General features: G+C 44.8%; 1 protein-coding gene across 1 annotated transcript; it reads right to left on the reverse strand.

Moving 5' to 3' along the window:
- Positions 1–7,703: 7,703 nt before the first annotated feature.
- SFMBT2 (Scm like with four mbt domains 2) lies at positions 7,704–108,307 on the reverse strand (the record flags this gene model as incomplete). The annotated part of the gene is made up of 20 exons (XM_082013455.1): positions 7,704–7,844; positions 9,920–10,048; positions 10,203–10,451; positions 12,247–12,419; positions 13,688–13,863; positions 21,546–21,655; positions 29,066–29,205; positions 30,400–30,470; positions 31,044–31,086; positions 32,380–32,493; positions 39,129–39,255; positions 42,292–42,374; positions 48,773–48,920; positions 49,585–49,686; positions 60,908–61,005; positions 67,042–67,288; positions 70,420–70,508; positions 97,638–97,878; positions 101,236–101,330; positions 108,202–108,307. 20 exons carry the CDS (start codon positions 108,305–108,307, stop codon positions 7,704–7,706), a joined length of 2,682 nt encoding a protein of 893 aa, XP_081869581.1.
- Between the last annotated feature and the right edge of the window lie 35,872 nt (positions 108,308–144,179).

The raw sequence follows: 144,179 nt of genomic DNA on the forward strand, positions 1-144,179 counted from the left end.
CCTCTAGAGACAAAAAGGGAGTCTCCAGAGATGCCTCTGTAAGTGTCTAACACCACAAGGGACAAATCCAGACTGGCCTGTCCCAAAGATGCATGAGATCACCCAAGATGGATATAAACTGGTATTAGCAGTGAAGCCAAGCAGATGGCTTTCTCTCTCATCTCCTCGGGGATAAACCAAATACATCAAAACACAACCCTCACTACCCAGCCAAACAAAAAACTACCATGGAGAGAGATATGATTTACTGTTACTTTATTAACAATGTGGCTTACAACTGTTTCAAGTAAAAAGGGAATTTATTTCATTTTGAATAAAAATTAAAATATAACTCTGAATATAGATTTTCACTTATTTACATGAAAACATATATACAGAATAGAATCTTACAGCAAACTAACATCATGCCCTTTGCCCTGTGAACTTTAAAAAGTAAAAACACCAGCATTGATTGATTTATATGTATATATATACACATACATATACACACACACATATATACATATATATACATACATATATATTTGTAATACATCAAAGGGTTTATATACACAAAGTTGGAAACAAATCTTCAGTATAAACTGGAATGCAAAACAATTCAAAGGTTTACAACGTGCATCACCACAAATGGACCATAACTGCTGGCTGTGGAGCTGATTTCTGTTGTTCCATAAGAGACGGGAGGGTTTAAATGCTTGCCTTGTCCTACCATGGCACATGAGAAGACTCTTCATGAAGAGTCTGTAATGAAGACCCTCCAAAGCCTGCTCTTGAGACTTTCACCTCTGTTGGACCATACCGTGGCAAACGCGTGGCTGGACTTGACATCCCTGCCTGTGTACATGGAAGTGCCATGATACCGTTCCCCAGGTGAGTGTTTTCTAGCAAGCAGGTCCCTGAAGGTGAAGGCTGATGGAATAACTGCACGTGTCAGCACATCCTGACCAGGTTTGCCAGCACAAGGATTGCAAAATTTAATGAGTACATTTATAAGTGGATAAAATGTCCATAATTGTTTCGCGGCCCTGGGGCAGCGACAAGCAGGTGGGGTGACTTTGGAATGATCATTTTCACCCTGTCACATTGTAACACAGAGCAGAGCGTTCTGTAGACCCACAACCTGAACTCAGGGCAATGGCACCTATTTCTATGGGACAGAGCTCAAGTTTTAGCCCCTAAGACACTTCCTGAGGAGGTCTGAAAGGTGCAAGAGGAGGTTCTTCACTCCCCAAGCCCAGAAGACACACAGGAATTGGGTGCAAGGAAGAAAAACTGTTTTTTCCCCACTGTCCAGCCAAGGAGCCTAGAGCCACCTGAGGCAAAGCCCTCCATCTCCACCAGGGAAACAAAATATGGACCTGCCAGCATTGCAGCTCCGAGTGCATTGCCACCTTCTTTCCTTCCTCTCACCTGGCCCTGCTAGGACTCAAAGCATCTTTGCTATGAACAAGACTCAAACAAGCCTTCAGGAATGATGCTCACGGACCACAGCTGGCACTTAGGGACACAGTTTAGTGGTGGACTTGGCAGTGTTTGGTTTATAGTTGGACTCAAGGGTCCTAAAGTTCTTTTCCAACCTAAATGATTCTGATAGATTCTATGATTCCCTGTTGTGAGACGTCCCTCTTCACAAAGATATCTAAAGCCCAGAACTCCAACCTCTCTCCTTCCCTGAAACCCTCTTTTCCCTCTCCCACATCCTTGACAGACAGGAAGGCCTGGAATACCTGTGAGTAGGTAGCCACACGGCAACTGATCTGCAGCATTAGCCTACTTGGGCTACATGACCTATCCAGCAACAGCATCACTGGAAACATCTGTCTCTCCACAGGGAGCTGTTGGGAGCATCTGCCCTCCAGGCTGCACTGATGACTCCTTCAACAAGGTGTTGAAGCAAGATCTCCTTGTCTCACCTGACCTAATTGCTTGTCAAGAAAATGCCCCCATGCTCATCTATAGTGTGACAATGGATAAAGATGTATTTTGTTGGTAGCCTGTGCCATGGGCCATCAGAGAGGCTAGAGTTTTAAAATCATGAGAACATGAGACCTTTTTCAAGGTAAGAATTCACATGAAAGACTAAAACAAAAGAAAGGCCACGAGTATTTAAAAGTATGACCCATGTTGTTTTTGTACAGCTCACGTGTCTGCTTCTGCAAGAGAATTCCAGTGCATGGCACCAAACCATTGCAAAACCACTCTTCTGCAGGATGCCTGACATTTAAAGAACTACTGGGCTGTAAAACTCTCATCGTTGATGACTGGCTCATATTCTAAATGCAGCCATTAAGATAATTTTCACATTTTGCTGGATATTGTACAAAGAATGAATGAGAATATTAAATGCTTCTGCTCCTTTTTTTAGAGTTCATGAGCACCTAAGGACATGAGCCCTCTCGCTAAGTCTGGCAGATTTCAGCTGGATTTCTGCTTGCTAGAAGAAGGAGGGATTTCAATTTTTTATTAATTAACTGCACACTTTTTGACTTCTAAGTGAAAGAATTTGGTGAAGACCTGGTCCCACAGCCCACAGATCTGTGAGGGCCCTTCCACTAACCTCAGTTACTTCTGGATCAAATCCTGAGTAACAGATTCCCTTAGTTGTGGGTCAGCTGATGTGAGAAAGAGTATTATCGAGGAAAAAGTATACATGCACCCACTTTTTGAGAGAATTTTTACATAAATATACTGTATAAAACTTCAAAACTCACAATGATTTGGGGAGGGAGGGGTGGTTTATTTGTTGAGTGTCTCCAAGTTAAAAAATCTACAGCCACATGAAAAAAAAAATTGTAATGCTTAAGACATTGCTGATTACAGAAAATATTTCTTGGAGTATGGAATCGGATTTGTAATCTCAAGCAGTGGAAAATACAGCATGACATATTTTAGCACCAAAATGGAGCCCTTGAGACTATATTTATCCACATGTAATAAAGCTGGTTTTAATGGTGTCCAGTTGCAGCATGTTCTTCTCTTTTGGCACTTGAATTTGGAAATGGGAGGAACAGTATGAGTTCTTCATTTTCCACACATGCTGCACCAGAAAAGCAAAAAGTATTTGAAGTGTCCTGATGGTATCGAGCCTCTAAAACACTGAGATGGCACTGCAGCTCTGCCAAATTCAATTTTGTGCCCTGAAAAGACCAAGGCAGGCTTCTCAGGTGACCCAATATTGATTATGGCAGACCAAGAGTGTCTGGTTGACCTTCAAAGAGCTGAGGTGGTGTTTGCTCCACACCACACAACTGAGGATGGCAAAATGTTGAAGGATAAAGCCAAGGAATGGTGATTTTCCAGTTTAAGGCATTAGCTGTTTACCCAGAGTGAAATATTAATGGAGTTTAGGTGTCTACCTTACTGAGAAACTGTAGTTCCTAGTAGACATTCAAATACTTCTGTCAGTGTGGGTCTGGCCATCTCAGCTGGGGCATGCATCTGCTAGTGGCTTCGCTAAGGACAGGGTATGTAACCATTTGCCCCAATTTCAGCAGTTACTGGGGGCACACAGCATTTCTAGGAGGTTTTCTGCACCCTGCAAGACCAAACCACCAAGGGCTATTGCGTATGTTTAACACAGTGGAGCTGGAGACCCTGAAATCCTTCTCAGAGCTGAGAGGCCATCATGCCTCTGAGAAGTAGAAAAAGCCAGGTTTTGGTCATCCTGGCATCAATTAAAAAAAAACATGGGAGCTGTGGTTTCAAGCTGGAAAGGGACTAGGAGCTTTGAAACCAAAGAGAGCATTTTTCTTCAAGGTGGGAGAGGAGCATCCGTGACAGCAGGAGGAAGGCAGGACAACCAGCAGGGAATCATGGACATTTCCCCCAAGTTAATGCTTTAATCCAATTTCAGAGACTGGTGTTTTGGGCCTGCAGACTGGGAATTGACTGATTCTGTCAAGGTAAGTGCTGAGGGGCCTGGGAAGGGAGCAGGGACTTGCCCATGGATCTGTTCAACCTGACTGAGTGCAAGCTCAAAAGCAGCCAGTGCAGATGAAGATGGGCAGGTACCACGCACTCTTCAGACCCCTACTTTTGATCCAGAAATGCCCATCCTTGGTTCTATGCTTGAAGAGAGGCCAACAACAGCTGCCTGCACACCATTCTTGGAGCAAAGTGGTCTGTGTGAATGTGCTGAAGTTCAGCATCCAACAGCCCAAAAGCAACAGCAGGGTTGCTCCTCAGCCCTTGGAAATGGCCTTGGATAATCATGAGTTCAGCACTCCATAGTGGTTGTGTTTTGTAGCTCATAACACAATAAACTTCAGACCTGGGTGCCAAATTCAGAACATAGTGGGGAGAAGATGTGGCTTCACCAGTCATCTTTTTATTTGTGAAGTTGCACCACCTCTAAATTTGACTCAGAATGAGACCAAAAAGAAACTCCAGTGGCTTATACTTCCACTTAGCAACGTAAAGTGATGTTTTACTCTAATAAGATCTGGTTTCCAACATAGCCTTTGAAGTACATTACTCCAAAGCCTTGCTAATGTTCCAGAATTGAAACGAAGTCCAGGCAAGAGTAAGTAGCTCCTTCTGATATCTGCTTAAGCTGTAGGTGACAACCCAAGCATACTGTCCAATTAAACTACGCACATTACATTTTCCACTTGCTTAAGAAATTGTCTAAGAGGTTCAGCTCCAGCTTTTCTGGAAGGCAATCAGTGCAGCAGACAACAGTAGCCCAACCCCCTATTTCTTCCCAACCTGCAGACTAAAAGAAAGCATTTACCACCCAAGGTAATTTTAGAATAAAGATTTCAGGTTATCATCTTCTCTCAAAGGACAGAGAGTGATAAATTAGACAACACTAAAAAACAATAAATTGAAAGACAAATGGTGACGAGACAGAAACCTGAGGAAATAAAAGAGCCAGTGCAAGCTAAAATTAAACTTTGTTTTGTTTTGTTTTGTTTAATAGGTGAATTTCAAATATGACTTAACTTCCCTGAACAATCAGTAAAGACTGCCATGTGCTGGGCTTAATGCTTCACCCATCCCCTGCTTGGCCAACATGAGAGCTCGTTGCTCTTAGAGTCTGTGGCTGTCTGCTCCCTGACTGTGCCTCCATGAGTAGTTAGCTGCCATAGGAATATCTACAGTTACAAGGATAATGGAGAAAGCAATGACATTTTTGCAACATGTTCCAGGAAACGTTAAATGTCTCTGACAAATCCCAGTGGTCAGAAACTCCAAGAACATCAGAGCAGCAAAGGATGCTCAGAAGAAGGTGGACGTGGTATGTAAAGGATGAGTGCCGGGATGCTGTTTAGCAAACAGCTGTTCTGCTTTGTTTCCTTGAAATGTCCTCCTACACCAGTTCTCCTGACAGCAGTCTTTTGGAAGCTATCTCCAGCTGACAGATGTTACACCAGCCATCAGAGGGACTGGGCTAAGTGAGGAGCTGGGAGAAGCACCCTCCTTGTTTTTCTCAGCTGTGCTCTCATTTGGCTGGGCACAATCCTTTTGTCTTCAGAGACTAAACAAGGAGCAACATTTTTAGGTGACTCTAAGAGGGATCCAAAGCAGTTAGCAAACCAGTTCCACGAATACAGTCCACATCCAGTCTAACACACAGTTTTTTGATGTCTGCATCACTACAGAACCCTATTCTAGGATTTTTGAGAAACAAAAGAAAACCATTTGATGGAGAGGTGTCTACTTCTCTTCCCTTCAGTTGATTAAAACTTGAACAACAAGAACTTCAGTACAAGACAACAGCTGAAAACAGATCCAGTCCTGCTGATCTCCCGTGTAACAAATTTTTTTGATGAAGTCTCAGGAGTTGGCAGGATCTGACCCAGCCTGCAGCAGTTGCACCCATCACATTCCTCAGTGGCAAATCAGGAAACTCACTGAAAGACAGACTAGAAAGTCCCCAGTGATGCATGGCAAACAGAGTCAATACTTCTTGCGTAACAATTGCTCTAGGGCAGATTCGGATGTAGTCCAGAATATTTATTTCTGAGGCTTTCCTTCTTTAATCCAAAGAATTTAAGGAGGAAACTGATGAAGGAGAAAGCAGCAGCTATAGTCTGGTGATGGTCAGCAGGTTTTTCTGAGCACATGGTGGTCAGCAGGATTATCTGATCCAAGTTTGCTGTCACCATATGGTAAGTGCTTGAGGTGGGTGTCATCTGGCCAGAAGTACTGCCTTCAGATTTAGGGCTAGAAATGGCATTTCTTTTTGAAGAGGTCTTCACTGAGCGGGCTTTGGCATCACAGCACTGTAACAGAGCTGTGTACAATTTCCAGGCTGAGCTCCCTGAGGCCAGGGAACAGGGGCCTGTTTATGGTTTGAGAACAAAAGTCTGCCGAAGTCAGTGGTTTCCAATGAAATGAGGCTAAATCACAGCATGGACCACCTAATTCACTGTTTGCAGGAGGGATTCACTTGCACCTTAAAGTCAGAGCAAAACTCAGACTTGGTCCCAGTTTGATTCTTGGTTTTGGGAGAATTTTACACCAGTGTGATGCCACCAACCTCTCTAAGTTACAGCAAATTCGGGCTCAACACATGGGACCAATGGGGATCATATACCCCTGCAAAGTGAATGGGAAATAATTCTCCTATAAATGCAACTGAGGCAAACCCAGGGTGTCCCATTTCTTCACCCACTCTGGTGCTTACCCTGCTTGGCTTAAAGCAAGACCCCAGATTCACTAGCCAGGGTGGCACCGGGACAATCTTTACATAGACTGTGTTGGGCCAGATCCTCAGCTGGTCTAAAACACCGTGGCATATGCACCATGAAAATATTTTTATTCCCACCTAGCAACCAGATTCATGAAGGTGCAAATGAAACCAGCATTCAACTCAACAGTCTCATCATTAAATCTGAATAACTTTTTTTTTCACCCCATGGGGCTCAAAGTCAGGCCTTTAAAGTTACTTGGATTTAAGAGGATGGGCTTGACTATGAAAGCTTTCATGCACGTTCCTTTACAAGAATGCAGTATCATACAGATCCCATCACAGAGACATTCAGCTTATTGTGCACAGCCAGCACGGCTCAGGACGCATCACTGTGCACTCGGTCTTGTTGCACCTCTGTCAGTTTGCTGCAGCTTTGTCCAATACCATACAGACTCCGTGGGTTGAGTCCTCTTTTATCAATCACTCAGGAATAACAAGTAGTGTATGACTGGTGTAACACTTTTTCCTTTTGTAAGATTGGAGAGGTGGGAGAAAAAAAGCCCACTGATCACTAAGATCAAATTTGCAGTAAACCCCAGGTAATGCTACAAATTATCACTTACATTTCAATATGAAAGAAGTGTGTCAGAGTTGGCTAAAAGAAATGTTCATGTCCAGACATTGACCTTGACAAACCATCATCATCCAGAAATGTCCAACCCTTCTCCTTGGGAATGCATCTGCCATCGGAAGCTTTGTTTTAACGAACAACAAACCAGCTGATCCATGCTGGCCTTGCACCGCAGCGTAACCGGTTGGCGAGGCTCAGGAGGAGAGATGCCAGCAGTCTTTTGATGTGCTTTACAAGTACAGAAAAATTAGTTCAATTTGTTGCTAGTTTTCTGGTTTTGTTCTTTTTTCTTCCCTACAGATTAATTCCCAGTGCTTCCAATTCCACGTATTCTCGGAAAAGAAATCAGGCAGGGGGAAAAAACCCTTGAACAAGTTGAAATGTTAAAAAAGAGAGGGAACAAGAAGAAGAACAGAAGGAAATGGAGAAGTGCAGTCAGTTGGCATATTGTGCATAGAAAGCAACTTTTACTCGCTCAATCTGGTGACACAGTTTGATGGCTGGACCAAGCTTCAGCTCCATGCATTCTTGCACCGTAGGCAGTGTCAGCAACAGAAGGGCTTGGCCATCAATGTCCTGGAGAAGAAAAAGACAGGGAAAATGGTTTTGTTTGTGGACTCTGGAGGGCAGAAAGCATAACCAAATCTGAGGAAGCAAGAAGGGAAGTTTATCCCAAAAATTAAAGGCGGTTTTGTCCTCTGACCTTTTCTCTCACTTTGATGCTGCCCATCTCCTTTCTCTGGGATACCTCATGCTTTTTCAGAAGTTGTCTAGTGTGTCTTCATAGGCTCTCACCTTGCCCCATTTGGGAAAAGCCTTCCAGCTGCTGAAATGCTGGATCACCTTCTACAGAAACTCTGCAGGGTCCATGGACATCTGATTAGTCCCATTTTATAACTGAGGAACTGAGGCAAGGGAGGGGCTGCAGAGAGCTCACCAGGAGACACAGGAGGGAGCTGAATGGAGAAACTGATACTGGTCCAACTGCTAAATCAGACCCTCCTCCCACCTGTATTGGCCCATGATTCGCTCAGCAAAGGTTTATGTCTGCCTTGCTCCATGCTGTGTCCCCTGGTCCACTCAGGACCTGCCTTGTTTCACTTCAGCTGCTGAACAACCAAGACAGAGGGGTCTGGACTACATGGAGCCCTTGCAATTTCTAATGTCCCAGAGTCACAGAATGGTGTAGGCTGGACGGGACCTCAGGAAGTCACATTCTTCCCTCAGGCATATTTATGCACCAAACTCCATGAACTAGCACCCCAGACAAAAGCCATTTTATTAGGCATTTCCGTTGGCTTTATGATCATCCTCTTAATTAAAAAGTCCTCTTCATTCTTTAATGCACTGAGAAGCAGACGAGCAGGCTACAAAACTGCTTTTTACCCCTCAGGGAGGATCAGAGTCTTAGTACAGAAAAAGCACCGTAACTCACAGGCAACATAAACTCCCCAGGACAGCCCTGATTAGGTAGCATTAAACACAAGTTGGATTTGGACACCTTAAGCACTGCTTTGATCAGGACTGTCCATGGCTCAGGTTCTTCATCCACTGAAGCTTGATGGCATGGCCCACTGCACCAAAGCTTCCTTGCAAATCACAAGGAAAAGTTCCAGTCATCTGTGTTTCATTAAAGTCCTATAAAACTCTTTGGCAAAGGAGAGACGGAGTTGGCTTTCAAGCCCTGGCATTATTCCAGGCTGATTAACAAATGGTCGGAGCATGCTGTGACACAGCGACTACAGCATCTTGGAGTGTTTCAGCCTTGCTCTAGACTTGCACTTCAACTTCTCCCAGTGAAAGCAGCTGTACGCGAGTACAGAATTATTCATGGTGAAGAATCAGAGATAGTTCAATGTGCACTTGGCCATACCACTGACTGCCATCGGCTATGGCCTAATTAACCACACTTGTTTCTTTCTAACTATGACTTCTTAGCACTGCCCTTTACTTTCAGCAGTGGCTGTTCCTCATTAGCCAAGGAATGGCTGTTTCTATATAAATTTTACACATTCACACTGACTTGAGATGAAGAGCACTGGCTTCTGTTCCTGCAAATCTACGTGCTTAATGGGGAGATGCTTGGCATCTCCTAAAATTAGGTCATCCAAGGGCCTGACTGACAGATCTCCAGAGGGGTGAAGATAGGATGTAGGTGTCTACATACCTGGAGCATCTAGGTGTTGGTGCCAAAATTCAGGCAGCCAGTTTTGGGTTCAAGCAGCAGTTTTCTACTTCCCAGGCCAATATTTCTAAAGTGTGTAACCCATGTAACCAGGAGAGGCAGCTTGCTAGGTACCAAAAAAACACGATCTGGTGGTACACTGAGGTGCCTGTGTGACACCAGAGTGGTGCTGTGGACCTCGTCATGAACAAGAAAGGTCTAAACCTCCTGCTTTTCAAAAGCACTCCAGCTGGGGTGTTTCTGGTCTCTCTGAGCACCTGGCAAGGCTATGACTCAAGTTTCCAAGGGTTTTCATGCCTTGCCAAAATTTGTGCTATAGCTTGGTCTGAGAGGATCTAAAGTCTGATCATAATCTCTTTGTCAAAGCTCAGGACACAGCTAGCAAGGTGGTACATGCTGCTCCTTTTTTCTGTGATGTGAATAAGCACCACAGACACAAAGAGAAGAGTTACATGAAGATCTCTACCTGCTCCTGAAATATTTTGGCAAGCGGTGCACAGTCGGTCAGTTTAATAAACCTCACGACATCAGTCACGGTCCACTCCAACGGATTACTGTCCAAAATGAGCTTCTCTTCCTCTTCTTGTTTAATTTCCTAGAAAAAACCCAAAAGCTCTCATAAAGAAAACTACCTTGTGTGGAGAATCAGGGCAGAGATGCCCTCCTCAAATGACCAAAGATTGTCACTGAAGGTTAATTTAGGAGAATATTGCTGTTAATTGGGAGTGAAAGCCTATGGGCATACTCACTTCCTTGACTTGTGTGCACTTCTCCACCTCACCGTAGGAGAGGGGCTGCGGTCTGCGGCTCCGTCGGGCTCTCTCTGTGGGAGGAGGTCTGTCTGACTCGGCGCTGCTCCGCAAGGTGACCGCTCGCCGGGGCCTGGCGGAGGGGACCTCAGCAGAGGAGGTATCTGTCTGGTCATCCCGGAGCTCTGAGCTGGTTTCTTCGCTTCCCGTCTCGTCCTCCATCGCATCCGGCTCGTCATCTTCGCTCTCCTGCACGGGGACCATCAGAGAAACAGAATCCAGGCTTAGAGATTAATATATCAGTAAATCGAAATGCACTGGGTCAAACTGCATCCCTGTGCCCATGCCGGTCCACGGTAACATTTATTTTAACTGAATTATCTCATTTTCATTACAGTGCTAAGTAGATTAGCCCTCAATTTAGATTTGTTACAAAATGTAGAAGAAAAAAATACACAGTGGACAAATCCTTTTTCTGTTTCTTACAAAAGGTCACTGGCAATAACTCATCTGGCATGAAATGTTCCTCTGTTGGGCTTGCATCTCAAACCGTGTGGCTCTGCAGATGTGCATGAGAAGGGGAAATGGAAAACACTAAAAGGTTAAAATGAAACTCAGGTTGCCTGAGATGAAATAAAATCAGAAAGAGGCTTGAATTTAAACCTTCACCTCGCTTCAAATTGTCATGGGTGTGACTGGTATTGAAAGGAAGGAAATTTCCTGCCTTTTAAAAATATCTAGTTGTACAAGTGCAGACTTGTACTTCATTTCTTAGCTGGCATTTCCGTAAAAGTCAGGACAGAGGATTTCACCCGGATTGCCCTGCTTTCAGCCCAACACCTAACTGCTGAAAGTGAAGTATAAATTTCCATTTAAAGGATATTATACCAGATTCTTGTTATTTTTGTCACAGAGAGCTTACAAGCACACACCAGCTGATACAAACTGTGTATTTTGAACTTTATATATACGTAAGTGGCCCAAATGGCTTCGACAGCCTAGCTCTGATCAAAGTGTAAGCATGCATCCAAGCCATATGCTTAGGTCTTAAGTGAAAGAACAATTTTAGACAAAGTTAGTTATATTGGCTGAAAGGCTGAAAAACTTGGCTAATGGCTGATTTAGGCTTAACATAAGTTTAAATTCCTTTGAAGCACACATAATCTAAGGAAATGAAGCAGAACTACACCTAAATGAGGATCAAGTCATGAAGATGCAAGCAGTCAACTGAAAGCTGACAAAAATATCCCCTTCCAGCTGAAGTAGAGGCTATGTAAGTAAATCAGTTTTATTTCACATTGCACAAAGCAGCAGTCACTGGCACTCAGCTGAGGAAAGGAAACCACACGTGAACTTTGTCATTACTATCATGGGAAAAACACCTGGGAACGGCCCACTCAGAACTAAGTCTGCTCCAGATTATATCTGGGCACAAATCATTGCTGAAGCTGGGTTCCTGTAGCATCACACAGCACGCTAGCAAAAACTGAGGCCTCAAATGCCATGTATTTGGGACACAAACCATTTACTTGTATTCCAAACTTTCTAGAACTTCTGTTGCTTGATGTTGTGAACTGAAAATATTACAAATGGTTAATGAAAAAATAAAAGCCCTTGAAATCACAATGGCCCATGAGTTATTATTTTTTATTATAGTACTTGGAGATCTTAGACATGGATCACAGACCTCCTTCACACTGCTGGATGCTGTGCAAAGCATCTAACAGGCTCATTTGCCGGCCTACAGGCTTGTAAGAAAGCAAAAGAAAACAAAGATACAATATTAGATAGCATGTTAGCTAGTGAGCATTATGAAAGTGGGAGCAAAAACTCTATTTGTTAACTCTAGAATGGACCAGGGTAAAAGTCCCCAAAGTATCCCCAAACCAGTCTGACCCTAGAAGAACAGAACAGCAAGGACGGATTCAAAATGGAAAATGGAAGTGTTGAGGTTTGCTGAGAAATCCCTCAAAAGGAAGATGCAGATGGGGGGACAAAAAGGCACCAAGGAGCTTTTGCTGATTTATCCCAGTGCAACACATACCTCTGCAGAGCCTGCGGCATTCAAATCGACAGCTGACGACCTCCTTTTCTTCTGCACAAAGATTGATTTCCGTCTTTTTCTGCGTCTGGCTGGCTTGACATGTCCACTTTTCATGTTGTTATTTTCCCCAATTGGTGGCTTAATGATTTTTTTCCTCTTCCCATAATAATAAGCTGGAGAAATGAAGCAAAATACCCATTAAAAACTTCAACCACCAAGAAAAGGAAACTTTGGCTTGCTTCTTGCTACTGATTCAGTGCTGCACTCTAAATGCACTTTTACAAGAAACTTTAAAATCCATTGATTTGGAAAAAATGTCCAGTGTAATTATAAGATGTCATCTTGGACTAGCACAGAGTGTTACAGCTCTTATGTATACACGTTTATCGGTGATGAGTGAGGGGTTCAGAATTTAACCCTACAATATGTACCTAGGCAAAGCTTCCACTAAGCCAAGCAGTGATTTGGAGGGAGAGGGAGATCCTATGTCCTTCTGCACGAGTTAACAGTCTTGGATACACTTTCAGTTGCTAATGTTTTCAGCAGAGAGTGGAGAGGGACAGCTATCCTGAATTATGTATGTTTGTTCAATGCATGAAGGAATGAGTTTTTATTACCTTCGACTATTTCGTGGCCCAAGTTGAAATTAAGGATGTGAGAGTCCTTTGATGTCACATTAGGTGCTTGTGTTCGACTTCTACAGAACCCCATATTCAGTGATCTGAATACCTCCCTAAGCCCGCTTCTCCTTCTACTCTGGTGCCAAACAGAAGTTAATTGGTTTAAATCAATCATATTCGTTTTTTGGAACCTTTGTGGAAGAAGGACAGCACTCACTTCCACCCTCCTGACCTGTCTAAGAGCCGATAATACCAGTAACATTGACAACAAAAAGTGTTGAACACATGCCTAACTTCAGCCTTCCTGAATAGGTAGGAACATGTTTAAATATTAAACACCCTGAGCAGAGAGAGTCAATGCTCACAAACTCCTTCCAGCACATCGTGATACTGGCCTGTACTGGTGCATATGCCGGAAACTCTTCACTGAGTAGGACAGGATTCATCTCACCTAACAAAGCTGTCTCAGATGTAGCAGTTTAAATCTCAGCTGGCCACTGCAGCTTCCTTTTATATGCTCCTTATATTCACTTTACATATTAAGAAAAGTCAAGACTTCAAAAAGTAATGACTTTCAAACAGATATATTAGGATGGAGTGAGATGGACAGTTTTCTGGAGATGCCTATTTCTCTGTACAGAATACTAAGCGAGCCAGTGGTGGCCTGATCAGGATTAAACAACTGCTCTTAGTTAGATGAGATGAATCTTACTCAATATTAATGTATTAGACAACTCCTGTTCTTCATCACTACCTCATGCACAGTCTCCCACTGCGCTGATTCCCAGCTAGCAACAAGAAGCATTTTGGCCAATACTCACTGTACTTGGTTTTAGTATGAATGGAGCAGTTCTCTGGGCAGACTTCAGCCACCAGCACAGGACTGAGCAAGTTGGGGCAGCACTCCAACTTTGCACAGACTCTTCTGCAGAAATCCGCTACCTGATCCGACGTTCGCACAATCTTAACAGTCGCCCTGTATGTCTTCCCTCGGTATCTAGAAAAGAGCACAACAAGACCCCACGTCATCAGTCAAGCGATGTCCTTTGATGCTACAGACCAGACTGTCCTCTGTTAGAGAGATACCTTTCCTAATGACCTTTGTGAGAGTGTCTCCCTTGGGAAGGCAGGCAGAATAGGTCTACTTGTTTTAGTGGCTCCATTTCATATGGACTTGAGGAAGGGAAGGCAGGGTGAAATGAATCAGAGGTGTGGACACAATTCAGGAAGGAATGCATGTGCGGACTGGATATATCTGTATATATGGCAAGAGATGGAAAAAAACCACAGTAGTCTTGGTAAGGATACTACACAGGACAGCAAGCCCATACTACGAACTGATGCGAAGTTTTGGAGAGAGGGCTGTAGCTCCTCTTCATATATTGACCTGCGATGAGAAACTTATACGCCTTACAGAGCTTTCTGGTCACCACCCTGTGTTTGGGCTGCACTGGAGACTGTCTCTGTAAGCCCTCAATACATCTCTGGTCTTCTCCACTGCCATCTCTCTCCAGGCAGCGCTCATATCATGTTCCAGCTCACAACAAGGCCACAGTTTCATTGTGCCAACTGTGGTTACTGGGATACACATGCTGTGTGGAAGTATCTGAGTAAAAGTGTACTGTCTGCCATACAGGGATCAGATGATTTCACCGCTACAAGATGTGGGCAATACAAAACCCAAGGAACTAATCAGAAGTCTCTCAAATTGTTTAACGGGGCTGCAGCAACAGGCCCTAAAACCTGATTCCTACAGGGAATGCTTAGAGCAGAAATCTGCAATGAAAGGTTTGTCTTAAATTTGTTATCCATATGCTACTAAAACATTTATTTCAGTGTTTTAGATTAAGTGTTCCTGAGCGATAAATGGCTAAGAAAGATACAGTTACATCCCTGCTGTAATACATTGTAGATGTGAACTCTGAAAAACCAATTATCCCCATAATTTATTAAACAGCAGTACCAAGCTATTGTAAACAGTGAGATAAGACTTTTAAAACATCTCTCACGCGTCCTGAGGAATGCAACACAAGAGACAATCCTGCGAGCGCCTGGTGCTAAGGCATTATAAATGTGCTTAGGGGAGAGAAAAGTAACGCACACAAAAGAAAAAGAGGGAGGAGACGGTGAAAGAAAGATTACTGGATGAGAGGCAATGAAAGACAAAGATACAGTCATCAGGAAAAATGAGACAAGGCATTTGCGAGTGTATTAAGACCCACAGTTCCCTAGCAGGGAATCAGCTGCTGGTAGTCAAACATGGACGAGGAAGAGGAGGAGAAGGTGAAAAAAGGGAGATGTGGCCAGGGAGTTAAAATATGAAGCATGCGCCCAGACCCTATTCCCTCTCTGAAGGCTTTACTGAGGTGCACAACTGTGAAACCATCTTTTTCTGCTCTCCCTCTCAAAAGCTCTTTCTGGAAACACCGGGGTATGGGAAAAGTGTTTGAAACTGTGGTACATAAAGCATTATAGTGAGGTATCCAAATGAAACTTGGGTCTGAGAATAGCTCAGTCCAAGCATCTTCATGTCGCAAAAGACTTGATCTAAACTGTTACCAACACAAAACTCTTCCATAACTTAAATGAGCATTTCTGCAAGGCACCAAGCTCTGATACACAATTTGATGCCCGACCAAGCACCCCAAGTCATGGAGACAATCCTGGATTCATTCATCTGAATGAATGATAATGAATGGATGAATGAATGAATGAATGGACTTAATCAGCCAACTCTTTATGCCCCCCGACAGACCTGGACAGATGATGTAAAATGGAAAAAAGGTTCCTTCCAGGTACAGAGCACTGCTATCCCAGCTTCCCCATGAAATAGCTGCACCAACAGGCTGGCTAAAGAGGGTTTGGCAATACCAAATATCAAAAGAACAAATTCCACAGGCATTTAAATATATCTACTTACAAATGTTTTAGATTTCTTTTCAATGTGTTTGAAAAGACTCCTGCCCTTATTACTTCTCCAGGAGCCACTAAGTTTAACAACGGGGTAGATCATGAGGTCACTAGGTGTGACTCCTGTGACAGGTTGCAGAATTTCATTGTGTTACCTTCACTTGAACCCCAACAACTTCGGTTGGACTAAAGCATCACTAAAGCACCAGCCTCCCCTCGAGGGTCTCCACAGTGGAAGAATCCTGGCAGCAGGAGCACCTGTACCTATAACCTATACCTCACGAGCCTATGCCTCATTTTACGTCTGGATGTGTCTGGATTTAACTTACATTTATTTGTCCTTGTTCTGACTTTCACGGCTAGGATGAAAAGACTGCATCTGGTTTTGTTTCCTTGCAAAAGCACCGTAATCAAATTGCCTCTTGATCTTCTTTCTTATAAACTAAGAAAGCTGCCTGATGGGTATTATTCAAGGATGGCTGACTCTTTCTAACTGTGTGCTTCCTATTGTGCTTGGCTGCCCAGAAAGGACCCATTGTACTAAAGTGCCCGGTGAAAGAAAAAGAAACCAGGAAAATGAACAACTGACTGATTTCACAGTCTGGTTTGAATGCAATACACATAGCAATTAACAGAACGGATGGCAAAATGGAGATCAACATGACTGCAGCAATCAGTCTCAATAACCCACGGTGCTAGTACTGGCCGTAGTAATATTTTTTACATTATTTTGACTTTGGCAGCACCTCTTTCAACTATAAACCAGGTTCTACTAATATTTTCCATATTCTTTCACACACTAAAGATTTTTGACACAAACACCACCATATGTAATCTGAGCTGTTCTAGGACAGCCATGTGGAAAGAGGTCCTTTGGATATAATCAGAAAACCCTTTTCCATTAGCATCGCTCAAAAAAATTACCAACTACTGATATTCATATTGATGTTGTCATAGTAGGACTTGTATCTTCCCAACCACTTTTAAGCAGTAACCTGCATGCACAGCATGGCAGCACCAGAGACTTGGAAAACAGTCACGTCAAGCATAACATTTTCAGTTTCTTAGAAATCAGTGTTCTTTTAAAAAAGGTTTTTCAGCTACAGCCAAAGAAATCTTCCTTTTGTCTCCCCTTTTCTCTGCTCTCAGATCCCCATGGCTGAAGCTATTTCCACGAAAAATATACTGAGGATCTTTGCTGATCCATGAGCAACAATATTGAGCTAATAGCACTTTTCTGGCAACAGCATTCTTCTGTTGAAGCTTCCTTTGGTGATAAAATAGATCAGAGGTTCATGAGAACAAAATGTCCTCTAGGAGCTACAGCTAGGGACCATTGTGTGATGATGTGAAAGGCCTCATGCTGAAGCCACTTCAAACAGCAAAAGCATTGAGACTACCCTCATTTTCAAAGGTCTCATCCACAATTCTGACAATCCCTGAGGCTATTTTGAACATTCAGTGGCTAAAAGCCTAAATTTCCTTTTGGGATACGAAAAACTTCTATCTGTTCTTTTGCAAGAAATTTGTCTTACTAGCTTAAAGACTGCTAAACGTGAGAAATCTCCAGGAAACACTAGCTACCCTCAGCGCACAACCAAAGTACCACAAGCAACTTACCAGTACAGCAGCAGAAATTGTCTAACAACATCCACTTCATTATGTTTGAATCAGACCCTGCCTGTATGGGCCATTGCAGCTGCCAATGACAGAAAAGCCTGAAGTTTTCATCAAAACCCTGATACCCTTGAAGCTACTCAGTGTATCTTGAATACCAAGGATTTTGCAAATAACCTAAGTCTAGGTAAAATAAATAAAAATGTTGCAGTTATCCTCCTCCAAAGCTATTTAATTATCCAGTCATATTTTGTACTCTTGAAGACAGGATCCAGAAAGGGCCCTGGAATTGTCTCATTAGGTCTGCTCCTGATTAGGGAAAGAAAGGGTTCAAGTCATTCCACTGGTGCTAATGACTTCTACCTCGAATATTTGGCACAGAAAGCCACCTGATCATATTAATTCATCCTTGCAGCGCCTCAAGAAGTATTGCACCAGAGCTGATGTGAACGATGAATCAGATTATATGCGCTGTAGCTTTGTACTGACCTGTGAGGAGCACCATTAATAACTGGCTGCCACTTGGACTTCAACCACAACCCTTTGGGTTTAGTTGTCCAGCCAACTTTCCACTCCTCACACACACATCCAATATACATCTCCACAGCTTGGCTATAAGGACACTATGGGAGACTGTGTTGAAAGCCTTGCTAAAATCAATGTCAATAATGTCCACTGCTTTTCCCTTAACCACTAAACCAGTTACCTCAGCACATCAGGCACAACTCGTCCTTCATAAATCGATGCTGGTTCTTCCCAGTCACCTATTGGTCCCGCATGTTCTTGGAAATGGCTTCCAGGAGGACTTGCCTAATAACCTTCCCAGGAATGTTAGGCTGACAGTCTGTAGCTACTTGGATTCTCCTTCCTGCCCTTCTTGAGGAAGGGTGTAAAGTTTGCCTTTTTCCAGACGTCAGGAAACTTTCCTGATTGTCATCAACTTTCAAACATGACAGTGAGTGGCCCTGCAATGACATTGGCCAGTTCTCTCAAGCAGAGCTGGCTGCATCCCACCTGGTTCCATGCACTTGTGCATGTCCAGTTTGCTTATAGAGTGTCTAGCTTCTTTTCCATCTATTGTGGATAACACTTCACTCTCTCAAACAGTAACAGGGACCTGGGAAGCCTGAGAGCAACCCTTACTAACAAATGCTGAGGCAAAGATGACTTTGAACACACCTCGGCATCATCTATCAATCACAAGTGAAAGGCAGCCTTCTAAAGCATCCACAGTGACAAGAATTTCTTTGAAATGCAGCCTCATAAATAAGCAATGGTGTCTGTGATGGGGAGGGTTAATATTCCTAGAGTTCAGCTACGGGATTTGGGCAGCTCTCAAAATTTAATTTAATGAAGGAGTCCAGGAACACTCATTTTTCTTATTTTGATTAACTGGGCTTCATACAGGACCCAGGAGATAACTCTGCACACACTGGTACTCTTTATGTCCCAAGTCCTGCAAAAATGGGTAAGTCCAAACACTCCTACTTAACAGCCCTTAGGAACTTAAAAAGCATAAAGTCCCTCAAAGCATTTTATGTAAAATTGGGAAGCCAAATCTATATGTAGGCACTGAACTTAAAGCATCAAAACTGTGAGGGTTGAATGCCGACAGCTTCGGTTGGCCCTCATGGGAATTCAGAGGATCAGGCCTGACATTTCTAACTCATCATCACCAATAAATCAGGTTTGACTATTTCACAGAGAGCCAGCAGCGCTGATGGGAAGCGACTGCCATCACGCATTTCAGACACATCTCTTTGGACAATCTAAATTGTTTATCTCTCTGCAAGGCTTGTGTAATTGATTCTGCGCTGGTCACTCATGACAGCAGAGTAAACTAAATGCAGGTTGCCCTAGGACTGAGATAACGCATTCCAGGCAGTGCATGATTTGGCATTTGGGCCAGTGGGAAAAACAGCCTTCTCTTCACCGTCTTCCTCCCTCCCCTTTGCTCTACCCTACTGCAGCCATTGCCGCAAACAAACAACAACATTGTCAAGATCCAAGGAGTTGTCAGTTTACATCAGAAGGAAGGCGGTGACACAACATGTCACATTACAGCACAGACGCTCCAGCTGGCTGTAGAGCTGTCATCATTAGCAGCGACACACCACTGGGAGACGGTGTAGCTAGAAGTCAGTGTAGACAGGCTCTTACTCATTACAGGTCTCTCTTTAAGATTCTGGAGCACAACTGACTGTCATACCCGACGTAACGTGTCATGTGCCGTTTGTGCATTCCAGGGCATGTGATTTCATAAGCATGTTTTCTTTTCTGCTTCTGCACAACCAAATGCAATTAAAACCCTGGTATGCTTCTTGATGAAGCAACTCAAGGAAACTCAGGAAGGAAAAAAGAAAGAAGTCCTAGGGTAGCATGTGAACCCTGCCACTCACTCTTAAAAGTACTCAAACTACCCACAGGCAAGCTGGTTTGACCACTGAGCTGTGAACAGAGCTCCAGCCCCAGAAGCCAGATAGCTACAGCAACAAGGTGTTGTCCAGCTCCATGAGCTCTGCCTCCTCAGGAGCCAGAAGACAATGCCACACTGAATGAGAATCCACTGCTATGCTCAGAAATCACTCCAAAACTTGCTGTCCCAGCTCTGAGCCTGTAATGGTCCATTTGGTGGCTTGATAAAGTTGAAAGATGCTGCTTGACTCACTGAAGAGCTGAGAGAGCTGACTCCTGGGGTAGCCATCACATAGGAACACGTACACGGCCTGTGACCGGCTGGCCAACATAAAATAAAAAACCTCCTTGCTGGAAAGCAGTGGTATACTTTTATCTGGCAGGCTATGTAAGCTCAATTCTTTTCAGGACAGGATATTAAGATGGGGCATTACAACTTGATTACGCAGCCTATAGGAGTGCATTATCTGATGTTTGCTAGTACAAGGTGTGGGAGCCTGGAATCAATGAAAACCAGGTCATGGACGATGACTTGTTTTTAATGAAAATCTGCATGCACAAGGATGACTTTTAGATTTCCATCCACAAAATTTCAATTGACAAACACAAAAACATGACTTTCCACATGGGTGAAAGAAGCAAATTAAAAATAGGATTTTTTAGTAGCTTTTCATTTCTATTTGTAAATCCTCCTTTAGAAAAGCAGTTTCCGAGTACACAGAATAAAAGGTTCTCAATTCTCTGCCTCAACCAGAGCATACATGAACTTTCTGCAATATCTGCATGGCCAAAGATCAAATACAATAGCAATCAATAGTGCCATATTTGACAGCCAATCACTTCAAATAGCCAAGAGAAAATTGCTTTTATTTGAAAAGGAGTAACAGAGTTCAGTACGAAGTGTGAGATTCACTGCCTTCACTTCAGTACTCAAAAAGCCAAGGTGACCAAGTTAGTCAATGGAGGGAGCTGTCTTCAGGGAACTATTTGTTGACATCCATCTTGAAGTGGGAAGAATTGCTCTTTGGAGGGACTCTGGAGAGTGCTTAGGCGAGACTTCCCTCTTTCAGAGAAACAATGGTTGTTGAAATACATGCTAAGTGTTCTACCCATTACATAAAGAGGACATAAATGGGTAAATTTTAAAGTTGGAAGAAGAAATTGCATATTTTCTAGACACACAGTTTTCGTAAGTGTTGTTTAGATGAGAATTGAAGCATATATTCTAAAAAGGCCTCAAATCTTGATCTGAATCCCAGATCTGTTAGTACTTTGTCCTAATCACTTTCATGCTTAAAAATGTGTCCCTGCTCTTTTGTTTGCACTTTTTTTTGTGCCATTCATTCTCACCAGGTTTTTCTGCACTAGAGTGACAGGCTCTATATTAAAAGCACTAATACTCCTACATTGAGAAAGCCAGGGATTGAGTTAATTCAATAATAGCCAAGCTTATAGGAACAGCTTATCATAGAACTCAGGTCTTCACTGAATAAACATGGCATTTTTCATCAAAATCTGCTGGCTGCTTGGAGAAAGACAATATAAATGAACCGTTCAGGTGAATATTTCATTTCTTAAGTTGCTATAATATGAGTCAAACAATTCAATGAAGCAAAATTAAAATTAGAAAAGTAAAACTCTCACAATAGAAAAAATATTTTGTTCTCTTCTTTATTTTCTTCAGTCAGTTCCATTTTTGAAGCCTCCCAAATAAAAGAGCACATGCTGAAGACTTACTTTGCTTTAAGTGTTTCCTCTTGGAAATTCCACTGAGGGTCTTCCACTAGCTGCAGTTCTCGTAAAACACTCCCTGGCTTGTAAGCTGCATTGATCACCATGCTGAGAACCTATTGAGAGACAAAGCCAACAACACTGATGGGTTTAAAAGCAGCCCTGACCACACTGAATATGATCCCAGGTGCTGCATAGGCAGGAGCAGCTTACAGGTGCCAGCTTAGGTCCAAGACTGCACAGGGGAAGTGCTAGATGCAATCAGAAGAGGTCCCAGATTGGATCAATGTGCCAAGCATATTGTAGATGACACATCAGTCTGATATGGTGGCTGCATTAAGTGCTGCTAGCTAACCCCAAAGTTTTTCTGTTAACCAGGGTCTTCCTCTGAGACAGACCCTCTCACCCAAAACAGATCCCATACCCTGCACCCATACTGGCTCAATTTAATAAAAAATTAAAATAGTTCTAATGGCTCAACTAGGTACAAAGTCATGTGGATCGTTACACACTGAACACTAAAGGGGAAATTCACATACTTGAGGTCAGCAATGTACTTAAGCATCCGAGTGCTGCCTGCCTTGACTGTATTAACAGAATATTAATGAAGTCTACACAAAAAGACTTTGCAGGAGGTGTGCCTGAAACCCAGTGTGTGTCCACTCTGTACAACAAAACACATGTGCCAATCCATTTAATCCAAAGACTCTGAGAATAAAAATTATTCCTACTATTGGCTCAGGGAACCCAAGCTTTAATAGTCTACACTTGGCCTAAGGAGATAAATAAAAGAAAAACAAATCTCTTAACAGCACCAGACCATGTGTTTGAACACTCTGCATTGTATGTACATGAATAACCCCATAGTGAGTCTGGATTGGTTTTGATATAATTTAGCTCTTTACCTAATGCCTGTTCTTAATTCTTTGGTGGCCTCCAAATGATTTCAGTATGATGAGCAGTAAGTTTCCCCAGCACCCGTGAACATGGTTCATCAGAAATTAAAAACTGACCAGGTCATTATCGCAAAGAGCAATATGTTTATGTTTTGGGTTTTTTTCCATATTTTTTTTTAATCCATCAACCTGAGGATTTCTAGAATTTTGAAAACCTCATAGGATTAATCATTTACAGGCAAGGGCTTCACTTAATGCTGTGTAGTACCATGTAAAATGGTAGTGGTTTGAGTTGCCCGGCTAGGTTATTTACTAAAAGCAAAATTTCATTTATCGTTGGGCCCTTGGAAACATTACTTAAACCACTCTTCAAAACAGTGCAATTAGAGATACCTAAAGCAATGCCTAATAATAGCACCAACGTCTTATGCAGCTCTGATTATCTGTACATCTCAAAGCACTCTATGAGGAAGGGCAGGAGCACACTCCCTATCTTACACAGGGGGAAACTACAACACAGATTTGTACACAGCTGTCTAGCTCATTCCTATCTCGTCACACAACCCGCTGTACTAGCTACAGAGCCATACTGGCTCCCATGAGAACAAAGAAAACCATCTGAGTATGCCCACCCAGTTGCTCGTCCACATCTTTTCTTGCTTGCTTCCCACCTCACGAACTGATGGGGCACTGGCCTCCAACACAGAGACACAACGTAGGGAAACCAAAGGCGGCTTTTCAAAAACCATCAAGTGTCTGGGTAGCTCCCATGCTCACTCACAACTCATCAGATGTGTTCCCCTCCTGATCAGCACATCCAGGGAGGTATTTGTGGTTTGGGGAACATGGTGGTGCTGGATTAATGGTTGGACTTGATGATCTTGAAGGTCCTTTCCAACCTTAGTGATTCTGTGATTCTGTGATTTAATGCCTACGCAGGAGCCTGTTGGGAAAGCTCTCCTTCAGCACACTTCTACACCCGCCCTGCTTGCTGGCACGAAAGCCAGGAGCAGAAAGCAAGCGCCTCTTGCTGACCGATTCCCACAAGCAGTGCTGCCCTGCTCCTTTATCAGGGTGATGGTGTTTGTATGAGTTGTCAGAACTGTTATGAAATGAGCAAGAAAAGAAAACCCAATGGTGAAAATAACAGTTTGGCCATGCTGGGGCATTATCCCAGACACTTAATCAACTCCAGGCCTGCAAAGACACCCACAACACTAAGACTTTCCTCAAAGCTGGCTTGTCATCAGCGGGACTCCGTAAACTTTTAAATTCAGTGTAAAAAAGAGTGTTTTGTAGAAACAGTAATTTCTCTTTAAGGGAATCATTTCTTTTTTAAAAAGCTTTGGCTTTTACTCTTCTTGCATCTCAAATAAGTCACTGAGTTTGGCATTATGCCCTACAGCAGGAGTCCATCACTATGTTAACAGTGTTGTCTTCTAACAACATTATCGCTTCATATTACACACTATTAAACACTAGGGGAAAAAAAGAATGCTTTGTTTCTTGTTGAAAAATTAACTGTGATTAAAGCAAAAACAGTGAAGAAACCTAGACCGGTTTCCAAACTGCCAGTTTCCAGCTTTTTCTGGAGATGAAAAGTTACTGCACCTGTATCAGCCTGGTCAAATTTTGATCTGATTCACTAAATTCCCTTTGGCTGGAGTGTGACCAGTGTGAGATTTTGGTAGTTTATTTTCAGCCCTCTCCATTAGGAATGGTTTGGGTGCAAGTGGTGCAAGCAGTACCTTGGAGCAGGGAGGGTGGATTAGACAACACCAGACTTTGCTGCTATCCATCTATGAGGTTTTACTTTGATACTGCTGAACTTTGGATTTTCAGAGTCACGCAGGCTGGAGTCACATCAGTGAGCATGAGCATAGAGCATCACCACGAGACTCCATCCAACCTTAGAAGCACCTGAGAGCTATAAAGTTTTCCATGTCATAGATTTTCAAGTGCACAAGGGCCCTTTTGTGAGCATGTCTAGATGTGCCTGATGACACTGGGCACTTTAGTACCTTTCTTCCCATCATAGCTATTTGGTATTCACATATTTCCCACCTCTCCACTTCTCTTCATTAATGGTGCCAACCCTGGATGAAGCTTTCTCAGGAGGTATAGCTGACAAGGTGCAGTTCAAAATACCATTACACCTCTTCTGCTGTTCAAGATGAACATCCTTGTGAGGAGAAACTAAATTTCTCTCCTCTGAGATGTGAGCCCACATCTCCTACCTAACAGGACAGTCCCTAACTCCCAGGCTAGCCTCAGGCAGGACAATAAAAAGTTATTTTATTTTCCTTGGAATAATGATGGGTCTGTGGGACAGAGAAAGAAAGGAAAAAAAAGAGTTCTTTGGGATTCTTTCATTAGAAAATCAAGCATCTGAAAGCGCGCTTTTGTCACTGTTAAGGTTGTAGCACTTAAGTGTTGACATGCTTATACGACAGTCCATGACATTTCAAAAATACACACGTCCAGAACCTAAGTTGGAGGAACTATTATAGATGAGCTGAAGTCCACAGAGCAGTCTTGAAGAGGATGTTAGTGAACCATTTTGCAGAAATGCAGTTTACACCTTTCCAGACTACAGAAGGTTTCTGCCATTCCCGCACCATATCTGATCACTAATGATAACGCTATCAGCCTGGCTCAATCATTCATCTAAGGCTCAGTACAAGCTACTTAATTTTCTGAGCATCATGATTTAATTATGCAAATTTCTCCTAAGAAGTCATGCTGTGCTCAAAAAATTCACGTAGAGTGCAATAGCCTCCCTTTACAAATGCTGGCTGATTTCTCCTGTTTGCATCAGTTGGACAGCCACATTACTTTTAAGCCCGATTTCTTTGATACGGTCTTAAAAAGATACCTCATTTTGTTTTACAGTGTTGCCATGGTAAGTTGTTGGCATAGATGGAACAACTGTTCAGAAGTATTTTTTGGATATTCTGACCCAAGAACTAATTCTAAAAGTGACAATGTATTTATTTCAATTTAACTTAAAGTTAGGATTTATTACATATCTTAGCTACTATACAGTCACCATTTTTCAGCCCAGATGCAGTTGTTGGGTGGCAATAGTTGATGTCTTCACTGTATTTGGCTCCAATTTTCAACTACTTTTCCAAACAAGTATCTCAGGAATGAGATAAGCTTTGCAGCTGATGTTAAACAACAGGCATTAGCACCTCACTTGCCTCTTGGGGTGAAAGAAACCACAATAAACCACTGGTGTCAGCAGAGACTTGTTCTGGTACCAGGAATAAAAAACAGCTAGGCTTTAAAAGTAAGTTTGGCACTAGATAGTACAAGAGTTTCTTGTCACTCACCTAAGGCTTTGCATGGATGCAAGGATACACGCACACAAACACACACAGAATTAAAATTGCTATTTTTGATCATGCTACCAAATAAGTTGCAATTGCTCTCAAGATCTTGCTGCAAAATCTTGCTCAAGGGCTGCCATTCTGGAAGGCAGCTTAGCAGTTTCCTCCCTGCGGAGCTCACAAGCTCTGAATCCAACATTAGGACAAAGCGATTGAGCAGAAATCAGGGGAGTGCAGTAACAACGCAGAAATTGGTAGAAATGCCTGTTCTGTTGGAAAAGAGGTGCCATCTGTGCTGCCTCTCTCCCGACAGCCCCGGGGAGAACAACCCACACTACTCGAATGGAAGGAGATGCTCCTGCTCCACACTGCAAGGGTATCTCCTAACCTTGTTTAACCCAGAAACAAGCACTACTATCTCACGATTAGCGTGCAGGCAAGTAGCACCAGTTTGGAGCTGGATCCAGGATGATGCTTCGCACCTTCAGTGATGGAGGTAAGGAAGGACAAGACCTTGGGGGAAAAGAGGGTTGAGGAGCATCATGAACTCCAGTTGGGCTGCATTTTTTCATACAACCCTCATGGTTGAGTGTGGAGGAAGGCAGAAAATGGGGAGCTACTCCCTCAGCACCCAGCCAGGAGCAAAATCTCCCATCACCTGGTGCTAGTGGGGAGAAGACACGTGCTCTTTTCTTGCTTTAGGTAATCCAGGCCTGGGAATGGGGCAGGAGTTTGTTGTTCCGCTGTTTTTAGTCCGGGGTTTCCATCAGTGCCAAACACAGCAGCATCTCCGTCACAGAAACTGCTGCCCACTGTGAACTGGCTGGCGACCAGCACAGATTTTTAACGAGAGTGTCTCTAAAGGCAGTGAGTTATGGCTGGAGACCAGGGTGATTTAAAAAGCTCTCACCAGAGTGCTACTGACTCCGCTCTTCCTTCGTAACTGTTGTTTTGAGTTGTCTTTCCCACCCTCCCCTGTGTGTTGCCAAAGTAAAGCCCATGTATAATTTATCTATTCCAGACAAGTTATGCTGATGCATTATTTACAGTGGCCTGCAATTTCCCTATATAGTGACAGAGAGAGAATTATAATGCATTTGCATTCTCAGGGCCACATCATCAGCGGGTGTAAAGAGAGACGAAGGCAACAAGCTCAGCACCGAGACGGGTTCGGAGGGATGCGGACCCTCGTGAGCTCTGCAGCTGTGGAAAGCCTTATTGCTGTGGGCTTGGGGTGGAGGAGATACCTCCTGTCCTGTTCTCACCACTCAGCTCTGCAGCCCTTTTGGGTGCTCCAGCAGCTGCTACAGATCTTCATCCCGATGCAGGGATGTCCTCCTTGCCACTCCTCACCTCCTCCAGGTGCTGGATATCCCCATCCTCAGCCCTGCCCATGGTTCTCTGAGCTGCTGAGAACCTGAGACCTCTCTTGTCTCAGCAGCAGCTGACAGGAATGAGGTGTCTCTTCCCTGCAGCAACACCCTGAATGTCTTCTCTTCACTCTTTACAGAAGTTGGACCTAGTCCCTGTGGCCAGAATGAGCTTGAATTTATCTGCAAAATAACACTGAGCAATGCTGGGCCATTGCTATTGTCCTGCTCCTTGGGAAGTTGTTCATGCCTCCAAAAGCGAGATGCCCACGTCTCACTGACACTGTTGTTTGTTCCTTCAGCAAGTAATCCTGTAAAGAGGCACAGCAAGAGAAAACAGGCTTTCTGTAGGAAACTCAGGCTGCTTTCCACGGTTGGTAATTGGTCCCATTCTTGAGGAATGTGGAGAAGCTGGTGTTGGTCTATGCAGCAAAGCCCTCCCTGCCTACCTGGCAGAAGCTTTGCACTACTTAGATTTTCAAAAAACAAATTCCAGGAGGAAAGGAGGAAGAACCGTTAGCCTAAACTGTGAATGCCCCATGTTTCCCCCGTGTTGCTTTTTCATTGCCTGTTTTGCAAATAGCAGCAGATTACTAACAATTCCCATCAGCAGGCCATTATGGACTTGCTTTCAAATTTGGCAGCTGTCAACTTTTGCTCTGCAACCACTTTATCCCGCTTTCTGCTGAGGGCTATTTTTGACTTGCTTCTTTGAGACCCAGGTGTCCCACCTGCACAGGCAGCTGGATTACTGGGCTCTCTTCACGGCCCAGCTTTCAACCATGTGAGACAACCAGCAATGCCGCTGTGTATAAAGCCGTGCGTGTAGGTGACAAGGAAGTGAACAGGGACACAGGAGTCACTCTACAGTAGAGGACAGAGGTGTTTTCAGAAGTGGTGGGTGATTTGGAAGGAATCTCACCTTTCAGGTGTTGCTGTTAAGGGCTGGGATTCATCTATTTCAGACAACTGCAAACATCCTGAGCTGGGCACTGAGGGTCTTGCAAATATATCAGACAAACGGAGATCTAGAAGTTCCCATGCCTTTGCACCAAGGGCAGAGGGAGCTCAGACATACCCCTGCAACCACATCAAGTGGGGTTGCCATAGGTACAGACCAGAAAGCTGGAAGATCTGAATTTCTAGAAGACCCAAGTCAAACTGAAATGATACCCAAGGCACCACCAGCACTCTGCTTATCCAAGAGTACCATCCTGCTGTCCTTTCCCACCTGTAGTCATCTTGCTTCTCATCTGTATATGGACTGTGCGTTGTTTTATTTATGCATTGTTTTCAGACAAGCTGGCTTTTCTCTGAGGTCAACAGCAAGGGCTCAACGCTCTGGATTTGGCCCAAAGCAAGCACTGATTCGGTCAGGATGAAGTGAACAGATGGTAGTGCTCTGCCATCCCTGCTGCACTGATTAACCCATCCACATTCAGCAAGAGCTGGACACACCACAGCTTCCACTCAGCACATCACACACACCCCTGCTTGGCCTTCTGTCCTGTTCACTTTGGATCCTGATGCTTTGGGCCCCATCAGACCATCAGGTACAAAGGTGTCACCCACACTGAACCTGCTGGTCCAACGGCATTGTGGATGCTGAGAAACAGGTTGATAGCAACAACCACAGAGATCCTCTTTGGGGCTGGCTCTGGTTAGAACATTAATTTGCTTGCACAGTAGACAGTTAGATGAAACTTGCTCCCAACTAAGAGAACTCACCATGTTCCAAAAATGTCACCTCTCCCATCAAACCCCACAGTGCACATACCTACCCTCCCTTCCCAGCTTGCAGTTTTGACTTATGGAAACTACTGCAGAGCTCCAGGACAATTTTAGGTGCCACCTTTTCAAATTCTGGGCCTGGCAACCCATGACCCATGTTTTCCCCTAAGTCCCCCCAAAAGATAGCTGAGCCGTACCTCTTTGAGGACCAGCACGCACTTGCCAGGCCCGACAGACTGAGGTAGCTCTGCTATTCTGCCTTTGTTTAAATATGGACCTGAGAAGCAGCGGTGGTTGATGTAGAGCTGGGGGCAGCAGTATCTCCCATTGATGGTGCCTGCAAGGAGAAAGTAGCATTGATGTGCGTGTAGCACTTTTGTACAATAAATCAAGGGCCCTTCTTCTTCCTCCTAGATGTGGGACGGAGGGGACAAGAGTAAAGGAGGCACAAAGTCGTCTTCCCTGGGATAAGAGGTACAGAAGCCTCTGCTAGTTGAATCCATCCAACACAAGAAAAGCAAGTGGTTTTAATAGCAACTGATTTGGCTGCACACCGTGCCGAACGGAGAATCGGGAAAGGATTTCATTCATAACGTGACCTGAGGCTCTTTCATAGCTTGCGTCGCAGATGGACATGAGCGACTCAGGTGCAGCTTGCCAGAAAGGGAACATATTAGCTGCCCCTCACAGATATGAAATTGGCTCAGGGAGAAAATTCAGGTGGAGAGCTCTACAAACCCTGACAAACCAGCTACTGTCCAACCCAGTAAGCACTGTGGTGCCGTTCCCCTGACCCAACACGGGTCTACAAAGCAGTTTTCTTTGTCTGGGCTAATTACTCTGGGCTCCTTTATAGCCCATGGAGAGAAGTGCGTGCTTTCAGATGTGGTTCATGTGCCATCCAAATGGTTATCCACTTTTTGGTTATCATACCCAAAAAGACCCTGTTTCTCCCCATTTGACTGCGACAGGGCCCTGGGATGCTGGCTCAGATGCCAATGTGTGTCCTGCAGTCGGCTGAAATAAAGTGAGTTAAATTCTTCCTCTCCTGCAGAGTCCATGCAATTAACTGGATGAATATTGCACTCTCATAGCCTCCTGCCATTGCTAAAGAGGACAAAAATTTGCCTTTAGCAGAAGTAGCAGCCATGCCACACAGTCTTGATGCTAACACAGGGACCCGTTAAGACCTGGTATAAGAAATTTCATTGATGCCAATTAAAAAGTCGCATCCATCTCCACCAAGGCTTCATTAGCCTGGCCCTAACATCGTTAACTGAAACAGGCAAGCTGCAGGGGAACTCCACTAACCCCAGCAAGACATGATGTTCACACATGGAGGACCAGACCCTCACAAGCTGTACACCAGAAACTCCTTGCACTGCTGGTGGGTCCACACCACCTCATACCCCCTGAGGATGTGGTTCCATCTCACCCTTATGACACGCTCACTGCCTTTTCGGGGTCATCCCCCTCCATACAGTCAATGGGTCCCTGAAATAAGGATCCTACTGGTCCTGAGTAGCCTTACCTGTTGTGTCTGGCTGAGGAACGGGGCAGAGGTCATGAGGTATTTTTTCAACAGGCACTGTGGATGGTAACCTGTTAAACAGCAATTCAGTGTATTTAATAGTGTTAGACAGGGCAAAGGGGCAGAACCAGCCTTCAGGCTGGACCAAGAGATACACCAGGACCTGCCAGGACCAAGGAGTGGAGACACCTCAAATGCAACCCTGCTGCCACATAATTTACCATAGCCCAGCGCCTGCATATTGCAGAAGGAGCCAGATCCACCACTCCTCCAAAAATATGCTCTGGTCTGTGACCTTTAGCCCTTCAGGCTGCAAATATTCCTACTTAGGTCCCTTAAGTTCTAGTTTCTAGAAACTGCAAGGACTCCATAGGCAAGTGTCCTCCTGGTACATGTTCATCTTCCATAAGCACCCCTTACCAGCCATCAGACACTGGCTACACAGTCCCAGCTAGTAAAATATTTCTATTGCAAAGACTTCCTTATATGTTCACAAACATTTTAGACTTAAAGAAACGCCCTTGCCGACTCTGCTGCAGTATCTGGGCAGTAGTTAGCAAAGTCACTCAGCTGCTGTGTATTATCCCCTCTGTAAGACCTGATGGACCCTTGTAAAAATATCACCTTAAATAACAAAAACTTACTGCTTTTCTGGTTGCACAATTGCAATTCTCCTCTTCCTTCGCACTGCAAAAATGAAGCAAGGTAGAAAAAAAATATGGTTTTACCCTTCTGTCCTATAAAGTATACCCACAATGCAAAAAAAAGCTGTATAAATGCACTGACTATAAAAAGACTTCTAACACAATGAAATGGTACTTAATTACTATCGCCATCTTTTCTTGGTATTTTTTAAGCAAGTCACTACATCATTAAAACCTACTTTAAAGATGTAATAATACATTTAATCTTTCCTCTGGAATGCTAGTATCGTGTTTTATGGGATCAGTATAAAAAAAAAAATAAAATAAAAACACAAATATTTTTCCATACAGAAACACATATGGGTAAGATTGCATTTTACAAGCATGATTACCTCCAGCATAATTTATCCCTAGCTATAAATTGCGATAAGGCTGCATAATGTTGCCATAGCAGTATTCTCCCAAATTAGGCCCCGGCTGCCTGATTTTTAACTTAAGCATATTTAACTCTTCAAAAGGGTTGACGCTTTTTAAAATTTGCCTTTCAGATGTTAATTAATATAAACAGCAAGGTTAATTCTTCGTCTGGTGGCTTGTGATCTCTGCAAGGCACAGGAGAACACCACCAAGCCACTGAGCACTCATGAACTGTCTTCAGATACAAATGGAAGGGAGAGAAATTGGTCTTAATGCGCCCTGGAGGCAGGACAAAACACTACGGGCTTAATTGTGCCAGGGGAGATTTAAATTAAACACTAGAGAAATCTCTGAGCTGGTAAGGGCAGTGAAATAACGGGACAGATACCGTGGGAAGGGGTAAAAACTCCATCACAGGAGGCCAGTAAACATTTCTCAATTTAGATGGAGCAGATCCTGTTTTGGAGATGGAGCACCTGGATAGCGTCTTTGTGTCCATTCCACCCTATATTTCATGGTGGCTTTTTTCCTGATTTGAGATCCCACGTCCCCAGTTCACTCAGCTGCCCAAGTGAACTTGGCTTAGCACAACAAAACCTGGATTCACTCCGACAACCCCATCGCAAACCCACAAGCTACAGTGTGGAATCCCAAAAAATGTAACAGCCTTTCCCACTGCAAACAATCCCATTTTTAGAGGGACTGATCACACAGACAACTACAAATTGCAAAATACCAGTGCTGTGGAGTCTGGTCACTAACTAGATTTATTACTATTTATTACAGTACACTTACAGCCTGGTTACTACTCTGCTAGTTAGGTTGGTAGTTTCAAGAATTGGATTATAGACATAAAACAAACTCCTTGATAATTCTGTTGATGTAATATCTATCCTGCTTGAGGTTTCCATGTACTTACAAACAGCTTTGTGTGGTGGAGTTAGGTTATAAGCATTCGCTTCACACCAGCCAACGGGGAAAATATCCATAGACTCTACATCAACTATGTACTCTGGAGAGGGCATCTGTAAACCTATAAACACAAATTTATAATGTAATTTAGACATGGGAATACCAGGCTCAGAGCCATTTGAGCATTCATCATGAAGCAAGGGAAGTAAATGATGGAACATGTAAAAATAAATCTGCTTCCCTGCATCAAAATCAGGTATCATTTCATCTTCAGTTTTGCACAGACAGCAATGATAAGGCTGTTGCATTTACAGTGCAATGTGATTCCAGAGAAAACACCCATTAAGAGCATTCTAAGGGTGCACAGCGAGCCAGCCAAAAGCTAGTAAAGATAAACATGCATGACTTTCCCAAACAAGATGCCCTCTTGTTTTTTTTGTAGAATTGCAAAAATAAGTTAGCAGAACCTCTTGGGTGCTTGCCCTTACTGGTAAGAGAGTGCAGATGGGCTGTAAGAGGACGGTAGCTAATGTGGTGGGCCTTTATGCCCTAATGCCCCCCTGAAGTCTTTTTGTGTAGTTCTGCCCTTGAGTCACTATTTTTAAAGGGAGGGAGAAGACCTTCTGACTAGAGATGTCATGAATTCTCCTAGGACTCCTCACTGCACATGAAACACGAATTGATCACCCAACAAGGGAGACACAGTATAAAAACCCCAAATGGGACAGATGCTCTAAGATCTCTGACATAGTACTGACTCAGAAACCCCACTGAAAATCATAGAATCATAGGATAGTTTGGGATGGAAAGACCTTCAAAGGTCATCTAGTCCAACCCCTCTGCAATGACCAGGGACATCTTCAACTACAGCAGGTTGCTCAGAGCCCCATCCAACCCAGCTTTGAATGTTTCTAGGGATGGGGCATCTACCACCTCTCTGGGCAACCTATGCCAGTGTTTCACCACCCTCATTGTCAAAAATTTCTTCCTTAGATCTAGTCTGAATCTGCCCTCTCCTAGTTTTAAACGATCACTCCTTGTCCTATCGCTACAGGCCCTGCTAAAAAGTCTGTCCCCATCTTTCTCATAAGCCCCTTCCAGTCCTGGCCAGCTGCAATAAGGTCTCCCCAGAGCCTTCTCTTCTCCAGGCTGAACACCCCCAACTCTCTCAGCCTTTCTTCACACTCAAAGCCCATTGCAGCAGATGGAAATATTCCCACTGGCTTTGAGTTCTTTTGAAAACAGCTCTGGGTCCTGAGTCAAGACACCATTTAATTATTCCAATTCAAGCCCATCTGCACAGCCTAGCCAGCAACTTCACCCCCCTCTGCCATTTCCACCCTAGGACCTAAAGCTCCAGCAACAGCATGAGATGTTCTCCTAATAAAAGAGACCAAAAGGATCAGCAGCTTCCCCTGCAGCACCCTCGCCTTTGCATCTGTTACAGCATCTTTGCCTCCTGCTTAATGCAGCAGTGTTTGACTGTGCACCGCTAGATGACTACGGGGAACTTCCCACTAACGAATGTTCATCAAGGGTTTGCAGTGTAATTGAAACAGTAATTGAATTTTGTGATGGGAATGGCATCGAGGCTGAGATGCAGCATTTGGATCAATCTCGTCTCTTGTAATAAACTTGCTGCACTTTGAGAGTGTGTGTTTTTATGAAAACCCAAAGGAAGCAGGAAAATAGGTGCTCGTGTTCACACTGTTGGAAGAAATAATTTAAAAAATTAAATCATGATGTCTGCATAGATTCATGGATCTTCGTGGTATTCCTCTGAGTCCTGCATTGTGTTCATGCATTATACATTGAAGATACAGTCTCTATTTCACCAGGGAAGGGAAGAGGATGGGAGGAAGGCACATGACACAGGACACAACCTGCTCATGTGAGCAGCTGAGTCTCAGTGCAAGGCCTCAGCAGCTGGCATTCCCTGCAAAGCCATTTCCCTCCACGAGAAAGTACCAAGAGGTCACTGCTCAATTTGAACCTGATGAAAGCTGCACTCTTCAATGGGCAAAAAATTTTTGCCTAACACCACAAATCCAGCCAAGAAACTGATGTGAAAACTGCTGAAGTCAGTGGAAAGACATGCACAAAGTGAGCAAGCCATGGATCAAGCTCTAAACAGAGCAAGAGATCAACACGGTCCCCACTGAACTTTCACCAGATCTGGGAAAATCCATTATTTTCGTTACTGTAACTGTTCTATGGTGTTATTCTGACCCAATAAACAGATCAAATGTAGTTTCCTGCTTGCAAATGATAGGTGTGACAGCAAAATTTTGGTTTTGAAGTTTACAGTTGCAAGTGCCCTGATGAGAGCAAGGAAGCACCATAATTTCTGTTCTCCTGCAACACCACTATTCCTCTTGTAAGACATATTCACAGCTACTCTGTCCTCCCTGGCATTGCTTCTTCCCTCTGGCAATTGATAACCCTGCCTTCCACACCCGACATCTTACTGCTTCATTTGGCCTCACTCATATAAGTGGAAAACAGTTTGTTTGAGACTCATCGGTTTCATTTCCTGCATTTTATGCTGCCATCTTCTCAGAGTAGGAAATGTCCATGAGCCTCGAGAGGTTAAACGGAAAAGAACAGGGAGATTGGAAATAGAGTGAGGAAAAATCCCATCTCCTACTACAAATCTTGGGCAGAACAGAGCAGCAACTCTGGAAAACTCTCAAAGGGAAAATTATGTAAAATCTCCCCGGAGATGTGATTAACAAAAGGGTTTTCCTCAAATTCCTAGGCTGTGAAGAGAGTGTACATTATTACTTGTATAAATTCACACCAGAAAGCTTCAGCCTTAAAATCTAAAATGAACCAGTAAAAATTAACAATGCAGTTGATGAGCAATAAAGTAGCAGAAAGTGATGGGACGCACACAGCCTCGGATCAGCCCTACGCTGCCTCTTCACCACGGGGGAACTATACTGCTGCTCATTAAACGCTCGCCCTGAAGTTTACAGAGTTTTGCTACTGTACAAAGCGTGATTTCTTAAGCAATGTTCCCTCACGTCTAACTCCAAGCTGCTTAACTGCTGCGTCCTGTTTTATGGCTGCAGTTTGGGCTGTCAAACAGTGAAACTGGGAGGGCGACAATGAAAGCTTCAGATGCACCCACGATAAATGGTGGGACCTGAGGTCTTCAGTGATGGGCTCCCATAGTTGGGGAGTCTTGCTGCTACCAGAATATAAATAATCAGTCAGAAACCATAGCGTATTAATGGAGTCAAAAAAACATGCCACACTTCAAGCCACATTTATTTTACAACTCTGCAAGCAGGGTTTTTGGGGGGTGGGGTTTAATGCCTATTTTTGGCCTAAGACTATGTACACTGTAGTCATGTATTTCAATAGCAGCAAAACTTGTTTTTATTTTTGCAGTCTTTTACGTCTTTTCCTTTCACTACAGGTCATTCTATTTCTGGTGTTGAGATATAAACCAAGCATAAAGCATCTGTATATCAGAACTCAAAAGACAAGGAGATGCATACAGGTTTTTTTATGACAAGTTGTAAAAAAAATCCTTTAAGAAATTAAAAGAGGAAAAGGCAGGGAGAAAGAGATGAAGAGAGGAGCAAGCTGGGAGAGTGTGGCCCTCTCCCTGCCTTTATGCAGGGTCTTGGAGGACTAGTTGGTTTTAAAGACCCAAGAAACAGCACTTCCTATTCACTACAATGGTCTAGTGAACAGAGTCCCTTTGAAAGTACTACAGCTTAGACAGGAAAAAAAAAAAAAAGAATTCCCAAACCCCATAAAATCTACATATAAAAGTGAAGGCACCTGGCCATTTAAGATGGGGAGTTGGCAAAATGGGTCAGATTCCTTGACCAGATGGGTGTAAATCTGCCTTAGTGAGAACTGAATTACAAACAAGCATTAATTCCAGCTCTTTAACAAAAATATTTGCCCTGCGTCCAGACCCGGAGGCAGATGAGCTTTTGCGACCTCGAGTCAGCAGGCAACCAGTTGTCTCAGATGAAAAAAAACAAAACCCACCATTGCACACATCTCTCCCAAAAGCGAAGATGCAAGTTCGTACCTGCACTGGAGATAATCACAGGTGAGACAAACTGCCTGGGGTGACAGCTCTATGTCAGGGATGGAGAAGGATGACAACCCAGCTCTCCTACGTCCCCCACCTCTGCTGAATTCGGGCACAAACCTGCAGCTCTGCTCTCCCCAGATCTTAGCAGCAAAGACACGAGAAGCACGAATGACTTGGCCTGCCAAGCTGCAGGTCAGGAGGAACCTCTCTTCAGGCAGCAATTGAGTTATAAATATCTGAGAATGGGATTTATCACGGAGATGTCAGGAAAGCCTTGTCTACCATAGAATGCTACTTCTGTAGAGCTAAACACCACAGAGCATCTGCCTTTGTTCTATTTTAGAGCAAGCTGCTAGCATAGATGAGGTACTTTGGGTTACCTGACAATGTTTTTACTAAATTTAAGGGCTTTGATTAGAGATGTTTCCTCTTGTACAAATGGCACTGCACATTTATCAGATGCTGAAATACTTCTTGGGTTATTATAATCAATGCAGCACGATGCTGCTGTGCACACGGGTGATGTGCCAGGTGATGATGAAAGAATAAAGTTAGTATCAAACCGGGTTCCACTGTCTACCAGCCCCAAAACACTGAGAGCTGAGCATCTTGCAGAGGAGGGAAGGTGACTTTTTGTGTAGATCAGGCTTGAGACTTCATCTCACACGGCATTTCTGCAAGAACCCCTTGGCATGACCCCTGTTCCTCTGTCCCTTCTGGAAATCATGTACTTGACTATGATTTTTTTCTCCCATTAACCCTTTACTAGCTGTTTGGCCCTGGAAGGCCCACATAAACTTGCATTAATCTCTGAGAATGAGCTTTTGCAGAAACAATCTTGATAGCAGCTTGGATTTAATGCGCTTCAGCAGCATTACTCATGAGCCACTCATGAGGAGATGTGGGTGACTCCTTTCCTCCCTCCCACCTCCTGCTACAGAGCTCCCATGGGCCAGGCAGGTGTCACTGACTTTAGCACAGGAAAGAGTTGCTCCGTCTCCTTTTGATTCTGCTCTCTGCAGGACAACTCTGCAACCTGGAACCCAGCACAAGCTCTGTTTTTCCCCACCCCTTCTTCCTGTTAGGAGACTGGGATACCAACAACATGCACTACTCCCTGAGCTGCAGAGTATGGCTGTGCCTTGCTTTCCTCCCAGCTCAGCAGGCCATTGTATTTCCTGGGGTTGCACATAGCAAGTGTTTAAGAGATGCTGCTCTTTAATTTGCCCAATCTCTCAGGGATGCCTTCAAACAGCTAGTGGCAGCTACCAGAAATGCTTAAGCAGAGCTGCACAGTACCTACCTGTCAGCATGGGACTGCAGGCAAAGAGTGGAGATATTTTAACATCATGTCTCCCTGAACCATCACGGTAGCTTAACCAAATGCATTTTATTTTGCAAATGGGAGGGTTTCAGCAAGATGTTGCTTTTTGACTGTGTCAGGGCTGACAGCACAAAGAACAGCACGTCTGCCTTATGTATTCAACGCAAGGCAGAAGCACAGATCTTAGAGAAGTTGGTGATGAGCAAGACTATGGGCCACCAGAAGTGTCTTTGATATTTTCATGGTTCTCCAGAAGAAAGCAAAGAAGCATATTACATGTGTAGTTGATGCTGACCCAATTACTACTGATTTCAGAGGGAAACTGAAGCTCTATATATGCATTATAGATCAAGCCGGTAGCTTCAAACAACAATGTGTTACCTTGATGGGTAAAAATTAAACTATGATGTGACAATGATGCAAGCTACAACTTTATGCCCATCAAAAAACTTAAATGAGCATGGCTTTCTGCTCTCAGTGACTTTACAAATAACACTGTTTTTAGAGCAATAGTAAGAAAAATCCCTGTGTTGTGCTAAATTACATTTACTTAAGAAGTCCTTGCCCAGATGAATTGAGAAAGAAAGTCCCAAGAGCAAAACCACATTAAAAATGAGCTCATCTGTACCTCATTTCAAGAAAGGTAGAAATGGAAGTTTTGATACGATATTATGCTCTGCTAGTTTTTCAGCACTCCCCTAACACAGCTGGTACAGTGGTGGTGTTCTCCGTAGGATGACATCTTTCCAAAATCTGTATGACAGAGTTACTGCCTGCAGGAACTCTCTTAGATCGCTGAAGGAAACTATACAATCACAGAGAGAAGGGATGTGAGCATGTGATGGCCAGAGTGAGGAGCAGCATATATTGCAGAAGCTTTATGGATCTAGGTCAAAAAAAGAGGAGAGGGGAGGAGTGAAGGGAGGGAAGGGAGGGAAAGGAGGGAAAGGAGGGAAAGAAGGGAAGGGAGGGAGGGAGGAAGGAAGGAGGGAAGGAAGGAGGGAAGGAAGTCAGTTAGTTAGTTAGTTGCAGGGGGACAGGAGAACACATGAGAGTTGGAAATCAGGGTGGAAGTCTCAGCTGCACAAGTGAGGCAAAATCCACTCCCAGGATGGAGGTCTAGCATGATGGCAGTGAGGAGGTTTCTATCGTCAGTGGAGACCCTTCTGATAGAATCCACACGGATGGAAGGGTGGAAGGGGTTGTGGCTCCCTTGTGGAGAGAGCAGAGGAAGGTAATTCTTAGTAACATATTCTTGGTCAATGTGTATAAAAAGGAAAGGCTCGTAAAAGCAGTACTGGGCACAGGATGGAAGGACAAAATTAAGAGAGCGTTTGAGTGAACCACACAGAAGAAGCTTTACAGCACATACCTTCAAGGTGAAGCCACATTAACCGTCCTTTAACTGAGGTGATAGAAGCAACACATATCTCTGCAGGGTTCCTGGGGTTCACTGCCTCCAGCTTCATGTTCTTAGTAAAGCCACGGCTGAAGGATGTCTGAAAGAGTCAAGGACCAACACTGAGGCATGGCACTGCAGCCTTGCATGACTTTAATTAGGCTGTCCACTGGGAAGCGTAAATTTAGCACGGTTTGCTTTTCACTGGAAGTGCAGCGTACACTGAAGAACACAAAGGTATCAAAATTCAAAATGGAGCTGCCCTGGACACCCACATGAAAAAACAATGATGGCAACAAATCATGAAGCAATGTATTTCACGGTTTACTCCAATCCCTAATTCTCAGAGACTGGGAGGAGGTCACTCCACACCAGATCCAAGTATATTTGAATGCTTGCTAGTAATGGGTTTGCTGGACGCTGTTGGTGACGAGATACTACACAGAGGGTTCCCATATCTGCTGTGCTTGAGCATCTCTCATCTTGCTAGGAGAAACCTTGTAAAGCAAATAACCCATCTTGCCTGAGACCAGAGAAACTTCTTCACACGTTTAGTTGCCCAGGCTGACTGAGACTGGAGAAATTTGAGTAAGCTACTCAAGTATGTTTTTCTTCATGTAGTATTTTAAGCTCAATGTACAAGATCCTTCTCTGTAGACTTCAGGTACATAAGTTCACCCATTGCAGGCAGGTGCAGATGGAGCCAGTTGTGTTTACTGCTACAGCTGTACCTCTCTACACTTAAACACAGCACCAAAGAAACAGGTCCTTCACAGCTTATCTGAGGGGCCCACTGCCCCCCCACTCTTCTCCAGTGAAGGCAAAGCCAGTCCAGATATTACAGCAACGATCCCCAAATGAGTGGTCATCACCGCAAATAAGAAACACAGCACCAAAATGTGAGGTCATGAGTTTGTGAGAATGGAGCATCCCCCACTGTATGAAATGTTTGGGATCCTGAGAGAATCACAGAATCACTAGGTTGGAAAGGACCTTCAAGATCATCAAGTCCAACCATTAATCCAGCGCCACCATGTCCCCTAAACCATGTCCTGAAGCGCCACATCCACACGTTTTTTGAACACTTTGAGCTGCAGCTCAAATCATTCAGGCCAAGGCTAATGTATGCCTTGGCAAACTGCTTCAGTCTGAGGCTGGCCTGGCCATGTGATAGCAGCAGGTTGCTGACCAGTCCCTCCTGCTCCTGCCAGAGCCAGGATAGCTCAGCCCTAACATAACAAACCACAGCTCCTGTTTGCAGCCGCTGCTGTGGCTGTGCACTGTTTGCAGATCACTGCAGGTGATCCCAAGTGCAGAGGGATCCCAAGACCTTACAACCCTCTCCAAAACCTTCCCCACAAGCCAAGCCCCAAGCTACTCTTCACCTTCTTTCATCCTTACACTCTGCCTCTTCCAGTGTCCTCTCTCCCTTCACTTAAGGTCAGTCCCTTCCCAATATCCCCACCACCACGCCTGAAAACACACTAATGCAATGCGTGTGGCCATGCCGTGGCTTCCTTTCCTTGCGTTTTCCTCCCCACCATCACACCTGTTCTGCAACTCGTCCGTTCGGAGTGCTTGCATCTCTCTGCACACAACAGCACAAAAAGGTTCCCCCTCTTGGCTGAGATTTTCGCTGATAATAATTAGGATGGGTAGTAACTATCACTGACTCAAAATGACACCGGTTGAGCAACTGGAAGCCAGATTCAAATTCAACCCTTCTACTATCCGTACAGCACCTAGTACCATGGGCACTTCACCATGAACAACCACCGGGAGCTCTTTGCGAGACTAAAAACTTCTGGATTTGGTCTTGTTTTTTCATCAAGAAGCCTTCCAAGAATGTTCTGCTAGTCTCAAATATTGCTTGGGCCGTCACAAGCCTTGCTCAGCACACAGATCAGCCTCACCCTGTAAAAGCTGCCAATGGCCAGGACTGCAGAAAAGCAGGGTGAGTTTGTTTAAATGCCTTTTATGTCGCCTAACAAGGAAACATCATTTATCATCACACCGGTTCCTTTCGTTGCAATTCGGTGCTGGAGGCTAATTTATACAGAATCAATGGCAAAACTGTTAGCTGGGAGTTTATTTTCCTAAGCATTTGGTCATGTCAATCCATTTCGTAACTGCCTCTCCTCGTTAAATATCCCTCCCGGAGAAACGGTTACGGCATATCTACTTCCAGCATCACGTCTGGCTGCACTAGGTGGAAGATGTGCTTGCAATAGAGCTTCTATCAAAGAGCTGCTCACAGCCACGAAACAAACGGACCGACCCTCCGGGGCGGTTGCACAAGTGACAACAGTGAGATTACACCTCTCTGCAGAGAACTGTGTTATTGGGAGGGAAATGATAACAGACACATGTTCATCTGATGAATGTTTCCTTAAAAGAAGACAAAACACCTGCTTAGACCTGATTTAATCTTCGGAGGATATTATGAAGAGACTATTCTCAAGACTGCCAGTGAGCATAGATCCATTACTTGACAAAACGAAGGCGGATATAAAGAAAGGGGAGGGGTGCTTGCAAAGAGAAGAAATGCAGCAGTTGCCCCATGCTACTGGTGTGATGCAGCACTGTCCCTCAGCGCTTTCAGAAATCTTAGCTGTTTCATCACCGTTGCTGTATCAAGGAAGCACACAAACTGCCCCAAAGACCAGAGCATCCATGTGGGTTAATCACTCTTCTGATACTCTCAGCTCAACCGTTTCAACCTTAGTTTTTAAACGTATTTGGTTTGATCAAACCAGGAACCAGAGAAAACACCCAAAATATGAAAAGGGCCAGATGATATCATGCAATTTTTCTACCTAATTTTTTTTAAAATTTTTTTTAAAGCACTTGTATTACTTGTAATGGTCAGTTGAGATCCTTCTTTTACTAGGTGCTGTACAAAATCAGAGAGGAGATGAAGAGCAGGAAATCTAAATGAATCAGATAAAGCCAAGAATAAGGTAACACTTTTTCTCTCTAGGAACGGAGACCTGAAACACTTCTTCACCCTCCTTCCTAAGACAGACTCATGGTGGACTGGGGGAACCTCCCAAAGCCTTGCTGCAGCTTTTCTGTGCAGGCTGTTTTGTTTCACAGGGATTGACAGGAGCGACGCAAAGGCAAAAAGAGAACTTACATTTCTAAAGCACGGGTGAGGCGCTGCCTCCGCTCCACACTGCTTCTGGTAGTCTGCCCAGTCAAAGTCCTGGCCAGAGTAACCTGCAGGACGACAAAACAGGAAGCACCATCAGCCACCACTTCACACCAGAGAGACAGAGAGCACGAAACGGGCCCCAAGCAGATGACCATTGGTGTTTCAGCATCCCATCCCACCTCAGTGAACTGTGTGGTATCAGCAGGCAAATTCTCTGGATGCCTGGTTATACACTGTGAGAGCCAATGCCAGCACTTTTCCATCTCTCTCTCACACATCTTCTGTATTTTGCTTTGAAACCTCCAGGTCTTCATTAAAACGTAGTAAAGTATATTTATTTTCATTATTTTCCCTTTCATGTAAGCATCTCCCAGGCTTTAATAAACCCATAACTACCAAGAAGTGTTACTGTCCCCAATTTCCAGGTGGGGCTAGTCATGGACTTCTTTCTTCTCCCTTTAGCTATCTAAGGGACAGGACTATGGTGCTGGACGTCAAGGGTCCCACAGCAGTGGACAGGGAGAGGACCAGCACAATCAGAAGCTGATTCATCCTCTCTTTCGAAGCATGAGATAAATTCTCCTCTCTCTCCATTGATATGGATGTACCCTCCATGACTGACTTTCCAGCAGCTCAGCGTATGTGAGCTGAATCCCATCACAGCAAGCACCTTATCTAGGGTTGTATAGAAATCTGAAGCAGAGCAGGAAAATGAACGCAGATTTCCCAGCTCACAGACTAAAGTCTCAGCAACTAGATGACCCCTTCAGCCTCTGCTTCTAGAAAAAAAAATAAATGAAGCAACATTGATTTATATGAGCATCTCTCAATCAGTCCCATCACAGAGAGACAAAACAGACCTCTGCTCACCCATTATTCTTACCTGGCTATTTAGGCAATAAACTCTTGGGACAGAGAGGGTTTTTTTAATTTGATTTTTCTTTGGTTTTTTGTCTGCCTCTTAGTCTATTATTTTTTTTCCGTTCTCTCTAAACTGGAGAGAGATGGATTGAATGGGTGGACTGCTGGGTGGATGAGGGATTGATTGGATTGTCACATCCAAAAGGTAGTAGTCAACAGCTCAATGTCCACTTGGAGATCAGTGATGAGTGGTGTCCCTCAGGGGTCTGTACTAGGACCAGCACTCTTCAGTATCTTCATCAATGACACAGACAGTGGGATCAAGTGCACCCCCAGCAAGTTTGCAGATGAGTGGAGCGGCTGACACGCCTGAGGGATGGGATGCCATCCAGAGGAACCTGGACAAGCTCGAGGAATGGGCCCATGTGAACCTCCTGAGGTTCCACAAGGCCAAGGGCAGGGTCCTGCACCTGGGTCAGGGCAACCCCCGGTATCAGCACAGGCTGGGAGATGAAGGGATGGAGAGCAGCCCATGGAGAAGGACTTAGGGGTACTGGGGGATGAAAAGCTGGACATGAGCCGGCAATGTGCGCTCACAGGCCAGAAGCCAACCGAGTCCTGGGTTCCACCCAAAGCCGCGTGGCCAGCAGGGCGAGGGAGGGGATTCTGCCCCTCTCTCCACTCTGGGGAGACCCCCCTGCAGGGCTGCGTCCAGCTCTGGAGCCCTCGGCACAGCAGAGACATGGACCTGCTGGAGCGGGGCCAGAGGAGGCCCCAGCAATGCTCCGAGGGCTGGAACAGCTCTGCTGGGAGGACAGGCTGGGAGAGCTGGGGGGGCTCAGCCTGGAGCAGAGAAGGCTCCAGAGAGACCTTAGTGCAGCTGCCAGGGCTGAGAGGGGTCTTGGAAGAAAGATGGGGATGGACTTTTTAGCAGGGTCTGTAGCAATAGGACAAATGGTTTTAAGCTAAAAGAGGGTAGATTTAGACTAGATCTACGGAAGAAATTTTTGACAATGAGGGTGGTGAAACACTGGCAGAGGTTGCCCAGAGAGGTGGTCGATGCCCCATCCCTGGCACCATCCCAGGTCAGGCTGGACGGGGCTCTGAACAACCTGATCTAGTTGCAGATGTCCCTACTCACTGCGGGGCGGTTGGACTAGATGACCTTTGAAGGTCCCTTCCAACCCAAACTATTCTATGATTCTATGATTTTTACAGTGCTTTAAACCAGTAAGTGCTAATCCCGTCCAGGGCGCTGTGACGATACTGTCAATACTCTAATAACGTTATTGCAGAACTACTCTCACTGGAAAGTTTCAGGAGTCACCTAAAGGCCAAATTATCCCCTCAATCTCCCTGCCTGGCTCTCAGCCTGGCCTTATTTCACAGAACATTCCTTAATGCCTTTTTCATTGACAGTCAAAAAGGGACACTCGAGATCAGATTGTAAATGAATCATTTATGACAATGAAAATTGTGAAATTTTTTGTAGGCAAGAAAGGACTGGAATACTGAGTGGAGTCACCTATCAGTCACCCAGACCCAAAAAAGGAGGAAAAAATTTTGAAAGTAAAGTCCCAAGTATTCCTGCCAAGACCAAGTATCTGGGATAAAATGACTTCTAATCCTAATGATTGCATACATGGCAAACAAATTAATGAGATAAAGCCTTGAGCTAAGACGCCTGTCTCTATGGGGCATGAAAGTGCATCATAATTGGAAAACATGCACAGGGAAGTAAAAAAGGGCCATTACTTATAGAAAATGTTCATTTTTCATACAAAAAAAAACCCCACCTTGCACTGTTTTTTAACAACCAATTCATGCAACAGTGTTTTCCTCTTGCTTCTTCTCCATCTTTTTTCTTTCCAGTTAATTGCTTGCCAGATACTTTTTAGCTTCATAAAATGAAATGGAAAACAGTAGGAGAAGTGCACACCACTTTGCATCAGAAGAGGATTCATCTGATCGCATACAGATGTTTGCAGTCAGTGTTCTCCATTGACTCCAGAAGAATGGATGGGCAAAGGTGATGGGCTCAGGTGGGGACAGTGTAGTTGTCTACTTTAAATCACCTGGGGTCCACCCCAGCTGCCACAGCACGTTGCCCTCAGGGACCCAAAAACCTGCACGCTCTCTCATGGCCAATTTAAACCCCTCACAGACAGGTTTTGCATCTTAATTGCAAGCTACACAAAATCTTGGCAGAGCGGATGGAAAAGGCTCATTGACAAGGTTTCGGTGAGGTATAAAAACTTCATTGTGTTGTCACCGCACAACCACCTGTTGGCTTGGCCCTGCACCATTGAAATCACTTAGATTTCAGCAGGAATGAAATCTGGGAGGGCAGTTAAAGAGTTTGCCATAACTCACTTCAACAGCCCAACGAGAGTGACTCCAAGAGAAGCATACTCAGGAATTGGCTTCAAAAAAGCCTGGACCTGTATACAGCCTTTTCATGGAGCCTCATGATATCAGCTATCTCCCTTAGCACATGAGGAGGTACCACGTACCCAGTACCACCATTAGCACATGGCAGTCACATATTGTCATCCTCTAAGGTTCAGCCCAAGTACTAACGTTCAAAGTTTTGCTTGTGTGATCCACCTGCTACTCTCCAAACATGTAAGAACTCATTGTGTTTTCTACCTTGACTCTCAGCATGGAAGAGCCCAGCAGCTCAACCAGAAGCACATATAACACCACAAACGTACGGGAGGTTTTGGAAGTGGCACTTCCTTAGTAAGCCTTACAACTAGGAGTGCTACTGAAATGTTCTTCCCCTTCGTAACAGCTCATAAAAAGGAACAACGGTTGTTACTCTAAAGGGAAGTGGTCTATAAATCCAGCTCTAATAAATATAAACAGCGCTTGTTCAATGGTTATACATCAGCAGTAAATGGGTATTCATTTTTGGCACTGTACAGGAAAATACTGCTCTCTATTTCTAGTAGCAAATGTTTGCACCTCCTGTTCATGACTCATCTACTCTGTTTGGCTTCAACAAAGGCCTGATAGGCAAAAAGGCAAGGGAATGGATATCAGAGAAATAAAGGACTCTGAACCCAAATACCTTAACTTGGCACGTTGTTCCGATTAAATAAAATCAGTTCATTTTAAAATCAGAGAGCGTCCTTGTCAATACAAATTAACCAAAAAAAAACAAGCAAAGAAATACAACACAGCAAAAAAACTTTTCAAAAAAGACTTCTTCCATTGTTCTTTTGCTCCATGGAAACTTCTTGCCTTTCAAGAGGGAGAGACATTTGAAACACTGAATATTGTCAACATATCCTCTGTTAAGGGTGATGGTGGTCAGGAACGTGTGAGCACTGAGGAAGCAGGAGGCTGGTCAAATCTGGTGCGAGAATCCAAAGATGATATTATGCTGCTCAGAGAAGACTGGCTCCCTCAGTGGGGGTTTAGATGTTTTTCGCTTTCCCTCTGCTTTCTGGTTTTGGCGGTTTGTGCATTTTTGTTGTTTGTTTGTTGGGGCTTTTTTTTAAGAAATCGTTCCAATGTCTGAGTACATTTTAGCTACTCAAAGTAGCATGTCTGCCGATGGAGGAGGTTTTTGACACCAAAGGAGCTAAGATGCAGTTTAGGCATGCAGCCCTCATACACAGTATAAGAAATACGGAAATATATAGCATGATCTGTCACCTGCTTTATACCTTTTTAATAGCTTCCCTCCAGGATTTTTCATCTGACATCAGAAAGCAAACTTTATTTTCATCAGGGGAATGAGGGGAGACTTCCTACACTTTCTCAGGAGCCCAGGTGGACCCCAATCACCAGACCACACCAGAAACCTACTTGCCCCTTAGACTCTACTGGCCAAGTTGAGAAATACCCATGTGATAGATGTTACAGCCACTTCTAAAAATGCTGGCATCTAAAAGAGAGTTTGCATGCACTTGACCCGTAAAACATCATCTCAGACAGGCTTTGTACCAGCACAGATTGGAAATTATTAGGCCATGACCCTGTAAAGAGAAATGCCTAGCCTATGGTCTACCTCAGTTAATTAGCTGGCCTGGGGAAGCTGCATGTGAATTTGGGGTGGAAAAAACAGAACATTCCATTTACTTTCATTTTTAGCACCTTTTCTGGCCAGTATCAGTGAACAATTACACAGGCGTTATCATCATACCTGGTCTTAAGCAGAAGGGAGCTAAAGTATCCTGACAACACATTTATTTCAATGAAAGAACAGAGTAATCACGGATGCGCCATATGCAGCTGCACGCACGGGACTCCAGAACTTTGGTGGGAATTTCAAATTACATGTGCTCAAGCAACCGTCTGAATCTGGTAGGGAATAACCCCTCGCTTCCCTGGGTTTGGCAGCAGCATACTTTTTCCAAAATTAGGACAAATCTGCATGCACAAAACTTAGTGGGATTTTTTTTTTTTTTAGGTATTTCTTTTTGTCCCAAGCAGCACCAATTTTTGGCAAAGGGTCAACATCCCGGCCAGCTTCAAAAACCTGAAATTCCAAACAACCAATACATTTTGCAAGCAAAGAAATATTGCTAGGGCACCACAGGTGGTTGTCTGAAATTGCAAGTAATTAACTGCACTGCTACAAAGTTGGGAAATAACATGATTGGAGGCTGTTTCTCCTGGCTCAGACCTGAACACTGCCCGCAGTTTGTCCTCGCCTGGGATTGTGTGAGACAGCTAAGGAAATGCCTACATCCTCCCAGTCAGGCAGCTGCGAGTTTAGCTGGCAGGGCACAAGGTGATTTCAACAAAGACGACATTTAGATTTAGGAGCTTTCCTTGGGCTCAGCATTGTACCACATACTGTGGATGCTGTAGCGGAGCTGCATGGTTTGCCTCTAGTATGATACGCCTTTTAATGCTCCTTTTGCTCTCTACACACACAAAGCATCGCTAAGATGCATTTTACAGGAATTCACTAGGCTTTGGTGCAGCCTGCTTCCAGACTACAAAGCACATGGACATCAACAGGCCACTGAGATGTGTTTGCAGAGGTGTTCACGGGGTGGTACGAGCCAGAACAGCCTCAGGTGAGTCACAGAATTACAGAATCATTAAGGTTGGAAAAGACCTCTAAGATCATCAAGTCCAACCACCAACCGAACACCACCAAGCCCATTAAACCATGTCCCGAAGTACCGCATCTACACGTTTTTTGAACACCTTCAGTGATGGTGACTCCACCACTGCCCTGGGCAGCCTGTGCCAATGCTTGACCACTCTCTCCATAAAGAAATTTTTCCTAATATCCAATCTAAACCTCCCCTGGTGCAACTTGAGGCCGTTTCCTCTTGTTCTGTCACTAGTTACTTGGGAGAAGAGACCAAAACCCACCGCACCACAACCCCCTTTCAGGTAGTTGTAGAGAGTGATAAGGTCTCCCCCTCAGCCTCCTCTTCTCCAGACTGAACAACCCCAGTTCCCTCAGCTGCTCCTCGTAAGACTTGTGCTCCAGACCCCTCACCAAGAGAGCTACTCTAGCTCGAGATACTGAGGGTGGTGCTCGGCAGCAAACAGCATCACAGTTTCAAAGACAATAATAACAAGCAAACTTCCTTCAGAGGAAACATGCAAATCACCATGAAGGAATACGAACCCTTGGGAGGTGTGAGATTGACTCCGTTTTTAAGGCACCACTGTATTGGCAAGATCCCTAAGGAATCCGCATGGCAAAGCATTGAGATTTTGCTGGGTTCAGGTCTCAAGTCATCGATGGTCACTTGTAAATAATGATTGTTAAAAACCTAATGGGTGAAAAAGAAGAAAACAAAATCAGAAGTTAAACTTGCTGTAACATTAGGTAACGTGAAAACGTGAAACAGCCCAGCCCTGGAATCAAACTACTCCTGAAAATAACCCGCTCTCACCTAACACTTTTCATCAAAGTCTTTCTACCATAGAGATCAAAGCCTGAGTTTTAGAGATGGGTAAATTGAGGCAAGGGAAAGTGCTGGGGTTCAGGGTCACTCAGTGTGCCCAGAGCTGAGGAGGGACTGGAGGAAATCCTGGAGACCCCACAGCTTTCCTCTCTCTTGCCTTTGAGAGTGTGGATTAAATATCCAGCTACTGCCTCATTCCAGCTGTTTTACTTCAAAAGGTTTCCCAGACGTGCAGGGAAAATACATACGCATGGAGGGGAGACAGAGATAAAAGAGGGATCCCTTTTTTTGCATGGAAGTGGTAGATGGCCATGCTCATCCCCATTAGATTTAAGTGCATACAGTCAGCTGGTGATGCTTGTGGGAAAGCAGCAATCCATTAATTAGGAATGCCCATGGATTTTTAAATGTATTTCTTAATGTGTTCTCCAGCCAATGAAGCACCACTCTTGAATTTTCCTAAACGTGGTGGAAATCAGCAAGAGGTTCCTAATCAGGCTCTTTTCATCCCTCCTTTCTGGGAGCTCACCTTGGTCACTGATGCAGGACAGATATGAAACGGCTCCCTCACATCCACCGCCTCCAGCTTCATCCCCACAGTAAAGAAGTGGTTTCGCAAATCAGCATGGTCCTGCGGGAAGCGATGGGGAAGAGGAACAGACAGTGTGTCAGCACCATCCATCAAGGAGGGGTTGATACATTTGAAAATCTATTTGAAATGTGTTCATGTGGGTTTTGTCACTTAGCTGATTACCAGACTGACTTCTAGCTCCAACTGGGTGCTGCTGGTCCTATGTTCTTTTCATGTCAAGCCAATCACAGAAAGACAGGGGACATTCTTACTCCTAGAGGACAGATCTGCAGGACCAAGCCCATCGTATCTAAAGCACAATATGCATCCACCTCATCAGCAGCATCTAATTTAGTCAAGAAGGAGATCGTGCTCACCAAAATGAGGACCTGTCTGAGAAATGGCTACTTGAAAATCTCCCCTGGGCAGAGGAAGGTCTTTTCCCCTCCCAGGAAGGTCTCTTCTCCAGCCAGGAGACTAAAGGTGGACAGACAATGAACTTGGACCCAAAATGTGGGCAACAAGAGAGCACGCTGGTGGGAAAACATGCAACTATGTTCACGTACATGCCTACCACAACACTTTCACCCAGGATCAAACCTGGCTGTGCCCAGAGTGTTGCACACAGCAGCTTTGTGGATGGCAGCAGGATGCAGTCCCAAAACTCAGAAGTAACCCAGTTTCAGCTCCCTGACTGGCCACCAGTTTAGCGTTTAACATCTATCAAATTACTCCATCCCTCATGAGCCCTGTCTAGTAGGTGTACAAGCTGGCATCCTAATTCCAGAGAAGTGATCATATTTTGTGTTTGTTCAACAAAAATGTCCTACAGTATTTATAAACCATCTGTGCATTAGCCAATACAAGCCTAAAAAAGAGATAATGTTATATTTAACACACACATACAGATGACTCAAAAATACATGCAGAAAGCTTGCTATCTAATAAGTGGTTAGCAATGTCATTCCCATCTACATTCATTGCTACATGTTCTATTCTTGTTCTAAAATGATCTTCTATTGATCCGAAGTTGTATGTCATTGTGCTTTCTTTTCCCAAGAACTGTCTTCACTTGTAGATTTAACAACTTCTATTTTGGGATCTTACATTCCTGCTGCCATTAGAGATAAGGATTTTTACAAGCTCCAACCACAGCTAAATGAATTGTTTTCATCTTACCAACCTGCAATGTTATGGAGACTTTTATGTGAGAACCAGAAAGCAGTCAAAAAAAAAAAAATCATAACGGATTTAGTCTCACAGCAGGAGAAATATATGCAGATGGGGAAAATGAGGAAGATTTAGCAATAATGTCCCAAAGATCAATGAACTAAAGGCTGAGGAAGGAGCAGACATTCAGGAGTTTGGGCGTCCTGCAGTGTAGCATAACCATCAGCCATACTTGCGCTTGCTGGCAGTCACTTCCGTATCACTAAAGCCCCAGAAGGACAGGAGACACATTTCTAGCAGCTTTACACACAGAATGTTTTACTGAATAAAGTCTGAACCGGGGAAGAGAATCTGGCTCCTTGTACATAAAGGTTGCATAGTAGCAGGGATGCATCGGACAGACGGGTTATCAAAATTTCCGTCTTTAACACTGAAAAAGGCTTCAGCTGAGAAAAGGTGATGACTGCAAAAATCAGACCTCACCAGCACTGAACTTCAAATCTCCAAACGCAAAAAGCATCTGGACTGGTGGGCTGCCTCCTCCTGCACGAGGATCCACACGCGGTGTCTCTTAATCCTTAGGGTGAGGTTGTAAAGAAAAGGCAACTTTGCAAAATGTACATCTGGAAGCAAGCTTACGCTGCACCATCTTCCCATCGAAAGTTCCATGATTCAATTCACGCACGTACCCAGCTTCAATACATAATAAGCCAAGATCCACCAAAGTACTTAATCATGTTTATCTTTAAACATGCAAGTAGTTTCATCAACATTTTAAGCAATTTGTTGATTCAGACCAAAATATATCAAGACCAAACCATATTGCTTCTCATTTTTATTTGAACAGTTTTCTTTGGTTCTTCTCCTTCTATTTGCTTCAGCCTTTTTCAAAAGGAAAAAATAATCAGGTAGGGAAAAAGCAACCTAGTAACATTTAAAGCTGTTTTACTTCAAAAGCACATCCCCTTTTCTCCACACACTATGTACGTTAGGATCAACTCTCCCTTCTCATTCAGCGTAGCATGTAAATATCTTCCCCATTAAATTAATGGCAAGAGTGAACTCGCAAGGGGAGTTCACGGGATCTCAGGTACATCTCCCTGTTGAGGGTCACCTCCTCTTTGAAGCAGGAATGTACATTTGTTTGGAGTTAGGGCTGCAGAAGTAAAAAGCTTGTCTGTGTTAAACGTCATTTTTGAGATGGAAAAGTTTTCATGGAGAAAAAGCCTTTGTATTGTACCTCTCCGACAAATGGTCAGGGTCTGGGTATTTGATCTCTCTCATCTATTTGCTAAAGAGAGGCATCAAAATTTACCAAAGCAGCCTTAGATTTTTGCAGCCACAAAAGGGAAAAAAGATCCTGGTGCCGTTCTCCGGTTCCAGTGCTAGAGTTGCCAGCAGGGAATTACTTAGGATTTGGCATATGCTCCTCTTCAAAACTCCAATTAATTTACATAATTTCTAAGAATAGGTTCCACAGAAGTGAAGGCAAAGCTTTTAATTAGTATTAGACTCAAAGTGATACACTGGATAATGAACTGCTCTCTCCTCCCTTTATTCACATAGACAGGAAAGACGCCTGTTTAGTAAAAGCAGCTACAAGAAGAGGACTGAAGGGGTGAGACTTTCCCCTGGTCCCCACCAGGCTCTGCAGCCGGGCAAAAGAAATGCCTGCAATTATTATGGGTGGCAGAATTTGACTCCTTACCACTATTTCACAGCATTCAAAGCCACCTACGAGGATGTCACCAGCCACTACTTTCTAGCAACTACTCCCAGTGAGTTTTGTTTGAAGTGGAGATGAATAGGCAGAATATTTTTGACCAGTTGGAGCATTTTATAGCCTCGTGCATGGTGAGTCTCTACCCCTACTGGCAGCCAATGCTTCCCAGGAGAAGCCCCACTGACCACACAGATTTACACCAGAAGATTGCCTGTCCTGGGGTTCACAAGCCCTGAGTGGGCGATGGAAATACCTTCTGACTACTGGAGAGCAGTTAAGTAAGCTAGAGCGACAATCCACAAGGATGCAGAAGAGTCCCTTATAGCAAAGTAAAAAATCACGCCACGGAAAGTAGAATGAATTAACATGGTACGAGCACCACAGTCACTCATTCAAAGGGTCACAATCTCTAACATGATGGATTACAGCCTGTGACGGCGCTCACGGGTAATGAATGGAAAATTGCATAACCCTCCACCGAACGCCTGTCACTTCCAGCCCAAGCCCACTGGCAAAAGCCAGGGCTGTCACAGCTCTCCCTACAAACCCCAAGAAGCAATTAAACTCAGCCCCACGCTCAGTTTTAGAGCAGTATGCAAATTTGCCAGAGAGCACAAGCTGTGACCCTCCGGGCCACCTGAAAGACAGCCCCCACTTCGATATGCATCTGCATCATTATCTCTGGCTTCGTATGGCATGTGTTTCTGCAACCCTTCTGCAAAAATACCGACGGACTTTGCAACAGCTCACCGCAACCAGCATCACCAGCAGGGCTGAAAGCTGAAACGTCTGAAGGTCAAATAATAAGTGAGCGACAGTGCTGGGAGGAGAACAAGGCTCCTAATTCCCAACCCTCTTCTTTAGTTACAGAGATAGTCGCATAATTTTCTCCTTCATAGCTAATGAGCCACCAGCAGTGCAGCTTTCAAAAATGTCAGGTGACTTGGGAGCCTAAATGTCACTCCAAAAGAGATCCGCAAACAGATTTACAGAAGTATTCAGACTCTTAAGGATGCAGACAGGCTTTAGGCAAGCACCTGTATGGGTGACATGGTTAAGTCCTAATAAAAAAAAGCACTAAGCATTGGCTTTAGGTCTTGAACTCAAAAAGATACCCTTCAGCATCATCGCAGTCATTTGCCCTTCCTGGTGCCTAAATACCTTGCTAAATCTGGCTTCTGAGTATTTCTACTCAAAAAATGTCATTTAAGTGTAAATAAACTCAAATTTGTTCATGTCACAGCAGCATTCTGATCACCAAAGGGTGGAGCTCGGGTAATTTTACAGTGCACTGGGTAATGCAGATAGAGCAGGGGGACCTGGCTAAGCTGCTTTTGCCCATGACATTCAGGGATGCCATACTATGGGCTGGTTGCTCTAGCTGTGTCCGCAAACCCAAGGAAGCGCATCACCTTCAGACTGTGAAATGCTCATTTTTCGTCCATTCCTCTCAAGATAGAACACTGGAGTCATCTCATTTTATACCCAGCAGCTTACGCAGTGTATAGATAAGAGGAAAAGGCTCTACCTTGAACTCGAATTTTCAAACACCCTAAAAGTCACGGCTCTTTAGTCCAGGATAGTCAGATTCACAGCAATTATAAGACTGCAACTTTGTGCAAAATTCAGAATTAAGTCTAAATGCTGAAAACTTGCACAGTTGAGAGGCTGATTAAAAACAGAGCACTTAATAAATGGTTGACCTGAGTCTCCTTTAATCCTCACCAACTGTAACAGTGTGAAATGCCATTGCCTTCAGTCACATCTCTCCTGGTTTACCCTACTAAAAGACACAGAAGAAGTGGGCCCCATCTGGTATGATTGAAAACATATTATTTGATTCAGTTTTTGTTTTCAAAGAAATTGTTTCCCCCAGTGTTTTCTCTAATTCTCCAAGAAACTGGCTGCTTCTAATAGCCTAATTTTAATTACAAAGCTCATGTATAGTAACCAGTCACAAGCACAGTAATAGCAGTGGTTAAACGGCCTCTACAGGAATCTGGAATTTGTTTTTTAATTGAGAAAAAAGAAAAAAAAGAAACCCTCCCAAATGCAATCCTCTGCATTATTTGCAGATGAATCAGTCTTGTTTGCGATTCATCAACTTCCTTTGCTAAACACAGAGCAATTTTCCCTAAAGACACACTCCCCGCAGGGAGACACAAATCCCCTGATAAGACACAACACAAGCAAATTGTCCCTTGGTTTGACAAGTGCAGACACGGGAAGACCAAAATGTAGAGATGAAGGGTGGGATGAAGAGGAAACGGTGGTGGGAGGGAGGCTTTAGAGATACAATGACCCCGAAGTAATGAGCACGAGGACCAGCTACGAACTGCACCTACTGAAGAGTCCCTTAAAAACTGCAGATGCTTCTGCCTAGGATCGAATTTAGCCCTACAGATTTTAAACTCTTCTTGTTGAATAAAGAATAGTTACCATAGAAACAGCAACATTGCAGAGTAGCCAGCCTAAATCCAAATACATCTTCTCCGTATGGCTCGGCCCACCGCAGATGGCATTAGGGCAAAGATCTCCTCCTACGCAGCGCCTGCTTTGATTTGCCTGGGTGGTGGAAGCACGGGCAGCAGAGGTAAGAGAGACAGATATGCATCCCCTCGGGGGTTTTTTGGGTTTGTGGGTTGGGTTTTTTTAACATCTTACAGCATTCAGGACTACCACATCACTCCACAAGGGTTCGCTAACGAATCCTTGTTGTGTCACACACATGGGGTCCCATTTCACAGGTGAGAAAGTCAAGTGAAAAGGGAAACACAGGTGGGAACACCAACTTGAGTGCTCAAAATGAAACCATCAGTGTCTCATTCCACACTCCTAAATAAGAACCTTGACCATGAAGAGGGACTGAGTCCTCACAGGCATTTGTTTGGATCAAGCCTGCCCTCAGTAATGTCATGGCAGTAATCGCTATTGAGAAATCAATGGGAATTTGTTAGAGGACCAGAACAAATTCAGTGTACACCATGGGCTGCAACCACCCTGCAAAACAGCTATGAACCAGAGCTGGCTTGTGCTTTCTTTGAGAAAAATCATCCATCTTTAGATGGATGACTTTGAGGTATCTCCCACCCCCTACACAGGAGCAGACTCTGGCTGTAGGTGCACATCAGCCCCTCTCAGTGGAAAACACTGGCATGCCCAAGGATGCAGGAGGCAAGAGCTCAGGTCGCCATGCAGAAACTCCCCTACACCGAGCCTGGATGCAGTAAGTAAACTGGATCAGGCCCTTCTGCTAACCTCTGTCTGAGAGACACCTGGCACGTCACAGCTGAAGAAAACCACACGTGCTAAACGTACACCCAGAGGGACGAAAAAGGGTAAGGGACCCTGTTCCCACTCAAACCGTCTGCTTTGCTTGAACTGTCCCTGGCATTTCCCTTCCAACTCTGTCTTTCATACAGTGCTGCCAGACAGACATCTCAGATGGGGCTTGGCTTCATTCACCTCCGTGGATTGCTCTCCCCACCTTCTTCCTTGCAAAGCCCATGGTCAGGAGGGAGCTGTAGCAAGGTTAAAACTTCTCTCTGGTCCACAGAGGTACCACCAGACTCCATCTCGCCTGAGTGGCACCTTTGATATCGGAGATATCCTTGCTCCCAAGAGCCACAAAGGCAGCTACATTTGAAAGGACCTTTGCAGTACATTCCTAATGATGGTTATTAGGTCTTACAAAGATAAATGGCTTTAACGAGCTGAGACAGGAGAGGGTCAAAAGGCAGCCGAACGACAGAGGGATCGGGACGCCGTGCACGTCTCCCATCCAGGCAAACAGCAGTCAGGGAGAAGGGCTGGTGAGTGCTACGGATGGGGAAGAACAGATGGAGTATAAATAATCTGGCAGCCTGCAAACAACATGGCGGCTCACGGGTTATTAAAGCACAGCATGCGTAACAAGGGCCAGCCAAGCCATCAGTGCGTGAAGGGGCTAGGAACTGCTTATGTTGGGAGTTGGCTTCCAAGTGAAACCAAAAGCACGTCCAGTTTATGCTACTGCATCAGCACGTGCCCATCCATTACGGGGGCTGAATACAGAAAAACCCTGCTGGAATTCAAGTCTATTCATCCAGCCAGGTCAGGAGCAGAAAGTAGCCCTTTGGTTTCTGTCTTACGCCTAAACTCCTTCAGAACATCAAATGATGGAAGAAAACACCCTAAAACACCCAAAGGGTTTATTAACTTTTGGGAGATGTTGTCCTCCTTTAAAAAAAAAAAAAAAATCAGTCTTGAAGAAATACTCCATCTTACTCATAATTAAAATGCACAATTCAGCAGATGGAAAAATTATATCTGGGAAGGGAAAAAGGAGTCCTGTTTAATATTTCTCCTCATACTTCTGAGTATGGAACTAGAATCACCAAGTCCTGAATTTCACGGCACAGCTCTCACCTGGGTGATACTCTCCTTAGGAGAGACTTTTCCCAACTGATTCCTTCCATGTCATTAATCTTAGCATTATTAATACCATTACTCATCACAGGAAACATCCAAAAGCTCCAGTTAGAAACGGGCACACTGGGCTGGGCATAGTGTAGAGTCTTTTTTGCCAGAGAGAGAACAATTTCGAGCTGGAAAAAACAAACAATTTTAGGAAAGAAGGACCAGAGGGTGGAGACAAGAGGAATGGGACCAAAGGCTATAAATTAGGAATTGCCACCTGTACTAGATAAAACCTCTCCCTCTAAGTGTCTGTGCTCTTCAAGCAGTTTAACAGATTTTGGTTAGGGATGTGGTTGGCAATACCTCTATCCAAGCCAGTCATCAGGACCCATTTTATAGCAATCGGAGGGAATTGGGAATAGGATGCCCATATGCAACATCTACGGAGAGATGATGAGCACCCCAAATCCTGGGTAAGATGCCCAAAGAGAAGTGTCTAGAGTGCGGTGAATGATACCCAGGGGTGCATGGCATCTGCATGGGAGCCACAGATAACAGCACAGGAGACCGGGGGGGTGTAGAGGGATCTCAGAGAAGATCCCCAGGATGCTACCTGCCTGTTTCCAGGAAATTAAATCCCATGATCTGTATCCAGCATTCATCTTACCCAAGCTGCAGGGCTTTAACTCTAAAAAAATGCATTGATTCATAAATATTAGGGCTAGAGGATGCTGTGCTTAAGAGTCTGGCTTCCTGATGCAAGGCTCTCTCTTAGAGAGCACCAGCAATATCATCACTGAAGCAAACCACTGATACTGTCAAACTTATGCCCAAAGCCCTGCCCATTTTCTCAGGTGTCCTCTGAAGCGTAAGCCATCGTTTGTGACTGGTACCTAGGCGAGCATGGGGGGCCCCTACAACACCCTGCGATCAGATCAGAAGCAGCAAAGGACACATCTCCTCGGGTTGTGGCCTTTCAGAAGGATTTGTGATCCTAAACTATTCAAACACCCTTGAAAATCCTGTCTGTATTTAGTTTTAAGGATCAACATGTTTTCTGAAAAGAACGGAACAACAAAATAACGGGTGTGTTGCAGAAAGCTTTTGTGAAGAAAAAACTTATTCCAGGAGGTGCAGTTTGCAAAACACTATGTTTAGTAGCTATATAATAGCAGCAATTTCTGGCTCTTCCTTCTCAAAGGATCCTAAAGCATTTTACAAATGCTTTCAACATATGGTCAAGTGTAAAGCAGCACCAGAGAAAAAGAAGAACCTATTTTCAGCCTTCCCCCTGATTTTTGCAACCAGCTCATGTGGTCTGGTGGCTGGTGCCCTCTCCTTGGATGCCAAGAGGGGATCAGGGCTGTGCTTTAGCAAAGGATTTTTTGGATTTGCTGCCAAAGACCGCCACACACAAGTTCAGCTCTGCCACGCTGCTGAGCGTTGATAATTCAAGCTCAAACCCATGGTTTATGAGGTCTCAGGCAGAACCCAACCCTATTACACCAAAACCAAAGAGCTTCACCACCAAAGCAACGGTGGGCTGACAGACCCATCAGAGGAGCCGCTTCTCCCACTGCAAATGCAGATCTGCTTTCCCAGCACCACCACCTGGGACCAGTTTGATGGCGCATTGGTGACACTGCCCACAGTCGTGCGCAGCCCAAAGGACAGCAGTAATTTAAGTCGTAATCCAGCCCAACATGGAGGTGCTCACCCTAGGGACCACTCGTGCCTGTGGAGCAAGCACACACTTAGGCTCTCCTCACTGATGGATTTCTGTAGGGAAATGTGGAAAACACAATATAATTGCTCGGTGTGCAGTTTACCATGTCCGCCAAAGTAAACATTTCCAGCTTTCCAGAAGATCTTTAACAGTTGCCAGCTGTCAAATCCTGTGTTTTATATCTCATCTAACACATGACAGTTACAGTAGCATGGAGCCCCAGGCACCATGTAAAGACATTACTTCTGTGCTGGGCTTGCAAAAGAACCTTAAAAATATAGAAAAAAATAAAATTTAAAAGGCACCTTTGGATTCAACAACTTTTGCTAGGATTTGGGATTCTCCTTGAAGGTCCCACACATAAATATTGGCTTGTCTTGTAAGATCAGACAAGTGTACTCTCATATAGTCTCCTAAAGCCTTTCCTTAACTCATGCTTAAGTCATTACTAGAGGAAGACATGCTCAGAGGCACGGACAAGCTCTCATATTTTTCTCCTTAATTAAGAGGCACAAGATGGGCTTGATTCACCCTAAATGGGCAGAATAAAGTGATGCCCACACACAAGTAATTTATTCAGCCTCCTACTTTCCCAGCACCAGAACCAGTGGCTTAGGTAACACCAGACACTGAATTCAGCTCACCTTGTGCTCAGCTTTCACATTACAAATCAAGAAGCCCTATTGAGCTAATCCTGCCTTATTGTCACATTGGCCCCACAGTAAGTCTCCTCTTGTGCCATTCAAGCATTCCAATGTTTTGCATTGTCTTCTAAGAGGAACATCTTTGCAAGCTCCAACCGCATGGCATGGCAACTGGGATTTGCTGAATTTAAATTTATGACCTTCGTGCAATAATTAAAATAAGTGGGTATGTCTGGCATGCTGAGAAGAGGCAGCAAAACAGCTGTTAGTTATAAACTTTTTAAAAAAGGATGTTTTATGAGCCTCATCAGAAACATTCTTCACTCTTTCATATAGACAGGAATAAAATTTACACATTAGGCATTCCCTGTTGTGATTTAATCCCTGCCCCACACAATGCATTTTTGATCTTGAAACTGCAAATGCAAACTTTCATAGGCTTGGCGGCTTGAAGCGTTGTATGAAATAAATGGCAGAGAATCAAAACCCTCCACACGCCACTCCCTAACAACACGGGGCTTCTCAAACCCACGTCCACGAAAGCCAACGCACAACTCTTTCCACTTCTCCCAGCCTAGCACAGCTTTCGCATTGCGAGGAAATGAGCAGCTGCCTGAGCCCCTAGCGACGCGTTCCCAAATTAATGCTGCTAATTCAAGTGCATCTCAGCTGGGCAAGGAGCCTGGATTCCTCACAGAAAGTTGCCGGCACGTCCCTGCAGAACGGGTGAAGGTGGCACCGGGGTTTCGCGGCATGCCAGCCAGGATGGGGCGCGGTGAGTGCCTTCTTCCAATTGCATGGGTGTTTTAGGGTACCCCAGTGCCATGTTGCTTATGGGCTGGGAAGGAACCCAGAGGGTCCCCAGGCTGGATGAGCCAGGAACGGTGGTGGGGAGGAGGGCACCATCATCCACCAGGTCCTCAAGGTGACACCAGAGACAGGGCACACGCTTCCCTGAGCATCCTCTCACACCCACGGCCACGCTGCCCATCACACCAGAGTGAGGATGTAACTGTTAGAAACCAGACGGGCACAGCTAGAAATGAGGATTATCTGGAGCCGTCACGATTAACTGCAGCTCAGATTTGGATGGGAAATTAAAACTGGTGCCTCAGGGCTGAAGAACATCTCTAACTATTAAAAACCAGAGTGAGAGGGAAAAAAAAGATGTGGGAGCAAAATTATTTCCCACTTCCACTATAGGTCCCTGAAGGAGGTTCTTCTGCCTTGTGGCTCATGATCTGAAGAAAATTTTGGTGCAAGGCTCAGAGAAAGCTGGCTAGTTGACGGCAACTTTCATATTCATAGCCCTACATTTTCATGGTTATATACGACGTCTTTGCACAGGTCTAACAGAATCAGACATGCTAAAAATAATGTTGGATTAATCAGTGCTGATCACCCCCAGCCCCTATAAAACCGACTGCAAGAAATCGGTTCTCAGAATGGAAAGTCCGCACATAAAACTACGTTTTATAGAAACATCTCACTTGTGACCTTTCATGGTGATGTATTAGAGCAACAGCCTTTCCTGAAAAAGTTTAACATAAGCCACTAAACACTGCATGATATTCATTCATCGTGGGCTCTGTAAGTGAAAGAAAAATGTGCATCTTTTACCTTGAACACTTCCATTGGAAGAGGAAAATTTGCTGCATCATTAAGGGATTTTTCCAGAGCGCATTTCCACTCAGATATAGTCTTCAGAGAATAGATATCTAAAGTGAAGACAACAGAAAAAACAACAAAACCAAGAGGTGACTGTTTGGGGATCAAACATTTTTGAAAGACTTACGTTCCTATGTCATAAAAATGGATAGTACAAGTGAAATGAACAGTGGGTATATTCCAAGCTGTACAGCGTGGATAAATTCAACACAAAAGCAACTAGCAGGGGCACATTTGAGGAAGATTGTGTTTTGTATCCTGGAGTAAAACCCAGAAAAACACACGGCTTTCATTTTCTGCTAAAGAAAAAAGAATCGTACTAACAAAAACTCTCCCTCGATTTTCAATTCTTAAAATAACTTGATGCTTTCCAGTTTGAGGAGCCTCAGGTCTTCAGCCATTTGAACAAAGGCAGAAATATCTTTACCAAGGCTTCCGTTCACTCGAAAGTCTTTTTTTTATTATTTTTTATTGCAGGGTTGGGGGGTTTTTTGTGGTGGTTGAGGGTAGGTGTGGGAAGGAACATTTCAGCTGGATCTCCACACAGACTCATCTGCTGGTACCACACTCAAATCAGACTATCACACCAATTCTAAGTCTTACACTTACGCATTTCCATCATTATACATTTAGGCAACATCTTTGTGCAGATTCACATTGCTTTCATAGAGTTTCTTTGAATGGGTTTAATATTATTAATCCATTATATTAACAAGCCCTTTATGGTTCAGCGCAGTGAAATGCCTATGAATCGTCGAAGGAAACAATGTAGGAAACAATATTAAGACGTAGAACATGGTATTGGATTTACTTCTGCCTTAGAAAACATATTGTTATCCTGCACATAACAAGTTGTTGCAGAACATTCATATCAAGGTCTTCAAGAGACAAGATAGGTAGATAGACTGCAACAACTATTAAAATGGAAATGAACATTTACTCAATAATAAACTCGAACCTTGATACGGAGTGAACAGTGTGAAGCTCTTCTTCTGTCAGTTTGGCTTCATACACTTATATCACAGTTCAATTTGGCCCAATTTGCATTTAAATTCTGCACATCTAATAACCACATATATTTACTAGCTAGCAAAGATCTACTGCTGTATCTTGCCATTCTAAAGGAGAAAATAACAAATATGTATAAAAAAAAGAAGTGGCAAGCACTGATTTCACCTAGCACTGACAGTACAAGAAAATTTTATGCTCTGATCTCAACAGATTTAAGACCTTATCAAAACAGGATTTACAGAATCACTCACTGGAAGTGAATGTATTTATACTTCCACTGCATCAAACCTCACTACTTCAGAACAGACATCAAGGATATGCATATGAATTTAAACACACTTAAAGGGAAATGTTAACCTTTCAGAGCTGTGTTTTGAATTCTTCAGCTGTCTGGTTATTAATGAGAATATACATTTCAAATCTTTGTTTACAGCATGTGCAGCAGTCATAAGTGTTAAGAAGAGCACTCTTTATCTAATTGTTCATTATTTTATAGCCCTGTTGCTGTAGTTCTCCCTCACTTATCAGAGAATCACAGAATCATTAAGGTTGGAAAAGACCTCTAAGATCATCAAGTCCAACCATCAACCCAACACCACCATGCCCGCTAAATCATGTCCCAAAGTGCCACGTCTACACGTTTTTTGAACACTTCCAGTGATGGTGACTCCACCACCGCCCCTGGGCAGCCTGTGCCAATGTTTGACCACTTCTCAGTAAAGAAATTTTTCCTAATATCCAATCTAAACCTCCTCTGGCACAACTTGAGGCCATTTCCTCTCATCCTATCGCTGGTTACTTGGGAGAAGAGACCAACACCCACCTCACCACAACCCCCTTTCAGGTAGTTGTGGAGAGCGATAAGGTCTCCCCTCAGCCTCCTCTTCTCCAGACTGAACACCCTCAGTTCCCTCAGCCGCTCCCCATAAGGCTTGTGCTCCAGACCCCTCACCAGCTTCGTTGCCCTTCTCTGGACACACTCCTTGCAGAAGCTCTGATCAGCTTGAAGTGCAGGGAGGGAAATGACTCAAATTGTTTCCTTCTTTTTGGCTTAAATGATGCCAAACTGGGAAATACTGAATATAATGTGATTTTGTCCCAAACTGCAGCCAGCCTGTTGTTTCAACTGACAAAAACTCTGAATTTTGGAAAACCCTGCTGAATGCTCCCCAGACAGAGCAAGCTGAAAACAGACCCTCGTTTTCCACCGTGATGGCAGTGAAGCATGGGAAAGAAGAAGAAAGTGTCATCTTGTGCGACTTTGCCCCAAATCAGTGAAAAAAAGCAGCAACCTTTTCGGGCAGTGTCAACAAACTTCAAGAGATAAAGACAGCTCCCATGGTTTCAATAACCAGCAAGCAATATCATATGCTCATTTAATTAGAGGCAGCTAGCTTATGCTGGCAAGTGTATGGACACTAAATCACATGGTTAAAAGAGCATAAAGTATTTTGTTTAAGTGATAGGGTTGCAGGTAATTGAACAAAGTGTACTGTATCAATTTGTATTTAGGTTAACAAGGAGTGAGCAATTAAAATGACTGCAAATTTGTCTTTAAATAGACAGCAACCTAAAAGGAGACAATCTCTTCCTGCATAAGCAGTCAAGGCAAGACAATCAGTGGCTCTGTGTCAAGCAGCCCGTGCCAATTTGCACTAGCAAGGAGGCTTATTTTGGATTCAAACATACAACTGAGGGGTAAAACACGCTATGACCCCTTTGACTCCGCTAAAAGGGCTCATGAGACATACAAAGCCCCTGAAAGTTGCCATTTGGAGAAGACAGCGAGGATGCTATTTCCTAAGGACCCTCCAGCACATTCTTGTACATTAAGTAGGTGCTAGGATGTGGATGGCTTTGGAAAAGAGATCCAAAATACTGTAGACATTTGGATCCATGGGATCTCCTTTATATGAGATGCTCTGCATCTTGAAAGCCTGACCTTAAACTGCTGTACAAAGTGAAACCCAATTTGGCAGGTCCCAGAGGTGCATCAACACAAAAAAATCACAGCCCAGACACGAAGGGAAATAAAGCTGAAGGTGCATATGCAGCATCCAAGTCAAGGGTAGACAAAGCACTGTCACAACCTGCAGAACTAATGGGCAACTGAACATCCTCATTTGACAGCAACTGAACAGCCAGCCTGATTTGGGAAGAGCTGCATGTCCTCAGCATCTCTTTGGAGGAGATTCAGAAGAGCTTTGATATAGTGTCTAAGGCTGTTCCTGTTATCAATCAAGGAGTAAACTCAACTGGCTTCAGATGTTCAAAAGTTAGACAACCAGGTCTGTGTTTGTTGCTTTCAATCTGCTAAGTGGAAAAAATAAGCTTATGAAGATGTCATTTCATCTAACCCATGTTAGACATGTCTTAGGCATTCCCTTTTCTCCACTGTTGTAAAGAGAAAGCAGTATCTCATGACGAACTGTTTGATGCCTACATCACATCAGGTGAATCTAATCTCTGATGTGTAAAAAGCCAACATACTGCCCACAGACTGTCTCTCTTTCCTAAAAGGGTCCATACTAGGTCTTTCACACAACAGAGGCCTTTCTAGCCCAAATGCTGTTCTCTATAGAAGTCACTAAGAAGGAGATAAGCAGGTATCACATGAAGACAGATGAGAACAAGAGAAAGAAATTTTAAAAGTAGTTAAATCAAGGAGAGGGGAGAAGAAACATAAACAACTTTAGCAAATAGAGAGTCCAACAAGTTTAGAGACAAGACAACTGAAAAAATTAAAAGAAAAAAAAAGGTAGGGGGAGAATCCATAGAGAAAGAAGCACAACTGGATAAAAGGAAGGAAGAGTAGAAAAAGAATGGAATGAACAAGGAAGAAGTACAAATCTTGTTTGGGCCATTTCTGTATTGATTCACCAAACCTTTATAGGCCAAGAGGGCTCAAAGACAGTCAATAAAAAAGTGTTTCTCTGTAACACAAATACTGTGTAAAGTAACAGAGTGAGTGATATTCATGCTCTTCAGCATTCGCATCTAATTTAGAAGTGATGGGGAACATTGATTCCTACCTATCAGTGAAGAAAAAATACACACTTCCAAAAAGCATTCAACCCCAAGTTAGTCCCAATACCCAGACAGACTTGTGAACATGACAATTGCTCTGTGTCAGGTGTGATAGAGAGAAGTCACATCAGAAATACCTACCCAAAGGAGGGCTACCTTTCTCCTATCATTTGACACCCATGGGAAAACTTCACCCATGGCACAGGCAAAACGAGGCACACACCTAGACAAGTTCTTCACATACACAGGAAAAGGTGGAATAGGTCTGTTGGGCCAAAACCTGTGCATTAACCAAGAAAGCACCTCATCCCTCAAGGGAGACAGTAGTCCCGGGGTCTCCAGCTTGGAGGTGCAAACAGCTAGCAAATGGGGCCATGCTCCACAGGACTTGACAAACAGCTTTGTGGCCCCAAGTACAAACCAGAGCTTTATGAAAAATACAGACGCTGCACACTTTCTGCCTGAAAGATCATGCATGCAACAGTCTAAGTTGTCATGTTTAACCAGATCCTTAACTCCGAGAGAAGCCAAGTCAACCAGCTTGACTCAACCAACTCAAGTCAGACCAACACAGAGCCAGATGCCCTGACTAGTGAGAAAATTAATTGCTCAGAAACTTTCACAAAATTTTGATCAATATTATCGGTGCGGTGGAGATAATTCACCCTCTCGGTCCTTCCCTGCTGTAATGGGGTATAGCCTGGATGGAAGCACATCTCCAAAGCCAGCCCCAGACCCTCCTGCCAGTGAATGCCTCTGCAAGTGCTTCTCCAGGAGGCTTCAAGCAGCCCTGAGCCCCCACTGTGTGCTGTGGTCCCTAGGCCTTATCCTGCTTTCTAAACCTTAGTTCTCCCCTACAGGCAGCCTTGTACTCCTTCTTGTCCTGCTGGTTTGATCCTTGTTCCTTTTGCCAAACCCAGTCCCACTGTTCGGAGTCTGATCCCAGCTGACCCCTAAACTCTACTCTTGTCCAGCCTCCTGGCCCAGCCTGCTTGTGCCTTACTCTTCTGCATAGCTCCTGTCCCTTGAACTTCTCCTACTCCTAGATTTGTGACTCCCAGTTTCTGACCTCAGACTGGCTTAACTGCATCCCTACCTCCTTCTTTCCAAGCTGATCTGAACACTAAACTCAACTCTAGAGAGCCTCTTCTCTAAGCTGCAGTCTCCTGACGTGGTCTAACATACTTGCAAAGACTTCAGTCCCCTGGAGAAAATGCAGGACAATATTTGTGGTCTTTTAAATCTGAAAGACCCCATCTGCCCTTATTCCAAAGAGAATTTCTTAGCTTCTAGCAATAGACACCCCATAACCACTCAATGAGCAGGCTGACATGGACAGGCAGACAAACCCAGCACGTTTACTGCACTTTCTGAGTGGTTACACACAAGGCAGGTCTCACTGGGCAGCGATGTTACAGCAGAATATGAAACACCTGTGTTAGAGGGACCATGAAGATCCCAAAACACTGGGAAGCGAAATACTGGATCCCAAAGCCCCAAGAAATCTCACAGAGGTTTACTGGTACCCAAGAGAAATGCGAGTGGCAATGGAAAGACAGACTATCAAGTGGTCTTTGGGTAAGGGAAAAGCAAATGGAGCCTACTATATCCTGAGAGGTGTCACCTAGGACTTTATTTGGACAGCAGAAGACTGACTCCTAATGAGGCCTCCACCAGGATGCCTACAGTATGGCCAGGAACACCTGGCCACTAAAACATCACTGAAAAGGGCTGGGCAAGCAGGCACATCCTACGACCAGCCCCATCAGCTCTGCCTCTTGGTGGAACAATGCACGAAGCTGCTTTTATTGGACACTGCTTCCTTCCAGCAGTGAGCTAAGCTAACTGAATCGATTAAATAAATTTAATACAGTTTACCTGACCCACTTTGAATGCAAATTAGATGGTTCTCACATCCATCTGTTTTTTAGCTAGAAACTACTGTCAAAGCAATGTGAATGCTGGAGAAGAAGAATTGGGTTGCACGAGTATCTCAAAACATCACTAAATGCCACAAAGGGAGATAGTATTTTTAGGAGGCTCTTTACCTGCAGGTGGATCCATTCTGTATTTATTCTCTTGACACCAACCGACTGGTCGAAGTCTGCAATCCAAGTAAAACAACCACTGGTCATAGGATTCAGTCTCCTCCAATCCCACATAGCGAAGGCGTAATCTTCCTCCAACATTTTCAACCACACTAACTATCCAGTACTGAAAGGGATTCTGGGAATCCTGCAGCTCTATTAAGGAATCAACTGTAATGAGGTCTACAGGGTTTTTTCCTCGCAGAGGCTGTTTGAATAGAAGCAAAACTCCTTATTTTAAACTTTATTTGAAGACTTCTCAAGGAAACAGATGACAGCAGAAGATTATTTTTGTTTTTCACACCATCATCCAAGCGATCAGCAAACAGTCTGTTCTTCTTCTATTTTACCCAATGTCTTCCAAGTGCAAATTCAGAAGTAAAACAGAAAACAACAGTTGTGCTAATTTCTCAACCGGCATCATCAAGAACAACAAAAAAGAATAATAAAAGGTGGAACAGCTTATAAGGCACATCCACTTAGGATGCTCCTGAACAACTCAAAGCCCAGATATTTTGGAGGATTTCAAACCAAATTCTCATTGATTGCAGCTTATAGGAACCAATCACAGGACTGCACATGGGCATTTACCTAAAAGGTGACTACTTTGGGCAGGGGCACCGAAATTCACCTCTGTGTGCTGATCTTTCCCACCAAAGGCTTTATCTCATTCCTACTGGCATGCAGAGCAAATTATTCCCCACTGCCACGGATGCAAGAGTCTATAGTGGTTCATCCAAAGCCCAAAGCCAATGGCAGGTTCCCACCAGCTTAAGTGGCCTTGGGATCAACGCCCAAGGCACACAGCATTTGCTGGATCAAGCCACCATGCCTGAGAAACCCCAGTTAATGAGGTTATTTGCTTACACAGTATTTTCCGTGATCCCAGTTTTGCAACCATTTACACATGTGCTTAACTTTACACCTGCAAAGCTGCCAACCACAGGCATTAAAAAACCATGAGGTGCTTTTCAGAATGATCCCGTTGGGGCTCAGCGTTTTTGTTTTGTGATTGTGAGCATCTCTGTTGTTAAGCTTTTCTCCACTAATGGTTAGATTCCTGCTTTTTTATTAAATGCAAGTACCAATTCTTATGCAATTTCTTGATTCCAGGGTTTTAAGAGCAGCGCTAAAAATCACCCCAAGAGTTGGGAGCATTGATCCCCAAAGGAGGTGCTAAACACAGGCAAAATATATTAAAAACAAGGACATTCTTTTTTCCTGTGTGTTTGTCCCACTTCTACTTAATTAAACAATATAAACCTGTCACAGTATGTTTTAAAATATTAATTCTGTAAATCAAAGTCAGCCGAGGATGGTTCTTTCTAGGGGTGGCTAGAAAAAAAGAGAGGAGAAAGCTTCATTTTTCAAAAAAGTTCTCTTTCTTATTGAATTTTGAAAATACTCAAAATTTTGAAATGCAACCAATTTTTGCTATAGCTCTCAATGTAAAAATGCAGGCAACAGAATGAGAATTTGGTAAAAAATGTAACTAAAATTAACTGAAACTTTACCACATGTACAGTTTTAACCAGCTGTATGATTAATAGATGCTTCTCAGAACAATATATTTGCCATTATAAGCCACTCCTCTATAGTGTAAGCTACAAGCACCTGTATAATCTCTTCAAATATTATTTCATGGCACAATGCAGTGTCAGAATTTAATAATATAACAGAAGACTACTTTAATGATTTTTTCCCTCCCATACAACTGCTTCACTGCAACAAAACATTCTTTAACATGAAACGATGGTGTAATGATTTAACTTATTATGATGAATCACTGGCTGTAAAAAAGCGAGTATTGCCTCCCGGATTTGTGTGCTAGATTTTAAGCCAATGGGTTGTCACTTATCCTGAGAACTAAATGGCTAAGATTAATAATTGGCTTCCATGAAATATTAACATTCACCATAATGCAAGAACTCTTTCATATGCATAACTAGCGTGTTAAAAAGAAAAAGTATCACTACATATTGATTTAACAGTACAACAACAATCTGCAGCACTCACAAACAGCAAATTTGTCGACAGGGGGTTACATACATCGCACGACACAGACAGCACTAAGCACATATATTGCATAAAACACCAGAAAAGGGTCAGAAACTATTCAAGCCAATGCACTGTTTTTTCTCTCTGCGCTTCTGCCCGGGGCTGCCTCTTTTCTCTGTCTGCGGAAAGGGGATGGAGAGGTTCGCGGCGGCATTGGCATACACCAGAGACCACCAGCTTTTGGCACATGCCACCTGGGAGTGGTCCAGGAACGGGGGTGCAGCAGACTTGAGGACATGCATTCCTTTGGGCGTGCGAGGGCTGTCTGACTAACAGATTGGGAGGTAAAAAAAGTCCCTTATGGTACACTATTAATTCTCCCGGCCAGGCAGCTTGTACTGCACAGGCAGGTGGAAAAAGGATGCAACTGCGGCAGGTGGGAGTGACCAGGGACAAAATGATCAAAAACGGTGCCTGGACACATACTTGCTTCCAAAAGGCCAACATGAGCGTTTACACAAAGGTAAACCGCCTGTACGCCTTCACTCCCAGCCTAAACACAGAGGGGCAGAGAGACTTATCTCCTGCAGGGCGGGCTGTCTCCTCTCCAAAGGCCCGCACAGCATCCACGTGAGAGCAGGGCAGGTCCCGATGGAGAAGGTGACCTGCTCCCATGGTCTCAAAGTGAATATGCAGGGCTTTTGTCCAAGATCTCAAGGCAAGCTGAGGCTGCCCCAGGTGCAAATCACCTTGTCAATATGCTGCCCAGACTGGTCTCTTGGCCATATGGGTGCATCTAGAAAAACAGACCCTTCTTCTCTCCCGACTACCGACAACTGAGGCCACCTCACCCAACTTCCCTGCTAAACCTGACTGCTGTGTTTAGGTGGAGGGAATGTCTTTGCGGAGCTATTTCCATATATACATAAATCTGACAGTGCTCCCCATCAGCCTGCTAAACCCCCTCTGCAACCTGTGTCCTGACTTGAAAGCTCAGGTCACCAGTTTGGTGGATCTAATGGGGCACTGAAGGGCTGTGTCCTCCTTCCTACAGACCCCCTCCATTCTCTCCTTCGCCGCCCAGCCTTTTTTGAACACCCAACTTTCTACGCACCACCCTCCAGCTTAAAAGGCAAAACAAACTACCCATCACCGGGTCAGAAGCAGAGCCAGCAAAATCAAGGCAACGTTGCCACCGACTTCTGGCCAGCGCGGGATCAGACCCGGCTGCCGGCACACGGCCGCCGCGAGCGCACAGCCCGGCACGGCAGGAGCACGAAGACTGCTGCAGCATGCAGACCGCGACACCGTATCGGATAGAAACTGCAATCTAATACATACGCCTTCCAGTAAATTTGCAGGTGCAGTCCGGGCACCGGTCAAATCGTGTATGAGAAACTCCGTCCAGTCCATGTATTTCTCTTTGATTGCTGGGAAGGGGGAGGAAAGAAAAGAAATGCTTAGCACAGCAGACTGCAATGGACTTGCCACATGTGTTTTAGAAACATCTCCTTGGGGTTTACCAGCTCTGAAGTTTCGGATACAATTGCAATCCAGACCAGGAGAAAAGCTGGTTTGTTGTCCGGTTCCTTGGGCAGCCCTGCACACGGTCACATCCCAAAACACGGGAAGGTGTTGCTCCACTGTAGTCCCTGACGGTGATTTACAACAGCGAGGCTTATCGTCTCCACCGCTCCCATTCACAACCGGCCACCGCTTGTGTAACCGCTCGTTTCCTGCTTATCACATAGGCTCAGATATGATTTATAAAGTCTCTTTGTATGTTCACTAAAAAAAAAGAAAACCCCGTGGTGCAAAGTTTCAGTTCCTCCACAGGACAACAGAAACTCCAGGTGCTTTCTCCCCACAAAGCTGAAAAATCAACCCTGAAAACATCATATGTCAGCTGCTGAGTCAATACCCTTGCAAGAAGAAAGACTTAAAGACTTTAGCAGGAACTTCTATTTAATTTCAAAAAAAACCCTGAAGAATTTCTGAGGTAAACACTGTACGCCTATGTTACTTTAGGATCTGTATCCACACAGTTTCATAAGTTTTAAACTGAAATACATAAATGTTGCCTCTGGGATTCAAATTCTAGTTCAATTCTTGTTGAAATCAGTAAAAGCTGGGCACCAAAAGGCAATTCAGCAAATCTCAGCTCCAGAGGTTCAGATGCCTCTTCAAGCTCACTGTGCATTTGCAATCAGAAACCGAGAAACTAGACTTTAATTCCACCTGCCTGTAAATGGAAATTAAACTACATCAGAAGTATTTTTCTCTTCCAAAAATCTTATTTATATATTAGACAACCAACAGAAATATAGTGATGTTGCTAACTCAGCAACACCTACGGGAGGGAAAAATCACAGGCATTTGAAAATTAAAACATCTCCTCTGAACAAACAACTGGATACGTGGTTTAAAGACCATTACCCCACAGGGAAGCCCAGGAAGGGCTGTAACTAACCAGCATAAGTCCAGAATAATTAAAGGATAGCAGTCCTCCTGGTTTACTCAATGGAGTCCTTCGTTCCAGACTTCAGGGAAATACCACATTAGTTAACCCAGAGCGATTCAGCTGGGAGTATTTTGCACTTTCACACGTATCAGGGTGGGATTTCTAAGTGTTTTAAAAGCTCGGTGACTGTGACTTCTTAGTCCTTCCAGAGATGGGTGTCAGCTACTGCAATGCCCCAACAACGCTGGACCCGAGGTTTTGGACCTTTGAGAAGGTGCAATCTCAGTGGTTATAGCAGGAGGACTTCAGACTGCAAATGCAAGCAGCATTGTGGGCACAAATATTGCCACCATCACCTCCAGACGAGGAGACCAAACCTGAGCCTTCTCGAAATGCATCCTCAAGCCATCTGCTGCCGAACATTAAAGAACGCAAAGAGGTAGCACTGGGTTTGCCCAAGGACAGTTATACGGCATTGCCACAAAACCTGGCACAACACACTCATGGTTGGACTTCCATCCAGCATGGGTGCTTGGCACACTTGGACTCTGGCCCATACTCAATTTATATCCTAAACCTTATGCAATGCATACAGTTGGCCCCAGACAAAGACAGAAGCCATGCCCAGCAGACCTTACATCAGACCTCATTTCTGACTTGTGCTCCCTCCCCAGAAGCCAGTTCTCCCAACGTCACTTGAACTACATATTCAGTTTACAGATCTAAACGACTTTACAAGTGCATTTAAATGTATTTAAAATTAGCAAACCTTAAAGTGCTGGACTTGAGCCTCTATAAAATAACACTTGAACTTGCCTGGAACCATTCTGAGTCTTTTGCAGCACTGATTTTGCATGATTTCCAGGAGATTAATGACCTCTACATAACTTAAGATGAAGGAATAGCCTGGAAGAAATGGTTTATACATGGCACTTTCTCTTTCAACATTCCTGTTGTGTACACCTCACCAGTTTCTGTCCACCTACGTTAGGATAAAGAAAACAAGCTTAATTTTGGCATCAGTGAGAAGACAGTAATTGCCGTAATGAATGAGACTGGAGTCCCTCTAGTTCAGACTTCTGCCTCTCGCTGCGAACAGCACTGGGTGCATCAGAGAAAGGTGCAAGTTGAACTTCATTTTGGCTCATACCCACAAAGTTGTCAGCCAAATTTTGAATGCCAGAGCTTCATTACTAAGGAATGACAAATGTGATAAAAAGAACACGGTTCGAACTTTCAAAGCTGGCGAGGGACGGTGGGGGAAAACTGGATTTTCAAAGTTGGTAACAGATTTCAGGGGCCTCCATTTCCAGATGCCCAATTTGAGATGTCTTGACGGTGCCCGATTCACAGATTTTGCAGTCTGTCAGTCAGTCCCCCTCCTAATACCTCTCAAAAAAAAAAAAAAAAAAAAAATCCCTTGCCCTTTTTAGAAGACTTGCATCTCACAGTTTTTTGACACATAAATAAGATGGTGCCCCTCTCCACATTCAAATCCGGGTTACAGGCTTCCAAAGTCCAGAAGTGCCAAGGTGACCTTTGTTTTCAGACTGAACAGGTTCAGCTGAAAAAAACAGCTACTCTCGGTTTCCGAGTGGTTTCAGAGTCATCCTGCCCAAACAAATCTGGTTTTTTGCTTTATCTGTTCTTCTTTTGCGGTGTAGATAAGGGACTCTGAAAACCTCTGAGAGAGAGTAGATTGCACTGGAAGTTTTAGGAACAGGGATTTGCACCTTCTTCTCTGCCTACAGAGTGCAATCAGCCTTCTCAGTACTACAGTTCAAATCATTACAATGCAAATACTAATTTTTAGTAGTAATGAAATGAATCTGAATCATCACGGTATCTGCAAAAGCCTTTGAGGACCAAGCAAAATGTTAAACAAGACTATTCAAACAAAGGGAAATCAGATGGGTAAATGAAAATAGCTGGCAGTGTAATGCATGGGCACCCAACCTGAGCATCCATCTCAAAAAATGCTGGTGCTTCTCTGGTGTTTCAGACTCAGCACCTGTGAACTGAAGCACTGATTTTCAATTGTTAATTCACATTTTCCCTTGTTAGCTACAGGAAAAGACCCAGCTGAACTTCTCCTACCGCAGACAGGCTGAAAGAACTCTGCTTTTAGAGCCCATCCGCAGCTGGCTGGCCAACCGGTGGGGTGGGAAGGTGGACAGGACAAAGGAACCTTTTCCATGGTGACCCAAGCTCCACTAGTATTGCCACTTTCGAAACATTTTTTCTTTCCTTAAATAACTTCAGTGCATCAGGGGTGGTCCATGGGGCTCAGATATCCATGTTTTCTCTACCTTTCAGTGGATCCATCTTCCCAGAAGGCCTCTGTGAATTTCCCCCACCCAGAACCTGTCAAGCTGAGTGCACCTCCAGGCTCTCAGCTAACATCTGTGGTGCTGTGGGAGTCAGGGGAAACGCACAAGAGATAAAGCAAAAGAAACCTCCTCATCAAAGCCTTCCAAAGCAAACCATTTTATGTAGTGAGGTAGGTCCTCCTCCAAAAGCCAAAAGCCAAGGAGGACAAAAGGCGTCCTTCAAACAGAAATACTCTGATGAACCCCCTACAACCACAAAGTGTGATGGGCACAAGCAGTAATTTACAAGCGCATGATTAATGTCACCCTAATTCGTGCGACCGTAGCTCTCACTGAGTTGCATAGACTCAAAAAGATGATAAGAAATCTTCATAGTAAGAAAGTCTTCTTACTATGGTACTTCTTACCAGGTACTTCTCCATTGTTGGCATAGGAGGAAATATCCCTCGTTCTTCTCAATCCAGCGAGCTGACAAAACTGGGAGGGGGACTTTTACCGATGCATAAAATCCCCTCCACGCAGGGACAAGTACTTCAAGCTACCTGTCCCTTCAGACACCCACCCTTCCCTCACCAGGCACAGCTCATCTATGAAGATGGCACCTTGAAAAGGGACTGTCACCCACACCACAGTGGGGCTCCAAATAGGCCCAACGACAAGAAAGCATTTGAGATATTCTAGTCACATTGAAGCTACTTCGGAAATTATATACTAAGCAGTGATGGCTTGCTTGACCAAGACAACAGTAACATAATCGTACTGATTGGTCCTCTAGAGCATGAAGCTTTGATGCTCTGCGAGGACAGAGCTTGACCAAGAGTCCCAAAGTTGCTACGATCAACACATCCATCTTAGTGCCAGTCCCATAGTCCTGCACAGGGTCTGCTGTGCACAGAAGTGACCGATACGAGATTGCACAATAGTCTGGGGGGCCAGTAGTCCCCTGGGGACCAACTGCCATCAAATTTATCATAGTGAAACGAAATGATTCAAGAGAAGCAGAGACACGGTAGCAGAAAAAAAAGACTCAGTTCAGCGATTCCACTGATGCAAAGGCCACGGTGTGAGCTGAACTGAACGATTAAACACTAGATAATCCAGACAGGAGACAGGCATTAGCAATGCTGTCACCATGGAAGACGCATTGGTCAGAGCTTGCGCCAGATTAGACGCAGTACAGCCCAAACACAAGGCATGCATCGCACGAAGCGGTGCTCCCAAAACGCCAGTGCTCTCCTAACTGCTTTCCCTTCCAAGTTTAGCAGGCAAACACCACAGCCCTGTTCGGAGCTGCAGGTTGTGTACGCAGATGTGCCTGTTTCCTTTGGATTGGGTTCAGTTCATCTTGGAGACGGTGTGGGTGGTTGTTTTGACACCTCTGCAGCTCCAAGGCCAAAGGCTTTAAAGCATCTTCCTGCCATAAAAATGCCACAGAACCACCTGCCTTGGAGCAAAGCAGCCCAAAACACAGGCCAGCTCTGCACATTGCTGGGCCAGTGCTCATCCACAGCGGAACCAATAGCTCTGACCCAGACTGCATTCATGCAGGACTAAATGCACAGAGAGTAAAATCCATCTGATCTAGATCATCACGAGAAGACCTGAGAAAGATCCCACCTTCCTCTCCCCAGTTCTTGAGGAGCTGTACTGGTGCACCAATTCCCAGACCCAGCAAAGTTCTCAGCACTATGCTGGGCTGGTTGAGGCTGAGACCAGGCTTTGCCTCCTCCTAAGAGACCTCGGTGAAATTATCCACACCTGCAAAAGTAAAAACCAAGTATCCCTGCTCCGCTGCAGTCTCTGCAGCACATTGCCTTTGTGTCTCTGCAGGAAAATGCAAAGCTCTCCTGCCTCTTTCAATGAAAAATACTCGTTTCAGAGAGCAGCTTCTAGTTTGGCAGATATTACCGCACATTCTTAAATTAGAAAGAAAGAGGACCCTTCCACATTAAGACTCTATTTATTTCCACAGAAGTCACAGTACAGGTTATAAAACTGAGCTCCCCTTCCACAGGGCTGAACTCCATCAAAAGACGGATCACACCCAATATCCCTCAAATAACAATAATTCTTTCCACTTCCTCTACTTGATTCACCCTGCCCCCAACCTCTTTGACTCCCATTCCTCTCTCCCCTTTTGACTCCCGGCCATTTTCTCGCTTTTACTTACTCGTCTCGCTTCCCCGAGCGAAGGACTCTGGCTTGCGGCTGGACCTGGCCGCTCCAAACCCGGGCACAGCGGCAGCAGCCAAGGACCAAGGGCCGCCGCAACCTGCTCAGCGGTTGACGTGCAACGTACCGTCCGCATCGCTCGCCCCGCACCAGGCTTTTCACCGCCGGCTGCTCAAAACCAGCCCTCTCCCCTCACGCCGCGCGCGCTGACCGCGAAAGCCGCGCGCGCGGCGGTCGGCGAAGGCCAGAGCACGGCACAGCCTGCACCACCGCATCCCCTGCATCCCGCCGGCCGCGCGCCCCGGAGCCGGCACGAGCGGCCTCATTCCCGGCGCACAACCAGCCGCCCCGGCGACCCTGCAGATCGCCGCGCCCTGCCTCCGCCGCGGCGTACGAGGGGTGCAGGTTTACCTGCCTCTCGAGAGACGGAAGGGATGAAAAGCACATTTACAGCCCCATGGAAGCACTGAGTATGAGATACTATTATCACATCACCAACTCTTGGGATTTTATCTTGTCTCCCAGTAGTTGCTCTTTTTCTTAAAGCCAATTCTCCCAGGGTCACGGGTTTATATAAAAATCTTCATTTTCTACTTTTTTTTTTTTTTTGCAAGAACAGTACTCTGCAAACCGCAGGGGAAACCTTGAAATCTGAAATACTGAGAAGATAATGGAAAGAACATGCACTTTTTTTTTTTCCTTTTTATGATTGTTTTGTTTTCCCCAAACCACTCCCTTGATTGACAGAGCAAGACTCAGGAATTTGAACTGCCGCATTCGGTAAAAGAAATGAATAGTGACACAAATACCTTGTTGGCTTCCAGCACCTAAATCAGCTGCTCCTCGGAAACACCTTTACATACCCCATGGATACTCTCGCCTTTCCCAGCCAAAAGGGAAGGCATGAGAAGGACAAACAGAGGTAGAATGAGCCAAGACCATGCTTCCAGCCACCAGGGACCATCGAGCAAGTAGTGTGCCATTACTTCAAAATAATGCATGATAATACAAAATAACACACAACACCTGATGGAATACCTACGCCCGTCTATCTACCCACCATTTCAGCTTGTTGAGCACAAACTTGCAGGCATGAGGACAACCTAACACTAGCCCATCTGAGAGGACCTGAGCTGCTGCCACTAGTAATAGGGCCCAGGACACATAATAATATCAAATTATGTTCATTTTTGTTCTTACTTTAAAAAATAATTAAAAAAAAGTTCTTCATGTTGCTGTTTTGTTTAAAAATCCAGGATCACCAGCAACCTGTCGACATCTCTACTGGAGAATCCCCACTGGACCCCATCAACCTCTAAACAACAGTTTCAATTTTCTCGTATGTGAAGATCAGCATCTTAAACAGCTTATTAAAATGGTTTAAAATCTTTGGGATAAATCTGCTAAGTGATAACACTCTCATTGTGGCAAATATTCTTATTATTAAAAATTAAACTCCTTCCTAGGACTGGAATGAGCAAAAACAATTAACGACATGAATTATAGCTGCATAAGACCTGGGCAATTCTTGTCCCTCCATTATGAAATAAACTACAACATCAGGATCTCATAAAAAAATAAATTTTCTAAACAAGTAATTCTGGATGTTCAGATGTTTATATGCAGCTATTATATATATATTTAAGATATGCAGGTTTTTAAAAGGTAAAGAGCATACTATGAAAATACAGAAACCTTACAATATTTATATTTTCTTCTAATTTTAAAGTTGTCACACATTTGATGCAATACTTACATGTTATAAAAGTCTTAACATATAAATGTTATAACTATGTTATAAAGGTCTAAATGATAGAGTCAAAATGAGATGTCTTTATATCAAAATAACATAGAATGCTAAAACAATTTGTTTAGACTTCACCCATCAAAACAATTTGTCAAAACTGACATGTTCTCACAAAATATTTCCATTTTGATAAAACAGCATTTTGACAGAAAACGGCTGAATCCAAACATTTTCATTCAGCTTGCTGAATGTCCCTGTGAACCAGACTAGATGTGAAAATAGGATGCGGGTCCCTGCTCCCGCGTCCCTAAGCAAAGCACTCAGGTGGTGTCTACGCTGCTTTTGAACCTTCCCCAAGTCCTTCAGAGCAGGGAGCATCCTCTGTTGCATACCCTACAAAGCCAGATCCCCCATTAGGCAATTCCAAAATAAAAAAAATAATAAATAAAAAAAACTTTAAAACCTGCTTAGTGATTTAATGGCATTTTCTGTAAAAACGACTGTTCATTTTAGATTCTTTTGTGGGCTCCCTGGAAAAAGCCAGATGGGGCTGGAGACATCTTCAAACAACTTTCTTACTTAAAACTTCAAACAAATCTTCTGTTCTCACACCAGCAGAGTTCTGCTGTTTGAATTAGATCACAAAATAATGAAAATGCAGTACAGAAAAGGAAAAAAAAAAGTGCATCAAAAGCTGTTGATGTGGTTTCCTAATGATGCAGCCATAAGTATCAAGAGATACCAACTTCAGAGCTCAGGCACCACCTTCTATACACCTGTCTTAAATATGGAAAGCCTTCAAATAAAATATTCTATATAGGGGATTTTCATGGAAACCAGATGTTATAAGCAACTGTCCATCAAAGAATACATGTGCTCAAAATACATTCCTGGAGTCAGCAGGACATTGTGGTCCCACTCATATGAATTTACAACAGACATTAGAAGGAAGTGTGGTATCTGTAGGCGAAGGAGTAGCTCTTGTACACTGTTGATGCTGCTTTAAGCTACTGACTGATCTACTAGCTCTTAGAACTGTTAATGATTGGATAATTTTTAATAAATAAAAATGAAAATGTGTAAACTTCAAATTAATGTTATTTGTTTAGCCCACATGAGCTACTTCATATAATAAGAATATTCTGCACAATGTTTTAATTGCCTTCAAAATACTTGTTGCGCTCTGGTTTTTCAGGCTATCCAAAACACCCTGATCCCATTTCTAAGAGAAGACTACCCATGCTGCACTTTTTATGGTCTTGACCCAAGAAAGGGCCAATGCACAGACTTTAATCCTCGCACGCCCAATTCTGCAAGCAAGAGCATCCCTTGGTTAGAAAAAGTAGAGAGAAGTAAAAATGAAGAAAGGCATGAACACAATACGTGCTTTAGGTTCTCATCTGAAGAACTCCCTTACCGTTTTTTTATATGCAATTACACTGAATTTAAGTATAATGAGACTGTCATCCTTCCCGCGGCCATTCAAGGTTTCCAGAAATAATCCACTTATATTCTTTCAGTCAAAACAAGCAAGTTCACATGCAAAAAAACTGTCTCACTGTCCACAAGAGACTTTACTTCCTAACATCCTTTGAGTCCTTCACAGACATACACACTATTCCCCTCGGGTTTTTCTACATATTAATTAACTGTTATCTTTTTAACAACAAAAAAGCAGCGGGTGGTTTGGGAGTTGCTTTTAATTTCTTGAAGGTTGCTCTGGCATGTGCTACGTCTCCAACCCAGCTAGAGAACTACGGATGGAAGAAGAAAAGGACATGGACGTGGGATACTGTGAGAGAAAAGCCTGTGCGTGCAGCCAGATTGAGTGGATGCTATTAAAATGAAGTGGTTTTTTGGAATGATGCGAGATCCTGCAACAATCCTCTCCATTAACTCACTGCAGCTCAGGAAACCCAGCAAGACACTTTGCTAAGCAAGAAATATCTGGCAGGAGGATCACCACCAGCAACTGCTGAAGCATCTCCATGCAGTAGGTCCAGCTGTCTTCACCCCAAACACAACATTATGGAAACAAGCACGCTCTTCTTGAGAGCCTGCTGCTATGGCTTTTTGCTTACAAGTTAAACTACCCGAGATCAGAAGAGAAATTTGCCTAATAAACCCCAACAGCACGGTGACCTGTGTGCCATTAACCCATATCAGCTTGCCTTGATTGAGTACAACAGCCTCAGGTACCCATCCTGCATGCAAGCTGCAGTAAATGATCTACTCGTAAGTACTGTGATTAATTACTTCCCTTCAGTTAAAGTCAATACTCCACTTGCACTGGATTATTTAAAAGAAAAAAAAGGGATAAAAAGGAGAGGTGTGTTGACAAGGGGAAGCGGCTCTGCTCTATCTTGGTGGCATTATCTATCAATTGCAACCAGATTATGTAGACAAAGAAGAGCAGAAAATTAATCAGCTCTATTTGGACTTGTCATGTCCCTTCGCTGTAAGAAGACTTCATGCAAGCACAGCCAGGGACCACCGAGATGCAGCACTGCTCCCCCTTGGGAGTACAGGGACTGGGGAGGAGGCAGAGCAAGACACAGGTGGGAGACGGCAAGAGGTGAGGAAAACTCATCTCTTCCCACCCTCGGCCTTGCAGGGATGCAACCAATTCATCCACCTGGTCTCTCAACATAACTGCAAGCCATCTGGGGCTATCCAGCCTCAACAGGGTGGTATTCAAGGAGGAAGCTTTCAACTTTTCAGAGCATTTATCATGCGTAATCCTATTTATTTATTTTTTAAAGTGTTTTTACATTAACTTCACCTGGAACACAATTCTGAAACCTTGTCATCCAGATTAGATACCAAACAACAGAAACACCCCCATTACAGCCACCTGGCAACCTGCTTGGGAACACGAAAGATCCTCCAGGCACAAATATTTTTACTCGGGTCACTTATCTGTTCTCTTGTATCTGCAGGCATGAACGAAGGCCCATTTTGCCATAGCATCCAACGTGGTAAAAAAGCGATGACTTTATTCCTGGCTACCTATGTAACAGATTAGGAGGAAGCCTGATGCATAACTACAAAGGTCACGGTGTTTCATTCAGAGCAGTTTCCGCTTCTCCAAAATTTCTTACCTTCGCTCTTACCTAAACAGACATAGTACACTCTTTGCATGCCCGATTCAATTCTAGGTCCTAAATTTCGTTATCAACGGTCTTAGAAATTAATCAGGAATGGCTGGCTCCAATGGTCTCAGATGTGCACATACACAGGTAGAGTTCCTGAAAGGTATTTCTGAAAGCCAGGCAAAGCCCAGGGTTTGAAAGCTTTGAACAAACCATATAACCATAGGGGTTCCTCCATCATTAGTATCAATGTCCATTAGGGTGATGGCTCACTGTGAAAATGAGCATCCAAACTCCACGGCTCTCGCCACTTAACCCCAAGCCTCCACATACGTTCCTTGATTATTTTTTCCTCCGCTTGCATTAAGCGCCACGCTCAGTGCGCAGAAAAGATGTATCATGTGCGATGAGAGCTCAAACTCCCAATCTTCAGACCCAGGAGCCTTAATGAACGCCTTGTCAAATCAGCTGTTCGGGAGCATTCAGGGAGCGGGGAAAACCTGGTATTTGACTGTAATTTCTAAACCCATTTTTATCTCGTAAAGATAAAAAAAAAAAAAATTAAAAATGTAGGCGTTCTGTTCTCCAGGCAAAATCAGCACCTTAACCAAAGTGCTCAGAAGCAGCCCAGGTCACAGACCTCAGAGTGTGACTGCAGGAGATGGGTTATGTACGCGCCTACACGAGACACAGGTATATACACCAAATTCCCTGCACAAAACTGCACTTAGCAGGCAGCTGCTCAGCTATTTGCTTCCAAGCTGTAGCCCCTCTGGGTGAAAACCAAGGCGGCATTTAGTCATCTTTGTAGGCACAGAGATTCGCTGTTGCAGGTAGACAGAGATGCACAGATGCTTTGTAAAATCCTCATTTAAAAGTTTCTAAAGCCGTCGGGAGGATGTATGCGTGCTGCTTGCCCATCACCACCCTGGTAAAGCCTACATATAGCACTTCGTTTGCTCCCCGTGTACTAGTTCCAGAAAAGAAATGTAGGAAGAGGAAAAAGGTATGCCGACAAAGAAAAATGCAGTAATTCCTGGATAAATCCCCATGCAAGTTATCATTCATAACCATAGCCAGAACTATTGCAATATAGCCATCAGCTTGGTTCATACCCTGAACTAGTATCTCTGACCACCTTTGGGCACACACCGGATCATGCCAATAGTTGTTATGAATTAGTATGAGGATCTTTCACATAATACTGCATTGCACCAGATCTCTCTGATGCTAGAAAGTGGAAACAGTGAAGGAAAGGAGGTCTGGAGGTCACCTAACCCTGACCCAAATGCCAAACACCCTCCCCTTGGCTCGCCTTTGCAAACGGACACGAGAGGCACTTTTATGCCCTATCTCTTCGGGATCTCATCGGCCAGCCCCAAATGGATTCTGTGGCGTAACAACATCTAAAAGTTACAGGCCATTCTGTGAGGGGATGTCACTGCAGTATAAATAGTGTGCCCAAGGCTCTGACCCCAGGCCTCTGAAGTCTATCCAATTATCTCACATACTAAGTGCCTTCTCTCACTTCTAAATCCCGTGGTCGCCTGCTGAAGGCTATTCTTTGGAGACAGCTCTGTAAAATGCAGCAAATTTACAGCGCACAATGTTCTTACATAAACATAAACCAGTTCACTGCACAATTAACGTTTTTCCCCAGCAATGACAACAGTCTACAGCAAATATCCACTATGAAAAGCACCAAAACATAGAAGACATACAGAAGGATCTGCTGTCCAAGAATCCATTACGGGTTTGCATTTTTTTTTCATTTTCCATCTTCTACAGAAAGATGAGAATTAGTGGGGATGACGCTTGTAGTTTATTATATGCATTGTATTGTTTAATACACTACAGAAGAAAAATTACGACAACTCTTTCTTACCTCTGGTGGGAAACACCAATTAAAAATAAAAAAGGATGGAAGTTTTGGTTAATGCCAACACAAGGGCAAAAATGCACCTCAGAGATGAGAGGCAGAGGGATACCTTGTGGGAAAACCCTGGCAGGACTCAGGTGGGAGGCTGGTGCCACAGTGCTCGAGTTGGTGAGGAACAGCGCTGCGAGGTACAAACAGCAAAGCAGGATGCCCTTGGTCCAATTTAAGGATTTGCCCGTGGTTCTCCCCAAATCTCACTACTCAGGCCCAGAGCATGGGACAATACTGGAAATCTAACCACCCTCATGACCCAAGAATGTGCCAGCACACTCCCAAATTATCATGGAAATAGCCAACAAGCCTCATTCACCATGACTTCACCTTCTGACACTCCACGAAGCAGAAACACATGCTTAAAAACAAAAAAAACCCAAACTCAATTCGCATTTTGCAGTGCATTCTGTAATTAATCAGAATTGTATTGCCAGCTTCTAATGATCAAATCCCATTTAATCACTTTGGAGCCTCTCGGCCGTGTGATGTAAGCACCACAAATCAGAACCTGGAAGACCTTATGAACATTCATCACACATCCTTCCCGAAATTAATGGTACAGTCTAAGCACAGCCAGGCCCCATGAGGTGCTTAACATCCTATGCACAAGACGTAAATTCATAATCATCATCACAACATCATCAAAGAAATACTCCATTAAGGCACATTTGGCACTTGCTAAACACGTGTTTTCTTCACTTGAATGTAGAGAAGGGCTTGAGCTATAAAGCCCAGGATCAAAAACATCCCCCAAACTTTGAAGAGTTTAGATCCAAATCAGAGATCAACGTGGAACACTATGCAAGGCATCATCTGAAATGAGAATAACAACATGTTACAGGACTTGAAATGCCAGCAGCTCTTCCACAGTGCTCCAAACCTCCTCTGAATTCTAAAACTTTAGTTTCTCCATCACTCTGGGACATGTTGACCGGAGATGATGATGCTGTGGCCAGCAGGGCAAGGGAGGGGATTCTGCCCCTCTGCCCCGCTCTGGGGAGACCCCCCTGCAGGGCTGCGTCCAGCTCTGGAGCCCTCAGCACAGCAGAGACATGGACCTGCTGGAGCGGGGCCAGAGGAGGCCCCAGCAACGCTCCGAGGGCTGGAACAGCTCTGCTGGGAGGACAGGCTGGGAGAGCTGGGGGGGTTCAGCCTGGAGCAGAGAAGGCTCCGGGGAGACCTTAGTGCAGCTGCCAGGGCTGAGAGGGGGCTTGGAAAAAAGATGGGGACAGGCTTTTTAGCAGGGCCTGTTGCAATAGGACAAGGGGTGATGGTTTAAAACTAAAAGAGGGCAGATTCAGACTAGATGTAAGGAAGAAATTTTTGACAATGAGGGTGGTGAAACACTGGCCCAGGTTGCCCAGAGAGGTGGTCGATGCCCCATCCCTGGCACCATCCCAGGTCAGGTTGGACTTTGGGGCTCTGAGCAACCTGCTCTAGTTGCAGATGTCCCTGCTCATGGCAGGGGGGTTGGACTAGATGACCTTTAAAGGTCCCTTCCAAATGATTCTATGATTCTACACTCTGATGAACCCAAATGCCTTCACTACTAAATCAAAGGCTCCCAACATTTAGTGAAGAGCCATGGTTCATGCAGCTGGTTTGTGAGCTCTTAATCTCATCTTCATCACACAATGTTTCCTCCAAGCTTTCTTGGCTTTGTTTCTAAATAAATTTTGTAGATGTTCTACAGTAAAGAGGCCTTCCAAATGGAGCCACCTGCTAATGTCCAGGATGACAAGTTAAAGGACAGCAGCAGAATGGCTCAAAGTTAAGCAAGACCCTATGGAGGAGGTCAGTAGTCAAATGCTCAGAGTGTAGATGACTCACATGGCCAGGGACTCCTCAGGGACCTTCAGGATTTTTCCCTCTATAGACTCTATACTCATCATAGCAGAGCCTCTTCAGTAAAATTTGAATAATACATAGCAGGATGGTTTCCTGACTTTGGCAGTTTTCCCAAAACTATAGTTTTTTGGCTATACCTTGTAGATTAACTCCAGCACTTTTGGAAATAGCTGCATTTTTACATCACAACCTGAAAATGGTGGCTTCCCCTCATTTCTTCATCCATTCCCAACATTGACAGTGTGTGAAAAAGCTTTTTTGCTACAAATGCAGGAGGTGGATGCTCTGCCTCACAACACAAAATAAACCATCAATCAGGAAGGGTTTCAGCATGTCCTTAAGCTTACTTGCTTGTTCATTTTTTTTTCTTTTGTGACCAAAATCAAATAAAAATGAGAGCAAACACACAGACATAGAACAAATCATTTGGGAATTCAGCACAAAAGCCTTCCAATGTCATGCAAAATGGCCAGAACTGACACAGAATTTGGAATCTGGGTTAGAGGAACTGATTTTTAATTGTCATCCGGAAAATGCTTTATAGGAGCATCACATAAATCTCTGCACTGTGTAACAGCTACCTGCACGGACTCCAGGAGCATATGGTTTGCTTTAGGAAGCAAGCCCCTTCCATGGTGACTGGGAGCCCACATTATCATGCATAATGAGGGAAAAATGAAATGCAAGTCACAGCTGGCTCAGGATCATGCTGGCACTTGCATCTGCCTGTAGCAGCTTCCCAAGTTCACTATATGCTCCTCACGAGCAAAATCTAAGGTGCCCCTAGGTGCATCTGAAGGAATGCTCTGCTGAAGACACGACACTAGACACGTTGGCTTGTCCTTGACCTAAAAGATTACTGAAAATCCTCTGTTGGCTCAGCTCTAATAGATGTAATTTAATCTTCAACCTGATCAAAAAAGGTCCATTGAAGAAACATGTACATCAACTTTGGCATGCTCTAGATCAAGTCCCTGGTGCTATTTACCCTTCCCAGCTCCTACAGCAATGCACAGAAAGTCACCTCCTTCTCTGGCATTAAGACCCAAAACTGTGAATATGAAGACCCAAACTTAGAATAAGAATGGTAGGGGCTTTTTAAGTCTCCACTGATGCCTCCAATGGCGATTATTTAAGTCTGTCAATGTTTTATGTATTATATCACCACATTAACTACCTAGGCTTAGCTTACAGTTAAGATGGCATTCCCATTCCAAAACTCCTCTTGGGGGAAATTACAGGAGACTGTGGAAGGGAAATTATATGCAATTACCAAGAATGGCTAGTTAGAATCTCTCTATTATTATTTTTAAACATTTTATAAAAAATGTATTCAGCTGGACGTTAAGTTGACCGTGTCAGAAAAGAGTGGTTTGCATCCAGTGTTATGCTTTCAGGGTCAATCTTCCCATTTTCCTATGGTTTCTGGGTTTTCTAGCTCCACAGCTTCAGAGCACATGCCCCAGGAGGTGTGTGAGTGTGGAAGAACAACTCAAAAGAGGCACCACTGGATATTCAAGGTCTGGAGATACCCAGAGTTATGACTGAGGCGCACAGCTCACGCATCTTTGCTTGAATAAAGACATTGCTTCTCAGTGACAACTCACCAAGTCACATAGCTCAACTGTTACAAATTTTGTTCTTTATTCACAGTTTGCACCAAATAGTTGGATGATGTCAAAGGGTGGCTCAACACAGAGCACCAGAGCCAGTACTTCTAAAATGTACAGTCTTCTCAGTCAACTTTTCATTAGGAACCTCATTGGGACCTTAACTGTAAAATAACTTACATCCTTCCACCCCTTGACACTTAAATGCCTTGAGAGGAAGATATTGCTGTTCTGTGCAATGGATGGAAGGAGTTTTTTGCAACCACCATCAAAGGGAGATTTTACCTGAAATGGTCTGAAAGGTACCTTCCAAAAAAATCCACCCTATTTCACCTGCTGCTAAAGAACAAGGAAATCTCAGGAAATCTCTACTCAGAGAAAAACCTGATGTCTGCTCACAGCCTTTTCCTGCAATATTTCCTTGGAGATACAGCTTCTCATTCAGAGTCTCTGCCTCGTGCTGCCATTACTCTTTTCCTCCCCTATCCTTGTTCCTCCAGCACAACTTGTACTAAATGTCAGGTCCAAAACCAATGGGTTAGTCACAGCAGCAGCTGCAGTGTTACTCTGCAGACTGTGACCAGAATGGCAAGCAGCAGAAGGCGAAGCCATGGGGTCTCAACTTCTCATCTTAAGCCCTTGGAGCACCCTGAACAGAGGTTGAGTCCCACTGAAACGTGCTTTCCTTGCAAGAGGTCAGGAGCCACAGCAGAAATTGGTTCTGCCAGCACTTTGGGCTGGATCAACTACTGCAGCTCAGCACTACTGCAAGGAGTTCTGCTCCATCAGCCGTTGCCAAAGATGAATGCTTTTGCTGTGCAAAGGGCTTGGGTTTTGATCTATATAGACATAACCTCACATGTTGCCTAACACTAAAAAAAAAAAAAAAAAAAAAATTTAAAAAATACAGGGTTTGGACAATCAAAGCTTCCTCAGTTTCTGACGCAACCTGTCTCTTTGTCACTGTCCATTGTGTGGCACAAACCTCATGGGGACGTACTCCATCGAGCCAAGAGGGATAAATTTCAGTTCCCAAAGCTGCCCAGTACAAAAACAGATCGTTCCAGATCAGGGGGGCGGGAGGAAGCACTTTTACTCCTTTTCATGGCAAAAGACACTGACAAATGCCCCATTCCATGAATCTGTGTCCAACCCCACCACACCATGCAAAGGTACACTGCAGTCCAAGTTTGAGCAGATCCTCAGCTCATTTAGCAGCCCTACCCACAGATGCCTTCCGAAAGTTAGCTTTACTCTCCCAATTACCCTTGCTTTTACCTCCCTACTGTGTCTGATTTGCTCTTCACTTGCATGGTCCAGCTGTGAAAGAATCAATTGGCTACAGTCCTGCTGTTCCCAGGAATGAAAAAAAATCCTGAGACCTGATTTTTAAGGTATCGCAAAGACATGAAGCACAGAGCTAATACATACCCTGATCTCCTCCCGGGCGTTTGTTGTGACAGCCAACCATAAAGCAATAGCACTAGCACACCCAAGCCCCAGCTTTGCCAATAGCCTGAGCTAGAGGAGCATTTCCATGTCCCTGCAGAAATCTGTGCAGCAATCCATCGCAGAAGAGTGCAAGCCTCACTGCCCACGTGGGGCCCAATTCCAGAGCACTTTTGGCTAGTTCTGGTCCTTTCAGCAGGAGTAACCTGGGTACTGAAGGCTTCCAGAACTCAAAAGATGCCTGCTTACTTGCGTTCAGAAACGAATGCTCAAGTGATCGCTCTGCTGGATGATGAAAACCTCAGCTGGGGCCCCATAACACCTACAGCTGTGATGGCAGAGGGTGGCTGACTCCTCAAGCTGCAGGACAAGGAGAAAGTCAGACTGTACTCTCTGCCCTGAAAACCCAGATGTGCACCATAGGGGCAGGATGAAACAAATCATTCTTTGATATTCAAGCATCTTCCAAACAGGAGAACAGGTATCAGGAGAAAACAAACAGTGGTGTGTACAGAAATGAACTAATATCAAGCTTGACTGAAAAAGTTGATTAAATTAGTTTAATTTAAAAGCCCAAACAAACCCTGAAGGAGGTTCTTTGTTTATTGCTTTTCACCGAGAGCATGCGTTACTGAAGAAGCACCATGTGGGCATGAAATATTTATTCATTAAATCTTTCATAAAGCTCCACACTATCGGTTTCACTCAGGATATATTTATAACTTGTCGAAGTCCACAAAAATCACTCCTTGTCTTTCCTCCACCTCCATCCCCCTCCAGACTGTTTATCAAAGGATTAGGCTTTCAGTTTTCATTGCAATAAGCCTGATCCTCAGCTCCACTGTTGCTTGTACACAAGGTGCTGCTTCTGTAATCACAACAGGGCAGTTGTAGTGGAAATAGTTCAGCCTTCCCTGTACCACCCGAAAGGGACCGTTGCCGTGCTGCAAACCAGACTGCTGCGTTACCGTGTTCCTGCTGCGAGAACGGCAACACCATCCATTTATGCAGGAAGGCACCATGCACCGGTAGCAATACATGGAAATAAAAGTCAGGACCGACGGTGCACCCAAGCAAGGGAAAAGCAGTCGGAAAAGGCATTCATTTCAGTATCGGTACGTCCAAGTCATTTACTATCAAATCTCAGTCCATCAGGGAAAGCCCTTCTTGAACCCTTCCTTGGCTGTCAGCCAACCTACCGATTAAGCCCGTGCTCCAAGTTGGGTTAATAACACGCTAGCATGAACAGTGCTTGCTATATTACCTTCAGTGTTAGCTGTAAAACTATGTAGTATTGTTTTACTTTGTTTACTGACTATATAGCTCAGTCCGGTACAGGAACGAAGATAGGTTATACTTAGAAATAGAAATTAAAGTACTTTCCATCCATAACTGCGCAAAAATCCAGGATTTGCATCAGGACAACTGCATCAGTGAAACTGTCACCTCTCTAAGAAGTTGCACTGACACCTAATCCGGGTGCGGGACAAATCTAATTTCCCCAAGTAACCCTGAGGAATAAAAAAAGCACCCCGAAACGGATGCTGAGCAGGCACTTCAGGTGCACCGCAGGGTCCCACACAGTTTTGGTGGCCAGAGTCCCTGTGTGCATCCCTGCCACGGGCTGTCTGGTCAGGCCTGCTCCTGTTTCCCTTACTCCATTTGTTTGTGAGAATAAATAAATATAAATACAGCATAAGCAGATGGCGTTGTCCCTGGAAACTAAGCTTGCTGGCTATGTTTCCGCTGAAATGGTTTCTTGCTGGAAAATTATGTTTTGATTAAAGTGTGTTCTTTTCTTGCTTTTAATAAATAGAGCCTACTTCATGCACAAGCTTTGAGCTTTTTTTTTTTTTTTTTAATGGAAACCTAAACAATCTTGCATGGCTTTGGTTTTTCAAATGCCTGATCCTCAGGAAGGGCTGGGTTTCCCAGGCACAAGAGCACCTCATGGGGCACTGAGAAGACATCTTGGAATGCCTCCACAAAGAGAGACCAGACCCTTGTGAGAGAAAGTCTAACCCAGGCAAAAGGGTAAGGAGGGACCAGCACCCACCTATGAAACCCATAAGGCACTGCTGCAACTCAAGACAACATTTTGGATATTTTATCCCAGAAACAACTGTCTTGACATTTTTTAGTGGAAAAACAATGACTTTTTTTCCAAGGGAAAACATTGATGAGAACAAAGAAGAGGCTTTGCATTTATGGTTTTTGTGAAGGGGAAAAATACCTCTTCTAAGTCAGTTCCACCAAAAACTCAATAGAGAAGCACAAAGAGTGACCCCAGCTGATGAGGCTTCACCTCAGGGGAAATCTTCCCCTCAGCAGAGAGCCCAACAGAAACCCGTGGCCATGTACCTAAACCACAGGGCCATTGCAGAGCCAAGGCTGGGAGCCTCACGGTAGCTACACTCCCTAAGGAGCTCCTCCACCGCATTCCCAAAAAATTTGAAACAAATGGACCTATTTTTATCCAAGCATTGATTTTTCCCCTCAATAGCCTCCACCACTTACGGTGGGTCCCAGCTAAAGTCAGAGCAGCCAACACCTCATATTTCCCACTCGCACAGTGTTTCTTTGTCTGAGTTTCACAACAGAAATACCAGGATAAATCCATCTACTCCCAAGCCCACCTTACAAATCTGCCCGCATCTCATCCCTACAAGGTTCTCTGCAACTATGCCTCTAGACCTGAAAAACTATATTAAAAGGAAAATCAAAATGGAAAAAGTTGACCTCAAGCCCAGAAGACCTGGAGGCGCTCAAAAACTCTGCATTTGATAAAGTCTACAACTCAAACTTTTTGCAAAACCTGTAGCACTGGCCAGGCTGTGCCATGTTTGCACAGTAGCTCAACTACTACTTACACTCTCAAGAGACACGTGGGGGCCTGTGACACTCAGTTTACCCCAAAAGGGTCTCGCTTGGCAATGTTAACACCTTTCAAAAGTAACTAAAGCCAGCAGCACATGCAAAGTATTTGCAGTTTCACACAGTAGTGAAAAGACCATTTTCCCCATGAAGACATTATCCTGATGCTGCACGAGTAATGGGCTAACTCTTGAATTTTCACATCCCAGACAGAGCCATCTGAGTCACACCAAGGAAGAGAAGGAAAAACTACTGTAGGTGCTGTAATTAAAATATTTCCTTCTTGGGAGTGAGTCTGTGAGGAGAGGTGTAGGGCTGGCAGGGAGATGCGGAGCAACGATATGCTCCAGAGATTTCCAGCTCCCGCAAGCTCCCAAGACGCTCTGGAGTCAACTGACATGGCTCCTACTAGGGCAAATTTCAGCCAAAACACTGCAGGCACTTCAGCCAAAGCTGGCGTTATTTTTACTTCCTCTCCTCTCCTCCCCTCTGACATTTTTAGGAAAGCAAAGAAAAAAAAAATTCTGTTTTTTATATGTTTGTTAGGTATAATCTGCTAAATGTTCTATGCCAATGCATAAGCTGCCTACTACGCTAATAGCATTTTTAATTGACATTTATTTGCTGACTAGTTATTTATGCTAACGCCATCCCTGCATAATTAATACCCTGCTAAAGTCGACTTGAAAAGCACACAGAAAACACTGTATTAGAAGTCATTTGCAGTATTTAAAATAAAGAAATCGTGCAGTCTATTTACATTAGGTTAGTCTAAGCTTGGTTTTGATGGAATAAGAGGATAAGGGTTGGGCAAAGAAGATATAAACCTACATAATACTTTAGAAATATCGGCAGTCTTTGACAGTACAACTTGCCAAATAAGATTTCCGAGTTTCATTTTACTTGGCTCAAGGGCCCAGTTCTTAGCTGATGTAAAACAGCGTAAGCTCAGTGAATGCCTACTGATTGTCTCCAGCCTCCAGCTCTTAGGAAGTAATATTTCAGGTGAGTCTTCGGTGAAAGAGCTAAACCGAGGCCAGATCTGCTCTCAATTATAGCCGTAGGAAAGCAAACTCATCTCAGATAAGTCAGTGGAGGCAAGCCAACTCCTCATAAAGATAAATGAAGTCCACCCTGCCCATCTAATCTCTACCTGCACTATAATCATGGACCTGCAGGCATAGTTTAAGTTTTACTTCCTCTGGGATGAGATTACCAGGGGAAAGTTGGCTTTGGTTAAAAACAAAACAAAACAAAACATAACATCCATGATCGCATTTTCTGAGAGAGAAGCTCAGGAAGCCCTCATCTATTTTCAGAAACATTATCTCTGTGGCACCCTGAAGAACCTGTGGACAAGCTTTGTGGACACAAGTGACCTCCAAGAACAATGCTGAAAGGCATGCGTATGGGCCACATCTCCACCACCATGCCCAGATGTGCCCCTCAAAAAAGCCTCCTGTGCACCTAGGGAGTCTTGAATGACACTAAATCCACACCCTGACCAGAAAGTGACTGCTCAAGGCTTGCTCTTCGCTTTGCTCCTGCCTCACCATCTCCCCTTACTGCTCCTGTTCCCAACCTCTGTGCCTCATTTTGTCTCTATCCCACTACTTTCTGTTGTAGCCTGGCCACAGCATTTGTTCTAACTGCTACATCCATCAATGATTTCACCTAACACTAATAAAACACAAAAATTGGCTCAAAGTTAATTTCTTCAGTCTGTCTATTAATCCATCTGACATCTTGCACACCAATTCGCTGTGCAACACAGCCAACCATCTTTTGACCATGCAGAATCTGGTGAGTCCTCATGCCGTAAGTTTTGACATGGCCAACCAGATCCACTTCTGCCCTCCCTTACACCAGTGATCTCAGAGGGATTTGGCTCTTTGATAGATTCAGATAATAATATTTTTAAAAACAAACCAAACAACAAGTCACTTGAAGGCAACCCGCTTTGCTGTGGCACAAGTTTTATCTCCTTTTTCATCCATACCCTGCCCAGAATCAGATCCAGCACTTTGAATCTGAGTGGAAGTCCCCTCCTTTGTCCTGGATCTAGGCTAAAAGTTAACCTAAGTGAAACACAGAAACCTATTTCAAATAGTGACCAGATGATAATGTTTGCCTTCACAGAAAGCCTGAGCAGGAAAAATGCTTTATGTCCATCACTCTTAATGGCACATTTCACTTGATGAAGATTAGCACCATTCAGAGGGACTCACTTCACCTCATGATCAGGCTTTTCAGCTTTAATTCTCCTTATATCACTGTAACAGAGAAGTAAAAGCTGCTTTCCTATACATAATCACAGTCCAGTTGATCATCTTGATCACCAAATCCAAGGATAGATGGTGTTCAGAGGTTTTTCCATCTGTACCAGTTCATTGTAAAATCAAGATATAGACCTGGTTCTCTCCCCGCTGGATATCTTTACATCACCAGTCTCCTCTGTCTCCTGGTTTACACGGCGAGCAGACTCAAGCTGACCACGTAGATCCGCACACAGAAATGCCCTATTTGAATTTCCATCTGTCAATAACGTTAAAGCAGAATCACCTCGGCAATTACAAGTGTACACAATAATCTTGCCGTCCAGTGTCTTTAGCGCATCCCAGAATGCATTAAGATAGTGCCAGGAGAGATTCGGCTCTGTTGGCTCAGCTGTAAATCTGCAATCTGTACAAAAACACCCAAGTGTCAATCAAAAGACGTTCTTGCTCTCTACGTGGTTCACAATGCATAATTTAGCTACTACGCTTGTCAGGTTCTCCACGCTGCTCTTCTACCTGATAGTAAATGTGTTCATGAACCCAACTGTCATCAACAAAGGAAAACAGCACATGGAAATAACAGGCTAAAGGAGGCAAGAGACTTCTCTTCCTTTCACAGTTAAAGGAACTGCTAGTAAGGGCAAGTTTAGTTAGACTTACATTTTTAATGCTCAATGGGTGAAACATCCCAAGGGATGGAGGTGGTTGAAAAACAACTGCATCAGCTCTGTGCTGAGGAGGAGGACAGTGCTTGGGTAAGACATAGGAGGGGATAAATGCTGTTCCTGTTTCTATGCAGGCTAATATAATGGGGAAATTTTAACTAACCAATGGAAAGTCTATGTTACATCCCACCCTTACAGCGTAAAAACCAAATCCTGCTATACCACCACAGCCTTGCCACTGTCAAGGAACTTTGAAGCAGGTTGTCCTTCCTCATATAAATTACAATTCCTGAGGATGTTTGTCAGAAAGGATGAAAATTTCACACTCAGCTACATAAGGCAGCAGCTACCCACTGGTCTACACCACAGTTAATATGCAATAAAAAAGAAATCTTTGTCCCAGGACGTGACTTTAGAGCTGATCAGTGCCAAAGCTACAGACCATAAGGACAGCTTCACACTTGCCTCAGCTAGTTCATGAATAAACATCCAATTCATTCAAATGAGTTCTATATTAACTAATTTAAATAATTTTCATTTTGCTTTGAATAGTAAACAGATCTATTCTGCCAGGATAGTTGAGTTTGCAATTCAAATTACACACCGATTTGTAATGAGAAAAATATAATTAATGGCAAAGCTTGAAGTAACTACAATTTTACTCCTCTGATTTCCTGCAGGGAAGGAGGGGGTGGAGGGTGAAGTTCGCAGGCACACACGCACTCACATCGTCCTTTCATAAGCCAATACAGTTTATTGCAAACTCAAGTATTTGGCTTGAGCAGTCCTATTCTAGTACGTTGCATCATAATGTCATGGGAGGACACAACATGACTTGACATTATACTCACAGGCACCATGATGCAATACTAACGTCACCCAATAAATAATCATGTAACAGTCTGTAAATTAAATGACTTCCTTCGATTGGGATCATAAACAATGATTATGTGGCAGCTGCCCCTTAAAAGCTATGTGTGCTGAACATTAAATCAAGCTCTATTGATTTGCTAAACTGAACCAGCCCGTTTTCTCACATCTCTCTCCCATCTAATGAAATTCTTCGTCCTATCATTTTGTACCATCCTTGTCTGGCATCACATTTATAAGACGAGTGCCAATCAGTCCAATCTGATTCGTAAGCAGAAACAGAGCATTGTCCCAATTCTGGTATTTTGCCATTAAACAAGTCCTTCTTGGCAGATCTGCTTTTTAACCAAAGCCTTCAGCTCCTAATTAAAATGAAATCCCGGCCATACTGTTTGCATGGTCTTGCCAAAAGATATCCTCACTGCAATCAAGATGTGCAGAATCAGGCCCTTAGAAAACACATCCATGCAATTTGAAGCAGGCATTCATTTCTTCCAAAGGTCTGGCAATAAAATAGCATGTGATGCTAAAAAGGTAAAAAACCTCCATCCTCCATGGAGTTCATACAGAACATCAGTTTCTGTTTTAGCAATCACAGAATCATAGAAGAGTTTGGGTTGGAAGGGACCTTTAAAGGCCATCTAGTCCAACCCCCCTGCCATGAGCAGGGACATCTGCAGGTTGCTCAGAGCCCCAAAGTCCAACCTGACCTGGGATGGTGCCAGGGGGCATCTACCACCTCCATGGGCAACCTGGGCCAGGGTTTCACCACCCTCATTGTCAAAAATTTCTTCCTTATTATCTGGTCTGAATCTCCCCTCTTCTAGTTTTAAACCATCACCCCTTGTCCTATTGCAGCAGGCCCTGCTAAAAAGTCCATCCCCACCTTTCTTCCAAGCCCCCTCTCAGCCCTGGCAGCTGCAGGAAGGTCTCCCCGGAGCTTCTCTGCTCCAGGCTGAGCCCCCCCAGCTCTCCCAGCCTGTCCTCCCAGCAGAGCTGTTCCAGCCCTCGGAGCGTTGCTGGGGCCTCCTCTGGCCCCGCTCCAGCAGGTCCATGTCTCTCCTGTGCCGAGGGCTCCAGAGCTGGACGCAGCCCTGGAGGGGGGTCTCCCCAGAGCGGGGCAGAGGGGCAGAATCCCCTCCCTCGCCCTGCTGGCCATGCGGCTTTGGGTACAGCCCAGGGTAAGATGCAAAATCTGATCCTGCAGGCTTCACTAGACAGAACTCTCAGCTCTGCAGTGAAGTTTGTCTCGTTAAGATAAATTCACTGATGAGCAAAGCAATTAAGCACAGGACAAACTCCAGACATCTTGCATACATGAAGTCTAGAACTCACAAGCTACTTTTAAAAGCTGCTCAGAGCTCAGTTCTCCCTACAGAAGACAAGGGGCACTCTTGAAAATTCAGGTTCTTCCCCGTGGTTTCCCAGCTGGAGCAATGCTCTTTTCAAAACCCACCTTTGACCACAGGCTGAACCCTGCGGGCAAACACCCAGAGGAGCTCTGTGATTTCTGAGCACATTTAGGACCTCTCTCTTTCCCAAGTGAGAGAAGTCCTGAAGGCTCAAATCCCCCCGGGCATTTTAGATGCCTCATTCCAAAATAGAACCCAAGCTCTTAAATGCTTAAATATCTTTTGAAATTACAACCTACACATGTAATTTATTCTTTCTGAAAACTACACTAAGACCTATTCAATGGAGTTTATTCACTGAGAAGGAGGGGAACACACACACCAAAACAGGGCAGTTGCCCAAATTTAAGACCCTGGTATACAGTCACATCACCCAGCCAGAGGAGAAAGGAGGTGTGACGCACTCGCTGCACATTCGTGGTCATTCAAGCAAGACAATTCACTCGAAGTAGCCACAACCCAAAGAGCAGATTCCAACATTTCCATGAAAAGCAGTTGCCTCCAGTTATAAAACAATTGTTACTTTCTATTACAACAGTCGATAAGATCTCTCACCCCTTGACCCTGGCATTTTGAGATTTAGTTTATGGCACTGTACACCTTTCTGATATCACTGAGTACAACTCACGAAATAAAAGGTAGTTTAAGAGACCAATAAAATAAAATACCTAACCCCTTACACAGCCTTGATTTACTAGTGCTAAGCCAACAGATTTCTCAACCATATCTGGCTTCAAGAATTTTTTTTTTTAAAGCAATCAATCCTCTGTTTATTCAAAAGACACAGACCAGAAGAAAAAGATAAATTTTGCTCAGAGTTCAGCATACAGAAGGCAAGAATGTCAGCTCTGGTTCAAAGACCATGTCTACAACTCACTTCAGTGGGAAGTCAGGCAACACCTACAGCAAGAGAAATCACACATGGCACACAAATGGCACATACACTTTTTTCAGTGGTCACATGCAACAGAAAGTAATATAATAACTTCAGCAGCAGAATCCCTAAATGGGACTTTTCTTAAATGCATGCAAAAACTGGAGGCTACATATTCATCTCTTCCCCGATACAGAACAAATGGGATATATAGCAGGAAGACGTATGAGTAGCAGTGACAAATATGCCTCTGCTTGGAGCTATGTAGTAGTAAGGTTACACAGCTGTTCCATTGCTGTACGCAGCTAAAACAACCCCACATTTTTCTTAACACTGGGAATCAAAATGTATTATTAAGAAAGTGTTCCACACAGGCCACTCAGTAACCCACAGCTCTTGCATTCAGCTTTTGTGCAACTAAGAGCTGATAATCAGGACATACCCTAACCTATAATGACCAAATTTTGCTATCTTTAATGGTGTGTATCTACCATTGGCATTAAAGGTTGCAAGAATCTGTCACTGGAAAGTTTTAAAGTTCCAGGGCAAAACATTTGAGTGCACAGCCAACTTCTGGTTTCAGTTACACCCAAACTGATCTTGCTTAGTTTAGTTTATTCTCACTCTGAATTTCATCCCTCCTTCCTACAAGATCAGGACAACTTTCCCCTCTAACTGAAAATCACAGCTTTGCAATTTAGCAGTTAAGTTTCTGTGTTAAGACAGCTTCCTACAGAAGCACCTTGTGTTGTTACCAACTAGAGCAAAAGTGCCTTTGCTAAAGGCCAACTGGCAAACTTAATCACTCTGGCCCATGGGGACCTGACCCTGACTGTGTCACCCAACACCAGTTGAGGATCCGGAGTACCCATTCCAGATCGTCTGCAAGAGATTAAGCACCAGCCCAATACTAGAGCATGACCCTAACAAAACACAGAGAACTCACCATCTGGAGGCATCAGGACCTTGTTATTCTGCGTACACCAACCAACGGGGTGAAGATCTGCTGTCATCACATCACACCAGAAATCCGCCCTGCGGTCATCTCCATAGCCACAGTAGCGAAGCAGTAAGAGCTGTCCACATGTTGTAATGATCGTAGCCACCCAATATGTGTCCGGATTGCTCTTGTTGGCCACTTCTAATTTCATCCCTGGTTGGAAACTGCTTTGAAGGCTGATTTCAACCTTACAAAATGAGAAAGACATGGCGTTACCTTTTCTGCTTTGCAGGGAGACCCCGTCCCCAGTTAAGCAAGATAATGCTGCCCTTAAAGAGCAGCTCTGGGACAGGACATGAGTTGACAGTGCTCCTTAATCCAACCATCTCCTTCACAATCTGTCTGGGCAGGACCATTCCTACTTCACTGCCATATATCCCATCATGTAAGGTCCTGCATGCTCCAAAGAGTCCCTCTAGCAGTGGTGCACTACATCTGAGCGAGGACTGGTACCCACCTTTGCATCATACATATACCACCTCCCAGGAATCAGTGATAATTCAAATGAGGCTTCACTTCCCACTACACAGCTCTGTCGGGCGAACCGTAGGACACATGCAAGGTAGAAAGGCAGGTACTAGGCATCTCTAGGAGACCAACTATAATATTTAGTCATTTAACAACATTGAAGCACCTCCTGAGGCTTGACAAGCATCAAGGGCTGAATGCTGTACCAGGCAGACCAAGGAGAGAGTTTCCACTAAATCCATCTCCAGCAGCTCAAGCCTCAACCGATTCACTCTCCCAGAACCCTGGTAAATAAGGTATGACCCATCGCTGAAAGACACAAATGGTTTGGGTCACTGTCCTGCCATCTGATGTAGATGTCACTTCCATTTATTTCACCAGTGACAGATCACATACAACTTGCCTTAGGACACTGGAGATGCCAGTGCACCTCTTCTAGGATGCTGCAAGGACTGCTGTTAAACACTAGAGCACATTGTAATGTGTCTTCCAAGGGTGACTGGGATGCCTCTGGCTGTTTTTGATAAAGAAGTGGATGCTGGTTCAGGTGCCAGCCTTGTCTTCAGAATACCATGCAAAATGTAGCCTGTTACTCCCTATAAGATGCTTAAGGACAGGTTCTTACAGGTTTCTTAGTACTTTATCTCCTACTGAAACCAGACACGTTATGAAGTCTGGTTTAAGCCCAACTCTGATTAACTTCTCATTTAAATGACAGGTTAAAATGCCTCTTTCACTCACAAAGATAAATATAATATGGTCTACTTGCCCACCTGAGGACTTCACAAGTTGCAGAGAAAACACTCCTCTGGCATGTCAGCAGTATTCCCTCACTCAACCCACTCCAGTTTATGACACGAGTGCTGCCCAGCCAAAGCCATTTATTATTTGCAGGTAAAAACACTCCATGTGCCTTTACTTGTGTGGGCACTTCCATCAGCCTCAATGCCTGGGGTCACAGAACAGTTGAGGTTGGAAGGGACCTTTGGAGATCGTCTTAAGATTGAAGAAGGTCTGTGACATTTACTACTTCGTCATAAGACAGGATCGTAGCTCTTGTGATGCTAAGGGTCACCACACATAATCCAGGATACATGTTCATTTGTAATTTTTCTCCTTATGCTCACCGTAAGTAAAGACCAACATGGTATTCTGGAGGCAAGGGACTTGTGACTGGAAATAACATGAAGAGTGGAATCGAACAGACAGACAACATAATCTTCTCTGACAGCTTTCAGGTTCTGGCCAACCCAGGGTTTTTTCAGGATGAAGTTTTAGATTGTGAAGCATAGTCACTAAGGACTGTTCCCAGCACTAACTTGTCTCACATCAACAGTCCCAGGATTGAGGTGCTGTGAGACACTGCAATCAGCAGGATGAGGTTGGCATCTCCATGCACCTAAAGACATCCTTAAGGGCTTCATGAAGCACAAAACTACCTGGATGTGGTAATTGGGGTTCAGGCCCGGAGCTCTCAGGACAAGATGTTCTCTCCAGACCAGGAGATCAAGGATAAACTCTACCATAAGCATTGCCCTGTAATTCTCCAGTATAGAGAATTATGGTCCTTCATCCTGCAATTCTGCACTGTTGTTAAAATGGAGACAGAATAGGGAATGGAGAATTGTATTATTTTTTCAAATATAGATGGAAGAGAGGTTTTTCATCACTGCAGCTCCTTACCCCTTCGAAACAATCCAAGAAATCACCTGGAGATAAAGGTGGTTTAATGGCATGACAGCATCCAAATACAGACTTCTCTTAAAGTAGTAACGGGTTCTTCAGGAAGCTTCCCTCTCACCACAGCACAGCTACACTGTACCCAAAGGACATCTCTGACAGCAAACACTCAGTGTAAGGCAAAAGTCAGTGTAAAAGCATCCCAGCTAAAGCCCCTCTATTCCTGATGAAGATGTCCACATCCTCCAGAGCACACAGACCAGCCAGGTGAAGCTGGGAGAAGAGCCTGCGCACCTGAAGAGCAGCTGTAGCAGAACAAGTTGCTACCTGCACCTAATGGGTCAGGTAGGAGCATGAAGAGCACTATCCTCATGGGACTTGCAGCTGAGGATGGAGAACCACCATGACTTGTCGTGGCTTGACTCAGTGGAAGGCATCACAACACCTTCCCAGCAGGCCCTAACATCTCTGACAGCAGTCTTGTAGCTGAACAACAAAGATGTCCTGGAAAAATCCACCAATGTGGCCACACACGCACACCCTTGACTGTGATGAAGAACTCATACATCAGCTTAATTTCTGTCCCATGTCCTCATGTGACATGACACACATGGAGCTGAATAGAAGAGGTTAAACAACTGGTGGTGGATGGAGAAGCTAGTCCCAAACAACAATATCCTTGACTGTGATGGGCTCTGCTTTGAGACAGTGTCCTTTCTTCAAAGCATGCTCTGATATTCTTCATCAGCACAGATTTTAGACTTCGAATGCTACTTGTGCTAACACAGACCAGAGCCGCAGACCATGCTGTAACTACCACCGCTGTCTGTATGATCCATGTTGACCCAGGAAAAGCATCACCTACCCAAGTACTTGGTTCTCACGCTCCTGAGACAGCACCTCCAGGCAGGAGGCTGAGAGATGTTTTCCCATGGGCTATGCTGGACTCTAGTGCTGAGTGAGGGACCCTGCTAGTCAGTAAACCATGCATTAAGATGACAGCTTTGGAGAAATAAGACACTCTATGAGATGAATCTCTACAGGTTGGGATGGAGAATGATGAATAAAGAAAGAGAAGGAAAAATAGACGAAGAGAAAAAAAAAATGAGTGCATTATAAGCAAAAGGAGAGCAATATAAGCCCTCAAAAATGGAAAATTTGAACCAAAGACAGAGGATAAGGAAGTGGCATAGACACAGCACTCTAAGCTGTGACTGCAAACACATTGAATTCAACTAACACGAGCTGGGAGGCTATTCCCACAGAGGCTGTCACAGGTATGGAGGGATGATTTCTCCCCAAAATGGTCAAACCTCACTTCACTTCGCCAGGTACTCCCTGAAAACCAGAAGAGGGAACACGCGCAACACCCACAAGGCTCAGACGAAGCACGTACGTGTTTGAAGGAGGTGTGGGGAGCAGCACTCGCTCCTGTTTCCTCCAGGAACTCATCCCAGTTGAAGTCTGCATCCTCAATGCTGGAGCCCTCATCTGTTCAAAAGAAAAAAAAAAAAAAAGAAAAAAAAAAGGGAAAGAAAAGCAGCCTAAAACACAGCCAAAGAAGGCAAAAGTTGTGTCAAGGAGTTCAGGGTGAGAATACCAACCAGTATAAACATCAACACAAGGAAAAACAGAAAGCTTGTTTTAAAGATCCGTGCTTATCTAGTTTGCCTGGCTCTTACTGCACTTTCGGCAGACTTTGGGACTTTGACAGTCAGCACTTTGAGATCAGAAATTACTCTGCCTTCACAGCAGTGGGGGAACAAACCTGTCATACTGCAACAGGAACTTGTGGTCTTTTATTTTGTATTTGATGTCCCTCTTTCTGGAAGGAAGGTGGCCGCCTCTCCACTACCACGAGGGACAGCGGTCTTGCTCATGCCGCAAAATCAGGTCACTCAGCACTGTTAATTCCAGCAATGCCCTGGTAATACTACTAGATGTTGCTTCTGTTGGCTGAGCAATGTGCAGAGCAAACACTCAAACCCTTGGGGCTGAGGAGCCCCAGTTTCAGTCCCACCTGCCTTTCTCTCCTTCCTCAGCATCCTTCCACCTAGAAGTCTCAGCTGAGGTCCCCATGCCTCCCTCCTCCCCCAAGACTACAGCTGCCTTCTCCCAAATCCCCCAGCACCCCTCACCAGACCACTGTTGCCTTCTTGCTCCCTGCATTTGTCCTTGCCCCATTTCAGATTTGGAGCTCTGCATCATGCCTCCCCCATCTGCACCATCGCCCCCCACGATCCTTCCTCACAGTAAAGGACTTGACATTACTACTCTTTATTATAACCACGCTGAGTAGAGCAGAGCTGAGGCCTCAAACCATCACTGAAACACACACAGCAATAATTAAAAATAAATCTTCTTTCACTTACAGAAAATCAGCCAAATCTGATTGTTTTCATTTTGTTCCCAAGCAATCTTGCAAACCCAGTTTCAGCCCCAGAGCACAAATATTTACAGTCTAGCAACGAGCTCTTTGCAATAAGCATTTATCAGGCAAACTCTGCAAGACCCTTACCTGCCCAAACATTCATCAGCATGGTCATGATGTAATTAAAGTGACTCATGACAAACTGAATTAAAAAACCTCCCCAGACAGTTTTATGAAGAAAACAGCAGGGTTAATTTATTGCAATTATTGCTACAGGTCTCCAGTTTTCAGGACCAGAAAATTATGTTGTGCAATGGGAATCTCTCATTATTAAAAGGGGAAGACAGAGGTTTTATTTGCTGCCTATGGAGCCAGACACACATAGGCGAGGGGAAAAAAGTGGATCAGAAGAGGGTTTTTGAGACAGAGCTGGTGGAGGGTAAAGATCTGTCTGGGAGTTCAAAGAGGAGCGCTGAGCTGTCATCGCTGTTAAAACACTTGCACAGTGCTGCATCAAGTCTAAGGTCTGACTCCTTGCCTTAAACTCAATTAACCTGCTTAAATATGAAGATGTAAATCAACATTTACTCCTGTGACAAAGTGGCTACCACATGACTTTTCAACTCAGCAAGACACAAAATAACCCAACTTCATGATTACAACCTGAAAATAGGAAATTCAATGGATGGGTTTGGTTTTGTTTCTTGCAATCATTGCAAAAGCCTCCAGGCATAGAAGCTAACTGAGATATTTGACCCAAAATGAGGGGTTTGTTCATTCTTGACTGAAAGATAAGCCACGGCTTAACCACAAGGTAGGAGCTTAGTGCAAAAATTGCTAAGAGTTTCCTTCATGTATATCATGTAGGCAAGCAACTTAGATGATCAGGGAAATTTTTCAGCCTTAATGTCTGCAACCCTGTGGAGTTAATGTTTTAGAGAAGAACCACATCCAGAGATTTCAAAGACTGAGCCTGTAAAATCAAGTATCACAGTCCATGAGTAAATGGGCAGATATGGTTACCCATTCCAGACTTAAAATTACTCTGATGCTTAAGGAACTTTCTATCCCAAGCACAACAAATCCCAGACCCACTAAAAGTCAGCGATGTCTGACATGAAAAGCAAAAGGCAAAAAGCTAGAAGTGCATCCCCTCTGCCTGGCTGCTCCCCACTTCTGCGTCCAACTGCGCTTGTGGTGTTGGGATGGGCTGCTCAGCAACTCCAAGGACATCTTCACCTCAGACATCTGACAAGTACAGGACACTTCCAAGTCAGCCCTGGGTTCACTTCTCTGTTCAGCTACTTCCATTTCAGAGCATGCGGCATTTGCCTCAGACCATGATGCTCTCCATATATTCTTAATTTTTTTGCTCTAACCTGCTGGGTAAGTCCAGACAAGTATCTCCTTTTCTCCAGTCTTCCTCAGTAGTCTTACGGGAAGGAGTCATTCCACAGAGCAGTGGAAGCAGGGACGTTTAGGCAGTTCAGTCTATGACCTCCAGCCCTTGCAGGGAGCAGTGTCTCCAGGGTGGCAAAATCTCCAGAATTTTGCAACAACACATCAATTTTGTTAGCATGACAGATGCTAGCTATGGATGCAACAAGTCCTCCTGTACTTCATAATCTTATTACCCATGACCTACTCTGCCACATGCCAACACCGAGAGACTCACTGGCCCCACTGTTCCCAGTCCCACCAGCAGGTTCATTCACATGCACTCCAGCAAAACTCACAACAGCAACTGTTCTAAAAAAAGCACCCACATCTCCCCTTTCTAAACCCAAATAGAGAGGCTTCAAGACCCACAGGGGGAGGCAACGTGAGAGCTGCAGCGTTCCCTCCCTGTCAATTTGCTTCTCTCTGACACATCACAAGTCTGACTCCTCTGCTGTATTTTATCTGCAGACTTTATCAGGAAATTACTTTTACAAGGTCTGTTAAAATAATGTCAGAGCACTCATTTATCACGGCATCAATGTTTTATTTTGCTTCATTTTATCACAAAGGATTTTGAAGGGATTGTAAGTTTCCAAAAAAAAATATTTTTAATGGACTTTCTTCCTTTCTAGAAAGCTCGCAAGGGGCATCCAGAGCAGAGACACGAGTTGTCCTGGGATGAGATCAGCCCAAGGGACCCAACCCCATCCACACACGTAACGGGATTGTGCTCAAATCTCCTCAATCATCAGAAAAGCCCTACTGCTGAGGAGCAGAGGACACCTCTTCCCAACCTCTCTCAATTGCCTGGATATGCCCTGATTAAAAGGCAGACAGAGAAATGCAAAGTGTCTTTTAATATACAACAGCGGCCATTGTGTCCACTTGAGCAGCGGACATCACAAAGCTGATCTATTCATCGCTCTTCAGGTCACCGCTCCAAGAACAAAGTCCTGACTCTGCTGGAGAACTGCAAAACCCCAGGTGCCAGCATTTCACAGAGCTCCCTGTGAGATGACAAATTTGGCATTAAGTCTATTTTACATACCAGCTCCATTTCCAGTTATTGGTACTTAGGCCCAGCGCTCTTTCTTAATAAAAAAGTCAAGGCTGGCTAGCCTTCAATACGGTGATGTATAAACAAGCCCAGGATGGCAAATAAAATCAACAAGTCATTATCTGTGAGCCTCTCAATGGCTTTAAAGTGCTCATGCATTGACACTATAAAAATGCAACTGTTCCAGCTGTTAACAGCCTCCCAGGATGTTTGGCTGTGGGAGGTAATGGGGATAAAAGACCCAAAACCTGTGGCTCCAGAAGCACAGATTTTTCCCAGGCTTCACTGAAGAAGAATGTATTTGTGGCAAACTGCTTATCCATCTTATTTACAGCACGTAGATACATTCACGACTTTTTGAGTGAACAGAGAACTGAAATGCTTTAGCGGTTAACGCACCAAGCAATGTGGGGGTGTAGTGAACCTGATCAACCACAAACCTCCAGCATGGCCTTGGGAGACTCACCAAGATCCACATCCCCAAACAAATTTAGGCGCCACAGACTAGTTCTTCTCATTCCAAAAGCACTGTCTATGCTTGGCAAACTGAGTCTCATTCTATAGGCACCCACCTCTCTCCCAGGGATACAAATGGATCCGATAGTGACTAGATCAGGCTGCAGGTTTGCACTCTGGAAATGTCTGAATTAGAGGACAGGAATCCCACCTCGAGAGAGTGGTCTGCACCACATGAGCAACAAGGATTGAGATGTTCCCCTCTGCTCCAGACAGGGTTAGCTTTCTTCATTCTCAGTGGCGAGAAACAGGCAGCTCCAGATGGCAACCCAACGCAAAGGCAACCCAGCACCTGTGTTAAAGTGGGATGACTTCCTTTCTGGAGATGTATCTTTCTCTTCACTGGTGATACAGGCAGCACCAGATTACTACATTTTGTAAGGTGTTTTAAGACACCTCAGCTCCAGATTCAGATGTTTAACTCTAGATGACCCTCAGCAGTCATGCTTATGAGTCACACTGTAGAAGGGAGGCTCTTTCTCTTTCATATCTATGGGAGAACCCAGGGTAATATTTATGTTCTTACCTAAGGTACCGTAAGAATGTCCTGCTTCCTTCACATGGGATGAATCCAGATTTCTCATCACAACCCCTCCATACATACACACCCTCCCCTTCACACAGAGTCAGTGGAGTTTTCCTGTGTGCTTTGACTCCTCATGGATGCCTAGAGACATCCATTAGATGAGGGCAACCATCTATGATTCCCCACCATGTAAAGTTCCTATCATCCGACTATTTCTGGTTCAGGGGTTTCCCTGAGGCAAACATGGTTTCTACGCAGTTAACACACTGCATCTTTCTTCCATAAGCATGTCCAAGTTCCCTTTGAAGCCATCTGAAACAACCAGAACCACTGCATGTACCGTGGAAAAAAACCAAAACTTTGGTTGGGCTAACAACCCCACAACACAGGAAAGTTTCCATCTGTGTTCCACCTAACATGCAGAGCTTAAGAGCCCAGCTGAACCTATAACCTATTGGTCGTGTCAAGACCAACTGGACTACCCCACATCTCAAACATGTTTTCAGTTCAACACAGCCAGATTGCAATTTTTATAGGACATACCTCTCATTTTTCCCTACTCTTGCTGACCTCTTGAAAGACCACCTGCATTTCCATCTCAATTGCACAGGTGTAATGCAGCTGCCTTCTAAGATCTGCCCAGGTGGTCACTGGCAACCTGCAGGCCAAACATGCCACCCTTGTTTATCATTTTGATGCCAAAGTTGCAGAAGATGATTCCATTGCACAAGGGCCTGTGGAAGACAGCCCATCCTCACCCCAAAAATCTTACAAAGTCACCTCAAGGACCACAGTTCATAGTTTAACTGGCATGGTTTCTCATTGCTGTGAGCCCTCGCCCCGCCAATTCATTAGTGAATGTGGCAAATATTCAAAGACTGGTCACAGCTTTCCAATGGGCGGTGTCCAGCAAAATAGGAAAATCACTGAGTCACTATGAAAGGTGAAGAAACTGAAGACTGGATGGCCAAATTTCTGAGGTGCTGAGAGAGAAACAGTGAAAAGCGGACCAAAGACACAGCTTTGCAAAGGACTTCAGCACAGCACTGACCGATAAAGCACAAACAGCACCACCAGAGAGAAAAGGTGCAAAAGACACTGAAGGCAAAGCATGCAGAGTGCTAAAGCAGTCACCCCAGCACGGCTACCATTGCATTTGAGGAGTGCTGAAACAGTGATTCACCACTGATGAGGGCACCTATTTCCATGGAAGTAAACTTAAGGCAGCCCTACACGAGGCCCAGCTGCAAGCACAGACTTTCATCTGCCATTTACATCTTAGCATCCTTTTGTCAAGAATAGCTCTTACAGAAATGCAAGCGAGTTCTGGAAAAGCATTCAAGCATGAGAGCACCAAAACAAGAACCACAATGCAAAAACAAACCCTTTTGTGCAGATTAACTGACTGATAGCTCAGTGTTGTTCTCCACAAGTTCATCAGTTGAGTTCTCCAATGCAAACATGGAGCAAGGAAGAAGTTACAAGTTATAGCTGAGCCAAATCAACAATTCAGTGCCACTGGGAAAGGTCCCATTCCCACCAGCATGCGCTCTGGCCCTCCCTCTTCCTCCAGCCAGTTCAACTCACAAAGCTGTCTGAAAATTATTGACTTTTTTTTTTTTCTATTACCTTTCTGCTGGATTAGCAAGTTGATTGACTCAGCCCAGGGTGTGATGTGCAGCAGGGGCGGTGCAATAGAAAAGATGGTATAAAGAGGAGTCTCCCATTTTGGCATCAGAAAGAAACCAGATTGGGTCTAGCCATAATGTGCAACTTCACCATAGGATACAGTCTCTTCCTGTTAAGGCTAGATATGGGAAGTTAAAGCACCTAATTCCAGCAGAAGTCACCAGAAGCTAACGCTTATTTTTCTGTATCTACTATGACGATGCCCAAATTTAGTGCAGTGAATCTTCACCTTTAGGTGCCCATCCCTGAGCATTACAGAGCATCCAGTCATACCCATGAGTACAAGGACAACATGCCACCAGCTCTCCGCTGGCTTCACTAATGTTTGTGAAGCCCTGTCACCTGAAGCACTCAAAAAAAAAATTCTGGAGGAAAAAAGGGTGAAGGGTCAAAACAAGGGAGAAATGCCATAATTTCTGAATGCTCATTTCCTCTCTTTAACCACAAAACTCCCACAAAATAAAAAAGGGTGGGGAAACACAAAGAACACAATATGATGTCCTGGGAAAGGTTTTCCATTGCTTTTTGTTTAAATTTTTAATAGCTGCTCCATACTGTAGAAGTGATCCAGAAGAAGAAAAGCTCAAATTTCCCAACCCATCAACCACAGGACACAGTCCAATTCATAAGACCCAAAAAAGGCCTTCAAGCTGTTCAACCACTGCCAATGCTCCCCTGGCAATATGACTGACCCACCTCTACCAGTGATCAGCTGGAGGGCTGTACCAGTGAAGACAACCCATGGGGGTGAATAAGAGCTCACCTGAATCAAACTGCTCCCTGTTGCCATTGGCTGGGCTCTGACCCTTCTCTGGAGAGAAATGCTGGGTCTCTTGCATGGCGGCAATGAAAGATGCCCTTGTCTCCATGGTTCAGAGGAAGAGGCCTTGAATTCCTAATTCATCCTGCAGCAGGAGTGCCTAGAGGACAAGCTAAAAGAAAAAAAACCCAGTGAGTTATTTGTTCTACCTACACCAACCCATTCCCTCAGCCTTCCCTAATGGTTTTCAAGTCATCCCACGTTGACTGTAACTTTTCAATCCTGCTCCCTCCTCCAAGGTGAAGCTAGAGTTGGATGAGGAATCACAACGAAGGATGTCTCCCGTTAGTAGAAATAATATCAAAGCAGCAATAACAACAATAATAACATACAAGATAATGAGGTAATAAACTACATCCACAATATTCAACACAAAGGATTCACATCTCAAAGTTCCCTGTACCACCAACAGAGAGGGAAGGAACAGCCCATAAGGTAGCACAACCCACGCCAAAAAAAGGCACCCAAGAAAGGCCAACTCAGCCATCCTCCAACAAGTCCAGCTCTTGGCATACTACTTTTTGATGACTATCACTGTGTGAGCTATATCTCGCTCCGTAAATATTCAAAATTCCAAAGGGGGATATTTATGATAACGAAACAGAGGAAGCACTGAAGGAAGAATACTTTGGGAGCAACTCGAATAACTCTAGAAAATAAAGTTCAGCATGCAAAATGCAGATACCCTAACGAAATAGCGCTGGCTGCAAATGTTTTTCAATGAAAACTGACCTAAGCTAACTGCACTAGTTAGTACTATGCAGGGTAGCAAATATTAACTTGGGTGTAGATTGGGTTACGTTGGCAGAGGAGATCCTTCCATAAGTAATGACCATAGTAAATATAACTTTTAATAAAAGCACGCAGAGATGAAATATTATATCAGAAAGGCAATACAGACTGACTAGATCTTGAATCAGACACCAGACTAAATGAGAACTATATTTCTAGCTAGAGTAAGCCACCAGACAAGAAATACCCAGAGATACACTTTTAGGAGTAGATTAAAAAGAACTCGAAAGTGAGCTTTTCAGTAAAATTCTTTGAGATGGTGATGAATTACAAGGTGTCAAAGGAGGACTGAAAAAGAGAAACCAAAAGCTCAGGTTATGGGCACAGAGGGAACTAGCTATTCACACAAGATATGCTAAAGCAAAGACAGATAGGGAAAGTGTGTGTCCAGAATATACGATGTGCAGGACTGGTCCCGCTTATTAGTGGATGCCTCCAAGACCTGCATGACAGAGAGGACTGTGCTGGCGGCACCAATGCCAAATGCTCTGCAAGAAGCGTGACTAAAACTAGGAAAAAAGTTTACTCCCAGAGGCCGGGCAACGCAGGAGGTAATAAGACTGTAAAGATATTATGGGATTTTTTCAACTTTTACTACTCAGGAAGCATATTCAGGAAGACCAGATATAGAATCATATGGTGGTTATAAAATAGAAGGAGGGAGAGTGCTCTGTCATAGATTTGTCAATCCCCAGTTTTTAAAAATGTTCCAATGAAAATTGTAAGGGAGAAATGGGCATATGTGAGCAGTTAGAGCAGGAACTGGAAAAGATGAGGAGCATGTCAAGTTTAAGTGTGATATCCATTAATTGAACCATGGTGGGACTGTCTGCTGGAGTGATCACAACAGCATCTTGGCGACCACAATTAAAACATGCAAAAACAACGGGTGTTTCACAAAGCATCACTGGTAGAAGCAAATTACAAAGGTACATGATACAACCCCCAGCTGAAGATTGGGCAAATTTAGACCCTCATCAACAATTTGTGTTCCCTACTCCAAAGAAACCTGCTAATGAAAGGAAATTATTTTTTTTTTAAAAAAGGAGACTGTAAACCTATTCAGAGTAATATGCTTGTTGAACTCTTTGCAAAGTGCTTAGTATACTTTGAGCACTCCATAAATAATGATGATCATTTCCCCACTGCGATGGCCACTACAGCACTTCATCTTTATTCTTTGTTGACATGAGTCTTGCTAATGAATTAAGTGTATTATATACTATGAGTATTTTGAGTGCAGCTAACCTCAGAACATATATATCACTCATCCCCAGTGTATATTAAGTTTCAATTAAATATGAAACTAGAAGCAATCAGTCTACTGAAAATCAAAAAACACTTCTTCAGTAGAGAACACTTCTGTAAATATCATTAATAATAAATTGGTTAAGTATGAGGATTTTACATCAAGCTTGTTAAATGTGAGAGAAGGGGAGGTGTAAATAGAAGCTAAACCTTGGGTGGATTCAACTGTTTTCATTTTTGCCTAGGACCAGACAATGATGGAAGGTAATCTTGGTCTACCAAAAAAAGAATTTTGAAGGACAGAGAGAAACAGATATCAATTTAAACACAACAAATCAATCACCTTAAACAGAACTCAGGGTAAAAATCTAAATACCAAGAAGAAAGATAAGCTACTTGGTAGTGTAGTTAAATCTTGTGACACTCCTATGATGCTGATAAGACAAAGTTATGAGCTGATAAAAAGCTGAAGGTGTCCAACCAGACAACAGTATTTGCTGTTTCTTAGGCACTCAAGCCCCAAATCTGCCACCAGACCCATGAGAAAGGCCCACTCCCCTGGGTCATGGAATTTCCCATCAGAAATAGAAAATGGATGGGAAAACCAGCAGGAACCTGCCCAAAGTGTTTGCAACACGGCTGGGATCCATCCTCAGTGGCCACGTCTGGGGCTGGGCTTAAGCGTACTTCAATTAAAATGGGGGCACTGTAAAATCTCTTAGCCAGATTCAGTAATGTCATCAACATTTTTGTTTGTTTAATTCCATTTTAATGTATTTTTTTTTGCTTAAGCTACAGACAACTTACTGTTTTTGAAATGTCACGTCAAGAGCACCCACATCCCAAGAAAACTGGATCTGTCAGAGGCTATAGCTTATCTTCTTATTTTGGGAATAACTAGTTTACCATTTCTGGTAGAAGAGCATTTAAGTACTTTCCCAATACGATGTGACAACAAGACCCAACTCCTATGCAAGTATAAGCTTCAAGATAGCTCTGAGCCTTGGTGTTGATATAACTAACCAGCAAAGAAAGCTGACAGAGGGTATTAATTTTTCACTTCTTATTAATTGCTGCTAATTAACACTTCAAACAGAGTCCCCAGCCATACAGTTAACAGTAGCATGCTGACTGGCATGCAGTCATCAACATTAAAGAAGCAGCACACACTGCTGTACTCTGATTTCTCTGTCAGTCTGAAGAAGTGTGTGTCCACCGGAAACCAAATTAAGGTCCACAAGCCACACTGCCAGCCTGTAAACCAGGGGATGGGAAACAACGGCAAAAGAAGCTCAAGGTGACACTATGCTAGGAACACAAAGAAAAATATTATGAAATGCGTTTGAAAGAGCAGGGAGGGGGGAAATTCCCTGTTTTCAGATAGCTTGTTCATTGTTTCTGCACAGTGGTGGTCCCAACTGATCTGATTCTTCCCCATGCAGCTCCCATTCCCTTGGTATTTAATTCAGATCCAGACTCTTAATTCACAGGCAGAAAAAGCCAGCCAATATAAAAAGGAATCTCTTTCATTTCCTTCTTCCCACGGCTGTCAGTCTCAGCCACGCCATTATCTCAAACACACTGCCTTGTCATCTCTATCAATATTGGCTCTTTGTGTAAGTGCCGGCGTTGGCTTCTTGCACCATTTTACATTTCTCATCCCCTGTCGACTCCACCCTGGTTTTCCTTCCTTTGGAATAAGACCCTGTAGGGAGAGGTCCCCTACACACACAAATCCAGCACCCTACGGCTCTCCCTTAGAGTTAGTCCTCAAAAACTTACGTTGTCCCTCCAATACATGCTTGGTTAATTGGGATTGACATAAAAAAGGCAGGCTACTGGAACAGAGGATGCAAAAAAGATCTTACATCCTTGAAACCTCCTGCCTGGATAGTGCCTCAGTTGTGCCAAGGTACCGCTGACTCCTGCATGGTGGAGAAGCGCAAGCCCCACTGCTTTCCCAAAGATCTGGCCCCTGACTCCAATATTCAGTAACATTCATTGGCTTGAGGTGGTCCCACCTCTCAGTAAGGAGCCACTTGATGAGTACAGTAGAGCTGCAGTAAGGGCTGCCAGCATGACCCCTGTCCTTGATGAAGTGGCTGGTGGGTCCATTGGCAGCTCCAGGGCTCACTGCATTTCCAAGAGCTCGACCCTAGATATAGAACCTTTGGGTTGGAAGGGATCTTTATGTTGGGTATGTTGGGATATAAGGAATCCACATTTCTTTTTCCACCCAAGTTGGAGGGAAGCTGAACATGGGGTGGCCCTAGTAGCTTTTCCTGGTGAATGCATCTGCTGATTTCAGCCAGTGCCCTCAGAGCCAGGCGCTACCATGTGCAATTTCATGTAGCCTTTACCATCTCAAAGCCTTTTGCAGGACCATGAGTGAAAAAGCCACTGCAAAGCGATCAAGGAAACTATTTTGAAAAAATGAGACCAGGTCCACCTGCCTGAACAATTAGGAAACTGCAGCAATTAGTGCTGAGGCTCTCAGGAAGCAGGACAGGACTGTGCACGGACTTGCCCTGCCTCAACCCAATCCCAGAGCTGAGACAGTCACTCCTCTTCTGTCCTACCTCCAAAACATCATTTTTTTATGTCCCCGCTAATGTCCCCCACCTCGCCGATTATCTTTACATGAGGTAAAATGGTGGCACCTAGGCCTGAGCAGATGGAGCAAAAGCGTAAAGAGGACACAAGTGATACCAGACCAGGTCCTGACTCCGCTGTTGACTTCACCTTTGGGTTTTCCAGCACAGCAAATCCCCATGAAACAGCACTACAAGAAGCGATGCCCACCAATCCTACCCACCCCACGTGGGATTTGCCTCACCTACTCGCATCATTTCCAGCTACTCTATAGAAAGCATCCCCAAAGAACAATTTGTGTGGTCTAAGTCAGAGACCCAAAATTCATACGAGATGAACAACTCTCAGGGGGTGCCTGTGCTTGCACAGCACCTGCTAGGATTTTAGATTTCAAATTTTAGATATCCAAGTTTTCCAGCAAACAAGCCAACGAAGTGAGACACTTGGATGCCATATGGCACTGGCCCTGTACGTGGAGTAGGGCAAAGGGACTCAGCCCTGTGGGACTAGATCTAAGATGCATGGGAGTTGGCCACCACAAGACTGATCTTGAATCATGCTCTCCCTCCTCAGGTGACCCACCAACGCATCTTCTCATCCGTGGGACACAATACAAGACCAGGCAACACCCAAGGGTCAAGGAAAAAAATACCGAGTTGGCATCATGCCCACCCTCAAGCACTCTTCTCCACAGCATCTCCTTTCCTCTTTGGGACTCTGTGCTTCATCAGGAGGGTCTGACCCAACACTGCGCTCCTGCAGCCCTCCTGGTTGCCTCCATTGTCTGCTAACCTGGAAATACCCATGTCCCAGTGGATCCCAGCCACAGTAAACACTGAAATCAGTCTTCCCAATGGTCATGGTGCAAACCACAACACACACGACCTCTGATTTTTACAGCTCAAGTCAAGTCAACAGTGTTCCCTTCTGGGTCTAAAAGTTTGCTTCAAGCAATGCAAGTGCCCTTTTTCAATGCTCAGAGACTACCTCCAAGAGCATGAAGGCAATGCAAGGTAATAAATGAAGTCTCCAGGTCCCCCTTCACAGGGAATGCTGCAAATCATCCCACTGCATTTAACATGAAGATGCGCAGGACTAACACTGTGGCTGAGAAGAACGTCTGCTCCTCTAGGCAGAGGTCCCTAAATAAAACCATACTTCATGCAGGATTGCTAGTGGCAGCCTGCCACAATATTTACACCCCCTGAGCATCTGCACAATGAAAATGGCGGCTCATTTGGAAGGGCTATTGAACACATCAAGGAACAGCTTTCACCTCCTAGAGAAAGAGCCCCTCTATCTTCTCAGACAAAGTACCAGTTGGAAACCTTTTAAGGATTATTTCTTCCAAATTCCTGTCCTTTTTTTTTAACTATTTATTTGAGAGCTTCCCTTGCCAAATGTTTTCACTTACATCGAGTGACAATTTCTCTTTCATATTTAACGCCCCACAGGATTTTATTAGGGGCAAATTATTGCTTTGAACAGCACTGTGTTGGTGCAGATGCCCTCTGGGGTGGAAGAAATAAATCCCATCTAATCTGGAGAAGTAGGAACGCTCACAATATTCAAATATATAAAAAACAGATGAATGGGGGAAGACTATAATCTGTTTTCGATATTCTTGGTGGATCGAAGAGGAAGGCTTGGGTTTAAGCTGCAGGAGGGGGCATTTGATTTGGGCATGAGAAAGAAAATCACTTGTAATGAATCCAGTGAATAAGTAGGATAGACTGTGGGAAGGGCACAGAGCCTCGCTTTTTGGAGGGGTTAGGAGAGATCTTGGTACAGTTAGTCCTGTCCTGGGTAAAAAATGGTCGTTCCTTCCAGCCCTACTGCTTGTGCCACTCAATAAGGCTGATCTTTCTGCTCTTGAAGTCAAGCATCAGTATTATTTGTGCAGCAGCACAGAAAATAAATGACTAAGCCCAGAGGGAGAACATGCAAAAATGGGAAACTAGAGGAACCATCAGAGCAGGGACAGTCCAGATTGTCCATTCCAAAGGGGAAGAAGGACAGGAACCAAACTTTACTGAAGACACGTGGTGGAGAAGGGATTATGCAAAGTGGTGACAGCACTCTGTAACTCAACAGGTCCTTGCCCTCCTCTCTTCTTGCGCTGCTGCTGAACGCCTCATGCTTTTTCTGCCGACAGCAACAGACCGGCTGTACAAGGCAATCTTCTCATCCTCCCTACCTGCACCCTGCAGTCCAGGATACGCACAGAGATAAATAGCAGTAAGATAACAGAAAGTAAAATAAACCTAATTAGAGAAACTAAATTGTTTACAGCAAAAAACCCTGCAGTATTAGGCAAAAAACCCAGAGATATGACAGGCAGCACACAGATGTCCGACTTAGGTACGCATCCCACGCAGCTGCCTTATGTGTAAGTATAACCTAAGGACCTGGAGCAGGACTTAAAGCAAAAACCTGTCACAAACTTCACTGAGGTCTAGATCAAACCTCTATGATTAAAAGCACGTTTTCATTAAATTTCCCTTCTCCTGACTGAGCTGGATGTTTTATAACCCAGGGCTATAGGGCACCGCTGCCACACCTGTACCCGTGCCATCGCCCCTGCTAACCCCAAACATCCCCGCCTCGAGCATCCCGCGCAGCACGCGTGCAGGGCACGATCCCGTCCCCAGCGCCCGTGTCGGCTGGCTGGCGGAGCCTCCGGGGTTCGGCTGCCAGCAGCAGGATCTGGCCCCCACCCTCCCCGCAGCACGGCCACGACCATTCGGGCGAGGCGAGCGGCTGGCCCTCCCCTGCCCTGTGCTTCCATTACTGACGCTGATCCCAAGCAGCTGTAAAGTCCCCTCCTGCTACAGCACTGATCCTTCACATCCTCCTGGCGTAGATATAAATGTCAGCATAAGGTGCCAGGCCAAGGAGAGGGAGGTCGCCATGTACTGACCTTTCTCATTTCCAGCTGTTCTGTCACCGACTAGGTGCCCGTCACCTTCACCGTGATTCAACAGGCTATTTCCACGGTGTAGCCCCACTTTGGTAAAGCGCTTCTGCCCACACTGAGGATGCAACACGGAATCATACAATAGTTTGGGTTGGAAGGGACCTTTCAAGGCCATCTAGTCCAACCCCCTGCCATGAGCAGGGACATCTGCAACTACAGCAGGTTGCTCAGAGCCCCGTCCAGCCTGACCTGGGATGGTGCCAGGGATGGGGCATCAACCACCTCTCTGAGCAATCTGGGCCAGGGTTGCACCACCCTCATTGTCAAAAATTTCTTCCGTAGATCTAATCTAAACCTGACCTCTTCTAGTTTAAAACCGCCACTCCTTGTCCTGTCACAACAGGCCCTGCTAAAAAGTCCGTCCCCATCTTTCTTCCAAGACCCCTCTCAGCCCTGGCAGCTGCAGGAAGGTCTCCTCGGAGCTTCTCTGCTCCAGGCTGAACACCCCCAGCTCTCCCAGCCTGTCCTCCCAGCAGAGCTGTTCCAGCCCTCGAAGCATTGCTGGTGCCTCCTCTGGCCCCGCTCCAGCAGGTCCATGTCTCTCCTGTGCTGAGGGCTCCAGAGCTGGACGCAGCACTGCAGGGGGGTCTCCCGAGAGCGGGGCAGAGGGGCAGAATCCCCTCCCTCACCCTGCTGGCCACGCGGCTTTGGGGGCAGCCCAGGACAGGGTTGGCTTCTGGGCTGTAAGCGCACATTGCCGGCTCATGTCCAGCTTTTCACCCCCAGTACCCCCAAGTCCTTCTCCATGGGGCTGCTCTCCAGCCCTCCATCCCCCAGCCTGTGCTGATACCGGGGGTTGCCCCGACTCAGGTGCAGGACCCTGCCCTTGGCCTTGTGGAACCTCATGACGTTCACATGGGCCCATTCCTCAAGCTTGTCCAGATCCCTCTGGATGGCATCCCGTCCCTCAGGCGTGTCAACCACACCACTCAGCTTGGTGACATACTTTGGGAATACGGAATGTTTAAGATTAGGCGTCTTCTAAAGCTCTCAGCTTAATCAAGGCTATGAAGAAGATCTAATCAGTATCCCCAACACCCTTTGCAACAGGCAAAAAACCTGCAGGGAAGAAGCACAGTGGCAACATCAACAATCTGCAATGCCCTGTCTTCTCCCACCTCTGTGCTTGAAACAGAGCTGAACTGAGGAAGCCTTTGAGATGGGTAACTTGAACACAAACAGCTGTTTATCACCCCAAAACATCTCATCTGATGCTTATCATCTCCAAACACCAGCCATGTGGATCAAAACAAGAATCAGTCAGACCCCCTGAATGGGACCAATCAGCTATAGAAGTCACCCAGCAGGAGACACAAAACACTGTCTACATGGACTTCATTTAGGGCACAGTTCAGAAGTCCCTCATCAGCCAAAACTCCCATCGCCTGGGCAATCAGTTCTGCCTTCTATGTTGCAGTACGTTGCAGCAGTCAGAGCCGTTTTCCAAAAAAAAAAAAAAAAACAAACCACGAGACGCAAAGTGGGATCCAGGAAACATCTGCCATCTGATTCCAACACTTTTTAGGAAAAATGACATTTTAGGTCTTGGCACTGTTTGTTTCATTTAAACAGCACAGCTGATCAGCATTTGGTCTTAGTCCTACACACACTTACATTCCTCTCAGCGCTCCGCATGCAGGAATGGCTTCACCGACTGGCAGGATCTGCCAAAAAATAAGATCCAGCCCTCACAGCCGTCTCCTGCCACCCCTCAGTACAACAGCAGGAAGAGGAAGACCCTTCCCTTTGCTAAGGGCACGTGAGGGCAGCCAGCGGACCCTTGCCAAAGTCTATCCAGAACAAAATTCCACGAGACATTTTAACTCAGAGTCCTGTGAGTCACATTTACAGGGCTAATTCCACCCCATTTCTCTAAGAAGAAACAAATTGGATTTCCTTTCATTCCACAAGTGGCCTCTAAGAGATGCCATGGTGAACATGTGACCTGCTCCAGGACATCCAGGTTTAATGCCCCACCATCACCCACACAACGGTGCATAGTGGAGTCTGGTCTTACACTAAGTTCCCACCCTGGACCTTGCTCAAAACACCTTCCAATAAACAGTTAAATACTATTTTTTCTTGTCTTTTCCTTAAAGAGATATTTTTAATGCACCCAGGAAAGCTATTGCTTTCCACCCAGAAGTCCCATCAAGTGGCTTATGGCTCCTTTGACTTTAACGATCCTCAGCCCATGGTTGTTTTGTCTGATCTTCTACACTGCAGGAGCAAGGAGAATGTCACCTCTTGGATTTTAGTGGATGGAATTCATCTTCCTTGCCAAGCAAACAAAAACAAAACTTTCCAATAACTTATATTCAAACTGTGTCTAAGGACTTTACCCAAGAAAACAGGACTTCCTCGCACAAGCCACCCAGCGATGTTAAGAGTATTAATCATGAAAGTGAGAATCATGAGTGAGAGTAAAAATAGCAAGGATTCTGCACATATCTTTTTTTAAGCCTCACACCTACTCAGAAATGATCTCTCGGTCAGCTGTCAAGAACTGCTTGGGATTTTTTTTTTTCTTTTTATTACTATTTAATTTTAGAGCAAATGCTTCTGATTCATAAAAATGGATTAACTGTGAACACGTTTTCCAAACCAGTCCTCTCAAGAATGCTTTGTTTAGGTCTTGCAAAAGGCCATTCTCAAAATAAACTTTTTCAGGACTTTTTTAAATGTCAGTGATAGAGTCTTTGCTCATATTTCTGCATTACCCTGTTTTGCAACCCAAACATTTTTAATCACTGGAGGAGCCATACCTGAAACAAGGAAATAAAGAGAAATCTTCATGGAACCATAGAATAGTTTGGGCTGGAAGGGACCTTTCTTCTGGCAAAACACCCATAGGACAGATTGGACTGGTTTCATCAGATATGACCGTCATGCAAAGATCAACAGACAGTTTCAAATGATGAGATTTAAATATTGACAAGGTACCATCGGCTACTCTAATCCTAAAAAAAAACTACTCCTGGGGACCAGCACATTACAAAGCTAGAACAAACTCAGTGTTTGCAAATAGCTTCGCTATTAAGAACAGTGACATCACTTCATTTTCAGCGCCGAGGACCCTGTTGCACCAGCCAATATACTCTCTCTGTGTCAATATTTACAGTAATAAAATACCTCTGACATCTCCATCGCCTTCAGGTCACCTAAAACACGGCCCCTGTGGTCACCACATTAATTTTCTCTGTGCACCTTCAGAAACGCATCTCTGGCTCCTCTGCTTCAGATTTTGGTTACTTGTCGCAGGTTTTGGAGCTTTCCACAACTCCTTTGCTTTGTCACTTGGACACAGCCAGGCACCAGCCACCTCCTCCCCCCCCGAAAACCCCTTTGGCCGCTCTCTGTACTTCCCTTTACCCCACAACGACATGAATTTAGCAAAAAGTCCTTAAAGAAACAAGTCAGCACCTTCTCTACCATGTCCCGTCCTTCAGCAAGGTAATGTCACATCCCCTCGCTGATGTCTCATTATACCGGCCAGCAATCCCACGGCTGCAAAAAGGCCAGAAACAGTGACCCAGAACACACATATGTATTTAATGTACAGCTCAGCACAAGCCAAAGGTGGGGGGGAAGCATCCCCAGTCTAAAGACCTGACAGTTGCAGTGTTTATTCTATTTCTAGTTACACTACCATAAAGTTTTAATAAATGCTTCATTAAAACATCAATTGTCTGTCCAGCCAGTCAATTATCACTCATAATCACGGCTATATGACTATATACTGTCTTCTACAGATGTTCTTACATCTGTGCAAAACACTCTCCACCTCTGCAACATCCTTCTAACATCTGTTGAGTATTGGTAAATGTTTTCTCGATATATAAATTAAATTATATATAAATTATACTGTCTTGCTTATAATTCACCTACTGTCCTACTATCCCGTGTGCCCCCTTAAATCAGTAAAAAGATATTTCCTTGTTGTTTACAATGTGCTAGTCTCTTGATAGCTCTTTGCCACATCTATTTAAATACCTTTTACATTTTCACTTAGTAAGAGATTACACCAAGCCTCCATCTTATCAGAGGAGTTATTAGGACCTAATCCTTTGTAAGCACTAAAGTTATTAGACTTGTGAGAATATTTTCTTCCCTTCTATAAATAATCTGTTGTGGAGAAAAAAAGAAAAAAAAGAAAAGCAAAAGTCCTTGGAGGAGGTTTGCCTGGTGGAACCAAAGCTAACCCTAACGCAACCTCGCTGGCGCTGCAGGAGGAGTGTGCATGGGCTTCATGCAGCAAAAGGACCCCCTCCCTTCGGGGGAAATGGGAGCAAAAATGGGGGAAGCAAAGCGGTCCCATGAATACAGCCCCTTTGGCTGATGTGGGTGTCCCCTGCCCTGGCAAAGAGTCGAGTGTGGTGGTGGGGGCTGGACCCCATTTTGGGTGGGGTGTTGGCTGCAGAGCCTGAAACAGGCGACGCTGACGCAAAGCAAGGTGCTCCCGTCAGGTCAGAACCCGCCGTTTGCAAGGCGAGTGCTGTTTTAGGTTGTTTTTCCCATTCTTAAGCGGATCCCTCCGAGGCAAATGGAAAAAAGTGAAGCGAGGGAAGAGGGGCGAGACCCCAGGTACAGAGGGATCTGCAGAGGAGACCTTTGCACACCCCCTCCATCCCCACCTCCACAGCACGCAACCAGGAGAAGCCGCTTCTCTGCTCAGGCACCAGGTCTCAGCTACAACACTCTCCCCCGGAGCACCAGGGGCACAACACGATATTCAAAGCTGTCCTGTCCAAGGGCCAGCAAACTGGGGATGGAGAGGGGCACGGAGGAGTGGGGGGCATCGCTTCCATTTTGCAATGGCTCCGTCTCCTCCCACCCCACAGGCTGACACTACTCCACCGCTGCTCTTGGATTTTGCCACCCAAGTCCCGCCACTGTTTGACAGCCACCTTCCAAGCTGCTCCGCTTCGCATTAACGCTGTTTTCTGCTGTTTTGGTAAGAGATCACAAACCTGCTTCCCCAGCCTTCCCCTCTGCCTCCTTCCCCATCACTACATCCTGCAATGGGTGCTTGCTGGCTCTCTGAGCATCAAAGCTTGGTCCTGGCAGGGGCTGGAGAGAGCGGGGGGAATGGGGTGAGAAGGTGGAGCAGAGCCCTTTTGGAAGGGGAAACTTTCACCTGCATGGCAAGGTGTGCAAACAGCATCTCCAACCGCTCCTGCTAAATAAAAGCGCGGTGGGTTTCTAGAGAGCATCTCCAAGAGGCGCAGAGAAACGGGCAAGGCAGATCAGCTCTCCTTCCCCCTCCAGGACCCTCCCTGGCTCCTGCCCCCACTTGGGCACTGCCAGCCTGGGATGCTAGAGCTTCCCACCGTCCCCCACAGCTACAAAACACAGATACTCCAAAGTTACTCTCTTGCAACCACGGCGGAACGACCTCAGAACAGCAGCAATGAAGCACTCCCTGCCTGGGAACAAGGAAGTTTCTCCTGCCTCCGAGGCAGCCTCGCTCCTCCACTCCCCTGGAAAACACATCTGCCAAAGGCAGCTGGGAAGGGCACAAACAACTCCCTGCAAACTCCTCGCAAACTCTCATTCGCTTGCTTTGCAAAAGCTGCCGTTCGCCTCCATCGTCGTGGGCTTTTTAGGGTCTCTCTGCAAAAGAGACGCTCATTGCGGCACGCGCTGGTCAAGTCACTTGTTTGGCAGCCCAGATTTCCGTGCGTAGCAATTTCAGAGCATTTCTGCTAAACAACAGGGGAGGAAAAAAAAAAAACCCCACCGCATCGCCGGTTGACTGCGCCGAGGCGAGCAGGGAAGGCTTGACAGCTCCAACAGGACATCTCAACCCACGAGATGTCTACTGTTAATGCAAAATAAATCATCGCTCTGTCTCTCGGTATTTTATTACTTTTTTCTTTTTTTTTTCTCATGGCACGTCTGTAATTTTGGCATTCAAAGGCAAATCAGCCGGGCTCCGAAGTCCACATGCCCCTTCTCATGGTTTCTTCCCAGCACACACAAATGCCCCATACTTTTCCCACCAGTGAGTCCTGTGGGTAGGGACCCCGAGGACGGGTCCCATCCCCTTCCCTCCGCATTTAATTCACCAGCACACCTCTCCGAGCAACAAAAGAGAGTTGAACCAAACATATGGCACCGCGCTTTTCCTCTTTTTCTCCTTTCAAAATGTTTATTTTCAGTTTTTAAAGACACCTTAACCCGCCATGTTGAACTGACAAGCTTTATAAATATTCATTTACCGCAGTTCGGGAGCGCTACGGGAAAATATGTATAAATCCGGGCTGCACATTTTGGCACTGCTGATTGCTTTCTTTTCTTTTCTTCCCCTCCGCCTTTCGCAGCAGCTTTCTTTTTCCCCCCTTCCCTTGCAGATTCAGAAGAAACCCACCCGCACACCCAAAATAACTCTTTCCGAGACGTGCATCAGCCTAGTAAATTTGAAAGGAGGTTCGCACAAGCGCGTATCGGGAAAGCAGCTGAACGATAGATGTTACTTTAAAAAAAAGGAAAAAGAAGCGGGGCGGGGGGGGAAGGCGAGAGAAATGAGAGCATTTAAAATGCCATACGCTGAGGCAAAAAGAAAACCGCCGCACGCCTGCGATTAATTGCACAGGGGACTGCAAACCCTGCCCGTGACAACTCCGGCGTGCCCTGCCCACGGGAGGCAGCGCGGGGGGGAGCGGCACCCACGGACCCGAACGCAGGTACCGGCTCCGGCCGTGGGATCTGCCCGAGCAGCCCCGCAACCCGCACGCAAACACTTCGCAACAACTCCACCGCCTTTCGTCCCCTTTTGTAGGGCGGAGGGGGAAGAACAAAAAATGAAAAAAAAAAAGAAAAAAAATCCACACCCAGCTTCCTCCGCTTAAAAAAAATAAAATAAAAAAATTAAAAAGCTTTTGGATACGACTTGGAAAGGGAAAAGCGACTCTCCCCACCCAATAAATAAAATAAAGGGAAACGCCAGCCGGGAGGGTTGGGGGGGGCTGCCGGGCGCGTACCTTACCTGGGCAAGTTTGGCTTTTTTTGGGTGTTTGGGTTTTTTTTATATTTTCCCCCCCCTCCCGCGCCTCAGCACCGAGACCGGTGCGGTGCGCGGCGCTGCGCGGAGCCGACCCGTCCCTCTGCCCGCACCCGCGGCAGTCTCATTCCAATATGGCATCCGCGCAGTGCGCATGCCTGCCGCTCTTTTTAGGGCTTTTTTTTTTTTTTTAATTTAGCAGCCAACTCCTTCAGTGACCTTTTTCAGCAGTTTCAAAAAAAAAAAAAATTAAAAAAATCACACACACATCCCAACCACCACCGCCCCGGCTCCGCCGCGCTGCGCGTCCGCGGTGCCTCCGCTCCCCGAGCCGCGCCTCCGCCGGGCAAATGGACTAAATAACCGAGGAGGGGCGGGGAGGGGGGGGAATTGGAATTCACTTGTGAAATTGGTGCCGCGGTTCCGCCGCGCTCCGCGGTGCGGAGAAGCGCGCAGCGCGGAGCGGTAACACGGTCTCGCCGTCCGCACGTTAAATACGATAAAATGGCATAAAAGCATTTTATACCGCCAGTCAAACGGGAGCTCTGCCTCCGATCTTCCCCTCCCCACCGCTCTCCGCAGCCTTTTATTTCGGTTTTTCCCCTTATTTCACGTCGCGAAGAAACTTCCAGGGAGGGAGATGGGGAAAGAAGGGAAAGCAAAAATGCATCGCGTCCCCTCCAGCCCGCCCGTCCCCTCCGCCTCGCCAGGCTCCCGCGTTACCTGCTTATCCCTTTTGCAGAAAATCAATTAAAAATCATAATAATACTACTAAAAAAGCAGGGGAAGGCGCAAGGCAAGACGCCAAATCAGCCGTGGGCGCACCCCTCCGTCCTTCCCGGCGCCCGGGCAGAGGCACAACTTTCTGTCGTTCGCTGGTTGGGCTTTTCGACGGTTATTTATTTGCGTGGCGGTTGCAGGGGATTCACGGCAGAATTGCGCTGAGCGTCGGTGCGTGCGGCCGTGCTCATGTGGGGGTGTTGGCACGTACGGCCACACTGCGGGATTTTCCTTTTTTTCTTCTTTTTTCTTTTTTTATTTTTTTCCTTTCGGAAAAAAAAAAAATCGGTCCCGATGCAGGGCTGGAAAGTCTGACCAGACACCTGAAAAAATCCCCAGGGACTGGATGAGGGTAAAAGCCCCCTCTGCAGTCGGGGTTATTTGGGATGCTCTGACCTCTGGAGCTTTCCCCACCCAGGTTTGCCCAGGGGCTGTGGGTGTATTTTTCAGGCATCTCGCTCCTTCTCTTGCAACCCTGCGCAGGGGCTATGTAAATGCTTCTTGGCGGGGACTTCTGGAGCCCCAGCTCCCTTCTCCTTGCAGGCAGGCAGGGACCACATCCCTGACGGGGCTGAGGATGCAAGCAAATGCTTTTGGAGCATCCTCAAGGATGGGGGCTGGTGCAGCGCACACATGTTCAACAGGTCTGGAGGAGTGCAGAGGGATGGGGCATCATTGCTGCGGGGCCACAACCAGTCCTGGGCTTTGTCCTTTCCACTGTGAAATTCATCCCACACACTTGTGTGTCTGTTCCCACGCCCAGGCTCTCAAATTTCTACCTCACCTCACAGGCACAGATGCAATCGCTGTCTCCACTTGCTGTTCTCTGTCATTTCTGAGCCGAGATTTGAAGTTTCCAGGTGAGCCTGCGAGCATCCCTCCTTGCAGGAACAGGGGAGCTGCAGGGAGGGGTGGCCTCACACCTTGGGACACAGCAGAGCAGTGGCACTGATTTCCCACAGCAGTAATTTTCCCACTGCAATCACCAGCACCCTTTGCACCCGTTCTTGCTGGGGAGTCACCACTGAACCTCTCCATCCCCTTTCTCTCCCACTCCCCTCGTGCCCTTTCTTTTCCACCAGCCTCTCGTGGACACATTAGCACACCACAGGGGTTTTGTGCGAGCAGACAAGTGAGGAATGCAATAGAGATGTGCAGAAGATACCGAAGACCAGAGAAAAGAGCAAATATTGCAGACAGTGCATTTCTTCACCACAATCCACCTTCTTGCCATTCACAGCCCATCTCTGAAAGGTCATAGAGATGAGTTCAGCCCAGCAGTTCATATTTTTCAGGCTTTGGGTTGGATGGGATTTCAAAACAGCAAGGGAACACTGTCAGAACTTCAAAATAAGTCAAAAATCCAACAGATGCCAGGAAAGCGTTGAAGTCCTGTTTCTCCAGATGATCATGGAAGTGGTTGACATTTTCAGCATGGTGACATTTCAGATTTTCAACATACTTTTGAAAGGAAGATGCTCTGCAAACATGATGTCTGTATTCTTGCTCCTTTTAACCTGCTCTAAATTAGGTTACACTGAGATTCCTCTTGCAGCATATTTTGACCTAAAGCTGGTGGCGGGTGACACTACCATCATCCAGCTTAGGGACGCAGCCACAGCGGCTCTCACAGCATTTCAGATGTTTCTCCATGTCCTTTCCATTAACACTGGATGCCTTTGTGCTTTATATCTATTCACACTTAAGTGCTCTTTGCAGCGGCTTTGGTTCCACTGACCTCTCTGGAGCTTCTTCTTCCCTCTTGGCCTTGGTTTTCTCTGCCCTGCCCCCTCTTATTTTTATTTAGAGACTATTTCTGAAGCACTGGCAGTGCATTTGGCCCTGTACATAGAGATGTAGAAGAAGGCATTATCCTTGACCAAAGAGTTTTTGATCTAAATTAGCTCTATGGAAGGTGTCCAGAAAGGTGGATTAAAAAAAAAATAAAAATAATCAAGGCTGAGGAAGAAAATCCCTTCAGAATTTTTTCAAAGTGGCTGCTACAGTAAGACTTTCAGATATGAATAAAAAGGTGCAGATTTATATCAGGTCTGATCTGAAGATGACTGTAACGGCTCCTGTTGGCAGCAAAGACATTGGATCTTGCTCATATCTGAGAATACAAATTGGTTCAGTGGACACGAGCTGCAGTAATAGCTGAGAGATTTCATTTTAATACTACCTTTTAAAGCATCACCGGCAAAAAAGGAAGGCGCTTTGAGAAATACTGAATTGTGCTAGCACAGTGTCCCAAGATATAAAATGGATGTAATCCCTGGTGAAAAAACCACATGGAGGTTATCTCCAGTTTTAGTCTCAGTGACACTGTGTTCTCACTATCTTCAACTGATTAAAATTAACTTGGCTCCATTAATTTCACTGCTATCCATGGTGTTTAATGCCACATCTGTTGGCGCCTACGTGACACCCAAGCTTGTATGTCAAGTTGGGAATAGAAGTTTCACATCTGAAATTTGTTGTTGTTTTTAACAAAAATACTTTTATGCAAATAGCACTGGTAAAAAATGAGATTTACCTGAGCACCAAGTACCCAAGTTGCGACAATCGTTCATCTGCCCTCGCCTCTGATGATCACCCACAAAGGATACAACTGTTCACAGCCCAAGTTCCCCATAGCTGAACAAGAGCGACCTGCCCAACCCAGTGAAATTCAGCCAGCCCCATTACGTTAGACACCAGCAGTTCCTGGGATGGATTATCAACAGACAAAACCTCCCGTTTTCCAGGCTGTCGTCTTCAGCAGGCTCAGGTTTCTGGAGGAAAGGTGGAGATGTAAAAAGGTCTTCTACAGAAAGAGACCCAAGCATCCACACACACACGCAAATATTACAGCATTAACACGCCCAATTTATGTCGTTTCTCCTGGCTAAGGAAGGTAAATGCGCTGGGGGACATTTTAGGATTTATAGATGGATGTGCACCTGGGCATCCGTTTCTGGCCCCAATCCAGCCAGGTACCTGAAGGACTCAGAGTATCCCACAGGCTTAACGTGGTGCTGAGACAAGGTCTGTGTTTGCACACAGTGTCTAGATGTGGTCATAAACAAGAGTAAGCGGCGTTAGCCTTGCAGGTAGTGCAAACGGTGAGGTCTGAGCCACCCTTTCTATAGGCAAACTGGCAAAACTCAGGCTCTGGAGGTTCACCTGTAATAAACACTATTAGACCAGGCAGAAGTTATTTGGCAGCAGCCAGGTCTATAGCCAAAGGAGCTCCAATGTGGGGAGATAGTTGCCTGCTTTGGGATGCTGCCATCGAGTCTGGCTGCACTGCAAGGAGGGGCAAGGCTGTGCAGCTGACACTGGTGAATTATTTGGGGGTGGTTAGAGGTATCAAACGTGAGTGAGCTCGAGCAGGGAGACTAACAGGAGCTTGGTGTGAGAGAGGAGACCGACGGGACAACACCTGGGGCCACCTCCATTGCCAAGTGCAGCTCCTGTTACTTGTTCTTCTGCCACAGAAACCTCCTTTCTGTGGGAATGCTCCTGGGTTCTAAATGAAGCTACTCTGCATTTTCTTCCCACCATGAAGTAAACCATGGCCTTCAGCTTCTGAGCCTTACAGTATTCAACCCACCTTATACTCAATCTTCACAAGAGGAAAAAACCACCATAAGGCCCTTATTTCATGCCAGCTGATGCTGGCGATGTGTCTCGGGGCCAGGGCTATCACTTACACCTTTGTCTTCTTTTTATTCATCAACCCTAATTCAGAGAGAAGCTGGTCCCTGCAAGCCGGCATTGGGATGCTGAAAGACTAGTTTCACAGTGCCATCTCCTGGAGAGGGATATCACGTTTAGGCTGCATTTTGCAGACACCTTTTTTCATCCGATTTACCGTTGAGTGCCGGGCACTTTGAAGGCAGGTGTTTAAGGCATGACCTAAAGAAGAGATAAGCACAAGTGAAGTTAATCCAAAATTTAAACTCCCTTGTTACGCTTCACAGTAAAAGTCCTGCTGCTTAACCAGCTATGAGATTACTGGCTCGGGATTCATAAAACACTCACAGGACTATATAGTCTCACACTTTGCACCTCTTCTTTGACAGCACCAGCCCTGCGTGCATTGGTTGCAGAGGTAAAAAGTCTGTCCCTTGCTGTACCCCTTCTCCCGCAGCAACTCAAGGGATACCGTGGCAAAGGGATCATCACCTCTCAAATGGGAGGTCTCAGGGCAGCCTCCAGCAGCAGCTGCCCTGCAGACCCCTGCCCAGGATGCACACAGAGCGTGGAGATCCACGCATCAACTCCACAGCCCAAAGCAGTCTTCATTATCGCTTACTTACCAAGTTTTATTTATTTTTATTGCCTGTTGACTAGAAATCGCTGCGTAGGACTTGTAACTATTCAGCAGAGAGGCAATGCATGGCTTTAGCATTAACTGCACAATCTCAGTGCATCACGTCTGCAGCTCAAGAATGCCTAGGAAGCGTGGTCTCAGTGCTACGCGATAGCTCTTCCACCTTAGCAGTAAATGAAAAGGAAGCATATGTTACATCCAATAAATCACAGCGCTGAGGTTCAATACTGAGCCTCATAGCTAGGAGTCTTATTGACCATGCCTGCACTACGGAAGAGATCCACTCCCATATCAAGAACTAGCTCACTTCTACCATTTCTTAACAGCTTCCTTATTTATTTTGATTATTTACAGGCTTTTCCTCAGCAGGGAAACACCTCCTGGCTTGTTCAGCCTCTAAGAGCTGGTGTAGGGAAGGGAGGCTGGGGAAACTGAGGCCAGAGGAGCTGAGCTCTCACACACAGATGTGCGGTCCCGGGGAAAGGCTGCAGTAATGGAAATGGAGGTAGACCTCTGAAGCGAGGCAGCACAGCTTTCACTTACAGGGCCATTTCTGCCCAACTTTGTGATGCTAAACAAGTAATTTCCCTTCTTGCCCTTTAGTACAGGAGTCTCCATAACGGCAGAACAAGACCAAAAGCTCTAACTGACAAGGATGACCAGGAAATGATGTCTTATAAAAAAATGTAAACTGTGCCTCGCATCTGCATTTTTCATCATCACTGCAGCACCCCGATAGGCATCGGAGCAGTTGCTGCACGTTGAGTGAATTCTGTACCATAGTATGGAGAATCCGGAGTCGTTCTGGTTCTCCATGTGCCCTGCTTGCACAGCGGGCTTGGAAGCCAGCCAAAGCACTTCCACGGTTTCGGTGCTGTATCAGATTTATGAGCTGGTCAGTTGTGGGCAGAAATGCCCTGGCACGTTCCCACAACAGCCCAAAAGCCCACCCACAATACGCTTCGTGCTCAAGTTTTTCTGGCAAACATCTCCCCTTGCAACAAAAGCTAATCTTGCAGTTATACCCTCGACCTTCTCCGCCCTCCTTCCAACCCCCGTTCCCCAGCACCCCCAAAATAACAGCGAAGAGTGAAAAGGACATACAAGTAAATGTTCTGATCGACAAAAAAAGATGAAAATGATACATTTGGGAGCATCTCTCTGAAGCTGACTGTGAAACAGGCTTGTGGGTGGCTTTTACTCTTTTAAGGGCTCTTTCTGTACTAAGGAGGAAGATTAAGAATGAAATGCCACTAATTGCACATAAAGGCCCCGTCTTCCACAATAGTGTAAATGTACATTGTATTTAGCTTAATCTCCATCTGCCCCTAAGAGCATAATTGATTTTTTATTTTAATTTGAAGAAGCTGACACTCCTATTTCTTCACTGCCAGGTTGCTAAGCACATTTAATAAGAATGCAGATGAGTGGAGGAGTCTAAAATATGCCATTAAAGGTAATAGGTAACATATTTAAGGTCATAATGAGCTCGGGACTCAGTATCTCAGTCCAGAGATCAGGAGGGAAGGTATATAAATACTTTCCTTACCATGACTCTGTCAAGCAAGACATGGCTGTGGGTTAATAAATAAAGAAGGAAATTGAGCTTTTTCTCAAGTAGATTTTTTGATCTCATTTCGGACCATACCCCTTTGGTAGTTCATGTCCTGCCTACAGATGACCTTGGGTTTACTCTAGACTGATCCCAGACCCTGGCTGACCTCTGACAAGTGATGGCCTCTGTGCCTCAGTTTCCCCACCTCTGAAATGGAGAGAGGAATAGTGTCCTGGCTTTGTCAACTGCTTGGAGATTCACTGCTGAAAAATCCCAGTATCTTGTGACTGGTAATTGAGCCTTGTTAATCCAGTGAGCCTTTTACTCCAAATCCTGCAGCCCCTCTCCTGTTACATCCCTCTTCTCCACTCTCCAGATTCTCCACTCTGTAGCCATGCCAGAACCACCTCTCCTAGGAGAATGAAAAATCCCTGAAATATTCCTAAAGCCACATCTATTTTAAGAACATCATGGGCTTATGGGTGTTACCTGCACCTCCGATAACCCACAAGCCTTAAAAATAGTTTCTTGAAAAGAAAGATTTTTAAAAATAATATTCCTGTCCAACTTGCGTGCACAGATAATCCCCAGCTGCCACATGGTGATTTCTGCTCTCCAGCTTTTCCTCTTACTCAGTCTTGGCTAAAGTTTGCTGCTGGGCAGCTCACTGAGGTGTGCGGGGCTGGGAAGGTCAGTGAGGATGAGGAAGGTAGCAGTTATGATGACCCACATCAGCTTTCAGCCCCTAGAGATGGATTTTTTTTTTTATGAGAAAATAAAGTACACCCCTGTTAAATGAGACATATTCTCATCCTCCTTTGAAGCTATGGGATACACAGCAGAATGGGTGGCATCCACTGCAGGTCTCTACACACAGTTAGCAGTTTGGGACTTCTCTTTCATCGTGCCCTGGAGCTCTCTATGGACCGTTGGGGAATCAAACCACACGGATTTAGTTTCAATGACAAATACAGTAAAAGATACTTGCAGCAAGAGCCTGATTCTGCTCTAGCGCTGTTTGGATCCAGAGAACCCAGAGGGAGGAATAATCCTTGCTTCCCCCAAAATCTTGCCTTTAAAAAGAAGAACTATACAGGTTGGAGACTGAAATCTAGGTGAACTGAAAGCCAGGTCCATGGTGGTATTTAAGAATTTAAATCCTTCTTTGATTTTCTTTGGTAAACAGTAGGGTTTAGGAACGTAGGAACATTTTTAAGAAACCCAAAAGGCCGTAACCAACTGTGGACATGACCCCAGGATCTCACCTGCTAGGCAAGCGTCTTTGGTCAAGGCAGTTCCTCGAAGTCCCTACTTTTATTATGACATTGATAACTTTTTCTCCACTCGAACTCTCAGTAAGCTTCCCCAGGACACGTCTGGTTACGTTCAAGCACCTCCGGGCTTGTACAGAGCTGAAGCAACGTTTGGCCCGATAGCAGCATCTGGTATATTTGAAATTCGCACTCGCTCTGAAATCATGCAGAGAGACTGTCACAAAGCTGCAGCCAAACCCAAAAAATTCAAGGTTGAAAAAAAAATGGTAGTCAGGCAGCCAGAGAGGGTGAAAATCCACAGCACCCATCCTGGCTGCACAGAAATACTTGTAGCAGGGATGAGATACAACTCCAGCCCTCGAAGCAAGACTCCTGCTCATGTACCCCCCCAGTGCAAAGTGACTTGGGTTTTGCTGGACCCCAGTGGGCACAATGAAGGCTGAGCTCTCCCATAACCCACACGTAGACCTTGGAAGGACCACAGAAAGAAAGATGGAATTTGGCTGTGTCAGACACCCTCACCCAGAGCCCACGGTGCCAGCAGCAGAAGATGCCAGCAGTCAGCCAGCTGTGCCATCTGAGTCAACCACTCTGATTTATACGGTGGCACCGATCTGATACCCTAAAACGTGGCACAGGACGTGGTCAGGGAGAATTGACGACATTAGATATAGATTTTGTGCAGTTCAACCGTATTGCTACTTCCCTTTTGATTTCGTAAACTGGCATGGCTGAAGGCTAGGAATGACAGTGGGATCTCTGGACAGTGCTGTTTGTCCAGCTGTTGTCCAGCTGGCCAGTGTGCACATCTGGCCATCTCCTAAATCCTGCCTTGAAGCCAAGGAGGAGGGCAGGAACAGCTTCTGACATGCTAACCCTGCTTTTCCTCGGGCTCAGCTGTACTGTGAAAAAACCTACTTTCCCAGCTTGTTCCTGCCACTCTTACACCATAAATATTGACAAGCTACACATCGTAAATATTAATTCTCTCCCATATTTTCTTTTGCACTGAACCAACCAGTTCTCTGTGAGATGAAACCTGGGTGCATTCAGGGGTCACTTCAGGGATTTCCCCATGTAGGCAGTATGACCCATGCTAAATGTACCTCCCTCTGTCCTACATGGTTCTCCAGCACTACCGCAGCAAGTCTCAACCTCGAGTACCCGTAGGACAGTCTGCCAAGATCCCACGGGAGGGTTGTGCCACATAAGTGCTACTCCAGTGGGCTGCATTTTGAGGCATTTTGCACTGAAAATTGACTCTTATCTTAGGGCCAGAGAGATGCCATATGAATGCCAGAGGATACCATGGCCAAGTGCCAGCTTGGCATGGCCAAGGTGAACACAGCCTTGGGAAGACACCAGTCATGAGCTGGAGGGACTTGACTTGGCGTGGATGCCAGAGATCTCCCCTTACAGCAAATGACAGAAGCAGGGTAGATGCAGTTAATGTTTCACTGGCACTGGACAGGTTTTTTGGGGTCTTCACTGGGGAAGGTGTGCTACCAACAACTATGATGTCTTAACATGAAAAATATCTTCTCCCTCCCCATTTTTTGACCACCTCACATTATAAATGAGAGGTATGAATGTAAAACCTTCCTGGCATAGTGTTTCAAGAAAAGAATAGCTTCAGTACTCTGAAAAATGTTTTTGTCTAAAGGAACATGTCTTTTTACACAGGGCAAATCTCATTTTTCTTTGCTCAGTGCAAATAACTGCTGTTTTCCTGTTCACATCTACAATTTCATATTTCACGTTTTACCCTGACAAATCTTCTTAGTCTTCAATGTCCTTTAATTTGCCTCCTTACAAACAAAAGGATGTTGCCCAGTCCTGTCAAGAGGAACTACTTGCTGAAAAACATTGGTTTTAAAGTACTGTTTAGGTAAACAAATCACGCTCACAGTCTAGTATTAATTGATTGTGTTACTGTCTATGAAATAACCTATTTATCCAGGATCCACAAAAGGCAGCTCGTTACATTAGCATAAACAAAGAGTGCAAAGCAGGAGACATGGCAAAGGGGGACTTTAGAAGAGATGCCAACAAGACAGGGCCAGGACAAATATTTTCTGTTTGAAAAGCTGGAAGTTAGAAATGTCAGGGATGAAAGCTCATGTGACAACATCTTCTTAAACTGACAAGTGTCTTGTTACTGTCACGTAATTGGGTTGTGTCAACGGATGTGCTGGAAACGTTTATTTGGGTGTGTTGCACCTCCCTCCGTCAAGTACAATGCAGGCTTCACAGCCAGTGCTCTTGACTCCTATTTGATTTTACAAGAAGCGTAACTAGAAACCCTGCCAGTGTTTGTAATGATGTCTTTTAACAAGGTTTCTCCAAGCATAATTCTGTGATAAGCAGCAAACAAGCTTCACATACTTATAACCAGGGGAGAAGGTTTTTTCTCTTAGCATGACCGGCCCCAACTGGAGTAGGAAAACCTTCTGGAAAGCAAGGCAGAGCATTTAATGAGGGAGGGGGTTGATGTTGGCTGTGGGCAGGTGGCTCCTCATTGCCCTACTACCTCCACTGACAGGCTACAGAGTCCAGACAATTAGTCTGACGAGTTTCCTGAGATGCAGCTCTGGATTAGCATGCCTAAATCTAGGTGTCACCAAGGTAGGCACCTCCATGTGGGTCAGGAAATGGATTAAAATTCCTCAGTGAAGATGTCCAGTGTCATCTGATTTGTCTCAGAGTGTCCCACTTGGTCTCCAACTACTGCTCTGAAAGGGTCGGATCTCTGACATGTCTTCTGCAACATCTGCCAGAAAGTCTTTTAGTTCAGGTCACCAAAGACTATCCCAGGGGTCCAAGCTCAAAGTCAATGCAGATCCAGCAGACAGCTCGTCGGTGGGATCTGTAGAACAACAGAGTGGAGCAAATGCAGGTGGCAAACTTAGGGGTGAGCTGAACTGCTCTCTGGACTTTACTGGCTACACTGACTGGGTATTGACCAAGTATAATGGGAGCTCAGGCATCCAGGTCATACAAAGACATCTCAAGTTGATTCTTCAGATTAATCTCACTCCTTACATACTTCAATAACACCTTCAAGAGCTTCTGGGGTACCCAAGACTGCATCCTCAAAGCAGGAATTGGGGTTCGGTTCTGGGGAAATTACAGTAATTTGGGGAAATCGTCATAATTCATTATGAGCACTGTGAAAAATCAGGAATCTGAAGTAGCTGGGGCCTTCGGTCTTTCTCTTCTTATGTTCTTCCACTCTTACAAAATTATTTGTGTCCAGCCCAGCGGTAGGTTGGGACTGGTGAGCTATGTCCACAGAGACAGATCACAATCTGATCAATGTGACAGCACAGGGCAGAGAATTCACATTCCTCCTCTGCTGATTTCACAGCAGGAGCCAAGGTAGGGAAGGAAGTTGATTGGCCTCACGACAAGCTTATAATGGGCTTGATTTTCAGCCCAAATTTTCAAAAAATCGAGCCACTAGAAATAGCTTTCCAGGCATGGATGGGACCCCACCTCCTGACAGAACAGGCTCCAAAGGCATTTCTCCAACTGTTTCAGAGCTCTCTGCTACAGCAAAAAGGCAGAATGGAGATCAGTGATGCGTGGTGTCCCTGAGGGGTCCGTATTAGGACCAGTACTGTTTCATGCCTTCATCAGTGACATAGACAGTGGGATCGAGTGCACCCTCAGCAAGTCTGCAGATGACACCAAGCTGAGTGGTGCGGTTGACACGCCTGAGGGACAGGATGCCATCCAGAGGGATCTGGACAAGCTCAAGGAATGGGCCCCTGTGAACCTCCTGAGGTTCCACAAGGCCAAGGGCAGGTCCTGCACCTGAGTCGGGGCAACCCCCAGTATCAGCACAGGCTGGGGGATGAAGGGATGGAGAGCAGCCCCGTGGAGAAGGACTTGGGGGTACTGGGGGTCAAAAGCTGGACATGAGCTGGCAATGTGCACTCCCAGCCCAGAAGCCAACCGTGTCCTGGGTTGCCCCCAAAGCCGCGTGGCCAGCAGGGTGAGGGAGGGGATTCTGCCCCTCTGCCCCGCTCTGGGGAGACCCCCCTGCAGTGCTGCGTCCAGCTCTGGAGCCCTCAGCACAGGAGAGACATGGACCTGCTGGAGTGGGGCCAGAGGAGGCCCCAGCAATGCTCCGAGGGCTGGAACAGCTCTGCTGGGAGGACAGGCTGGGAGAGCTGGGGGGGCCTCAGCCTGGAGCAGAGGAGGCTCCGGGGAGACCTTCCTGCAGCTGCCAGGGCTGAAAGGGGGCCTATAAGAAAGGTAGGGACAGAATTTTTAGCAGGGCCTGTAGTGATAGGACAAGGGGTGATGGTTTAAAACTAGAAGAGGGTAGATTTTGACTAGATAGAAAAAGAAATTTTTGACACAGAAATTTCATAGAAGAAATTTTTGACAATGATGGCGGTGAAACCCTGGCCCAGATTGCTCAGAGAGGTGGTAGATGCCCCATCCCTGGAAACATTCAAGGTCAGGTTGGACTTTGGGGCTCTGAGCAACCTGAAGATGTCCCTGCTCACTGCAGGGGGGTTGGACTAGATGACCTTTAAAGGTCCCTTCCAACCCAAACCATTCTATGATTCTATGAGAATCCAACATGTATAGTCATTCAAAGACATTTGCACTTCAAAGGCAGAATTTTCAAAGGAGCCAGAGCAAATTCAGACCCAGTGGGAGAGGGGCAACATTTCTGTTGGACTGCTTGAAAAATCCTCACTGTGTGTGCTCAGAAAGGTGGCCCTTGTGAGGGCAAACCATGCACTTACAGAGCAATTTCCAAAAAAGATTAGTGCCAGCACTTGCATGTTGGAGCCACAGAAAGGTGACTTTCCCACGTGACTGGTCACAGCCCAATAATCCATCATTAGGCCATTCTGCCTCCCCATTTTTCATCTCACCAGGTAGTTTTAATGCTGATCTGCTTAAATGCCTTTTTATAGCTGGTAGCTGGAAGCTACTTGAGTTAAGAAACCTTTACAGTTGTACAGTCGTTTACAGGGCTGCTTTAAGACATGGCATATATTATGTATGAAGCTTTATAACAACGATCCATATCAGAGCTGATGGAGAACATGAAAGCAATACAGCAGCGCTCCTTCCTACAGCACTTTGTTACAGGTGACAAGAGATAGGAGATCCAAAGGCTGAGTAAAAACGGTAGCAGGAAATCGTTTTCCTAAGTGACTCCTAAAGAATATAATGATAAATAAGACTTTTAAAGCTACTGTGAAACAAAGGGCTCCTTTAATTAATAAGAAATCTAGTCCCATAAGATGTTTAAGATTGTACTCATCTGTTTGAACTAGGATATATTGACATAACTGCATCTGAAGTATTAATCCCCTTTATAATTGGTGGAGAAAATCATTGTAGGGACATGGACAGGAAACTCATACCACTCTAGGGAAAATAGCTAATGTTGTATCTATGCTTGAGACTTCCTAACTCCCACGTTTGAGTACTCACTCCAGTCATGTCCTGTCTCAGTGAAAGGAAAACTGGCTCCTGGCACCAAAGTCATCTGTGAAGCCACTTGGTTTGGATCTTCAGGTGAAAAAAGTCTCAAATCCAACCCAAAGGCAAGAAGAAACCCTGGTCCCACAGATTCCAGTAGGGAGCAGAGATCCCCTGTAGGGTCACTACTCATATGACAAAATTATGTGTCTTTTGTCTTATGAGTTTTGCTGCACTGGATCTACACTGCTTTGAATCTCTTAGAATTAAATGCCAAATGAGTGCTGTAACTGGGAAGAATTTTCTTCCCAAATGACAAACTAGAGTCTGCAAAACTACATTAAATTAATTGTTTCTGTAATCCTTCGCAATGCATACAGAAGTTCAAATCACAACCCTTCCTATCCTAAAACAGAGCTATCAACTCCCATCTCCATTTTTCTGGGCTGATTATAAACAGAAAGTCTTGCTTCTCCTAGAGTTTAAACAGTTTTGCTTTCATGTCAAATTTGAGCACAAAAGTTGAGTTTCACTCTTCATGATTTCAGCCTTTTCCTTTCCAGAGAACTCAAGAGCCAACTCCTGTGAATAAAACCACTTCCCATCACTAAATGCTTCTCGTTTACACCCACAGGGCACCTGGGCCAGCTTTTCCAAGGAATGCATTTGTGTTCTCACTCCTTGCCATGGTGGTCTACCTCCCAGGAAAACAAACTTGTATAAAAGCATTGTAAGTTCATGGGAAAGACACGTGGTGTAATGAGACTAAATGAAAACATATATAATGAAAGCTTGGAGTAAAAGCATTCTCTCCTAGGAGCATTATTGCATTAGCGGCACACACACTGGTTATGACAAGCTAATGTCCACTTTAAGAGGTATTAAGAGCTGGAGCAATTGGAAGATAATAAGAAGAAAATGAGTAATGAATCAATTTTATTGTGTGCCGTTGAGCAGTCGTTTCTGGAAGAGTGTGTGTTGATACTGCCCAATAAAATGGATGGATGGCAACTGACAGCAGCAGGGACAAGCACTCCCACACTTTCTGAAGAAATAAATTATTTTTGGAATGATTTTTGCCTTAGCCGATAGGATCCTGATGAAAAAACAGGATGTTTTCTTGTGGAGTTCAGTATAAACACAGCAAGTGAACAGCATGCTTTTTATTTGTAGAGAGAGAAAATACCAGCTTGTTGAAGAGATAAACTCACTTTGCACCTTTGTTGAAGGTGGTCATTCTGGTTTCCCCAGGAAAGATGACACTTCTGCCATTTGCATCTCCCTGTGGGACTCATCTCTGCTGCCACATCTCCCTTTTTCATGCACTACATGCCTGAGCCACCACTCTCCATCTCACCTGTTAGGTTTGGTACAGGTGCCCAATTCAGGCTTGTATCCATGCTGCACCACGATGCAGACACATCTATCCAGAAAAGATAGAGCTGCTGTAAAATATTCCCTGATGAAAGCAGAATAAAATGAGCCCACATGGGTATTTCTTCCTGCTACAGCAAGGCTGGTTCCTGTAACCAAGCTAGCTTGGGTGTCCTTGCTCTAGGCTGAATGGTGGAGATATATCTGGCAACTGTTGTCTTCTGAAATGACACTCTGTGAAGTAAAGACTCTCTGATTATTCAGGACCATGTCACACACAAGCTTGCATCCTAAATTCACAGCTGCAGCCTTCCACTAATATGTAATTGCCTGATCTAGGCTGCCCAGAAGGCCATTATGGTTAAACAGGCACCTTCAGAGAGTGGTCCCAAGCACTTTGTCCCACACAGGAGGAATGACATGCTGGAGGTATACATGTCTTTGTCTGGAAGAGCAATCTAGACAACAAGCTTAAGCTAGAAGCCCAACTGCTCCTGGCTAACTCTCAGTAACTGTCCCCCAGTGTCCTTGCAGTGCCTATATGGTGAGGTTTTTGTTTGTGATGGACCCAAGCCCATCATCCCGATGCTGCAATCCTTTGCTGTGTATCTGCAAGTCCAAGATTACCAAAAGGGGTGGGTCAGGAGAAGAAAAGCCAATGGTATTTCAGTTCCATCATGCTGAACAAGTTCCTTTTCTTACTGTTTCCTATGTTCCATTTTTTTCATCCCTGTTTAATTCTTCATCAAAGCACTACTGATGTCTAATTTCCAGAATCTGAGTCAGTTCTGAATCTCACTGATCAATATTATTTCTCCCCTGTGTTAACTTGCAAACATCTGTGATGGCAAGCAGATGACTTCTGGCCTTTGGAAATCCCTGGGTATCCAAGGGGTTTGTGTTTCAGTTGTAGCATCCAGAAGCGAAGAGGTGGGAGGACAAGAATATATGTTCTACGTCATTAAGCTAACAGGTCACCTGCTGCAACACCAGCCTTTTATTAGGGCAAGGGTGAAAGTAGAAGAAACTAGAAACACCATTTAGACTGAGTCTGAAATAATAAATAAATCCTTATTGAATGGTATATAATAACAGACCAAGTCCTCCTAGAGAGGAAAAATTTCAGTTTTAGGACCCCACCTTGAGCTATGCCAAAAGCTAAGATCTCCGCAGAGGTCATGTGGGAACAGATGGGAAAAGTCACTATGCTCAGATCTCCTTGTAAAAAATTAGGCTTCCAGCCTGTAGAGTTGCTATTCTTGTGCAATGAGTAAAATTTAGGCTGGTTAAAGCCTCATTTTCAACTGCTTGTACCACAGGAAGATAGTTGTAAAACATCACCCCTTCACTGATGCAACAGTGTCAGAAAAATATTTTAAGAGTAGATCTGGTCTCAGCCAGACTGGAGATCTGGAAATCACTCCGACAAACATCAATTTTCTATCATTTTTTGCTATGAAAATAACTTCTTGCTATGTTATGTTATGGAAAGCATGTTCAGGTTTTTCCTTCTGAACCAACGAAGGGAAAAACCACCTTGTGAATGCTACTTGTATAGTTTATGAACGTGCATGTGCATGCTTGCCTAATTATGTTCCTGAATTAACCACTCTGGCAACAAACCCCGATTTACCTACAGACAATTTTCATCTTCCAAGAGTCATATGTCAAATCAGTCCCTAAATAGAGTAACCTTTGCTCAGCTTCCCCAGGGAGCAAACACTGGATCAGAAAATCAATGTCTATTTGTCACCAACTAGCAGAGCCCAGAAGTGTTTGCTGGAGCTGTGAGTGTGGGTGCAGATCACTTCCTTATTACGCAGAATCACAGGATGGTTTGGGTTGCAAGGGACCTTTAAAGGCCATCTAGTCCAACCCCCCTGCCATGAGCAGGGACATCTTCAACCAGAGCAGGTTGCTCAGAGCCCCGTCCAACCTGACCTGGGATGTTCCCAGGGATGGGGCATCCACCACCTCTCTGGGCAACCTGGGCCGGGGTTTCACCACCCTCACTGTGAAACATTTCTTCCTTAGATCTACTCTAAACCTGCCCTCTTTTAGTTTAAAACCATTACCCCCATGCTTGAATTAAAATTACTGGACTCGGTATAAATGTAAGTGGGTTAAGTTTAACGACTCATTATTTACAGGTCAAACTGCATGATCTGCTGAACTCTTCTGACTTCTATTGTGGAATAAAAAACCATGGGAGAGTTCTAAGTAGATGTATTTATTTTCATCTTATGTTGACAAATTATAATACTATTTGCTGTTTATGGAATTCCATGCATCTATACTGTGTTATTTATTCAGTCATTATCTCACTGTATTTTTACAGGCATAGGCAGTGTTCTTTCTAAGGATTTTGGTTGTCTTCAAGCAAAGGTCCCTAGTGGCTTAGATAGGACATTAAGAAGACAATACTACCTCTTGCTTGTCCAAATAACAAGCAAATAAATAAATAAATGAAATTCCCATTAGAAACACCTCGTCACATTGTAAAATAAGCTTACCACTTCACTTAGAGGGAGGCTTGGTTTGCCCTGCTTTCACAATGAAAGGAAAGACACCCTCTGCCTCAGGGTTCTACCCATCCCTTCTAGCCTTGGACAACTCAGCTGTTCCTGAAAGCCGTGTACAGCTCCGGGTACTGTATGGCCGAGGGTCCCTCCAAAGCTTGGAGGAGGCCACCACCCTTACTCTGAAAGCATTGCCGTTCCCACACGGAGAGAGATCGTGGCCATCTAATATTAGACACCTCATTGTAGCAGAGATGAAAAGCTGCTGAAAGGAAGAGGAAGCAGATGAGATGCACAGATATATGAGCTGGAGCAGCAATACAAGCTGAAGCTGCAAAGTGGTTCAAGTCCTGTTTTCCAGAGGGTCAGACCTGGCAAAATACATTGTGGGGGTCTGCAGTGCAATCAGAGGGGCAGCTGCTGGAAGGGGACAGACTGGGATTTCTAGCCAAAGACAAAGCAGGGCAAAGACTGTGGTTCTCAGCTAAGTGTAGCTGTTTAGGAGTAAGGTGTCTAGATGCGGTGGAGAGAGATCACACCGAGAGCAATTCATCTCACTGTTTCAGACAGCAGTATTAGGAGGAGATGAATCTTCTTCAGAGCACTCTGTTTCCCTCCACGGGCTCTGGAGGGAGCTCAGACTGCTAACTTAGACTAACGGCCTAACTTTGGACAGCTAAAATTTACCAAGACGAATCCCACCCCACTGATACTGGAGTCTGAGTGAGAGACCAGTACTTAATGGTCTTGGACATTAAAAAAAAAAACACAAAAAACAGATCAAAGGTGCTGCAGCCTCCTTAGGGGCAACAAGTGAAGGTGCGGAGCTTATAACCATCATCCTTCTTTGTTATAATTGCCACCACCTTAGTTTTCCCTTTTCTTAATTGCATTTTTTCAGCTTTGCTTTGTCACCAAATTTTTCAGCAGATTTGACATTTTTTTATCATGATATGTTCTTGGTGATAATACTCTTTTCACAGGGAAATTGATCTTTCTTTAGCTATTTCCATACTTCGAGCTTAACTTTATCTAGATGTTATCGACATCCCTCCAGGGATGCTCTTGCATTGTTTCAACTCCCTCAATGAGAATCGGAGTAGGATTCAACTGATCAAATGCAGCTGCCCAAGGATTATGTCTCTCATTTAAGGCTGGCATGCAGGCTCCCTCAGCAGTCAGTGGAGAGAGATGGACACTTAGAGAGGGCAGTTCAGCTCACATCTGCCCCAGGGTAGGTGGACTGCGTGGTGAGAGAGCTCCTTTCTCCCCTTGCAAGTCTAAGCTGGTTGTCCACAGGTAAGGTGGGTCCTACCTCTAATATCCATGCATTGCTGATCCAAAAATGGGTGCTCTATTACCTGCAGGACTTCCGCTTCCCCCGCTTCCTCATCTCCTCAGTGGTGTGAGACTTTGGTCTTAAGCTATTGTTATGTTGTTTTCCATCCAAAACTCATGGTCTTCCCTGGTTATGTTCTGCAGCCTAGTAAATTCAGATAATTTTTTCTAAGTTTAAATCAAGGTATTTTCATAAGCTCCTTCTGTGAGTCCCTGTTTCTTGGAGAGCCCATTCTCCTTCATGGCTAAGTTTCAAGGGGGGGATTCCACAAGTCCTCTGAAACTGCACCGTTAACTCAGAAAACAGTTTCTTCACATGTTTCTCAAACTTCCTCCCTGGTTCAGACACCTTTCCAAAACTTCATTCGTTGTAGAAGTGCCAAACCCCACAGCACAGTTTGAAATTCAGTCCCAGCATCTGAAAGAGCCGCTTCCATTTAAAATCTTCAGCAGCAACATCAAATGCAAAAGGCTGATGTGAACATTACAATGCCTGTAACGGAGCTGCAGATCTGGAGCGGGCGTTGCACTCACAAGAACCACCCCAAAAAACATTCAGGGAAATACAAGAATTTGTACAGCTCCATCATAAAGATGCTTTCCATGGGGTAAAGAACAATCCCTGTTTCTATTTCTGCTCTCCACATAGTGTTTTTTCACCACGATCTCAGTCCGAGTCCCAGGTTTGGCTATGCTGCTGCCATTTATAAAAAGCAGGCAGTGCTGTGACCCGACTGTGCTCCTCCAAGAAAATCCTTAGATTTTCTGAGTGATCATCCTGACTGCAACCACCAAGCCCATCCCACTCACGCTATGATTTCTCATTGGTCTCACTGCCTGGTGGTGATGGCTCCGGGACCTACCTCATCTCCAGCAGCAATGCAGCATCTGTAGTTTGCGAATGAGGCATCTTGCCTAAGCCATTCACCCAGGCTCTCCCTAAGGTCAGGAGGGTGATGACTTGCCACCCAAAGAGGTTTCCCATTGACTGTAGGAAGCCCACATGAGTAGCTTGGATTAGACAAGGATTAATTTGGACCAGATTCAGCTGTTAGGTGGCCAAAGATAGGTCACCATGAGAGGTCATTGCTGTAGGACAGTGCTCAGAAGTACACCCAGCCCTAGCTCTAATCAAGGCATGGGGATTTTTTTCAACTTACATAGCCTGAACCATTGACTGAGGTTCAAGGTAGTCACAGATATACCTTCTGCCTTTGCCTTGTTAATGAGGGAATAAGTTTGGTCCTGTTTGTTCTGAGAAAGGTCCTCATAGACACTGCTAAAAAGATTATTATACATAATAAAATAAATCAAAGGCTTAAAATATAACGAAATCGGCGGCTAACTCTGGAAAGCCCCAGGGCTCGGTTCTGGGGCCGGTCTTCTTCAATATCTTTATAGATGACCTGGATGAGGGGATCGAGTGCTCCCTCAGTAAGTTTGCAGATGACACCAAGTTGGGTGGGAATGTTGATCTGCTGGAGGGTAGGAGGGCTCTGCAGAGGGATCTGGACAGGCTGGATCGATGGGCAGAGGCCAACTGTATGAGGTTTAATAAGGCCAAGTGCAGGGTCCTGCACTTCGGCCACAACAACCCCATGCAACGCTCCAGGCTTGGGAAGGAGTGGCTGGAGAGCTGCCTGGCGGAAAGGGACCTGGGGGTGCTGGTTGACAGCCGGCTGAATATGAGCCAGCAGTGTGCCCAGGTGGCCAAGAAGGCCAACAGCATCCTGGCCTGGATCAGGAATAGTGTGGCCAGCAGGAGTAGGGAAGTGATTGTGCCCCTGTACTTGGCACTGGTGAGGCCGCACCTTGAATCCTGTGTTCAGTTTTGGGGCCCTCACTACAAGAAGGACATTGAGGTGCTGGAGCGTGTCCAGAGAAGGGCAACGAAGCTGGTGAGGGGTCTGGAGAACAAGTCTTATGAGGAGCGGCTGAAGGAACTGGGGTTGTTCAGTCTGGAGAAGAGGAGGCTGAGGGGAGACCTTGTCGCTCTCTACAACTACCTGAAAGGGGGTCGTGGCGACAAGGGTGTTGGCCTCTTCTCCCAAGTAACTAGTGATAGGACAAGAGGCAATGGCCTCAAGTTGCGCCAGGGGAGGTTTAGATTGGATATTAGGAAAAATTTCTTCACTGAGAGGGTGGTCAGGCATTGGACCAGGCTGCCCAGGGAGGTGGTGGAGTCACCATCTCTGGAAGTGTTCAAAAAATGTGTGGAGGTGGCACTTCAGGACATGGTTTAGGGAACATGGTGGCGCTGGATTAATAGTTGGACTTGATGATCTTGAAGGTCCTTTCCAACCTAGTGATTCTGTGATTCTGTGAAGTATTTCAGGCAGTTATGGAAAGCAAGAGCAGGACTGTAGGGTGGGATGGATTTGTACAATTATCTGTAGCGGCTGCTGTCCTGCTCCTTTAAACACTTTTCTCTTCTTCTGCTAAAGATGGAAATGCAGTAAAAACCCCTGATTCCTCTGGGATACAGCTTCTCTGGACAGTTGCCAGGCATTTCGGATAGCTTTACATCCACACGCCGCAGAGCTCAGGAATCAGAGGAAGAAATACAGCCTGGTCTGCAAGCCATGCTCACCCAGCTGAGCACTGGTGTTCCTCTGTAAACAGCTTCAAGGATCCTTTTGTCCATTCCAGAAGATAAATTCAGACATGGGGTGAGGAGGCACAATTTGAGAAAGCCTTGAA

This window comes from Phaethon aethereus (genome assembly GCF_964289735.1).
Source record: "Phaethon aethereus genome assembly, chromosome: 1".
NCBI classification, from domain to species: Eukaryota; Metazoa; Chordata; class Aves; order Phaethontiformes; family Phaethontidae; genus Phaethon; species Phaethon aethereus.